The 144,179-nt window shown below is 44.2% G+C and overlaps 2 protein-coding genes across 2 annotated transcripts; one reads left to right on the top strand and one right to left on the bottom strand.

Annotated features, from left to right (window-relative positions):
- Positions 1 to 17,175: 17,175 nt before the first annotated feature.
- Positions 17,176 to 92,756, bottom strand: NUAK1 (NUAK family kinase 1). The gene is made up of 7 exons (XM_001161041.7): positions 92,216 to 92,756; positions 60,197 to 60,317; positions 40,512 to 40,663; positions 37,644 to 37,709; positions 26,496 to 26,615; positions 24,545 to 24,677; positions 17,176 to 21,785 (listed from the first exon to the last, which is right to left on the bottom strand). Exons 1-7 carry the CDS (start codon positions 92,453 to 92,455, stop codon positions 20,632 to 20,634), a joined length of 1,986 nt encoding a protein of 661 aa, XP_001161041.1. The 5' UTR covers positions 92,456 to 92,756; the 3' UTR covers positions 17,176 to 20,631.
- Positions 92,757 to 125,022: 32,266 nt separating this feature from the next.
- LOC100608739 (thyroid receptor-interacting protein 11-like) lies at positions 125,023 to 126,239 on the top strand. Its single transcript, XM_063785357.1, has one exon. It carries the CDS (start codon positions 125,145 to 125,147, stop codon positions 126,198 to 126,200), a length of 1,056 nt encoding a protein of 351 aa, XP_063641427.1. The 5' UTR covers positions 125,023 to 125,144; the 3' UTR covers positions 126,201 to 126,239.
- Positions 126,240 to 144,179: the final 17,940 nt, after the last annotated feature.

The following is a 144,179-nucleotide window of genomic DNA, read 5'->3' on the forward strand; positions in this document are numbered from 1 at the left end:
ATCAAGAGTTCACATGCTTAATTCCTAAACTCTACTGCATAGGCCTACATGTGTGCAAAACTAGTGAATATTTATGTATCGAATATTTATTTTCTATATTTGAATATTGAATGTATACCTATATTGAGTATACGTATATATTGCATATTTATCATAAATAACGCCTAAATGAACCAATTCTTGTCAGTGCTCATAAGTCACCTTCACAGATGGTTTTTATTGGAGGTCATCCCAGGGAACTTTTGAATTGGGGTTTCCTCTCTGTGGAGCCTGAGCTTGGCTTGTTTCCATTTAGCCTGGTCCTCACACCAGTGACAGTAACTAAACCACTTTTAATCAGTGGCCTATGACTGGACCTGCTCCAGATATCTCAAATCAGGAAATAGATTACAAACGAGGCCTTCTTTTTGTTCTTTCTGTCACTGGCCTGGCTCAGAGCTGGGAGGATAATGGGGCAGGAGAAGAGAGCTGCGTTAAGGATGCCAGATAGGGCTCAGAGTACTGAGTGCACTGGGTGGAGCCCCTAACCCACAGACTGGTCTCTATGATTAGCGTCCATCGTACCCAGGCAGAGTCCCAGGTGGGTGGGATTCCGTCTCATTTCCTTTGCAATGCTTGGTGGAGAAGGACAGTAAAGGGGGCAAGGAGAGGCAAGACAGAAGATGAGGTTCCCCAGTGGTGGTCTCATCAGCAGAGCCTCAACATCCCTTCTCTAAATTTCAAGTTGAGAGAGAGTAGGCCATGCTACACAATATATACTAACAAAAGGGGACCAACTCAGAACAGATGTCTGAAAGCATATTTCACTAAATAGGGAAAAATAATTAAAGTTCTGCCATGCCCAAGCCTCAAAAGCAAATGGGTCAGAGCTGTTTGGCCAGCTACTGCTCCCATTCAACCTGTCTCCCCAGAGTTCTCTGAACCACGCACCAGATAGAATCCACCTGCCTCTTCTTTCCTCAGAAAGGATCTGAAACTTGACTGTCACTGCAAGAAGAGGCCACAGGATGTGCATATAAAGTAGGTGACCTGAGTTCAAGTTTGAGCTCTGCCCTGTACAAGCTCAGGATCTTGGGAAAGGAGCTTCACCTTCCTGGCAGCCTTGGTTTCCTTATCTATTAAGTGGGGATAATAGTAGTTCCCTGCTGGGTTGTTATGTGGATTAAATGAGATGGTACAGGATGATTTGCCATTTTCTGTGAGTCATTTTTTGGCTGCACAGCAGTTGAACCTTCTGGGCCTGTGACCCAGCCAGACACACCTGCTCAGAGTTTTAAATCTCAAAGTAATGATCCACAGATGCAGGGACAAGGCAGGATCCATTTAGGCAATACTGTATTCACCAGAACCGTCCCATTTTCTAGAGCAGTGGTACCGCTAGCAATGCCCAATGGCCAAAGGCCAGAGCTGGCTGTGGTAGCAAAGCCGCCACAATGCCAGGGGACAGCCAGGGTAGCTGTGGTCCACCCAACACCCTGGCTCTATGGTCCAATTTTGGCTGAGTTCTGGCCACCTTGCTTCCTCTATATTCCCAACTATTTCCCAAGCCTTGTTTTCAAGCCTTCTTGGAGTTTCTGGGAGATGCCTTATATTCTTTCATATATTTTCTTTCTGGCTTAGATTAGCCAAAGACCCTTTCTATTCCTTACAACTCAGATCCCGGTCTGGTATAGCAGTCAAAGGACTTGGCATGGTGTCTGGTCCGCAGCAAATGTTCAGTGTATGCTAATTTCCCTGTGTGTCAGTGATGTCTCCTTCCTATTTCTGTCCCCTCATAACCATAAACATAATCATTATTATTGGTTTCTGACTTATCTTTCTGGCTTTTTTGTGTGTGTTAGTTTTCTATTTGTATTAGTTTGTACTGGGGCTGCCATAACAAAGTACCACAAATTTAGGGGCTTACAAACAAAAACCATTCATTATATCAGGGTTTTGTAGCTCAGATGTCTGGCATGGCATGGCTGAACTCTGCTCAGGATCTAACAAGGCTGAAAAGATGCCTGCAGAGCTGCATTCTCTTCTAGAGGCTCTAGGCTGAAGCCCCTTCCAAGCTCACTCGGGTTGCTGAAAGAATTCAGCTCCTTCCAGTTGTAGGACTGAGGTTCCCATTTCCTTGACCTGGGATCCCCTCCATCTTCAAGCCAGCAACAGAGCTTTGAATGCTTCCTGTTCTTAAAATCTCTCTGACTTTCCCTTCTGCATTCCCCTTCTGCAATTAAGGGCTTGTGTGATTACACTGAGCCTACTTGGCTAATCCAGGATAATGTCCCTATCTTAAGTCAACTCATTGCTAACCTAGATTTCCTTTGCAAAGTCCCTTTTGCCATGGAAGTAACTAACATGCAATGCCCCCAGAATTAGGGCTGGAGTCTTTTGGGGGCTGTGAGCCTGCCCACTACACTCTCCTTCCTAAAGTCACCTGGAAAATGCCTCCATTTTCTCTTCTTGCTAAAACTGTTGGTATCACCTGGACAATGTTTTCAAGTGATATCTGTGGCAATGTGCTGGAGGAAGCAGAGAAGAGACCAAGCAGTCAGGGACTCGGCTCCAAAAATATCTAAAGAGCTTCAGTGAAAGATGAAGAGAGCGGAAACCAGGCAGAGGAAGCAGAAGGGGCACCAAGAGCGATGAGGAAACCAACTGGAGATGGAGGGAGGGAAAGGAGAGGGGAGGCAGGAAGCAAAGCTGGCTCTTCCCAGCTTTCCATCCAGGCATCCGGTGCCAGAAGGCAAAATGCAAAACCAACAACGAGGAGAGGCAGATTTGCTAAGTGAGAAGAAAGGGATTTTTACTTGAACGCGTTGAATTTGAGAGGCCTGAAGAACAAAGTGAAGATGTGTCTCCCTGTCCAGGGAGGAGGCAGAGGAAACTTGAGAAAACTCAAGCTAAAATAAAATAAAAAATATATCAAATAAAATTTTAATAGTGAAAGCAAAGGAGAGAGAGGGAGGAGAAACTCAGAGTGGAAAGGACAGGCAGGGGAGGAAGGACGAGAAGCAGTGTCTCAGACATACTGACAGCGCCGCACAGGAGTCACAGCTCCCGGCTCTGGCTGCTCACAACACGTGATTTCAAATTCCCATCTGCTGCAGAAGGCTTTTATGCTTTCATGTGAGTCTGCGGCCCAGCACAGGCCTGCAGATATAAAGGCTGCTTAGGGATGTTCTGGAACTCCAGATGGCACTCTGGGATTCCTGCCTACATGCCTTATGCTTCCTGGGCCCAAGAAAGATGCTGCCACCTGAATTCTCCCCCGTTCCTGCCCACCATCTCGAAATGACTCGCACAGCAGCCTCTCCCTCCCTCCCTCTCCTTTCCCCTTTCTGCTCCTTAGGTCTCTGCCCCAGGATATAATGGAAAGATCAAGGATTCTGGAATCTGACCTCTGGAACCTAGGTCAGTATCTTCATCAGCTGTGTACCCTTGAGCAAGTTACTTAGCCTCTCTGAGGCTGATTGTTCACATATAGAATGGAATCAGCAACACCTATCTCAATAGGCCTGTTGTGGGTTAAATGCCTAGCACAGTGCCTGGCAAGAAGGAGAAGCCCAATCGATGTCTGTCCCCATCCTCCAGCCTGGCACACAGGCCTGTGGGTCTCTTTTCAGAGGCAAACAGGTCCAGCCAAAAGCCCCAGGGCCAGGATGACTACGGTGAGCACAGCTTTATGGTCGGGGAACTGAGTTGCCATCTGTCTTTGCTACTGATTGATACAATCTTTGGCCCATTATCACTGTGGCCTCACTGAGCCCTGATTTCCTCATCTATAATATAGGGACAGTGACAGCATGCACCTCCACTGAGGATCTCTTATTTGCCCTGTATTAGTCTGTTCTCATGCTGCTAATAAGGACATACCCATGACTAATTTATAAAGGAAGGAGGTTTAATTGACTCACAGCTCCATATGGCCGGAGAGGTCTCACAATCATGGCACAAGGCAAGGAGGAGTAAGGTCTCATCTCACATGGTGGCAGGCAAGAAGAGAGCGTATGCAGGGGAACTCCCCTTTATAAAACCATCAGCTCAGCTCTCGTGAGACTTATTCACTATCACCAGAACATCATGGGAAAAACCTGTCCCCATTATTCAATTACCTTCCACCACGTTCCTCCCAGACATGTGAGAACTATGGGAGCTACAATTCAAGATGAGATTTGGGTGGAGACACAGCCAAACCCTATCATGCCCCTTCAGGTGCATTCTCCACCTGCTCTGAGCCTTGGAAGCTGACCCGTGTCAACTACAGGAAGGGATATCCGCCCTCTGACTTCAGCAGAGGTTCAGCAGTCATTTCCCAGGCTCCCTCCCTGCAAGTTCACCTCTGGCCGGCTGCTTTCCCCGGTGACAGACAGCTCCTGTCAAGGAAGCCCTCTTGACAGCTCTCTCCTTCTAGAGTCCAGCAACTGCTGCCTTCCTCACACTGTCGTTACTATCTGTGTAGGGAAAAACTCTCTCAAACTTTGCTTTTCTTCTGCTTTCACACCACCACAACAATCATCAACACAGAAGACTTTTGTAACAAAGATGTGGAGATTCGTCCCCACACACCAAGCAGCAGACACCAGTTGGGCATCCTCCAATTCAATTCCAACACTATCTACCTGGAGATAGGGTCAGTCCCCAAGACTCCCTTTCTCTCCTGCACCAAGACACCAGTCACAAGTCTGGACTTCTAGAAGTTCTGACCAAGCGGCTTCAAGTTGGGGTTCCCACGACCCCTGTTTTGGGTTTAATTAATTTGTTAAGGCAGCTCCCAGAACTCAGGGAAATAACTTAAGTTGACTGGTTTATTATAAAGGATATTGCAAAGGATACAGATGAAGAGATACTAGGGTGAGGAATGAGGGGAAGGGGTGCAGAGTTTCCATGCTTTCTCTTGCTTGGAACATGTGCAAGTTCCTGGGTGCACCACCCTCCAGGAACTTCCACATGTTCAGGTATCCACAAGCTGTTCTTCTGTTGCAAGTGACAGGAACCCAAATCAAACTAATTCAGCCCAAAAAAGGAGAATAACTCTCATCACCGTGAAGTCTCAGGTTAGTGTTTGCTTTGGGGGCAACCTGGCTCAGAAGATCAAATGATGCTACAATACGCATTTCACTTACTCTCTTAGTTCTGTGGTGCTCTTTCTTGGCTTCATTCTCAGGCCATCTCTGTTATCACTTGGTGATAAAAATGGCTACCAGTAGTATCTCTAGGTTTACATCATCCTCATGGTGATTCCAGAAAAAAAGAAAAAGAAAGAAAGAGAAGATGATGACAACAATCATCACAAATCCCTCCCCCTCAACATCCATACTTGATCACCCAAATGGCATTGATTGGTCGTGTTTGGGCTTTAGAATGAACACTGAACCAATTAATAGGTCTAGAAGAAAAAAAAAATTGAACTAGTCAGAGTGAGTGAAGAGCTTGTCCCTATAGTGTGAAAGGTAATTACAGCCAGATGAGGTCCCACTGAACCACATTACCTTGGGAGAAACAGAATCCCAAAAGAAGTGATGCAGAACTGACACAAAGCAGATTTCCATATAGGACCATATAGATTTCCACTATAGGACCATTAGGGGCACAGACTATATAGTCAATAAATGCTATCAGAATGGAAACTAAGAGTTCTGTGAGATTAATACTTTCTCCTCTCTCTGCCCTCTCACTCCCATCTCTTTCTCCCTCTCCCCCGAGTCTCTCTGTCTCACATATATATTCACATACACACACAAAGAAGGGGTTTCAAATAGTCCCTGGGGAACTAACAGAGGAAAATGGCCATAAGGATGAATTCCAGTATTACTCACAGAATAAATTCTCTTGTTACATCAAGAGGAAAAGAAAAACCATTAACTGAGGCATAAACTTCCTAATTGTGAAGAGCATGATTGGCAGGCGGTGAATACCTCATCGTTCTCAAATAGACCATAAGCTTCAGGAAGCCTTTAATAATAACCTATTATACTGACATGAATAAGGTTGAGATGGAGCAGGCTATGCTGAAGTGGTAGAGGCTGAAAGAGAGAGAGAGAAAAAAAGACTGTTCCTGATGTCCCTTTGTATCTGACCCTTATCCAGATACTGAAATTGAACCACCATAATGAGCCAAGTATCATATTCCAAAAAATCTGCCAGACATTCCTGCCGTTTCAGCTTTATTGAATTACTATGTAGTGCAGCCTTAGAAATATAAATCATGGAGAAGCAGGAAATGCATTTATTTCATTAACCCATCTAGACTTCGTTGAATGTCTGCTAGTGCCTCTCTTAAAAATAGCCTTAGAGTCTTACCCTGCAAATACGTTTGAATTCTGTTTACCAGCAGCAGTAAACCTGACGATAGACTATTGTTGAATTCCTATTTCTCCTCAAAAGCACTTTCATTCCCATTTAGTTGGCTGCATGTTGTACAGAGCTTTAAAGAAGAACATCCTTGTGTCCTTTGTCATTTCTTGGTCTTCCACGAAGTAGCTGGCCAGACTTGCTTTTTTGCTCCCATTCCAATCAACCAGCCACAAAGAGGAAGAAATAGTTCCTGAGGCTGGCAACAGTTATCTGGATGCATGCAAAAAGCCCAAATCACCTTGGACACCAAACTTGGTGCTCTGTGAAGGAGTTGCACAGGAAAATGCTGAACTGATAGAACCAGTAATGAAGACAGAGATGATTTGGTCATAGCAAGCAGCTTTGCAAGCTTAGACGGCAGAGCAGAATTAGGACCAGAAGCTCTGGAGTTAGATGGCCTGGGTTCAAATTCAGACCATAGCACTTATCAGCTGGGCAACTTGAGCCAGTGAATTTGCTTCTTCCAATTTCCATTTCATCAACAGTACTAATGTTTACCTCCAAGGGCTATTGAGAGGTGGCTTCAAGAAAAACAAATGAGTGGCCAGGGGGGACCTGTAACCTACAAAGCATCACTCAACTTTGTTATTATTATGACACTCAGACCAAAGAAGACAAGGGACATATATGTCTCAGCTTGAAATAAAATTTCAGAGTTTATCCTTGCCACATTTCCTGTGAGAATTCCTTTGCTTTCTCATCCTGTCCCATTTCCCAAGGGGCCTATGTTGTTCTCCATGATTACTCTTAATTAACACTTAATAAATCTCTCCTGAAACATTAATAGCTGGCCAAGCCTTAGCTGACGATCGCTTAATGTATGATACCTCCAAGGGATGTTGGCATTTATTTTAATTTGAAAGGAGACCCTAACTTCTCTCCTAACCACCCAGAAACTCCACTAGGGTCCAGGGAGACATCCCTAAAATGTCACCATCTGGGCCTTTCCCACATGATCATGTTGAAAGTTTGGGAGAGAGTAAAAGAATGAAGAGGAAGAAAGCAAAGGAAAACCCACCGGGAGCTACATTTCCCTCCCAAAACAACAACAAAAACCTAGTGCCTGGTACACAGTAGGTTTTCCATTAATAATCTTAAATGGAGGAATAAATGATAGAGTTAATGAACCAGCAAACAAATAAATGAAGAACTGCCCCATAATTTCTCCATTCACTCACAAGGAAGAAAATAAATAAAAACTAACTTTGGCAGGGCACCTCTGAGAAGTCGCCAACTATAACAGCAAACTCCCTGCCTAATCCTTCTTATTGGAATTGTAGCACTAAGAATAGCCAGTTTGCTTTTTACTGACTGGGTTCTTACCTGCCTTCTTTCTGGAATGTGGTCCAAAAAAGGGAAGAATGGGATCTTGATCATGATGAAGGGCACAGGCTTTGAAGTCTATCATATTTGGGTTTTAGACCCAGTTCTGCTAACATCTATTTGTAATTGGGCAAAAGACTTAATCTCAACTTTTGCTTCTACCCATGAAGGAGAAACTCCTATGGGATACACCCTGACCCACTGAAAACACAATCTACAAACAGAACAAAATATATTCAAGAAGTGTTTTCAGACATTAAACAGCAAGTAACACAGGACCATAATCACCAATAAAAGCAAAAACTAAAGTAAACCAGGCAATTGCACCATCTTAACCTGGAATTAATTTCTGGACTGAATCACCAGGAAGATGAACCCAAACAGAGCAAGTCACAGAGATCAGGGAGGCCAGGGTAGATAGGTTTGGAAACCACAGAGTACTGGAGTGAAGGGAACTATACAAAGAAAGAGCTCCAGAAATTTGCATAGGGGCACTCTGGATCTTTAGCTAAACACTAATCTCCACGTGCAAATGAGGCTGGGCAAAGAATATTAACAGAAAAAAAAAAAATCACTGGAGAGCTGCAAGCCAAACAATTCTCAGAGCTCACCCAGGGCTGAAAATATTCAAATTCCCACCAGCCAGAACACAGAGACATTGCTAAATACACAGGAAATTTAGTAACACCACGGAAGCTTTATGCCTTAATAGTGGGACTAAATAAGCCCTTCAGTAAAGGGATTAAATTAACCATTTAAAAATATCAAAATTGAGCCTCAAAAGAATCAAGCTGAATTGCATCCAAGTCACTCGACCCACCAATACAAAGCATAACATTCTTCAAAGGGATATAACAAAATCCAGCAATAACCAATATAAAATACACAATGCCCAGCCTCCAATTAAAAAATTAGTAATTATGATGAGAGAATATGATTTGTAAAAGAAGAAAAATCAATCAATAGAAACATCTATACATTGTAAAGATGAATGAATGATCAACAAAGGACTTTAAAACCTTTCAGGTATGCAAGCTCAAGTATTTAAAGAAAAACATGAGTATAATGAAAGAATATATATATAAAGGAACATATATATACATTATATATGTAGTGTGTGCACATATAGATAGATAGATCTATCCATAGTGTATATAGTGTGTGTGTGTGACACACACCATACACACACACACGCCAAATGGCACTTTCAGAAATGAAAGAATTTCAAGAGGAGCCACAAAGAAAAAGAAAAAGACTGAAAAATATAAACAGAGACTCACTGAGCTGTACGACAATATCAAACAGTATAACATATACGTTGCTGGAGTTCCAGAAGGAGAAAGATGAACAGAAAAAATATTGAATTTATAATGACAATTTTAAAATCTAAATTTTTTATGACATCTATAAACTTACAGATGCAAGAAGGTCAATGAGCTCAAGGAAAGATAAACACATAGAAAACCATACCAAGAGAAATCACAATCAATTGCTAAAGAAATAAGTAATAAACGAAAAATATGCAAAGCTGCACAGAAAAACAGACATGATAAACCCAGAGAACAAAGAGAAAAATTATCTCAGATGTCTCAACAGAAACTATGCAAACCGGAAGACAGAGGACTGATATCTTTGAGGGATAAAGATGTAAAATGTCATGTAAATTTTGCTAACTGGAAAAAATATCTTTCAAAATTAGAGTTGAAATAAAGATTTTTTTTCAGACAAACAAAAGCTGAGAGAAGTCACTAACTGATCTTCACAAGAAGACATATTCATGGAAGTTCTTCATGAGGAAGAAAACTGATACCAGAGGGAGACTTGGAACACAAAAGAGTGAAAACACAGCAACCATAAGATTATAAGTAAATATGAAAAGAAGAAATCAACATGGAAATCTGAAAATATTTTGAACCAAATGAAAATGAAAACACACCATGTCAATATTTGTGGGATGCTTCAGCAATTATTAGACAAAACCATACAGCTTTCGGTGCTTATATTTGAATAGAAGAAAGGATAAAAAATAATGACATTAAACCTTTCCACAAAGAAAATTCCAGGTCCAAATACCTTCACTGGTATACTAAATCAAATATTTAATGAAGAAATAATGCCAATTGTACACAAACAGTTACAGACAATAGAAAGGAAGACAAGATTTTCAAACACAGTTTAAGGTCACCATTGCCCTGATGACAAAACCAAAGACATTAAAGAGAGAGAGAGAAACTATAAACCAATGTCTTGCATGAAAAGAACATCTTTTACAAAATATCAGCAAAACAAATTTGGCAATATATTTAAAGAACAATACAACATGAAGTGAAAATTATCCCAGGAAGGCAAGGTTGGTTTAATATTCAAAATTCATTCAATACAATCACCATATTAACATAGTAAAGAAGAAAAAATATAATTATCTTAATAAATTTAAGAAAAATATTTAACAAATTTCTTTACCCCTTTATAACTTTAAAGAAATCTCTCAGCAAACTAGGAATGTAAAGAAACTTCTGGCCAGGCACAGTGGCTCATGCCTGTAATCCCAGCATTTTGGGAGGCCAAGAGGTGGGTGGATCACCTGAGGTCAGGAGTTCGAGATCAGCCTGGCCAACATGGTGAAACCCCATCTCTACTAAAAATACAAAAATTGGCTGGGCGTATTGGTGGGCCCGTGTAATCCCAGCTGCTTGGGAGGCTGAGGCAGGAGAATCGTTTGACCCCGGGAGGTGGAGGTTGCAGTGAGCCAAGATCTCACCACTGCACTCCAGCCTGGGCGACAGAGCCAGACTCCATTTCAAAAAGAAAAGAAACTTCCTTGACTTGGTAGAAGACATTTATAACTAACATTATACATAATCGTGAAAGACTTAATATTTCTCACTAAATTCAGAATGAGGAAAGACATTTGCTCAGTCTATGTCTATTCAACATGATACTGGATATCCTAGCACTAGGTGTGTTTTGTTGTATTGTAATGAGGCGAGGAAAAGAAATACAAACATACAAATTAAAGAGGAAGAAGTAGAACAGATTTTATACACAGAGAACCTAAAATGGAAAATCCACCCACATGGAAAATTCTACTAGATCTTTAAAAACAACTAGTAGGTAGGACTGCTAAGTGAATTTAGCCAATTCATAAAATTCAACTATATTTCTATATACTAGCCACAAAAAAACTTGGAAAATAAATTTGTAAAGAATTCCATTTATAATAGTTCAAAAGTATAACATACATAGGAATAAATTTAACAAAAACTGTGTAATTCCTGCGTACTGAAAATAAAAATTAGTGCTGAGAGAAATAAAAGAAGGCCTAAATAAATACATACACTCTGTCCATGAGTTGGGAGACTTAGTATTGTTAACATGTCAGTTCTCCCCAGATGATTTATAGATTTATTGAAATTGCAATCAAAATCTTAGCAGTCTGCTTTGTTGAAATGAACAACTGATTCTAAAATTTATTTGGAAATGCAAAGGACCCAAAATATCCAAAATAATTTTTAAAATAGGAACAAAGTTATATGATTTCTAAAGTTACTAAAAGCTACAACAATCAAGGCAGTGTGATTTTGGCAAAATGATTGACCAATTAATGGGAAGGAATACAGGGTCAGAAATAGACCCACACATCCATAGTTAATTTTTTTACAAGGGTGCTATGTCAATTTAACAGAGAAAGAATGATCTTTTCAATAAATAGCACTCCAACAACTAACATCTCATACAGAAAAAAATAAGTAAAATTCAATCTTTCCCCACACAGTAAACAAAAATTACCTTAAAATAGATCATACACGTAAATGCAAAAACTTAAATATAAAGCTTTTAAAAGACAACATAAAGAAAATATTTGCAACATGAATGTAGGCAAAAATTTCTGAGATAGGACACAAAAACCTTAACCATTAAAAAACTTATAAAATTGACTTTATCTAAATTCAAAGCCTCTGCTTTTCAAAGCACTCTATTAATCAAAAATAAAAGGCAAATTCATCAACTGGGGAAATATTTATAAAAATGTATCTCACAAAATCCCTGTGTCTAGTATATATAAAAAACTCTTAGAACTCAATAATATGAAAATGACTATCTTAGTCCATTTTCTGTTGCTATAATTGAATATCTGAGACTGGGTAACTTAAAACAAAAATAAATGTATTTCTTTCTCTTCTGGTGCAAGAATAGGAAAAATCTTGGATGAAACTAGTCAAAGCACTGACATGCCATGACTGCACTGCAAACTTGATGGATAACTCACCTCTTTCAATCTGTTTCTTCACTTTGAAATCTCCTTCTCAACAGGGAGCACTCCTATTAGCTCCAACGTAGCTTCATGGGCAACATGATCCCACCACTCTAGATCCCCAAAGGACCTGAGAATGTGATTATAAGTTGTTTCTCTAAAATGGGAGGCAACGTTACCCCAGCCACCATGTCTCTCTCCTTCATCAAAATGGTGCTCAGCTACACGTGTTTATAAGAAGCCAGTCTAAGCAGAACCCATTTCCAGGGACCATCTGTACTTCCTAGCAATTGAACCCACAACCATGCCTTTGGAGATGACCAGCAGGACGGGGTAAGAGGTCTGCATCTGGCTTTCTGTTCCGCACACATGCTTTTGTCTGGACTCCAAAGCCTGACAGCTGAAACTTCTGGAATGCCCTAGGCACTGCTGAATCAGATGTTTTTCAGCTTCAGTGATTCACAACTTCCAACTTGCAGAACATTCTCGAGCTAGCTATTTTTTGGAGTCCCTTTTCTCCAGCTGCCTCCAAAATGAACTGTCCCCAACCCTGAATTTCACTGACAGTGAGGTGTTTCTCTGGAAGTCTGGTTGGGGGCCATGCCAGCGTCATCGCCCTGTACTGGGCTTTGAAGACATGATGACCCACAGATTTTTATGTGATGAAGCTGCTGTTGCAGTGCCTGACCCCAGGCAGGTCCATGCAACACAGCCTGGCATCCTGTGTTTCCATATGGCACCAACCAGCTTGCTTTGAGCTCTCAGTCCTCTAGAAGCAGGGTCCCCTGAGGCACCACAACACAGAAGAGACCATATTGAGCCCTGTTGGAATATGTGTATGCACAGCTTTGGACAGCCACTGGAGGCCTGCTGTCTCCTTTACTGAATTCTGAGCCATTGCAGGTGCTCAGGATGGAGTCACCTCCATCCCATCCCACAGTAGAGTAGTTAAGAAACATGAATCATTCTATTAATTCCATCTGCTGAGACTGGAGCTTCTAGAATTTCACATCAATGGGGTATTAGGGACAGTTGCTCTCTTCTCCATGTTTGTTTGGAGAATGCATTGATTTGGGCAACTGTCTTTGTTCCTGATATCTGCTCAGCTCCTGCAGGAAAATGCTGTTTATATCAACAGAGATGGCAACAGGCTGGGCTTACTGTCGAGGAGACTGAGTTGCAGAATCATCATCCCTGATTCCCAACAGAGCAACTAAGAGCTTGGACTTGAAAGTCAGTCACCCAGGCCCATATTTGAATCCAGATGCACATTTAACAGTTGGTTGACTTGGGCAAGTTACTGCACTTTTCCAAAAGTGTTTCCTCATCTGTAAAAATGGAGATAAAGGAACATGAGGAACATTCAAAGAGATAATATATGCAAAGGGTAGGCATACGGACTGCTGCCGGGTAAGCACTTGGTTAATACTAACAATAATTATTTTTCTTAACGGTGAGAGTTCCCCCGGGAAGCAAAAATAAGCCGTGGCAGAAACATTGCTAAGTGTTCGTCTGATTCCATTTTACTTTTCACTTTTTAAGTACTATAGACTTGAGGACTGTCTATGATTAGGTCGAGGTCAGATGGCTGAGTTCTGACCAATGGGAGGTGGGCACAAATGATGCACACCACATCTAGGCCTCATCTTTAAAAGGTTCTGACTTCTGCTCTTTCCTTCATTTGCACAGCTAGAAATGAAGAACCTGGAGATGTCAGAACCACAGGATAGAAGAAGCTCAGATGTTTGAGCACCTGCTTGAAGGTGACATGAAAAGAGAACAGCCCTGTACTGGACTTAGTGGTAGTGAGAAATTGTTGTTTATTATATTGAGCCATTGACATTTCAGGGTTTATCTGCTACTTCAGCATGACATAGTATGTCCAGACTAATTCACAAACAAACACTAGTACAGGGAGTGGATGGGGAACCAGCTGGTCAAGGTACAATGGATATTCCCAGTCAGGTAGAGAAGGGCTGTGTAAATTTTTCATCAGGATGAAAATAACTCATGATTTTACAACAAAGTTGATTGCAAATTTCCCAGGCAACCCCCCACTGGAACCAGACAGTTGTGCCAGGAGGAGACAAGGCTTGTGACGTGAAAACCCCTTTGTCTGCACTTTCTGGTCTTCATATAGCAACGCTGCTGTTCCACTTCCATACCCCAAACTTTGCATGATTCTGTAGATTAAAAACATCCTCTCCATAAATTTCAATAAATTGGCAGTGAATTTCTGCAGCGGAAACAATTCTCATTTAAAACTGCACATCTCGCCATGTATATTTGTCTGGGGACCACCTGTTGAAGGAAGCAGCCATCTGTACACAAAGTCACAAATGATCACATTCAGTCCATGTTAGAACATGGCCACACATGTTTAACAAAACATCACGTTCCCTGGATCATGGCTGTCCTATGCCAATGGAAGCAGAAACTAATCCTGTAAAGCTCTAATGTGAAGACCCCAGGGCCTTTGCAGATACTGTTCTTTCTGCCCAGAATGCTCACTTTACATATGACTAGTCTTCATCTTCAGATCTCTGCCCAAAAGTCACCTCTTCAGAGATGCCTTCCCTGAATGCTCTTTCTGCAGGAGGTAGCTCCCACCCTTACTTCTCTATCTCTGCACCATATCCATTTCTTCCATAGAACTTACTATATGTAATTGTGGGGGGTGTGTATGTAACTTCTTTCACTAGACCCAAGTAACTGGGAAACTCCCCAACCTCTAGAATTCCAAGTGTATGAGCTGATAAAGCCCTTGTAGTGTTTAAGCCAATTTCAGCTGAATTTTCTGATATTATAGCTGATTTTACATCTAAAATCTTCCTAACAAATATATCTTCTTTCTAATGTATTACTACTGTTGTCTTCCCTGAGATTATCTGTATAAATTAAAAATCCACTATGTGCCAGGCACCACGTTAGGAATTTTATTTCATTTAATCTTCACAATAACTCTGAAAATTAGCGATTATTTAATGCTATTATATGGGTGAGGAAATTGAAGCCCAAAAAGTGTAACTAACATCGTTGGCTCTGCATTCCTTCCTTTGGGGAGCTGTCCTCCCACATTCTGTGTGATTCCGTGTCATTTAAATATACCACAAGGTGCGTACATGATCCAGGCTGGCCGATCAGAGCACTTCTCCACCCAGACTCTGTGATGGGCCAGAAGGAGACACATGACCCAAACAAAGCCAATCACAGTCCTTCCTTGTTCCCTAAATGCTAGGACATTAAGAACCTCTCTGGTTCGAGGATCACACTCTAAAATAACGTCATAACCCTGCTTTGGCCAGGAGCTGTCTTGCTGCCATGTGGAGAGGGCCTGCCTAAGAAAAAAGCCTCATCCAGGTAGAGTGAGTGAAAAAGAGGCCAATGAGATCCCTTGAACTCCTGGATCCAACTGTGCGTGAGACACACACTTGGGCTTCTCGGTTCCATGAAGCAGTAAATTAATCATTACTTAATATGGTCTGAGTGGATTTCTGCCATTTGCTACTGAATAAAGATGGAGTGGGCATTACGTAGAAGTTAAATACATGTTAGTTCTCTCAACTTTCCTCCTTAAAGTGACCACTGCCCATTAACCCCGCAACAGTTGTCAACATGTCAACTGCTGCCACTACCGTCACCCCTATTTTTTCACTACCCTTACTATGTCACATTTGGTCCAGCCTCTAGGCCATGCACAGGCTATTCTTTCTGCCTGGATACAGAATTATGTATTTTCCAAGGGCCACACTTCTAAGTAAATGTACTCCACAAATGACCTACAGCCCCTCTAACTGCAACTTACTGCCCATTTGCTAGTGGTGGCAGGGGCTGTAGCAAGAATTAAAAGCCCACAGGCCTTTAAATGTCCTATTTTAAGTCAGTGACTATTGCCCTGCAAAGAAAGGACTATTGTTTCTCATTCATATTGAGTTTTATACTCAAGGTGACTTCATAGAATTTCTCTCATTCCTTCTTTTTCGTAGCCCTGTTAGAGTTGGATAAGAGAGCAATTAATATACCCATTAGACAGCTGAGAAAGCTGAGTTCCAAAAAGGTGTAGCAACTTAATTGCAATTATCAAGTCCAGACTGAACTTGGAATTCTTCCAACCTCAGCCCAACCTGAGAGGCACCAACATGTTCTAATTTGGCAAGCCACAATTATAAGCACCCATTCCCCAACCTCCTACCATACCCAGCACCTGGTCAATTTGGACAACTAAGCCCTATCAGGTTAGGTTGCCAGATAGTATACAGTATGCTCAGTTAAATTTGAATTTTTTTTTTTTTTTTTAGTATAAGCATGACCCAAATATTGTCTGGAACACACTTATATTGAAAAATTATTCATAGTATATGTGAAGTTGAAATGTAACTAGGCATTCTGTAGTTGTATTTGCTAAATGTGACAATGCTACATCAGATGTTCTTCCAGTAAACTAGAAAAGGGGTGCAAGTTGTAATTTCTTTGGGAAGTCAGACTTTTCTGGCATGGATCCTAAAACACTACTATTCTGTGCACAGCATCACTCTCTAATGTTTGATACTAGGGTAGGGTTTGATGTCACTTGATATTATGGCCAGGATCCAGGAACTCTTCAATCTTGCTCTATGATGCACCTCTCCTTCCAAGAGCTTTCTGGAGGGTCTATTTACACAAGAAACAGTGGCAAAATGGGACTCAAGATACTGTCATTCTAGGCAGAGCCGTGAGTGGCCTTCCCCATTAGGAAATCGTGACCCACTGATCTTGGACTCTGATTAATCCCAATCAGATTAGCAACTTCCTGCCCTTGGGATAGAGGGGAGTGCCTAGGGAAAGGGCAGGCACAGGAAACTGAAATGTGGAGAAAGAGCGTGGCTGAGTGTTAGCCTTTGATGACGTCTCCAGTTCAGAACTAAGGAACCTGGTGAGTAGTCTATTTTGGAAACCAAGACTGAGAACATGTAAATTTGGAAGCTATGGGATAAGCCAAGGTGGGTTCCACAATCAGGGAGAAGAAAGCCAGGCTATAAAAGGAGAAGAAAGCTGATATGCAAAGAGAAGCAGAAAAGAGGGTATACTGTCCTCTTCAATCCACCACTCCAATTCTTAATTCCAGCGGCACTGCAAGCTGCATTTCCTCTTCTGAGAACTTCGAATAAATTCCCTTTTGTGCTTAAACTCATTTGGGTAGGTCTCTGTTACTTATACTGATTCCGTCACTTACTTGACTAAGAAAAAACCACCAAATAAAGAAGCAAGGTCTCTGGTTCAGTTCATTGCAATTTATTTAATTTAAAAATAAAAACAGAAACAAAAACCAAAATGAAACAAAAATCAGTTTCCAATGAAAATACAAACACTTTGGGTGGTTATCCAGCTTGTTTTTCCCCTGTAGGCTGTTCTGGGCTCAAACCAATCAAATGAGTGAAAACCAATTTTGACAGGAGCCATAAAGCATGTTGCACCAATTAAATTACACCAATATATTATTATAATACCTTTGAAATGCCTTTCAGACCAATAAATAAAAAAGACAAATTCAAATAAAAAAGTCAACTTTTTATTACCAAAAAAAATAGAAATTAAATAAAAGTCACAATGTGGATTTTTTTTTTTTTTTTTTTAATGTGCAGTCAAGTTTCTCTCTTTTTTTCTTCTAGGAATGATACCATGCCAGTAAATCCCTACAGAACATTTCCAGTTTGGCAACAAGCAGTCAGTCGATCATTCACATTTGTACTCAAGACAGCAGGCCTGGGCAAAACTCGCCTGAATTTCACCCTGAAAAGTGCTCCCCATCATCTGAAGAAGCAGCACCTGGTAACAGGGATGGCCATTCAGAGGGTACTTAGCATTTTCATTTCACCTGGGGTCTTGAAGCACTTCCTGAAAACTGATTGTGCCTTGACATTTACCTGTAAAAAGAAGTGTAATTCTACCCCTTTGGCAGATGTGTAAACTAAGACGGTGCAAGGCCCACAGAAGTAAGGAGAGGACCAGGAAAGCTGACAGTGAATCTCCTGCTTTGTCCATCAGGTCCTAGAAGTGTCTCTCACTTGTAATTCCACAGAAGTGAATAAAGCATAACTTCTTTGACTGGGATTGGCTGGTAGGGATGACAGGACTTAATGATGAAGCAGGGAGCTGCTTTAATGGCTTTTCCCTCTATTGCAAGTTTTTCCTTGAAAGGACAGTCAACACCACACCTAGAATCAGAGGATGTTGGCAGAGTGTCAGAGCTAAGCAGGGCTTCAGGTACCAGCTAATTCATCCCTCCAGCCCTCACTGGAAGGAAAACTTAACCCCTGCAAACAATGCAGATGCCTAAGGCCACCTATGACTTAACTCAGTCTCTGCCTCTGAGTGGAGGACTTTCTCTGCCACAGTCCACTGGCTGAGTTTCCTGACAAAAGAGAACACGTGTTTGGGGGGAGGAAGAAGGGAGTAGACTGACTTTCCTCAATAGTGTCATTTTTACTTAAAGACTAGAATGATGGAAACTACTAAACAGACTCAATCACTTGGCAAAAGGAAAAAACACATCAACCAGTAGGTAGGAGCTAGATCTAAGTCATACTGACAGCTACGGACACGGCCAGCTGCCGTGCGCAAGGGGCCAGCAGGGCAGCAGCATAGGCTGTTCAGAAAAGACTGCATGAAATGAGGCAGGAAGTAGGGAGCTCAGAGTTGCAGGTTGTCCTCCATGCACCCACACCCCCACCCCCCACACACACACACAATTTGCTATCTACAGATTTTTTTTTTTCCCCTTTTAACCTCTATTAGAGTTCAGGAAGGAGGTGGAATTGAATGAAAGGAAATTGAGCAGCTTCCCATAACACACTGCTCAGCTCAACCTGAAGGAATGCATAAACCAAAACACTAGAGCCGGTGGCAAGGGGAGAGCCCAAACTGTCTCCTTAAGGAAAGGGCAATTCCATTCTAATGCACTTTCTTAGCACTGTAAGGTGAATTTTTTTCTCATCTCCCTAGAACTATTGTTTGTTGGTTTTTCCAAAGATGTTCCCAAGACCAGTCCTCTTTTCTATCTACACGTCTACCAGTGGTGGCCATCTTGAACTGAGTTCAATTTGCCTTGGCCAGCAGAATCTGAAGTCATCCCAGAAACCAGGAAGTACAAACCTAGTATCATGAAGGTGTCCCATGGTTGGAGTGGCATCTTGTCATTGTGATCTGGGTGTTCAGAAATTACATATCTAGTTTTTTGTTTTGTTTTGTTTTGTTTACTTTTTAAGATAAGAGTCCTGCCGCACCTCTTTTCTGTCTCCCCCAGAACCATCTGGGTAACATCTAAGGAAATGTTCCCTCTCTTACATGCTTCCTCCCAACCCCCTGCACTCTTTCAACACCTTATTCATTTAAATGAATGGAACTTTCTCTTCCCCCAAAGCCCAGGAGTTCATGTCAAAGTTTAAAACCATGACATAGAACACTTAGATTTGGGGGGAAAAAGCACCATCTACCTGATTTTCCTTTCCTCATCCCAATATCCCATCTACATGCTTACTCCCTAGAAGCAAACTTGCCTACCTCTGAGGATGCTACACTCAGTGGATGGGGAAACCATCTGTCACTGGTGAACAGAGCCAATGGTTCAGCCAGGTAATCCTCTGGAGAATATGGACAGTATCACGTCCAACTCAAAGCATCCATGCAGGTGAGAACCCAAGAGGCAGCATTCCAGTTAATATTGAGAAAGAAAGTGACAAGTTGCCTCTTGTTGGTGTGCATCAACTTCCATTCATCTGTGCAAAGATCACAGACCATCTTGTGCCCTGTCATATATAATAGTTTTGACCTCTGACACCATCATCTTTCTCCCTGTCCACCCTCAAGAGGTTGTGCTGTAGAGCAAGGCAGACATCAGGAAAGAGGAGGTGAACAGCAAGGAGCTAAATCACCATGGGCTGACTCTATGTCCTTAGCAGAGTTCAGAGCATTCTCTCTCTGACCAAGGCCCTGTCTTTCCTCAAAGTTGAGTAGCAAATTAACAAATGCCTCACCAGTGGCATGAAAGAGTTAACATAGATCCCACAGGATGACTAAACCCGATTCCCAGGGCCTAGCCAGATCAAAGATGACAACTACATAGCATTAGTGCTACTGCTTCCCCTTCCCTTTCCCGTGGTAGCCATTACTAGTCAATCACAGCACTCCTTCCCCATGATGTGGGCCACTTACGCCAGCACAACTGGCAGCCACTATTAATTGATCATCAACTCAAGCTCAAGTTGCTGAAATCTACTTGCCAGCTCCGCGCAGCCAGACCTAGCTTGCTAATGCAAGGAGAAAAGGGGCAAGTTCTTTGGGCTCACCCAAGGCAAACAGCCCAAGTGTCTCCTGCCCCTCCTCCAGAAGCATCTGGATGACTTCTAAGGAAATGCTCCTTCCACATATGCTTCCTCTCCACCCACTGAGTGCCAGTCAATACCACCTCCCCTGGACATCTGGTCCTCTAGGAGGTGCCATAAAGCAAATGCCAAACAGGGCCCAAATTCTGACTGACAATTGACAGAACTGGCAGAAGAGCCCACCTCTCCCTTTTAGGTGTTGGCTCAAGGCTGCAAACTTGGCCAAGTGAGACAGTGCCAATCCTTTTTCAGTCTGTTGTCACAGCCAGCAAAGAGGTAACCAGCCTGTGAGCCCAAGTCTTGCTCCCCTTCCTCCCTCGTACCCCCGCCCGCCCCTGGCGCCCTGGAATGCTAGTTGAGCTTGCTGCAGATCTCCAGCGCTTGCTTGTAGACCTGAGTCACATCATCCATGTCTGTGAGGAGGGAGAAGCTGCTGTCTGCCAGCCGGTTCCGGTACCGCTTCAGGTACTGGGGCCGGGGCCGGTTCTGGAGCCCCTCAAAGTCCTGGATCTGGAGGAAGTTTTCTGCAGAGACGCAGCTGCGGATGCGCTGGCGGGCAGGGCGATTCTCCTGCAAATCCAGCAAGTCAAAAGAGTCGCTGGACAGCACGCTGTCATCGCTGATGACACTGGAAGGACGGCTGTAGCTCCGGGAGAGGCCCTCGGCAGGGACACCAGGCTCTGACAGGGATTCCAGTGTGGGCATTTCAGGGCTGACCAGGGCTGGGTCCATGGTGCCCGCTGAGTATTTGCTGCTGTGTTTCAAGATGCCCTTCCTCCGGCAGGAGAGGCTGTGGGAGGTTACCCTGGCTGGGTCCGGGGGGCTGGGGGAGGGGATGCTGCTGCCCATCACATCATTACTGTCCAACAGTTCCGAAGACTCACTGCGCTCTGGGGAAGAGTAGTAACCTGATTCTCTCTGCTGGGTCTTTTTCAAGATGCCTTTCTTGGGCATCGTGGCCGACTGCTTGGGGCTGAGTTTTCCCGGCACCTCTGCCTCTGGTGAGCTTGGGAGGAGCACGCCAGTCCTGCACAAGTCCTGCTCCATCTTGAAAGTAGAGGGTAAGGCAGGACCAACTACACCTTCAATGAAGCCAGTGCTGTGAGAGCGATGCTCGCTGTTGCTTCGCTTCTTCAGGATCCCCTTGGGCCTCTTAGAACTCAGCTTGGATGGGCTTTCAGGCACTGCATCCTGACTAGACTGAGCAAAGTCATTCTCTTTCTTGGATTTCTTCAGCGACCGCTGCTGCTCTAGCATGACCTCAGAGGTCGTGGGTTTGGCCAGGCCCTTCATTTTGGCTTCAGTGTCAGCCTGCAGCCCTGTGGAACGGTGGTGCCAGTCAATGATCCGAGCCAGGAGTGGGGACTCAGAGTCATGAAGGGCATCACAGTCACACACGCTGCTCTTATAGCCCCAGTTCACCCACCAGTGGTTAGCAATGTCCTCAATAGTGGCCCGGCGATCGGGGTTCACCATCAGCATCCACCGTATGAGTCCTCGAGCATCTAAGGGACAAGGGACAAAAAGAATTGGGCATTATGTGGGAGCTTCTGGCTTTGTGATAGTGGGACCCTCCAGGAGTGACGAAAGACACACACTCCCTCTAGGAAAAATCCATCTGGAGACCTGGTCCAGCCACATTATGGAGCAGGAAGCCCCAGCCTTTCAGATCATCCATCAAAAGCATAATCAAGACTTGGAACCACAGGCCAGGGTGCCATCACATTATGGCATGTTTTCCCTGTAAGTGAGGAAATGTCATAGAACTACTAAGCTTTTCATCATCTTGAATCTTTAGAAAATGTGGAAGGTCAGGTAACCAAGAAAGAATCCAGACTTGACCCTGAGAGGTGCCCCACCATTCCTTTGGCGAATATCATTTTACCAGAGGAAAAACAGGTGTAGATAACCACGGCTTTCTTTATTCCTCCAAAGGTGGGCTTGTATAAACACAAAGCACCTGCAGTCACTGGGAAAGCATGCCAGAGACAGAACATGGAGTGTGGCTCAGAGGCACTTACCTGGAACACCTGGGCAGTAAGCGTGGCCATCTCCAAAGCTGGCCTCGCCCCAAGGTCCTGGCCAGGTTCTGAGACCAACACTCAGTGAGCTTGCCTTCTTTCCCTCTCTGACATAAGCCATCTTCTACTGAGCTATCAGATCAGAGAAGTGATCTATATCTGCTTCCCATTCACAGCCTGTCTGGAAATTCTACCTGCAAATTTCTGCTGCCAGAGAATTAGGGAAAACCCCTAAAGGGATGCTGAGAAGGCCACAGGAACCAACTGACTCTCACAGCTTATAAACTGACTTTTAGGTTCAAACTGTGTTCCCCCAATTGGGGTGAATTATATTCTTGGAAGCTGCCACCTCCCCTCAGCTGCTTATGTAAGCGAATGAGAAGCTGGCAAAGGCCTGGTAATAGGGACTGGGGCAAGAAACACCCCTGAAAAGTACCAAGATGATCATCCTCAGTCATTCAATAAGTATTTCTTGAACGCCTACAATGTGCCAGGAACCGCATTGGCATCAGTTAGCTGGTGAGGCAAAGAAGACCACTTTAGAGGTCACTCTGAATTTTTCCAAAAAGAACAGGCTGGCTTGTTAAAAAAATTATATATAGAGAGAGAGATAATGCATATCTGTATATATACACATACAACCGTCTAGCCTCATTATCCATAGAGTCTGTATTTGCAAATTTGCCTACTTGCTAAAATTTATTGGTAACCTCAAAATCAATATTCGCAGCTCTTTTGCAGTCATTTTTGCATATGCACAGAGCAGCAAAAAGTTTGAGTCACCCCAACACACATATGTATTCACAGCGGAGGTCAAACAAGGCAACACTCTGCCTTCTTATTTCAGTTCTCGTACTATTATACAAATTGTCCTTTTCTCAGTCTATTTAGTGCTGTATTTCTCACATTTTTTGGAATTTTTATTCCATCAAGAAGGCTGTGATGTGCCTTATGGAGAAGATAAGTGTCTTAGATCAGTTTTGTTTAGGCATGAGTTACAGTGCTGTTGGCTGTTGAGTTTGATGTTAATGAATTAATAATATAGATTAAATAAGGTGTCTTTAAACAGAGACACACATAAAACAAGGTTATATATCAATCAGTTAACAAAAATATTGTGAGCAGAGGCTCTCAGGAACCTAACCCTCTATTTCCCCTAAGAGCAATGGTTCAATATTCACAAATTCAGTGTTTGTAGCAACTTTGTAGAACATAACTACTATGAATGAGAATCAACTGTGTATGTGTAGGTATACAGATATACATATATATATATGCATGTGTATAGTATGTATATAAATGAAGTGCCAATGTTAACTTCATTTGTTAACAAAAATGACCAGTGATGGCCAGCTGTACACACTCTCTATACAGGCATGATGTTCCCCATCAAGAGATGAAGCTCATGACCGTGGTTGTCTTGACCAATAGAACACAGCAGATGTGACACAATCTGGGTACAAGCATGGACATGGCACTGGCACTCCAGCCTGGGCAACAGAGCGAGACACTCTCTCAAGAAAAATTTTTAAAAAAGAAAGAAAGCTCGGCAACTTTTTATTCCTCCTTCTTAGAACCCCAAGCTGCCACTGTGGGGTGGCACCTCAGAGAGCACTGAGGAAGGTCCACCATTCGGCCCCAGCAGCAGCCCCAACTGCCATCTGCTTACAACTGTAGGAGAGAAAGGCCATAAGAGCACTTCCCAACCCACAGGGGTGAAAGAGATGATTTCATGGTTGTGTAAGCCACTGAGTTTGTTTTGTAGGGGCAGATGGGGTAGAGTTGTTACACAGAAATCAATAATGAGACAGTACCCATGAGCCATGCCCCATGCCAGTGGCACAGTAGTGAGAGACAGAGCAGTGGCCACCCTCACAGTATTTACATTCTCAGGTGAGTGGTTTCCATGTCTACTCAGACTGGGAGAGACCTCATCTAATATCTTTTCCAACATTTTTATTTATGGTGGAGAATCTGAATCCAAAGAGATTAAGTGACTTGCCCAGATCCACAAAGCAAGCAAACAGGACTCCTAGAAGGTGTGCTCTGAAAATTTCCTTTGGGAAGGTTTGGGGAAAGCAGCCTAATAAGCCAGTTTTGCCAAGGATGACACTTCTGGGAAGAAGAAAGAGGAAAACCAGGTGACTCCAGACAGACATACTAAAACAAAAGCAGAAAATAAGAGTTGGGTAAGCAGATCTCTCTCCCCTCCACCTCTGACCCTCCCTCCACAGGGCACGCACCTGAGGGCTGTGTTGGCTCCCGGTACTCTCCGCTGCTGATTTGCCGAATGAGGTTTTTGTGATCGAAACCATCGAAGGGCATTGTTCCATAAACAAGAGTGTAAAGCAACACACCCAGGGCCCAGCTGTCCACCTGGAGCAGAGAGACAGCACATATAGGAGAGCTGGGAAACAGATCCCAAGATGCCTTCCAAACCATTAGCATCATAGCCTGTGAGCAGCCACCCCCAACACCCCCAGGAACTGAATTTAGCACCTGGAAGATAGGTTCCTAGTGCAGCCTGACACCTGACAGCAATGCAGCTGGGACCTGCTACAGAGCCTGACCTTTCCATTCTGAACAGAGGCCAGTGGTCCCAACTAGTAAAGAACTTTCTTAAACAGATTATCTTCTTTAATCCTCACTATAATTTTGTGAAGCAGTTAGAGCCAGGACTATTTTCAGCCCCATTTAACAGATGAGAATACTGAGGCACGAAGAACCTAAATGGTTTCTCCAGAGGCCCTGCCCCAGTGATGGAGGTACAACTGGGATGCAGGGCTCTTCATTCCTAATCCAGGAATCAATTCCTTCCTGCACTTTCTTCAAATGAATCAGGAATTACAAACTGAAATCTTAACAGATATACACGAAGCAAGAAAGAATTGGGGTTATGACATAGAGTTGGGGATGCAGACAAACTGTACAGTACATTCACCTGTCTTAGGCAGACAGCCTCTCCTTAGCTAATTGCTGCTATGTAGTAACATGGGCCCAGCACTGCTCGATTCTTTGGTTTTACAAGAGAAGTCAGAAACCAAACTTTTACATGAAATCTCCCAATTATTACATGTTTGTTCAATTTTTTTAATGAAAACTAAGGTGGCCAAATAAAGGAGTTTGCTGACCAGATCACAGACTGCTAGCCTGGAACCTCAAAAACAGGTCATCGAAGACCAAAATATTCGTTATCTATGAGAAATTTCGTGTCGAGTTTCTACAAGTTTGTAAATTGAGTTCTATGCTCCTCCCTCACATTCTTATTTTAGAAAGACTTTCTCTTCATTGCAGTTAATAGATGGTCTTGGCATCCTTCTCTTTACCCTTCAGCCCTGCCCCCGAACACTCTCAAACACATAAATATTTGAAAGAAAACATTTCAACACACTGAGCAGCTGCTATTTAAAGGATACTGAGTGGATGAAGTTCTCTGAAAAGAGAACCATCTTTCAAAAAGAGAATCATCACTCACAACTCACTCATTTTCAAAATAAAATTTCCACATACCCATATCTTACAGTGGCCCTTGAAAGCGCTAGCATGTAGGGAAATGTATGTCTCATGAATTAGAAGATGTCATTAAAATGTATTTCCTTAGTCAGCTATGCATGCTGCCAAAAATATATACAAAAAAGATATTTACCCCAGAGTGAGGCAATTTTTTGTTTGTTTGTTTTGTCTGTTTTGATATAATAGGGAAAAAACTAAATGTTCACATCTAGACATTACTAAATAAATTTTGGTATATTCATTGATAAAATGTCATTAAAATCATGTTTTTAATAATGAATTTGGAAATTGCCACAAGATAGTTTTCATAGTAAAGGGCAAGATATACATACGTGTGTCACATACATATGTATATCTTGCCTTTTATTAACTTGATCTTAATTATTTTTGAAATGCAGAGATCTACATTGGGAAAAGTTTAAAAGTCACTAGAGTTTTAAGTGATTATCTTTTCTAGGGGGATGGCAGGTACCTTTATTTTCTCCTTTAGGCTTTTCTGGGTTTCCCAAATTTCCTCCCAGGAGTATACATTAACTGCTTTTATAATCGTATAAGGAAACGTTTTCCTTGCTTGCTTTTTTAGGCTCTGTTTTTTTAAGCATTTCTCGAATCCAGTTTTTGCCCTTCCTCCCTCTTCTCCCTCCCCTCCCCTGCCCCATACACATTGGGCAAGCTGCTCACCTCTGGCCCTCGGTAAGGTCTCCCATTGACAATCTCAGGAGATGCATAGAGTGGACTCCCACAAAACGTTTGTAAGAACTTATCCTTCTGGTACAGGTTGGAAAGCCCAAAGTCAGCAATCTACAAAGAGAAGCAAGACCCAGGGAGACTTGTTAGCATTCCAGATTATGTCTGTGTTGGATCAATTCACACTACACAGCACACAGAGTGGATGAAGGGCACCTGGGTGGGTCTGCTGGCTGGATCGCCATTTTCTCTCCAGCCCTGAGTCTTCATAAAGGACCACTCAGCCCAAGCAGGTCAGTGTTTCCTAGCTGCAGTCCTTGGCATCCATCACAAGTTCTACCAAATCTGCAGACTACAAGCTCTGCAACTTACTTAGAAATTACTCTTTAAATGGATGCTCTATTTAAACTTTAATTTAGACCTGCTCTGAGAAATGACATTCACAAAATCACTGGCTTGATGTTTCTGATGAACATTAAAGTGTGTAACTATTAATTTAAGAATTCTCCCTCTGTGGTCTACCCAATTATACTGCATCTGCGGTGGTGTGCATATCACACTGCGGAAAAATCCTGACCTACACAACTGGTGATACCACCTCTGTATCCACTCACACCCTGATCAGAACTGTATTTTGCCTGTCTTGTGACTCAAGATGAAATGGACTAATTGACTCACAGCATTGGGTTTTGAGTCATCATATTTCAGTCCCAACTCTGCTCCTATCTGTCACTTAATGACCTTGAGCCTCAGTTTACCCACCAGAAAATGGGAATCCATGATCCCTTCCCTGTTCTAGCTCACAGGATCATCATGAGAATAATAAGAAAAAGAAATCAATCGAGATGAGACCTTGGCCAGGCGGATCACTTGAGGTCAAGAATTCGAGACCAGCCTGGCCAACATGGAAAAACCCCGTCTCTACTAAAAATACAAAAATTAGCCAGGCGTGGTGGTGCGTGCCTGTAATCTCAGCTACTCGGGAGGCTGAGGCATGAGAATCACTTGAACCTGAGAGGCGGAGATTGCAGTGAGCCAAAATCACACCACTGCACTCCAGCCTGGGCGACAAAGAGAGATTCAATCTCAAAAAAAAAAAAATAAGATGGGACCATGAGTGTAACAGTGCTTCATAACCTTCAAGTTTGATGCAAATGTTTCATCTAGCCTTGTTTTCATTGTACTCCACAGTCCTTGGAATCATTCTCTTCTCCTTTGGTTTCTTGAAGTGTTTTATGTGTTATCATTTATGACAGCACTTTTACATATATATGTATATGTACACATATGTACATATATACACATATACACATATATACATACATATACATATATATATTTGCTTTCCCTACCAGACTCTGAGTTTCCTGAGGCAGTTGGCAGGTTCCACATCCTCCCCTTATCTTTGTATCATCCACTGCTTAGCACCTGCCCACACCCAAGAAACACTTGTCACTGGTACAGGGATTATATTTTGAAAAGCACAAGATAATTAATATACAATGCAAAATAATAATAATAATAATAAACTTAGTTGCCACTTTTTGAACAACTTCCAATTATCAGGTACTGCTCCAAACACTTTAAGTTATTTAATCTAATCTTAACAAAAACCTGGTTTACACAGCAATGTGAATGCATTTCATGCCTAAAAAAGGTTAAAATAGTCAGTTTTATGTTATGTCCACTTTACCACATATTTTTTGAAAAACTCATTTAACAGATGAGGAAATTGAGGTTTAAGGAGTTGAGGTTACTCATTTAAGGAGATGAGTAACTAATATGCAGCAATATAAACCCCCGTGTCTCTAAAGCTTCAAACCACAGTGCCACCCTGCCCTTGGGTCACCTGTATATTTCACTCCACTCTAAGCCAGCTTTGCAAGCTGAGCCCCTGTAGGTTTCCATCATTCTCCAAGCTGATTTCCATTTGAGGCTTGGAAATGAGCTGCATGATTCACATGCCCAGAGAGAGCCCAGCCTGAATACCACCAAGGCTCTGTGGTGGTCACAGCCCCTAGAAGCAGCCTATTTTGTAAAAGTCATCCCTGAATGAATGGAATGTCATTGAAAGCAGCTGGTGTACAACCAGCCTCAGAAAATGCATTCTCCGGGCTCAGATTGCACTTCATTGCCCTGAATTCCACTTTCTTATCAAGGCCCCTGACTTGCTTGCAGGAAGTTGGTTGGAAGCTTTATGAAGTGTGCCCTGTCAATCAGAAGAGGAATGGAATGGCTACGCACAGGAAAATGCATTCTCTTCCCGCCTGGCAGTGCCTGGGGCACCATATGAGCTTCCAAATACATGTGCATGTGAGAGGCACCCGCTGCACATGCACACACTCACGCCGGGAGTTTTCACTCCGAGTCTGGGCAGCCTCGTTTGCTCTGTAGCCGTTCTGGAGAAGTGTGTTTATGTTATGGCCCACTCCTATCCTCACAGACTGATGTTTATCAGCCTCTCCCAGTAAAACTGTCATTGCCACTGACACAAGATTAATAGAAATCTAGATTAGCCTGTGTTCTTGGCACTTCGATGGGAAAGCAGTATTAATCAACACACACACACACACACACACAGAGAGAGAGAGAGAGAGAGAGAGCGTTCTCAGATCTTGAGCCATTCAAACTTAGGCTTCGGCTCTAAGATTTAATGCCATATGGAACTTATATCAACTATTGATAAGAGGGGAAATGGCCACTGGTTATGAAACCTCTCTGAAGCTTCAGTTTTCTCGTCTGTAAAATAGCGTTAGGAAGAGTGTCTATCCCTACTGTGTCATGGTGGAGATTAAATGACATAAAGTATGTAAAGTCCTTACAACAGTAATTGGCCCAGAGTTGGAGCTCAATATATATTTGCTTCCCAACTTTAAATCCAGGGAGTTAATTACCTTCATTATACTAGAAGCAGAGTTTATCCCAATGCCAGGGACTCTTGACAGTGAAGAAATAGAGAAATTTTAGATGCCAAATAATAATGGAATTAAATAACTTTGAATAATAAAATGAAAAATTCATTCCTTTCTGGATTCACCTTCAGTTCTTTGGATTAAGTCAAGAAGAAGGTCTCAGCTGGGTACTGGTGTGTCTTCAGTATCTCTTTAGCATTTATCAAAGAGACCAGGCCTCCGGCCTAGCCTGCAGCAGCAACCAACATCAAGCTGGAACTTCAGAATGCTATTTGGTTTCCATTATACTTAGTTTTGAGCTTATCTTCTATTCATGGTAAGTGATACTGGTTTTCCACTTAAGGTAATTATTTAGGGCTTCTTTTTCAAATAGACGGAACTTTAAAAAGTGACCTGAACTCAACAAAAATATTAAGTAAAATAGCAGTGAGGATACTGCGGAAAGGCAAAAATCCATGAAAAGGATGACAAACTGAAATTTGAGAAATACTGATTTTAAACATCATAAAACAAAAATAATCACATCTCAGAATTACTTTGATCTGAAAGAGCCCTAACAGATGTTAATCCTGCCCCTCGCTCTAAAAGTGAAGCAGCTGAAGGTTCCAGGGCATAAGAAGTTTTGCTAAAGGCTGCAAAGAACAGCAGCAAGTACATGAAGGAGCACATGGGTCTTCCCAAGCCGTACAGTTTCTCCAACAGAACATCAGCTGCAAATGGAGAGGATGACTTTCCAGCAAGGAGGCGACTGGGCTGCAGAATTTTGCTGACACACTAGCAGGCAAGCTTTGGAGAAAGGTACCTACCTAGCTGGCATTTTTGCTTGTTGTTTTGACTGCTCCCCTGCCCCGTACTGATTCAGAACCACCTTCTGCCCCTGCCCTGTGCTATTCAGTTCAGCCTCAATTCTCGAAAGGAGCCCTGGAACTCAAGGCTCGGGTCCTTAATATTTGGAGTTTTTATTGTTATCAAGCCTTTCCAGAGGTGTTCCCCACTGCATGAAAATTGGGGTTAGAAAGATAAATGAGGAAGTAATTATTCATTCACATTTCAAAAGGATTAACCTCACTACAACACGGATGAACCCTGAAGATGTTATGCTAAGTGAAATAAGCCAGACACAAAAGGACATATATGATTCCATGTACATGAGGTCCCTAGAGTAGTCGAATTCAGAGACGGAAAACAGAATGGAGGTTGCCAGTGGCTGGGAGGAGGGGGAAAGGGGAGTTACTATTCAGTGGGGACAGCGTTTCAGCTGGGGAAGGTGAAAACATTCTAGAGATGGATGATGGTAATGCTTACACAACAATATGAGTATACTTAATGCCACTGAACTGTGTACCTAAAACTGGTAAGTTTGATGTTACATATATTTTACCACCATAAAAGGATTAACTCCAGAACACTGTTTATAATGAGCTCATCTGGTGAAAACTGAAGTGTCACCTTGCTGACATTAACTGATAGGAAAGGATGCTGATGGCAATGATAATAATTAGTGATGGTCTAACAGTCATCTGCAGTGTTTAAGAGGAAGTGTGGTGCACTCCACAGATCAGACATTTTGGGTCCAGGAGAACCTGGGGCTAATCATGGCTTTGTCGTTACTAGGTGATGGGTGGGACCTGCCAAGTCACTCAAGTTCCTCATCTGCAATATGGAACTCAGACTAGAACCCACCTCACATAGGTAAGAAGAGTAGAGAATACGTATGTAAAGCTCCTGGAATAGTCCTGGGACCAGCTGACGCTATAAATTACAGCCATTATGGTAAGGCTGATGGTTTGGCCGACTTAACAATCGTTTGTTAGACCAGGCAAACAGGGAACCAAAAGCATTAAAGCCACTGCCCATTAAAGAGCCAGGAGATCTTATCACTCATTTATAATACAGTCATGTTCAGAGTGAGAAGCTGCATCATAGGATGGGAAAAGGAAAGGATTCAGGGTTTGAGTACTTGAGTTCAAATCTCAGCCTTGCCTCTTACCAGCATCTAACCCAAGGCACTTTAGTTAATCCCACCCCACTCCAATCTGGCCCACGGACCAGCAGCATTAGCATCACCTCGGAACATTTCAGAAACTGAGACACTCAGGCCCTGCCCCAGATCCACTAAAACTGCATTTTCACAAGAGCCCCAGTGTATAATACGCACTTGCACATTAGCCATTCTAAGCCTGCATTTCTTCATCTGTAAAGTGGGGTTGACGATAATAATGTCACCTACCTGGAAGTGCTGGTACCAAACCAAATAAACTGATTCATGGAAGTGCTTACACCATGCCTACCTACCACACAGTAGGCCTTCAGTAAATGTTAGCTATGACTACTTTATTTAACCTCTCTGAGTCTCAGATTCCTTTGTTGGCAAATGGAATTGCAATACCGCCAATCACTTGGTGCTGTGAAAATCAAAGCCAGATTAAACAAGAAAAGAATTAAAATAGGCCAGGTGTGGTGGCTCATGCCTGCAATCCCAGTGTTTTTCAAGGTTAAGGCAGGGGGACTGCTTGAGGCCAGGAGTTTAAGTCTGCTGTGAGCTATGATGGTGCCACTGCACTCCAGTCTATGCGACAGAGCAAGACCCTGTCTCTAAAAATAAAAGTAACAGTAGCAGCATTGCTATATGCCAGGCACGGTTCTGTGAGTGCTACATATATTGATGTAGTAAATTCTCGCAACAACCCTATCTGGAAGATTGCAGATAGTGGAATTCTAAAATTATCCTGATTTTGCAGATAAGAAAACTGAGGCACAGGGTGGTAAACTGGCTTGCCTGAGACATCGGTGAACAGCTGCCTTAGCTGTAAAGTTCTACATAAAGGGGAGTTATTGCTGTCAGGTGGCTGACGAGGAAATGCACTTTCTGCGTAACTCTTCGGGAAGACAGCAATTCCATCCAGGAAGGTACACTCCATAACTCCTTTCCGGCCTTGGAGTTGATCGCTGTGGCTTCACTCAAGACAGCCTCACTCCTGAGTTGCCAGGAAGTGAAGGCAGGGAGTGGAACAAGGAGCAGAAGTGAGTGGGGTCGGCTTCTGTCTTCAGAGGATCTAAGCTCATGCTGCCTCTCTTAAAAGAAAAGAAATTCCCACCAGGAACAATGTGAGGAGGCTCTTAAAAGAGGGCGCGTCCAAGCAGCAGCTCCCATGGATGTTAATTAGCAGCCAGTGCCAGCTCACAGCACACAGCCCTGGCATCCCCGCATGGCTACTCTGGCCACCATGACTCAGCCTGGCCATCAGCCACCATTAGCACTTGGAGAGTCTCTCGCAGTGATAGCTGTCTGCAAGCCTGCCTGCAGACAAGGTAAGGCTGACCAAAGCATGGACCAAACAGTGCCCTCATTTGATGTGCTCTTAGATGTAGGGCAAATTTGGATAGTAAGAGTAGAGAGTAGAATTCATCAGGTGTCTGGTCTTTAGAGTCAAATAGCCATAGGTTTGTAGCCAGTCCCATCACTTATTAGCTGCAAGAGCTTCCTCTTCTGTAAAATGATGTAATCACACCCACCCCGGTGGAGACATTCTGAGGACCAAATGAAATAAGGTGTGGAAGGTCTGACATGGGGCTCTAGCTTCTAGCAGGGGCTCAGTAAGCATTACTTTCCTTTTCTAGTCTCCATGCTGTGTTCCTGTGCTTGCTGTTTCTTCCTCTTGAAAAGCCATCATCATGCTCCTTACTATCAAACTCCTACCCATCCCTCAAAACCCAATTCAATCCCTCTTCCTCCATGAAAGCTTTCTGGTCCACCCAGCCAGACAGACCCACTGCTTCCTGCTCAGCACTTCCAGAATACATTACACAGGGCCATTTGGCCCTGCCAAGGGAGAAGGATCAGGGAAGGCTTCCTGGAAGAAGAGGCAGTCAAGCAGAGACCCCAAAGAAGGAGCAGGCAAAAAGGAATGAGCAGAGCATTCCGGACAGTGTGAACCATGTGTGCCAAGGTCAAGAAGCCAGAGAGAGCTTGGTGGATGACAGGAATTCAAGTCCTATACCAGGGGCCTTTCCTGACCACTCTAGCTAAAAGAGCAACTCTATTCTTCATTCTCATCCTGCATGGATTTTCTTCACTGCCAGCCAATTACATTATGTGTTTATTTGTTTACTGCTGTGTCTCCAACTGGAATTTTAAGCTCACTAGAGCAGGTACCTTCTCTTCTTCACTGACTTCTGTATCCTCCTCACGGCTCATTATCACTGCTAGTTTAACAACTGCGAGATCCTGAGTTCCAAGACAGAAATTTGGCCATCTAGTCCACTATTAAATCCCCAGCACAGGGTCAAGTACACAGTAGGACCTTAATGAATATTTCTGATCAAATAAACATTGCCCAGAAAAGACGTTCAATTCCTCAGTGAATAAATGCAGGAATGGATGAGTGAATGCAGGTATGCGTGGATATATACACACAACACATGAATTGATTAATTCATGCATGAACACAGAGCTCTCCCATTCATATCATCAAAGCCCAGAGGCTGACTCTCAGCTGCCCCACTTGGTCTTGTTAAGCTTCAGAGGTTTCTATCTCATCTTGGCCCTGGCCATTCAAAGCTTCTTTTCTTATCCACAGCAGCCGCGCTTCCATTGTCATAAGGGGCAGCAGGCCATTTCCCCTATGCCCCTCTACTCTGAGCCCTGGGAGCTCACCAGATTCCCAGCCCTCTTGGAGGAGGGTCGGCTGACCCTGGTGCCTGGACCTCTTCTCATTGTAAGACATTTTTACAGGAGCCTTCTATGGGAATTGTCAGCATTCCATTCTCCCAGAGAGTGGGCTGTGAATTTGGCCCGTTTTTTATTAATTGCAAATTAGTGCTGTGCTTGGTGTCTATTTTAGTAGACATGCTTCCAGAGTACGGAATGCAGCCCAAAGCAGCACATTGCTCTCATTCTTTCTGCTGACCGACTGTGTGTATATTTTTAGAAACCACACCCTCTCGCAGTGCCAGATAAATAATTTCCAATGCCAGATGTGTGCTCTGCAAATCAACATCAGGCAGGGAAGGGGAGAGGAATGAGCTACATGGCTCTCCCCACCACTGCAGCGACATGTGACAAGTTTAAACCAGTAGCATTTATATAGGCTTCCTAGGCCAAAGTCCTCCACCCTTGAAACGTGGAAAATGGATCCACATTTAGAGAAGCACCAGAGGGGGCTCCAAGAGAGGATCTTGCTGCTCATGTCCCGCTGGTTCGTGGCTCATGTGTCCGTGGTCCCCCAGGTCCAGACACGGATGGCAGGGGCTCTCTTGAGCACAGAGGCCAGCTTGTGGCCATGTATCTGCCTGCCTTTGCCAGCATGGGTCCTTTCTAAATATGTTTCAGCAAAATGCTGAGTCAGGAAGAGTTGAGAATATACCACCAGAAGACAAATCAAGACCAGCTGAATCACATTTTTTTAAAACCTTGGAAGTGGATGGGAGAAGATGAAAAGATAATTTGCCTGGAAGTCAAACACATGAGTTCTAATCCTGGCTCATAATTCCTTTATTCCAAAATCAAACCATTTTGAAGTACCTACTGTGTGCCAAGCACTAGTCTACACTCTGGGGAAGCAAAGACACAATAATTTAGTCCAGACTGATTCACTGTGTGATCGTGGGCGTTATCCTCTAGACTTTCTGGGTCTAATCATTAAAACAAGGGGTTGGAAAAATGACTCCCAAAGTTCTTTAAAGATGTAGGATTCTCAGATCTGAGTAGGATTCCTTGAACAAAGAGGAAAGGAATTTAAAAGTGTTGATAATGGGAAGATCTGGTTTCTCTTCGGGATGTATGTGTGCACGCACACCCGTGCTTTACCTTGGGAAATGCCAGGATTAGAAATTCTTAAGGTAAGGTATATGCCTAAGCCTTAATTGATAATACTGCCTCGTGTGTGTGCTCTTTCCCTCCATCATGCACAGGCACCCTAGGTTGAAGAACTTGGTGCAGGGGAACTGTCAGGCCCAACATCATTGCCCTTTTGCTTACACAAATGAAGCCATTCTCCTGGGCTCCTGCCTCACTGTTTCCCTGCACAATTGCTTTCAGAATTCTAATCACTCTTTTCCTCCATTAGGGAATTATATGATTTCATAGAAAGCTATGTGTCTTATCACTTCTGGGAATACATCATGGGACCAAGAGGTCACACTGCACCATAGAACCCAACCCCTAGGCAAGAGGCTTACATTCCAGGCCTTGTAAAGATGACATTTAGTTTTGAGAGCTCTGGGGGCAGGTGGCAGGAAGGATCTGGAGAGGAAGTCAATAAGGTTGATGACACAAACCCTTAGAAAAATGTGGTGGCCCTCAAACCAAGACCAATTTTTCAGTCATGGCCTGACCACCACTCCCCAGGACCTAGGTAGGCACCTTCAGAGCAGCTGACTTCCGGTTCAATTCCCTCTCCAGTGGCCAGCCACTTAAGAAGGCTCCCAGTATAGTAACAGTTAAGCATGAATTGCTTTGATTGTAGTATTGTCTAAAATCTTCACGTTTATTATTGACTCCCCAGGACTGGGCACAGGGCATTGCACACAGTAACAGTTCAGAAAATACTCCTTGAAACAAAAATGAACAAATAAACAATAATCTGCAGAGACAGGAACTGGCATCTCTTGACAGATGAGGAAACTAAAGCCTAAATCATCAAGAAACTTACCCCAAATCCTGCCATTACTAAGGGGCAGGGTTGAAATATCTAACTCCAAAGCCACTGCTTTTAACTTTGACTCATTTGGACACGAGTGCTTAGCAGTTTACAAAACTAAACACAGAGTGTCTCATTCACTACTCTAAGCAGGCCTATGAGTAGTACTGTTACCCCGTTTTACAGCTGAGGAAACAGGGTTAAGTGGTTTTCCCAGTGTCAAGAAGCTAGTAAGCCATACAGCCCGGAATTTCCTAACTCTACAACCAGTGCTCCTTCTAGAATAATCCAACCACTTTGCCAGAAATAGACCCTGCGATTCCACTTCCTATTCCCATGGAGAACTACTTTGACCAACTATTTCCTGCTTATTCTATGGACTACATGTGACTACGGTCAACCACTCTGCAAGAGCAAGAGGTCACTGGGTCATGGCTTCCAGGGGCCTCTCAAAGGATGATGGCGACTAATGGTTGCTGCCATGATCTGTACAGAGAATCCCAACACCAAAGCAACTCCATCCTTCCAAGCAAGGAAACAAGTCTCATCACACGCTCCTCCACTGATAGCAGCAACAACAAAAAAATCATTCCCATGCTTTGCCCAGGGACCAGGGATAAGCCACTAACGTCACCAGCGGCCAATTGGAGGGCTCCTGCTGGTGCCGGGAGTACTAAGGCCGTTTCATAATGAAACCCATGCAGCGAGCTCCGTTTATTTTGAAACCGTATTTGCTTATTTTGTAGACGTGGTCAAAAGGACATTCAGAGGGCTCCCTGGGAGGCACTTGAACCCTGTGGGCCAGGAGAGCTTTCTCCAGCTCCAGCAGCAGCCAGCAATAATACTCTACGTGCAAGTAAACTCCAGCACTTGCTATTTCCCAACAGCAAGCACCATCCCCATTTTAGTCAGCTTCCCAGGTCTATGGCTGGTTTCAGGGGTGGGAAGGTGGAGAGGGAGAAGTAGGAGACAGGGTGGAGAGTGACAAAGAAATAGCCAGGAAAAGAGTTCCAGCTCTAAAATAATTTAGGATCCTGCTAGCAAATCAAGCAAAGCGACTTGAATTTGGGCTCGTGAAATCAGACAGACATGGGTTCAAATCCCAACTCTACTCTTTACCACTGGATTACCTTGGGCAAATTACTTAGTTTTTCTGTGCCTCAGTTTCCCTATCTGTGAAATTGTGTAAATAACAGTACCTACCTTGTAGAGTTGTTGTAAAGATTGAATTTAAGTGATAGCAGGCAAAAATATAAAATACATATGAAATATGTATTGGTTGCTAAAAGTATTGTTATGGTGATGATTTTAGACTATGAGCTTCCTGAGGAGAGACACTGTATCTTAGTCATCTCATCTTACCCAGGGAGGAAGAACAATGCCCAGCATATAGTAGGAGATCAATAACTGCTTGTCGCATTTAATTGTTTGAACTGGACTTAGAGCTCAAGCAAAGAGACTCTTCCCCACCAGCCTGCCAGGTAGGAAGTGGCTGCCTTATTTCCAGGCTGCGGCTTGGAGCAGGTTAAGCCTCCATCCGGCTGCAAGACCCAGGCCCTGCATATCAATCAACGACGCAAGGGCTTTACCTTAATATTGCAGTTGTCATCGAGCAGTATATTTTCCAGCTTCAAGTCCCGGTGGACCACACCGTTCTGAAATGAGAAGACAAAGAGGGAATTGAATGGGAGCGGCTGGGATGAGAACAAGAGAGAAAGAGGAAGGAGGAGGGTGAGCAAAGGGAAATGTCTGACAGATTAAAGAAATGCACCAGCCCGGTGGTCTTCACCTCCATCCTTCAGGCTGCTCTCACTGTCTTGACGCTCCCCCGCCAGCGACCAACCAGCGACAGGAGAGCATTAGTCACTTGCTGTGTGGTTAAGGGAAAAATGACTGGAATCTGTTCTCCCCCAGAGCCTGTAAAACAGCAGGGGGATTCTTTGTCGGAATGTAATTCCACTGTGTGAAAGCAATATAATCCCAGGCAGCGGCAAACAATGTCTGTCTGGACGGGATTCCCAGGGAAGAAGCAGATTTCTCTACCGGGACTCAAGATTGTGGGGCTCACAGGCACTCCTCATCTGTCTGTCTGTGTGCCTGCCTGCCTACTCAACGCTGGAAAGACATCTGGCTCAATCTATTCTGACCTGTTTTGATCTGTCCTGAGGATAACATTTCCTAAGCAACATGGAGAGAAGACTCAGAAAGTCCCTCTCTGCTCAGCAGGACTGAGGGCTGGGTGAAAGATGAAGCATGAGAGCAGACCAATGAGACCGGGACCACTGGCCTGACCAAAGCAGGTGGCTGCCATCCTGCCTGACCTTTCCATTCAGGCAAACTCTGGCGAGGCTGGAGGCAGAACTTCAATGACCAGCAGCCAGCCAGCTGAAACGTGAAAAGCAGTCATCAGCCAATAGGCTGTCGGTCTACACAGCAGTAAACACTAGCCTTCTTCATTCTTTTTTAAGACCCGATTATCTTTTTAGGGGGTGGGTGGGCATGGGAAGAGCAGTGGGCCCGAAAGAACTGGCTATTTTGGGGTGAGTGGACAAGTAACAGGGGACATTGAATGATTCTGAACATCATTCAGCATAAAGGACATCTGCAATCGAAGCTGCTCTTTTGAGCAAACCAACAGGCATGTTTATGGGTGGTTCTTTCTTGTTTATTTTCCTTTTCATTTGACCATTCTTAATATCTCCAAAAGCACTGCTCAGAGGGAGAAATGAAAACATGTATTTCTACTAATCTTTTTCTAATTCAAGCCTGCAAGGAGGTCTTCTGAATTCAGAAATGCACAAAACCGAGTCTGTTAGAAGAAAGATGTGGACTACAAGACACCTGATTCCATTAATTTTAAACATCAGGAGCAGTTTGGTTTACATTGCTGCATTCCTGGTTTTTGTAATAAGATGGAATGAGTCTAATAAAGCCTCATTCATACAGAATCCAAGTGTTCACACACTTCCAATATCAAAAATATCACCTCTGTGGTGATTTACAATGATACCTCATGATGAAATACAAAATATTATACGATTCAAATCATGAGCACATTTTGAGTCAACAAAGAGAGGTCAAATAATGTTCACATGAGTTAAGGGTTTTAGATTTGAGTAACTGTTCTCTAATTACTTACAGAGCCACTCTCAATTAAACATAATATTTAACAAACCAGGAGGCCCCATGTGGAGATCATTTATATGAAGAAGTTGACTCTGTTTTGGATGCCCTGTTGGACTCAAGTCACGTTATCCTCAAAGTAAGTGACTGTTCAGGGTGTGATAGATCTGGAGAAAGTCTGAATGAGATGAAAATCATGGCCAAAATGATGAATAACAATAATGGCTGAGACATGGCTTGTAGTTATCTGTGTACTTTATGCCTTTTCCAGAAACCAAGAGTGGCTCTACTGTGGCTATATTATTATTGTTATTATTATTATTTTGGAGATGGGGTCTCACTTTGTCATCCAGGCTGGAGAGCAGTAGCACCATCATAGCTCACTACAGCCCCAAACTGCTGTGCTCAAGGGATCCTCCTGTCTCAGCCTCCCAAACAGCTGGGACTACAGGTGTACAACCTCATGCCTGGCTACTTTTTAAAAAAATTTTTAAAGATGGATCTTGCTATGTTGCCCTGGCTGGTCTTGAACTCCTGGGCTCAAGCAATCCTCCCCCCTCAGCCTCCCAACTAGCTTGGATTATAGGCATGAGCCTGGCTGCGGCCATCTTCTGAGCACATCCGTGCATGTAGGTAACCTATGCAAGAAAAGGCACCAAGAGCATAGAAAGGTTTCAAGAACATTTGTCCCAGTAATTCTACTTCTGGAATCTCTCTTAAGTAAATTATTTATTCATGAGAGGAAAATATTCATATATAAAGATACTGATCACTATTTGTCATAATCAGAAATTAGAAACAGTCTCAATGTCCAACAATCAAAAATTACAAAGAATTTTTAATAATATAGGAAAATATTTAGATTAAAGTATTAAGTAAAAAAGCATGACACAAACGATGTAAAAATGAATCCACCGTAGTACCCTAGATTGGATGCTGGAACAGAAAAAGGTCATTGGTGTCTCCATTTTGACAAATGTACCACAGAAATGTAAGATGTTAATATTAGGGTAAACTAAGAAAGGCATAGATAGGAACTCTCTGTACTACCTTTGAAACTTTCCTGTAAATCTAAAATTATTCAAAATTAAAAGTTTACGTAAAAAAATAAACGTGAGAAGGAGGAAGAAGACTGAAAGGAAACAAGCAAAAATGTCAAAAACAGATTATCCCTGGATTCCAGAATCACGGGTGACGGTAATTTTCTTCTTTCTAGTTCATAAATTCTCCATACATGCTCCCATGAGCAGATGTCACTTTTATAATAGGAAAAAAATCATGCAGTGCCATAAAAACCATCTACGGCCAATGCTGCGGGCCAGGCGCAGCCATACCTTGTGACAATAGTGCACAGCAGAGACGATCTGCCGGAAGAAGTGCCGGGTCTCCCTCTCACTGAGGCGTCGCCGCTCACTGATGTAATCGTACAGCTCCCCTTTGCTGGCATATTCCATGATGATCACAATCTTATCTTTGTTCTCAAACACTGCAGAGGGAAAACAGCAATACACAAACACCCCGTTTAGCCAACAAGCTCACTTATGCTACAGAGAATGCGAGAGAGGACAACGGAGATGTCGCCAGGCAGAGGATCGACTGATGGGTCAGAACACAAATCAGCCAATTCAGCATCACGAGGCGTGGGGCGTGCTGTCCCGCCAGGTGGAAAATGGTGTGTGTCACCACCATTGTTCCTGGACACGCCTTTGTCATGCTAAGGGAAATGTGGTTCCCTTTTCTGAGGACCCCACTTTCCTTGTCAAGATCATTTCTCATACCCTCTCCCAGAACGGCTTTCCTGTAGACAGGATGATGGGTAACAACAAACACAACCAATAATTTATTAACCACTGGATACGGACCAGGTACCCGGCCCTGACAGAGCTACTCTGACCCCAAAATGGGTGCTCAATCTTGTCATCTCTTTATAACTTCCCATCTCAGGCAAATAAAACCCAAAGCTTTTAATGTGGCCCACCAAGTCGTGCACGATCCCATGGGCCCCTCTCAGCCCTACTACACACCCATTCCATGTATTTATTTACTCTGTCTCCCCCAGTCAAATGTAAAAGGGGGTTGTCCTGTTTCACTCACTGGTGTATCCTCAGCACCCAGAACAGTATTAGGCACAGAGTAACATAGTAGGAGCTCAGCTAATATTTATTAAATGAGTAAACTCAAACTACATAAAGGCATTTCTGAACATTAATAATAAATAACAATATAGCACTTACTGTGCACCAAGTTTGTGTGTAAGGTTTTAAGTACCTCACATGTACTGACTCATTTAAATCCTATGACAAATAATCAGGGAAATATCTGTAATTTTACCATTTGAAAGATGAAGACACTGAGGCCTAGGGAGGTTAAGAAACTGGCACGGCCTGCAATCAGGCAGTTTGGCGTCAAAGATCAAGTGCAGAACTATCAGATGAGACGGCCTCCCAAACAGCTGGCTGGAATCAGCAGGGCTCCAGTCCCCAGCATGGATGGGGAACTAACACCGCAGGTTGCAGGGCTGCTGCTACTATGATCTCAAGCCGGTTCCCTGCCACCAGGTCCAGCCCCTTCTCACTCAACCTCCACACCACCAAGGAAACAGTCTTCCCAAATGCCTGTAAATGCTTCTTTCTCCCCAATGCTGATGCTCTCTAGCCGTGATGTTCAAAGTCAGGGTTCCAGGCAGATGGCCAGGGACCCACGCAAGGAGGCAGGGAGAAGGGAGGCCACAAATGACAGGCTGTCCAAAGCCACTCCATTGCCACCTGTTTCATACTTTGGACTTTCACATAAGATGTCCTTTGAGCAAGGATAAAATAAGCAATATTTGTTTTGAAATCCATCATCACTCTTAAGGGATATAGTACAAAAACCTTTGTAGGGTACCCAAGACCCTCCCTGAAGGTCCCCTGCCTACCTCCCTCCATCTCATCCACTTTTCTAACATTTCCATCAGGCCCCCTATGCCCAGCACCCTAATTCATTAGCCAAGACTGTGCTCATATATGGTTTCCACAGCACCCCTCCCACTGCACTAGTCAATACTTGCCTCATAGCACGTGCAAACTGTGCAGGTTTATTTCTTGGTTTACATACCCAGGTCCTCTGCCTAGACGGACAGAGCTAAAAACTATAGTGTTGGAATGAGATACTCCTAGGGCTGTGTGATTCTAGGGATGTTGCTTGCCCTCTCTGGGCCTCAGTTTAGTCAACTACAAAACGTGAATAATATTAGCAAGTACTTAGAACTGCTGGGAGGACTTATTGATACCAGGTATGTTCAATGTTTACAAGGCCTTCCCCTTACAGCATACACTCAATAATGTTAGCTATTATTGTTGCTATCAATATTAATTCATCCCCAGAGCCTAGCACCAAGGCAGACACATATTCAATGAAGAACTGAGTTGACCTGGAACCTACCCTAGGCCTGGGTCCCCTGTCCTCCCATACCTTGTTGCTGGCTGCTAGAAGCTCAGAACCCTCCAGTTCCTTTTTGGCTCCTTCAAGTCCAGCCAAACCTCCCTGATAAAATGAAGGGGGAAGGAGGAGGGTAGGGAGGAGGAGGAGGAGGAGAGAACATCCAGATAAAATTGGCTGCTCCAGCGTCTGCTGGCCTCGGTGTACCCTGCAGCTTTGGCTCCTGCCAGGGATTTCAGCCTGTTGTGCACTTTTCATTAACAATAAACCTTGGAAACTGGAAACACCCCGACTGCCTCGGGATGCATGGCCCAGGCCCCAAAAATGAAAGAGTGATAGGCCCTGGAGAGGGCAGCGGGTTTTCTAATTTTAAAAACGAGGGATGTAGGAAGAAGGAAAGTACTTTGACAGGTAAATAAACAAGAAGCCTCACACCCCAAAGAGTCTGGCACGTCTTTAAGGGAGCCAAAGCCTCTGGCCCTTCAGCGACTGTCGGGAGGTGTGGGCCACTTGCCTCACACAGACAGAAGGGCTGTTTCAGTGGCTGGATTCTTCCCTCTCCAACTGGCTGATTTGGTATCAAGGAGACACAAACACAATTCGGTTCAATACAGTCCAATACACCAAATATTTTACTAAGCAGCTTCCATCAATCAGTCCTACTGATCCTGTCTCTACAATATATCCCGAGTCTGGCCAGGTACGGTGGCTCACGCCTGTAATCCCAGCCCTTTGGGAGGCTGAAGCAGGTGGATCACTTGAGGCCAGAAGTTACCAGACTGGCCAACATGGTGAAACCCCATCTCCACCAAAAATATAAAAAATTAGCCGGGTGTGGTGGCAGGCGCCTGTAACCCCAGTTACTGGGGAGGCTGAGGCAGGACAGTAGCTTGAACCCAGGAGGTGGAGGTTGCAGTGAGCCGAGATCACACCACTGCACTCCAGCCTGGGCAACTGAGTGAGACTTCATCTCAAAAATAAAATAAAATATATCGCAGATCTGTCCACCTGTCTCACCTCCAAGGACATCCCTTACCCCCATCCTTTCTGGTTGCCAGACCTCACACTTGCCTCCCTGCTGACTGCATTTGGAGGGGTCAAGAAATAGTTCCAAATGCATATTCCATGGAGTACTCATTCTGCAAGCTATCTTGAAGAAGAAAAAATTCCACGGTCAAACCCGAGCCAAACATTAATACTTGATGGTCCTCAGAGAGCCCGGTTTCCTTAACTCAGAGTTCTGCCAGTTGATTGGGCCATTTCAGTCCTCCTATTGGCATCCAGAAGAACTCATATGGAGGCAGTTTGGGAAACACTGGATGAATGAGAGGATACCCGAGGGATAAAACTGGCCCCTCATTCTCTCAGGCAGGGCCAGTGAGCAATCTAGTCAGAGAACTGTCTGAGCAGCCAGGCCTGGCTCTGGGACACCATCCCCCAGTCCCCCATAGGAAGAAGCCCAAGTCTCACGGTCAAGGCCCTGTCACCTTAAATTAATTGAGAGCAAAGAAGATTTCTAGATTTCAAGCCTCAGTGTTTCATCAAGGAGGCCAGAGCTGTTACAGATGAAGCTTCTTGAAGCCTTTCTTAATAACAGCAAAATTTGCTGTAGGCTTACCATGTGCAGGCACCATGCTAATAATCATTCTGCATGAATTACATCATAAGGATTCGGTACTATGAGGATCCCCATTTTACAGATGAGAACACCTGGGGCGACAAGGTGAATAATAATTCCCATAACTACAAAGAGTACGAGGCATAGCCAGCACTGGGCCCAGCAGTCTGACTGCTACCCCTAAGCTCTCAGCCATTCTATTACTACTCATATATATCAACCCCTCTGACCCTCCACCTCCTCATCAGTCCAATGAGACTAGTAATTTCCTCACAGGTCTATCGCCCACAGCACGGTGCCTCGGCCAGTGCTCAACGAATGGAAGCTGTGCTCATAATTACTCCATCAGCCACTTAGGCAGCTCTAGCAAAACAAAACCCTAAGACTTTCCTCTCCCTGCTGGCATCGCTCTTTAAAACATGTTGTGGCTGCCGCAGAATCACAGGATTTTCGAGCAGGAAAGGACCTTAGAGATTGGGTGTTATGTTTCCAGAATAGTCCAGGATTTATAATGTACAAGAGCAAGGCCTTGGGAATTAATACTGAAGAATGAGCAGCTTCCGCACCCTTGGCCCAATGCTCCTTTGCCCGTGCTTAAGGTCACTATCTACAAGGTGACAGGGATACTCTTGGCCATTCTTCTAGCAAAAAAAGGCTGCTTCCCTTGGGCACTTTTACAACTGGTTATTTATAAGCCCAGAAATCTTGTCTGTGTTTATGTTATTAGTCACTAAGCAAAAGCTTATTTTCCACCAGTTGGGAAGGGTTTCCTTTCTGAAAAATGAAAAGCCTGTGTCTCTTGGCCAGACAGTTTTACCCAGAAGCCCGGTGGCTCCAGAATGGTAAGGAAAACTATGGCCCTTGACATGCCAGGCCTACCAGGAAAATTAAATCCCTGAATAGAAACTTAGCTCAGCCTGAGTCAGCCCACAGCACTGGGGCCATGGCCAGGTGGTGCACAGCCTGGTTTTTAGCACAGCAGAAAGCACCTACTATGCAGATGGCACTGGGGATACCGAAAGAAGACTTTTCCCAGTTTGGAGGGGAAGGAAAGGCAGGCCAGGTAGAAGGGTCAGCATGAGGAAGGGAACAGAGCAGAAACAGAACCGCCAGCAGCTGGCAGGGCCAGGGACTAGGAGGAGAGAAAGAAGACGGCGATGAATAAAACACAAGACCTTGAAGGCCCACAAGGAGCTGCAGGTGGGTCACACAGGCAACCAAACATCGCCGAGAACAATCCAAGAGACAGGAGCAAGGCACAGGACAGCATCCAGGATCCTGGACCTGTGAAATTGTTTGGGGCTCAATTTTTTCCGGGAGACTTCCCAGACAGGGATCTCTCCTTCCCTAGAACGCTTGTAATAAGAATAGTTAATATTTATTGAACAGTTACTACATGTCATGGATTAAAACATTTATTCCTCACGACAATCTTATGAGATAGGGATCCATATTATCCTACTTTATAAATAGGGAACCAAGCCGGGCATGGTGGCTCACACCTGTAATCTCAGCACTTTGGAAGGCCGAGATGGGAGGATTGCTTGAGGCTGGGAGTTTGAGACCAACCTGGTCAACATAGCGAGACCTCATCTCTAAAACAAAAAAATAAAATAAATAAATAAATAAATAGGGCACCAGCACTCACATCAAGAAACAATATTGCCAGCCCCCTGCAAGCACCCCTGCCATGCCCTCTTTCTGTCATTAATCATCTCCCCAAAGATACAGATACACCAGTACCATGAATATGAGGAATATGAACCAAAATCATAGATGAGTTTTGAAGTTCTAAAAAATGGAGTCATAGCCAGGCGCGGTGGCTCATGCCTGTAATCCCAGCACTTTGGGAGGCCGAGGTGGGTGGATCATGAGGTCAGGAGACCGAGACCAGCCTGGTCAACATGGTGAAACCCCGTCTCTACTAAATATACAAAAAATTAGCTGGGCGTGGTAGTGGGCACCTGTAATCCCAGCTACTCAGGAGGTTGAGGGACAAGAATCGCTTGAACCCAGGAGAAGGAGGTTGCAGTGAGCCAGCCTGGTGACAGAGCGAGACTCTGTCTCAAAAAAAAAAAAAAAATGGAATCACGTAGTATACCTTCTTTTGTCATTAATTCAACATGTTTGTGAGAATAATCTACGTTGCTCACTGTCGTCAAAGGTTGTTCATTCTCATTGCTCTAGAGTACTCCATTATGTGAATGTGTCGTGTGGTTTATTTATCCATTCTACTGTGGATAGACATTTGGGCTGTTTCCAGTTGAGGGTTGTCATGAATAGTATTACTGTGGATATCCTTGTGCATGTCTTTTGATGCACATCTGTATGCATTTTTGTTGGGTAGATACCCAGAGTAAGATTGGATGGCAAATTTGTGCAACTCAAAAGCGCATGTTCTCGCCATGACTCTCCACCCCCTTCCTCCATCATACAGTTCTGCTTTTTGCATTACATCCAGTAAAGGTTCTACTTCATTAAATGGAGCCAACCTTACTGATTTTTCTGAAATGGCTTTATTATCAGCCGATTTGAGGCATTTATCTGAGCATTTTGGTACATGTTAAAGGGAATACAAAAGAGGAGAAGGCACAGTCATTAACCCCAAGGAGTTGCTTTCGAGTTGGAAATGACCAGTACTTAAAAAATAATTCAAGAGCTAACCTGTACAGTACAGACTTTAAGTACCTGGACAATCAGAAAGATCAGTGAGGTCAGCCAGAAGGGACCTGAAAAGATTTCTAGAAAAAGCAGGCATGGAACTGAACCACCCAAAATGACCTGGGTTTTGCTTTTGAGATAGTTTCACCATTGTTTCAACATATCCTAAAATACCCAAACTCTCCTTTTTCTTTGACTATTCCACTGGCAGGCCTTCCTTCTTCCCAGACACCAACTTAAATTATTTTTCTTGTTTGCTGTTTATTTTCCATTTCAAAGGATAGTAGGGATTGGTTGCTATAGCAACAGCTACTTCTCCACATTAATCCTGAATTTCATCAGACGTTCGGTTTGACAGTCCCGTTCTGCCCTCTGATCATCTGGTTTTCACAACCAGGCTAATGACCCAGCTCCCAGAGACTGCCTCCTGCAGCTCTCGAGGTTAATAACACAACTTGTAGAACTTGAGAAAATGTGTATTATAAAAACAGTGCTCTGGTCTGAGGGAAACGCTGATGAGTGAGGAGATCCTGGGATTTTAAGCATCCACTGGCCACGTGACAGCCGAATATACTGGACTGTTTTGGAAGAAAGAAGCCTGGAAAGCAGAGAGGATGAGGACAAATTTACAGGATGCCCCAGGAAGGGTCAGTTTTCAAAAAGGGACAATTTCTTTCTGTAACCTCCAGGGAGGAAGAGTCCTTTGTTGAGTTTTTTGGTTTGTTTGTTTGTTGAGACAGGGTCTTGCTCTGTCACACAGGTGGGAGTGCAGTGGCAAGATCTCAGCTCACTGCAACCTCCGCCTCCCAGGCTTAAGTGATCCTCCTGCCTCAGTCTCCCAAGTAGCTGGGACTACAGGCACGTGCCACCACTCCTGGCTAATCTTTGTAATTTTTTTTTTCTTGGTAGAGACAGGGTTTCGCCATGTTGCCCAGGCTGGTCTCAAACTCCTGAACTCAAGCCATCCGCCCACCTCAGCCTCCCAAAGTGCTGGGATTACAGGCGTGAGCCTCTGCACCCAGCCCATCTGTTGATTTAAAAAAAAAAAGGCCTAGGGCCTAGCAGTGGCCCCAAGAGAATTCTCTCCACACCTTTGCCTTCCATCAGGTCCGTCTCCTAGGTGACAACCAGGGTGCTGCCATTTCTTCCACAGCATTGCCTCCCTAGGCAGCAGCATTTTTGTAATTTTCCCAAAATCTCAGACCGGAGTACCTTTCCACTCCTCAAGGGTGCTCTTTTATTAAAGGTCAGTACAGTCCTCACAGAAAGTAGCTTATCACTTCAAAAATGAAGTGATCTTTTCTTTGAAAGACTGTCTGCAAACCAGTTGAGTCATTTAGTCAATACAAGATTCATTCTTCAAAACTTTCCTCCCTAGAAGTCAATTTCAAACACCTCGTGGGCTCACGGCTTCACTAAATCGTCCTCTGATCTCTTGGATCTGAAAGCCCAGAGCAGTGAGGATGAGAAATTTAAACTGGCATCTCCCTGTCAATAAATCGGTCCGAGTTGATTCAGTGCAGTTCCTGGTTTGCACAACAAAAGACTTTTTTGTTCACTCACTGTCTTTTCTTGAACCAAAACTCTTTCTGGATGTTGGCTGGCATGCCCGAAGAAAACCACAGCCAATGAGGCCACCCACTGCCAGAAGTGGACTCCACGGAAGGCAGAAGAAATGGTAAGAAAGTGTAGAAGCCACCTGCAGAAGAGGGGATGCAGAAGCCTTGCCAAGACCCATCCGTGCCTGCTAGGATTAATAGTGCCAATGGGGCCCAATATCCAATCCTAGGAAGGCAGGGGACGTGGCCAGGATAGAGAGAGAAGTTGTGTGGGAGAGGGGACTTGACAACACCACACTGGACGAGCCACTGGACTCCACCCTCCTTCCACAACCATCCCTGGGGAGCATTTCTAGAAACCAAGCAGGGCTCTAAGGTGGAAACGGGCGCTATCAGCCATCACCACAGGCTCATGATACACACTCCATATCACACACAACTCCACAGCCTCCCTGATCATTCCCTCTATTGCTCTGTCTCAGCTTTTGTGTCATACACAACACACACACACCACTCTTTCTCTCTCAAAAAAATTACACTCACTCACACAATCCTGAATGTGAGAAAGCCCCGGCAGTTGATCAGAACCTCTCACAACTACCCCCAGAAAGAAGCAAGGGTTCTTGTACTTGATGCCGTGAACTTCTGAAAAAGCATGCTCCCCAATTCTGGCAGTGATGGGGGTAGAAATACCTCTGTGAAGACAGCCTTAGTCTTCCACCCCTGGAAACCCTGGCAGAGGGCTTTGGCACAGGGATTCATCTCACCGTCACCACCTCACCAAGGTGGAAAGGCCAGGCCCGTGGTCCTCACACCTCTGGCTCCAGCCACTTCCCAGTTGGGTGACCTGGGCAAGTTACTTAGCCTTTCCGTACCTGCAGGCTCTTCCTCTGCTAAAATGAAGCCTCTACCTTACGTCTCACTGTGAATATTAGCACAGCACACAGCAGCAACAGTACGCAGAAGTGTTAGCTGTTCCGATTCAGCAGCAAAGGGGAACTAAGGAAGACATCAACTCCAGAATTATGGGTATGCACTGGCAGAGTCCACACCCAAGGCTGCATTTGAGCCCTTGAGGTATGTGTGTGATGGGTTGGAGGTGAAGGAATGGCAGAAATAGTGAATGAACACTTAAAGACATCAGAGGATTTGAGTGACCCCCAGTAAAAGCTGAGGTGAAGGCAAGCCTAGCTCTCTTTCATTCTTTTGGTCCCTAGGGCTGTTCCAAGCATGGGTGTCAATCTCTGAGCCATACCTACCAGAGGCACCTGCTGTCAGAAGTCATGGTGGGGAGCACAATCAAAAAAATTCCCAGACTCGGCAGGTTAAAAGTTACAGTTCATCTAATCTGACCCCCCTTTCAATATCCAAATCCCCACTGTTGTACATGGCCATTGTGGAGGCCCCTCTTCTGTGCTCTGTGAGCCTTCCCAAATGCATGCTGGTGACTGCCTGCGCAAATTAAGAAAGCTATCCCAGTTCATTCCGAAAGACCCCATAGTAAAGGGCAATAGAGTCTTTTTTTTTTTTCTTTAAAAATTAGTGTCAAGTATAAGTGTCATTATTTAAGGCACTAGAAAATATTGAATTCCAGGAAACCCAGGAGGGTGAGGCAGGACAGCCTGGGAGTAGCGTTAGTTTGTAGCTGTTTTGTTTCTGATCTCCAGCCTCTAGAAAAATGACTTGGGTGTAATCAAAAGAAAACAATGAAAATAATAACTTGAAGGTCAAATAGCTAACTTAATAGGAAACTCATTAGAAACGTGGCTGGACAGGCTCACAGCTGAAGCACTCGTTCACATGATTACACATGAAGAGAACTCTCGGGTGCTGTGTTACGAATAAGGGCGAGTCCTCAGTTTGGATCCAGTCTGCAGGGACTTCATGTGGAACGTGTGAATCTGGCAGCAGAGGGAGTGTGTTAAAATGCTCAACTATTTGCCATGGGTTCAAAGGAGTAAACACAAGCATAATACACTACTTTGCCAAGTTCAACAAACTGTTTCACGGGGCTCTGAGTCTCTGATGAGGGCAGCAACCCAACAGCTAAGTAAGTAAACCCAAGCCCGAAGGTATCACTCACTGCTCACTGGTGACCGCTGCCAGACACACGTTCTTCCCTGGAATTCACTGATGACAAACGATCAGACCAAGACAAGTTTACAGAGCAGGGCTCGTTTTCTCTTTGTTGCAGGATTAAGCCTGTATTTCTCAGCCTGGTCAATTAAACTGGAATCTTTGGGGGTAAGACCCAGGCATCAGCATTTTTTACAAACTCCTCATGAGATTTTAATGTGCCTCCATCATTCAGAATCACTGATAGGCAAGCTGGCCTCAATCTTCTCTTCTCCAATCTCCCGACAGAAGTTTCTACTCCAGCCAGAAAGGACATCTCACTGATCCCTAGACATCACATCAGGAATAATCAATTCCATTTCTTGAGCATGGCCCTGGCACGGTGCTTAGCAATTTTATGCATTAGCTCATTTAATCCTACATTATCTATAAAGCAGCTAGCTACTGGCACCATTTTATAGACAAGGAAACAGCCTCAGAGAGCTTAGTCACTAGCCCAAGGTCACACTGCAGTAACTGGCAGTGCAATTGGCTCACTAAAATCTCAGCCTACGTGGATGACAAATTTATACTCTTGCCCTACTATTAGGTTCATGCAAAACTGATTGTGGTTTTCACCATTACTTTAATGAATGGTACCTGAAACAAAAGTGCTGATAGAATAGTACCTGGAACAAAAGTTCTCAATACCTTTTTGTAAAACACATGAATGATTCAATGACTAAATAAGCAAATGAATGAATGAGAATAGTGGATAATGTTAAGGATCATTGATTTTCTTAGATCAGTTCAGCCATTCCCTGCCTTCAAAAGAACCTAAATCAGGACCTGCTTGCAAATCTTCCTGCCTGAGAACCCTGGAGTAGCACAGTTGTGTCTGAGAAGAGAAACATAAACTGTTTGTAGATATTTCCAAGTAACTGATGCTAGAAATACAGCCCTGCTTTTGTTTCTAAGGAAACCAGAATCAATTATTTGGAAGGTTTTGCTTCTAACCTTCTATGCAGGGGTTTTTCTAGTACAGTGGGGTTGTCAAATTTGGGTGTACATCAGAGACACGTGGAGGGCTAATGATTACTCTGGGTGCTGTAACCCACCCCCAGAGTTTCCAATTCAGCAGGTCTGGGGCTACCCTTTGAGAACTGCTGCTCAAATGCATTATTAAGCAGTTTACCAGGGGCCTGCCATTCTCAAGAGGTGATTTTCCAGGGGCACAGGATGGAGCAGCAACACTTTCTGATTCCAGGACCTCTGCTGGGTTCTGCAGAAACATCTTACACAAGCCCCACTGCCCCTGGCCACGAGCTGGGGGTCAGGGCGGGGGCTGGGGGCGATGCCGTGTACAATAAGGAATACAGGCTTTTCCACAGCCCCGGTCTCTTGATTTCTCTTCTGCTTCTCTGGATTTTTAGAGCAGTGATTTTCACCAAGAGTGGTATCTCCTCCCAGAAAGACCTATCCAAATCTCAGGGAGCACAGGTAGCTTGCAAAAGCATATTGTAGTGCAATTTCTCTAGTAAGATGAGAGGAGCTTTTAACTGATAGTGCACTCATCCAAAGTGTCTTCATGGTGGGAATTCAGAGAATATTTGAGAATACAGACTTATTATAACTTATCTTCTCGTGGGCAGCATGCTTAAGGCTCACAGGGTGGGGGCATCAGATTCAAATGCTTATCAAAGGACGTGTTTGTCTATTTCGTTTCTTTTCAAGTTGGAGAAACACTTCCAATGGATGAGAGATCACAGTTAACAAATGCCAAAGAGGCTTCCTACTTTGTCCCAGAAAGCCAGGATCACCCTTACCTAAAATAGGAGAAGTGATGAAAGGGTTGGCCAGTTCCAGCATATCACAATGCAAAGAACCCATAAAGAGATGCAATCTTGCATGGCCAAGAGGAGAGATTTCCAGAAACCAAAACCAAGGGTGTCAAAGGGAAGTCACAGGCCGAATCTCCCCCACCCCTCCACCCACCTTTTCAATTTTATATGCCGGACTGTTACCAGATGGGATGCTAAAGATGTTTGTTCTCAGTGGTTTTGCAGATCGGGTCTCCTAGGCTTTCAAAGGGGAAGTGGGGGTGAGACAGTGCGCCTTTGATGTTTGAACTTCGGTCCTGAAATCAGAACCTCAGGCAAAAACTGTTTTTATCTCTTCCATCCTAGGCAACCCAGTTGAAAGCTCCAGTGGGCACTTCCTTTTCAGCTTTTTTTTCCATATTGTCAATTACCTCCCTGCTGAGAGAATGGAATTCCTTTGACTGGAAACAGGGGTCCCTCTTTGAGATGGTGCCAGAGATTTCTTTCTTTTCTCTTGATTAGGCTTTCCTTAGTATCACACACTGAAAAGTGTACGTCTATCCTCTTTTATTTACTTAGCATTAGAAGCCAGTTACGTTTGTATTTACACAGAGTTGACAAATTTGAGGGTTAATCACCTTCACCCATGGGTCAATAGGAGAGTTAACCCCAGGGTTTGGTTCAAGAAAGACACATTTGAAAGGAATTATTTTTGAGATTGGGTGAACAGCAGCATCACTTCAGTGAAGTCACAGATTTTATGGGCCTGGGGGTATTGTGATTATATAAAAATCAAATTTTCATGGTGTTCTGCAGTTTAGAAAACACTTGACCTATGAGTTTAACAGATTTGAACCCCAACCTTCTTCCTTGGATGCTGGCAGAAGTATTTTCTAAAATGCCTACAAAGCTAGGATTGAATGCTGTCAGATATGTAAGACAGTAACCTCTATGAAGACTGGGAATTCGCCATATCACAGGGTCAAGAACAATACTTCCCTCCAATTAGGGGTCTCTGCAGACCACCAAATGACCTGGTTAGTATCAGGAGCACCGAGTTCTGAGTGTTGCTGCCTGGGTTCACCTCTTGGATCCACCACTTATTAGTTGGTAACCTTAGAAAATGGACTTTGCCTCTAAAGCTGAATTTTCCTTACCATAAAATAGGGATCTTAACATTTCATATTTCCCAGATATAAGGGTTAAGTGAGATAGTACATGCACACCTCCTAGCCCAAGGTAAACACTCAATAACTCCTAGCTATTATTAGTACTATTTTATTTTATTTATTTTTGTGAGATGGGGTCTCACTCTGTCACCCAGGCTGGAGTGCAGTGGCACAAACTTGGCTCATTGCAACCTCCACCTTCCGGGTTCAAGTGATTCTCCCACCTTAGCCTCCTGAGTAGCTGGGACCACAGGCATGCACCATCACGTCCAGCTAATTTTTTGTATTTTTGATAGAGACGGGGTTTCACCATGTTGCCCAAGCTGGTCTCGAACTTTTGAGCTCAAGTGAGGCCAGAGGATCTACCAAAAATACCTCACTTGAGCTCAAGAGTTCGAGACCAGCCTGGGCAACATGATGAAACCCCATCTCTACCAACATGACCTCCCAGAGTGCTGGGATTACAGGTGTGAGCCACCACACCCAGCCCTAGTATTATTTTAAAGGTATAAATCAAAAAATGCTACTTCCTCCTTTTAGCAGTTTCCCACCATTCCTGATAGAGAATCCACACTCCTTCCTCTGGCCAGTGTGGTCCAGATCTAGCCCTCTCCACCTCCTTCTCCTACTACCCTTCTCCTCACCCCTGCCAACCTCCCAGATCCTTTGTCCCTTCTACCCATATAAGTGCCTTCTCTCCTCTGAGCATTTGCGCATGCTGTTCCCTTTGTATGGAATTCCCAGGACTCTGAAGTGTTTAGTCTCCGCTTCATTCAGGTCTTCACTCAATAACCACTTACTCAAAAGTCCTTCAGCTCAAGGCTCAGTCCGAAAGGGACCGCCTGGTCTGTTCACTTTGTTGACTCTCTGTCTCCTCTCTTTAATGGCAGCTCCAAGAGGGACAGGAGCTTGCTTTGTTGGCCCTTGTATTCCTAGTGCCTAGAATAGGGCCTGGCACATAGTAAGCACTTTATTAGCATTTTTGTTAATGAATAAATCGCTTTTTCTCTAGAACTAGTATTTCAATATCACCGGTTAGTACAGCTCAAGATGATGGCTTCCTTTCATTAAAACCCACACTTTCTAAACATACAGGGTTAGGCACATCATTGCATTGTCATGTTGCTATTGTTGTTTTGTTGATGTTGTTGTTGTTGTCACTATGTGTGTGCGCATTTGGCTCTTTAATCATAAAGATCTTTGCTAAAGAAGACACTGGCAAGTTCTTTAACAGCTTCTACTCATTTGGCTAGTATCCAAATAGCCACTTCGGTGCCTTAGCATCAATTTCTTTCTAAGCAAATTAATGCATTTCTGCACTGAGCCAAGGCTCTTGATTGGCCTGTCGACCAACCGGCTTCCAGAGAGAAGGTTCCCCTCTCATTCTGTGAGTAGCAGGGAGACCAGCAGATGGGCTCACAGACTGGGGTCCCACCACCACTGCTGCCACACTCCTTGCCCCCACCACGCCCCCAGGTTGCAGCAGGGGCAGGTAGGGGCAGGATGGAAAAGGCCAGGCTGAGGTGGCCTGCAGAGCCAGCAAGAGAAGACACAGGATCAGAAATACGGATGAGGCACGACAGAGCAAGAAAACAAAGGGGACCAGGAGACCCATATGTCAGGGTCACCACGTAGCCATGACCCCCAGTGTGATGAGCTGAACTGCATCCCTGCAAAAACTCAGGCGTTGAAGCCCTAACACCAAGTACTTCAGAACGTGACCCTATTTGGAGACAGGGTCTTTACGGAGATAAGTTAAAATGAGGTCCTTAGCACAGGCCCTAATCCAATATGACTGGTGTTCTCATGAGAAGAGGAAATTTGGACACAGACACATGTGGTGGGAAGAGGTATGAAGACACAGTTAAAAGTCGGTCATCTATAAGCCAAGGAGAGAGGCCTGGAACAGATCCTTCCCTCACCACACTCAGACCAGAATTGTGAGAAAATATATTTCTGTTGCTTAAGTCACCAGTCTATGGTATTTTCTTACGACAGCCCTAACAAACTAATACATCCAGCAAGTCATTAAACCTTCTAGAGCCTCAGTTTCCACAACTGCAAAATGGGAATCCCTGGCCTGCCCACCTCACAGGTTTGCTGTGGGGATAAAAGGAGACCAGATGTGGGAGACCTTTGTAAACTATGAAGAGTTCTACAGATGGCAGGATGTCTAACTTCACGTTCAGCGCTGGATCTTTGGGTCCTGCTGGGCAGGAAAGCAGATAAAGTCATGGGATCCTGGGACTGTGGTTCCCAGTGAGAGGTGTAGGAGCTGGAATACAGCCTTGGCAATCTCCTGCTCCCAACCCCCAGGGAAGGGAGGGGAGCTGCCCTCCTCCACAGTTATTTAGTGGATGTGGGAGAAACAGAACTTGCGTGGGAGCAGGGAAAGGGAACAGAACAGAAACTGGAGAGCTCTAAGAAATTAAAAGAAAGAAAAAGGACACATGTAAGACCCCGAGAGTTTTCTGGATAAAAACAACACCTTTTATTTGCATGATACCCTATAGGTCGCAAAACACTTGGAGGCACTGGATTCTTGTTAACCTACTTGAGGTCAGGAATGCCTTTGAGAGTCTGATGAAAGCTATGTACCCTCTCTCAGAAAAAAGTAACTCATGCACACAACACATGAAACATTATATAGCAGCACTGTCCGGCAGAACTTTATATGAGGATGAAAATGTTCTGCAGCTATGCTGTCCCATATGGTAGCCACTAGCCTCCTGTGGCTACTGAGCACATGAAATGTGGCTAGTGTGACTGGGGAACCGAATTTTAAATTATTTTGTTTTAATTATTTTCCATTTAAATATCCACCTGTGGCTAGTGGCTTCTGTGTTGGACAGCATGGTTACATACTATTCCAAGGGATTCACAGATCCCTGCAGCTCATCCATGAAATACCTTGTCAATGGACCCCACGTTATGAACTATTTGTGATGATTACAGTGTCCTCATAATAATTATCTTTTTTGAGCTTACCAGATACATGTATCATGCCATTTAATCCTACTGAAAACCCCATGACAGAGCTAGAATGGTCATCCCCATTTTACAGATGTGATTACTGAGGCACTGAGAAGCCTACCATCTTACCCCAAGTGTTGTGCCTAGGTCACAGTGGAGGACTGGAGGCTGAAGCTCAAGACCTCCTGATGTGAGACCTCAAGTCTTCCTTAACTCCCTAAAACCTGTCCTAAGGGTTTCACCAACTGAAGCCCCAGCTCCCTCCTGAGACCTTGATAGAAATTATTTCTAGTAACCTAAAGACCTTCCTCACACTGCTATGCATCTTTAAAGTGACAAGCAAGAGCCTTGAGGGCTTCTCTTCTCCTTAAAGCCTCCAGCCCGGTCTCTACTGAGGCCAACTTCACGTTGGTAACTAAATATTCTTCCATTAAGGTTTGTCTCTGATCTTCTCTTTGCCAGGGGGATGGTTTCCTGTTCTCCATTCGTCCTGTCTGATTCCCAAGGCCACAGAGGGCATGGTGCTGGTGAAGAAGTCAGGTTTCTCCATGTGGGACGCCAGCAACCACAGACTGCCTCTCAAATAAAGAACCTGGAACCTTCATGCTGGGAATGCACTCTCTTTCCCTTCCTGATAAAGAAGGCTCCTGCTCTGGGCCAAGAAATCCCAAAACACAATAGTGTTCACAGGGCACAGGACCATATGGGTCCACACCCTACAGGTCAATCCTTCACCATGGCCTACGGAGCTTAACGAAACTCACTTCCACATTGTGTCTTTGTCTCTCTACTCACTTCCAACTTCTAGAAATTCCCTTCATTCACTGGACATATTCAGATTTTATCTTATCAGCCTGGAATTCTATTTTCCACAATTCTTCCTCCATCAAAAAATTCCTTCAAGGCCCAGCCCAAATGCCATACATCTCCATGAAAACTTCCAATCCCCAAGCTTCCAGAACATGGTCCCAGAATATACTGCTTACATGCCTACTAATATGGTTTGGCTGTCTCCCCACCCAAATCTCATCTTGAATTGTAGTTCCCATAATCCCTACATGTTGTGGGAGGGACCCGGTGGGAGGTAATTTAATCAGGGGGACAGTTACCCTCATGCTGTTCTCGTGATAGTGAGTGAGTTCTCACAAGATCTGATGATTCTATAAGGGGCTTTTCCCCCTTTTACTCGGCACTTATCCTTCCTCTGTCCATGTGAAGAGGGAATGTTTGCTTCCCCTTCCACCATGATTGTAAGTTTCCTGAGGCCTCCCCAGCCTTGCAGAACTGTGAGTCAATTAAATCTCTTTCCTTTATAAATTACCACTCTTGGGCAGTTCGTTATAGCAGCATGAGAACAAACTACATTGCTACATAGCACTCTTTCCATACTGCCTTGTATTGCTTCTTTTTTTTTTTTTTTTTTTAAGACAGGGTCTCACTTGGTTGCCCAGGCTGGAAAGCAATGGCACAATCTTGGCTCACTGCAACCTCTGCCTCCTAGGTTCAAGCTATTCTCCTGCCTCAGCCTTCCAAATAGCTGGGATTACAGGCGCATGCCACCACACCCAGGTAATGTTTGTATTTTTAGGAGAGATGGGGTTTCACCATGTTGGCCGGGCTGGTCTCAAACTCCTGACCTCAAGTGATCCTCTTGCCTCGGCCTCTCAAAGTGCTGGGATTACAGGCGTGAGCCATCGTGTCCGGCCTGTATTGCTTCTTGAGTGTGGGATCTATGTTGCTTCTTGAGTGTGGGGTCCATATCACATTCAGCTTTCAAATTTCTAACTTCACTGAACAGAGTGCTTAACACGAAGTAGACACTCCACTCAGTAGACTAGTGGTTCTCAAATTTGTTGAAACACAGATTGCTGAGCCCCACCCAGAGAGTTTCAGATTCAGCAGGTCCTGGGTGAAGCCTGAGAATCTGTATTTCTAATAATCTCAAGTGATGCTCATGCCACTAGCCTAGGCACTTTGAGAAGCACTGTAAGAGGTGTTTGTGACGTAAATAAAAGATGGAATGGATAAAAATTTCCCTTAAAAATCCTATCACCAAGGGCTCCAAAAATGAGCCTTCAAATGACCAGGATAAAAGAAATATATTACCAACATTTACTTCTAGATAAGAGGCAAAAATAGAAGCAGCAGAAAAAAAGAATGGCAAAAAAAGATCAGGAAACCAGATGAAAAACGAAAACTATCAGAAGAACTTTAGGGACACCACTAGTTGGTTTCCTTTTAGCCCAACCTGATAACTTCTTATAATCTGACCACGAATTAAAAATAAGTTCATTTTTCTTTTTTTTTTTTTAAACAGAGTCTCACTCTGTCACCCAGGCTGGAATGCAGTGGCACAATCTCAGCTCACTGCAACCTCCGTCTCCCTAGCTCAAGTGAGTCACGTGCCTCAGCCTCCTGAGTAGCTGGGACTACAGGCATGCGCCACCACACCTGACTACTTTTTGTATTTTTAGTAGAGACGGGTTTCACCATGTTGGCCAGGCTGGTCTCGAACTCCTGACTTCAAGCCACCTGCCCACCTCAGCCTCCCAAGGTGCCAGTATCACAGGCATAAGCCACTGCACCCAGCAATAAGTTCATTTTTCAGCCACATATTTTTAAATATTCTAGGGAAACACTCTGACTCAGTAAAACAAAATTGGGAAATTTTCATAAGAAAATAATCAGAAATGAATGTCAAAATGATGCACAAGGAGAGTTGTGAAGCCCTGTTTATAATAACCAGAAATTTGGAACAACTTAAATGTTTGGCAAAAGAAATTAGATTCAATAAATTATGGTATGTCCATAAACAGAATGCTATAAAACCTTTTCAAATGTCCTTACAGGGGAATATTTATTGATACAGAAAAGATGCATGAGACAACAAATGAAAAAAGAATCAAGCTAAAAAACAGTTTAAATAGCATGATCTAACTGGACAAAAACCACAAATAGATACAGAGAAATAGATAAAAATAGAGATATGGATAAAGAGCTATTTATCAAATTGGGAGTTAGAACAGAAATTATTTTTTAATTTTAACATTTCTATTTCAATCATTTCTACAATAAACACATACTGCTGTGTAATTTATTTACAGGGTCTTAAAACATAAATGATAGTCTGTGGGCGGTTTATTCTCTCCATTTCTTCTCATGAAGGACCAAGGAGTTGAACTGAAGCCTGAGCGTCTGTATAAGCTTTTCCCCATGCTGCTCTTTTTTGCAAACACCAACACAATTTGGGCTCCATTTATAAGGCATCTGCTGCACCAACCCTCTTTCTTGGTGCTTACTGGACCTGCTCAGGGTTAATTTCTAACTCAAAGAACCTAACTTGGAATAACTCCGTACCACCAGCAAAGCGACTGGCTTTGGGGAATGACATTTACAATGTATCCACTGTTATTTGGTCACCCAGCAAACTGTCATTTTTCAGAAACCAGGGCTGTCTCACAGACTGGCTTTCAATAAGGTGGGTTGCTTAGCAACTGCCAAGGAATTAAGAAGACAGAATAAGGCATCCGCCAGAGATATTTTATGACCAAAATGAGCTGCACTCATGTGTCTGGTTGTGTTCAAGGTAACCAAGTAAGAGATAACACCCGACTATTTTTGCATCATGAGGAAAAATACTTGGCTTCTGCCCAGAAGGGCAATTATCTCAAAGTCTTGGCAGGCCCCATGGTATGAGAAATGGTAACTGATACAGGGGTAAAAAAAAAAAAAAAAATCACTGACCTTCATAAATACTGATGATATGAGGATGGTTGAGAGATGACATGATCTCAATCTCTCGTCTGATGTGAACCATGTCTTGTTCATCCTTAATTTTGTCCTTACGAATGGATTTTATAGCAACCTATAAAGTCAGGAAATGAAATGTTATTCAGAGAACTAAACAGATGCAAATCAGCCATTGGGGGAGTTTGGAAAATAAATACAGATGTTACTTGTTGGCAGAACCGACAATAACCAAAACAAAGCTTGGAAATGCCCCCTTGTCATGTCTTTCATACACAGCAAAAACACCCTTCTCCCGGCAACAGAAAACATCAGGTTTGACAGCCTGGGATTTGTGATGATGGTTTTGTTTTTGTTTTTGTTTTGTTTCATTTTTGTTTTTTCATAAAGCAGAGGCTGCTTAACATGGCCAGAGTCATTTACTCGAGGAATCCTGATGCTTTGAAAAAAGAAAAAAAGGCAAGTTCAGTTTACAGGGTATTGATGATTAAACATGGTTAGGTGAAATTGGTACCACTCAGTTCCACTGTGCAGCTGCCACAGCAGTGGCTATAAAAAATCATTACTGCCTGGCCAACCTCGAGGCCAGCTCTGCCTCAAGCCTCGGCTTTTAAGACTCCAGGCTTGCTGTGTTTACGCAAGGGCTCAGAAGCGAATTCCTTCCTACATCCTTCCTCTTGCCCAAGCCACCTTCAGTAGCACATGGTATGACCAGAGGGCTCTTCTGGAGACAGATCAGGGTAAAACAAAGGTAGTGACAGCTCATCTCCCTGCCCGGTCCCTGTCAATTCCCAAAGCTCAGTGCCAATGTTACAAATCCAAACTGCAGAGACCTGCCAGGGCCAACACATGGAGCAATTACTTAAAAGAAACACACCGAGAAAAAGGCAATGAATGACAACAGGAACCTAATAAGGAAAAGTGTGTTCGCCAATGGATTCATCTTTGCTCATAAACAAGCTGGTCAGTAACTTAATCAGATTGGCTCTAAGGGGGCCAAAAACTACTTCAGGAAGGGAGTATCCACGGGTAACAAAGAAGCCCACCAATCAATTTGCTGCCGGATCAGAAAGCCTGCCTAGTTCCCTTCCAGGCTGGTCCTCTTGTGACCGCAACTCTCACCTGTGGAGGTCAGGTAAACTTTCCTAGGGGAAAGGCAGCTAAACCATCCTTCTGGATTATAAAGGCATACAGTCATCTGGAGCAAAGAAAGTCCTCATTATCAGCAGCCCACGGCCACACCCTGCCTATCACACAGTCAACCCCAGCCAGCCTCAGCAGGAATATATTCACTTTTAGGAGCACGTGCTACTTCTGACTTGTACCAGCTCTCCACCAAGCACTACAAACAAAAACATTTCTAAAATGCATCAGTCCATCTATGACTCAACAAGAACTGGGTAGCTGTTATGACTGTTTTCGCTATGTATTGACCTCCTGAAAGACAGGTTATGTCTGACTAGCAGCTCCTGGGATTTCTCCTTTGCAGTCCTTACCCCAGTTGTGATTAAATCAGCATTTGTGTCTTTACTTGACTCTACACTGGTAGGGATCTTATTCACTGCTTTATTTAACTTCCAGTCCTTAACACCATGCTTGGCATACGGTAGACCCGAGAAAACATTCAGTGTAGGCAGGTAGGCAGGTAGATAAAAAACGAAGGAAAGATGAAGGGAAGGAGGAAAGGAGGGAAGCTAGAGGGAGGGGAGGGTTGCTGTTATTAATTGATGCAAGCTCAGACCAGAGAGGTGGTAGCAGAACTGGGGGAAAAAAAGGGGGAACCACCCCAGTTAAATAATACTGCCACGACAAGCATAATAGTAAGAAGATTAAGAATTCCTTTAACATCTATCTACACAGGCAATAGAGGAATAGATAAACAAATATAAAACACAGGAGGCCCTGCTGTAAACCCAGGGGCAGGCTCCACCTCCCTTCGACCCTGGGTGGACCCATGGCTGGATAGAAGGAGGCTGCATGGACATGAATGAGCCTTCCAGCTTAAAGGCCCCTTTTCAGCAGAGAGCCAGACTCAGAGCTACCCCAAGTCCTCACGACAGCCCCATTCAGTATAGGGCAAGAAAAACTTCCCTTCGCTTACGTCAAACGTAAAGATATGACTGGATGGCTTTATTTTATCTGAGGAAGGGCTGTAATCCTGGGACCTTGTTCTGGGAGGAAGCAGACAGTGAACACACACAGGCTGTGGAGGGTGTGGGTGGCTGCTGGAACAACTCCTACATTCCTCCATAAGCTAAAGATGGCCGAGGGTAGAAACCACCCCTTTGATTATGCAGCAAGCTGAACTTGGCCTCAAGGAGGCTCTATTGTCAAGTTACAATAGGCATAAATTCTTCACCATGCAGGGTCAGAGGAGGGTAGCAACATTCTAAAGGGTAAAAAAATAAGCCCACTTGCTGATTCCCCCTAACAGTCCAGCGAGGCGGAGGGTCCCATGGTGCAATCGCCAGGGGATGCTTTCAGCTGGGTGTGAAAAGGAAAGGGCCCACATTCTCATCAAGCCTTGCTCAGCACTGAGGAAACTAAAAGGGCTCCATAAATGTTAATACGCATAGTGGCTGTCTCTCCACAAAAATTTTCCCTTTTCCTACAATGATTTTTCCACTGAAAATGTAAAAGAGGGTGCATTCTGCTCCCCTGTTTCAAAGGGGTGACAGGAAGTCAGGAGGAGACAAATGCTAGAAATCACTCTCATCTGTGCACCTGCCAAGGCTGGAGGGAAGACATTCAGCTCTACTCCCAGAGTGGTGGTGGACCCATCCAAGGTTCAGACAGCCGGTTAATGACAAAACAAAAAAGCAATACTACTACTAATAATAATGGCCAGCATTCATTAGCCACTTAATATATGGAGCAGACACCGTGCTGAATGCTTTACATGCCAGGGATCTTTGCACCCTTCTCATTTAAGCCTCAGCTTCACACCACCTTCTTAGGGAGATCCTTCCTGATCCCTCTAGCTGATAAGGCCACACTTATGGCCACCTCCCTCTCTCTATACCCTTCCCATTTTATCTTCTCTGGAGCATTTCACACCAACTACTTTATTAGCCACATATTCAGCCTGTTTTTGTAGGACCCAGGGAGCTAAGAATGATTGTCATATTGTTTGAGGGTTGTTAAGGAAAAAAAAAAAAAAAAGAAAATCTCTAAATGCAGCTCCTGCAAAAGTATCTGCTTCAGGAAGTTGAAGGATACACTGAGCCAGTGCACAGACAGTATTGCATAATGCTTAGGAACATGGCTTTAAGTCCAGGCTAAAACCACCCTCTAGCTGTGTGACCCTGGGCAGGTTACATAACCTCTCTGTGCACCAGTTTTCTCATTCATCTAGTAGAGAAATAATAGTACCTGCCTCATAGGTCCTGGTGAGGATTACATGTCAGGTGCTCAAGAATACACCTGGGCCAGGGGGTAACTGCTAAATAAGTGTCAGTCTTTTTTAACCCAGAGTGAGTGTTCTGTAAGTAGAACCTTCCCTTCTTCCTTTCTTTTTCAGAGCAAACTTGAATTCCTCCTGGCTCCTCAAGAGACAGTGAGTGGAGGTCTTAGGGACATGTTTTCATAGTACATAAAGGACAAGAGCATCTCCATCCTGGGTCTTTACATTGCAACCTCATCTGAAATCAGGAAGATCAGATCAGCTGGTCACACACCATTATCAGCAGGGCTCCTGAGTCCAAACCAGACAGGAGGATGAACACCTTGAACCCAAAAAGTAATCCCAGGAGCATTTCTCCACCCGCTCCCACACTGTCTCCTTTCACCATTCAGCTGAACAGGGCACAAATATGTTGCTACTTAAAATCAAAACCCAGCCTCAAGATATTCACACTTCAGCCTTTATGAAATTTGACTGTTCATCCACTTGTTCTTTTTGAAAACCTACCACGTACCAGGCTACACAGAAGGGAGCCAGCGCGACTGCTCCAGCCCTCAAGGTGGGAGGTGGGGTGGGGAGGGTACGGGCAATAAGCAAAACTCACACCAGTAATTACATAATTACCCTCATGGCCAGGGCTACCAAAGAAATGCACAGACATGCCCGGCATTGCAGAGGAAACCTCCTCTCCAGTTTTCCTCAATTCTCACATCTACAAAGAAACACAGAGGTAAGGAAGGGGCCCAGCAGGAAGAGATTACCAAATGTCTGAAATCACACACCCTCCACCCCCAAAAATCCCATTTGTTCCTGTACAAGTCAGAGAGCCTGAGAGGAGGAGGGAACTCAGGTGTTTGAGCCCGACTCACAGTACAGCCACATTCATAAATGTTCCCAAGTCTAGACAGCACCATGTGCCTTATAAAATGGTCTGCTTTTAAATAAGGCCACCCTATGGTTTAATGTTTAAACCTTCTGCAGCAGCAGGTTTGGTGGAGAACCTGTGAATCCCGCCCTGCAGTGTCTGCCTGTTTCAGAGGCAAACTCAGCCCAGCCAATTCTGTTACATGCAACAGGCACAGCCTCCTCTTGAGGGTTGGAGGTTTTTCCTTTTTTGAATAATCACCAAAAACCACCTGCTCTGTGGCCTGCTGGGCATCCTCTCCCACATTGGCTGCTGTGGGTGTTCAGAGCTTGGTGACCTAGGAAGGGCTGGGGGATGCAGAGTAGAAGAGTAAATGCTCAGACTGTCACTGGCTGGGTGACCTCAGGCAAGCCCAAACTTCCCAGGTCTCGGTTTCCTCACCTGTAAAATGGGGTGACAAAATCCTGTTTCTTGGGGTTGTTGTGAGGAGTGGAAACTAGGTAAGTAAAGGCCCCAGCACACAGTATTCACTGAATGGCAGTGATTATAAACCACACTTAAGAGGTAATGAGCCCACAGCAAATCATATCATAGGTCTCTTGGCTCCTCTCCACCTCCACACATATCCTCCCCTCCCCACATTTGCACAGTGGCAAAAGCAGGTTAAAATTAATATCCGGCCAGCCCCAGGGTGTCCTGGTGTCTTATGGAGAGGACGCCTGTGTAGTGTAGGACCAGCCTTGGGGGCGTGGCAGAGAGTCTGGGCAGGTTGTATGTCGTCGAGGCTCTAACCAAGAGAATCCCTGCCCTCCTCCTTTTGCAACCATCTCCCTGCATGCTCATTCATTGATATAAGCTGGACTTCAAGGAGTATTCTTGAAGTGCCTCTCAAATAGGAGTCACCCATGCATCTTGTAAAAGTGCAGATTCTGAATCCATAGGTCTGGGTATCCAGCCTGGGATTCTGCATTTCCAGCAAGGTCCCAGGTGATGCCAGCCCCAGGGACCACACTTGGAGTAGCCAGGTCTTAGTGCTTTGTCTTTGACCCTCAACATTTTTAAATCAGTGGCAATATTCTTAATAATAGCAATAATTAATATTTCTTAGGTGTTAATCATGTGCCAGTGGACCTTATCTCATTTAAGCCTACCTACAATCCCATTTTACAGATAAGAACATTGAGGCCAGGAAAGATAAATATTTCCCAAAGTTACATAGCCTGTAAAAAAAAAAAAAAAAAAAGTGGAGCTAGAATTTGAGCCAAGAGGCTACTGATTTTTAAGGCTATGAATAAAGTTGGGATGAATAGAAAACATCACAGGGAACAGAATCTCCTGTAGGATCTGAAAGGGTCCCTAAAGCCTAGTGAGATGGACCCCCATCCAAGCAGATGAAGTTTTACAGGGTCATATGTGAGGTCCCAAAAGGAGGGACTGGAGGGCTGAGCAGCAGGGAAGAAACACAGTCATAAATATGGCATTAGCATCACTTAGTGAGAACAAGTTTGCATCCTAATCCCAGCAACACGAGCTGGCAACTTCCCTGCCATTCACAAGGTGTGATCTCATACCCAGGCACGTTCCACGGGAGCTGCAGGGCACAAAGTCAGAGGCAGCTCAGGGGATCTCTCCTTACCTAGGAGCCCAGAGGCCACCTGCAGCAGGAGCAGGCAGCCAAGCCCAGCTGGAGGCTGTAAAGTGCTCCTGCTCTTGCCTGGGAGATGCACAGAGTGTGGGGCAAGGCACAGCCCCACCGAGGCCACACCGGTCCAAAGCTCCCAGGATCACCAAGTGGCTTTCACTCAAAAAGCCTCTGGCCGAGGACAGTCACCACGGTGATGCCACCCATCTTGCAAACAAAGCCCCTAATTAATTAAATGACCCCCGGCTCTTTATGGAGGGGCCTGGCCAACTCAGAACAACACCCCAGCAAGTTGCTGTGATGCAACGGGCCCGTGGGAACCAAGCCAGCTCTGCCTGGGGGCCCATGGGCCTCTTCTTCCCTTCCTCTTTAGCCTGTTGGTTCATGTCCTACATGAATGTATTTCAGAAAGAAATGGATTGGAAGCCAAGAGTTGTATCAACAGGCTCTGAGGCGAGGCATTGAAGCCAGGGAGCATGGTATGTGTAGCTAGGAGCTTTTCCTTCAAAGAGTGGCATCCCCTCACTGGCCCTCATCAGCCCTTTAATCTTGTAAGAGGTTCTGAAAATTTAATCCTCTGTAACTTGGTTCTCAAACCTCTATTTCTCAAAATTCTACATAAAAGAGATGATGATTCCTGTGATGATATTGATTTCTCTCCTGCCATAAAAAATGCATTCTATTTTCAGAACATAAAAAACAAAGCAGATTCATGCTTGACTGGGCCTGGGCCAGCTCAGGAGGACCTCAGGGCTGGGACATTTTTATCTACAGGGACAGTCATTCCTTGATCTCTAAGATTCACCCCCACCCCTCTCCCCTTCAAAGACTGAGCTAAGAATGTAATTGCAAGTGGTGATGCCACAAGGGAAGTGGAATTAATGACTAAGAAATCGTAGGCAGATTCACACTCCCTGTTGAGGTTTGTAAACATAAGATACAAACCGTGGCTGACCAGGCAAGAACCAAAGAAATAGCAAAAAGGCCACCGGAAAGTTCGTGCTGAGTGGGCATGCCAAAAGTGAGCCACAAACCCGCCTGAAAAGGACAGTCAGAGACTCTAGAGCATTATCTGTCCAAGGGTGGTGAGCAGATCACCTGCCTCCGATCCCCTGGTTAGGGGGAAAGGGGAAACTGATTGCTAAAATGCAGATTCCTGGGCCCACCCCAGAGCTAGTGAATGAAGGTGGCAGTGTTCAGGGTAGGGGGCAGACCTGGTATCAGCATTCTTTACAGCCTCCCAGGTGATTCTGCTGCACTCTGAGGTTTGAGAGCAGTCACCTTAAAGCAGAGTAAATGTGGCCCTGACGACACCTATTGTTCTGTAGCTTAAACAGTTATATTACACACTAGATGACTGATGAAAATTAATGAACCTTCCATTTATACAGAGAGGAATTAAACACAGGCTTCCTTGAGGGGGCTCAGTGACTTGAATTAATTTACCCCTGGTAAATGGAAAGTTTGCTTCCAACGGGTATCTCCCTAGTCCCAGCCCAAGGAGGGCCTGTGGATGAAGTGAGGCCAGGGAATGTGGGTGTGGATGGGTTACTTCACAGTCTACACACACAACCCGGAGCACGAAAAAGCCTCTGGTAACACAAGAGACGCTAACACAGGCAATATCAGATTCAAAGAAAGACTGAAAATGCCAGGCCATTTAGCTGAGACTGGAGTTGCCAAGCAGCTGTTTATTTTTGGACTTTCACGTCTCTGAAGCCAAATGCAACACCAAATCAGAATTCTAAAGTGCAACTGTTTTTCTTCCAGGTTACAATTGCCCTGGGAAGGGAGAGAAAGGGCTGGGCCAGAGGGCTGAGGTTGCTTACAACTTGGACAGCCTCAACTGGTAGCATCTGATCACTCTGACACTGTTTATAACAAGGCTTGGATAAGCTTAAGGTTGTGCAACTTTTATTTATCAACCTCCAAACCCAGAAGAACCCGAGCCAGTACTGCTAAGAAATCCAGCATCTGCACCTTGGGCTTGTCATCAGCCACAGCAACCCAGCCAAGGCGACTCCTATAAGGAGAGGGACTCAGATAATCACGCCACCGGCTCAGTTTCCTCACCTGCAAATGAGGATGATGATGGTACCAACCTCACAAGGTTGCTGTGGCAACATGGCAGATTGTGTATATGATGGAAGGCAGAGAAGGCAAATAGTACCTACGGCAGAAGCCAAAATGAGCACTGTTATCATGAGTAGATGTTAGAGCTGTAAGGACTTAGAATGCTCTATGCCTATCTCCTCATGTTACAGATGGGGAAACTGAGTCCCAGGGAGGTTAAAGTACATACAGGCCCCAAGTTCATGAAGTTATCAGCAGCACTGGAATTGCAACAAGAGAGTCGTGATTCCCACTCCAGGAGGGATAAACACTCTGAGCAAGGGGTCCTTCCTAACCAAATACTAAGCCACAGTGAGCAGCAGGGCTGAAACTGCCACAAAAAAAATTCAACATTTACATGGGAGGCTGGCTCCAGTCACAGCCAAGTCCCCAGAACTGTTGCATCATTAATAAACCGAGATGGGAGTGGCAGATACTCTTCAGGGTGCTGACAAATCATGACTTGTGCTGCAGCTTGGTGCATTTCACCTCCATCTAATGTCTGTCCTCACATAGCTATGCCAGAGACGCTGTTTTCAGTTCAGTTCTATCCAAACTTTCCTCCAATTTCTGAAGACTGATTTAATAACACCCATGAATACGGATACTTGGGAAGTTTTCATCCTATTATTTCTTAATTCATTGCAAACACTGCTATTAAATGATAACGTCAGGCCACTACTGAATCACTAACCTTGGGGACAATGAGCTAGGAACACAAAGACCTAAGAAGCAAAATTAGTTTTCCAAAGGGAAAGGAAATTAGTCAGTTGAGTTTAGCTGATCCAGGTGAGCAGAACCAAAAAAACTTTTCTTCATTTCTTAATATGGTAAAATACAACAAGCAAAAAAGAGGCATGACTTTCTATCTTATTTTATATTTTAATCATGAATGGTTTTATAAATAAGTGAAAGAGAAGATTCTGCAGAAGTTATTTTTATCCAGACAGAATCTCTTCTGTTTAGAAAACTGATTTATAGCAATGTACAAGACCTATCGGATAGGGCGGGAGCAACCGTGCAGGCTGCAGTCCGTCCCCCAAAGCCTCTGGAGAGCACTCAGGAGCCCCCGAGGCCTCTCTCATTATCTCCTCACAAGCATCTTTTTCCTTCCAAGAGAAGCTCTCATTGTCCATTATTCCTAGAGTTAAAAGGCTGGTCCCTCCTCCCCAGCCCGTTGCAAGATCCGTCGGGAGGCTTGTCATCTCCCTCATTAGTGCTCCACAAGCCTGCCTGCTGGGATGCTCTTGCTCATTGCAAATGCACAGCCCCAAGAAACCGCAGGCTGAGCTGAGGAGTGTGCTCAGACCCAGATGAGCATTTCCTGCCGTCCCATCATGGGGATGAGCCTCGCCCAGTACTCAACTCTCAGTTCCTACCCTCAAGGAGGCTGGAGCAGGGGTCTGTGGTCATCTCGGAGACCCAAGTTGGGCCCTGGGTTGGGGAGTGTGCTCATGCCCCTAGACATGGCACCTGCCATTTTCTCTGCCAGGATCCTCCACATCCTGTCCTCGCCATTAACATTTTCGGTTGACCAACTCCTCTGCATCCATCTGCTGCAGACATGGCCCATCCCCTGCAATGACCCCTTTGCAGATATGGGTCCCCTTTTATAACCTCGCTCACCATTGGTCATCAGCTTCATTTGAACGAAAATCATTTCTGTTTTATGCACCACGGCATCTCGAGTACTAAGCATGTGCCTAATGTACAGTATATACAAAAAAGCTGTTGCTAAAATGGAGCCCAAGTATTAAGAAGGACCCTTGACAAACAGAAAACCATAGTGGGACATCTGATCATTCCAGCCAACCTAAACCCCAGCCATCTGCTGCTGAGCCTTCTTTTACTTGCTCACTTTTCAAATGTGGAATCCCTTCTTGTCCCAAAATCACTGAGCCTGAACTTCCTCATCTTCCAAATGGAGACAATAACAGTGCCCACTCCAGAGGGGTTGGGGGTGATTCACAATAAAAGCTAGCAGTCATAATAATTACCAGTTATCAAGCCCTCACTATGTGCCAGGCCCTCAGTACCTTTCTGTTAAACCTCTCAACCTCTCACTCATTAAATGCTCACAAAAACATTATTATTTCTGCCTTCTCAATGAATATAAACTGAGTCTGAGGGAAGTTAAGTAACGTGCCCTAAGGCACATAAATAGATAGGAGGTCTGGGTCTCCATACGCTGAAAGACCATACTCTTAACCTCTGAAGCACACTGACAAAGCAATCAGCACAGTGCCTGGCACATAGTAGGTGTTACATAAATATGAGCTGAATCAGAACCTCTGGACATGAAGGCCCCATCGAGGCCGCCCTGCCTTGTCCCCACCAGAAGTCCTTTTGTTAGCTAATATTTAAACCACTTCCATCTTCAAAAGCACATCTATCAATCAGTGTTCCTGCTGCTTTCTGTGGGACCGGGTGGGCAAAAGGCAGAATTGTATGGGAGGGGCTGGGAGGCATGTCCCTAAAACGATGTGAGAATGAGTCAATTCCACAGCAAGCAATTGTGGAAAATCTGTTCTGGATAAGGCATTGATCCAGTCCCAGAGAACATGACCTAGACCTACCCTTCAAGTTGCCTACCATCCTGCTGGAAAGGCCAGTAGACACAGGGGCTCCTCCCTGCCCAGCCCCTCCCTATTCACCCTCCTTTTGGGAGGAACACCCTGACTTCACTGTGAGGACTATTCCTACCCCCAAGACGCCTTTTGAAAGAGACCAAGATACTTCACCCTCTCCCATGCCAACAGGCAGGCACACGACTCTAGAGCTAGCCCTGGAGATGCTCTTTCTAAGGTTTCAAGAACGATCCCAGCAAAGTGTTCTTTTGGGAGCCCACAGACACATGATGTGTATGCACAGAGATGGGGCCTCTTGAGAAGTCATTCCATGCATGGCTCCCCCATTTCTATCCCTGTGTCTTTCTCACGCTCCTAAATAACTATCAATTCAAACCAGAAAACCGAGTCTCACTTTGCTCAGCTATTCATTTTCCCGTTTCCAAAAAAAGCCAAGGCAATGTTGCTGCTGCTTCTCTCTCATACTGCGTGCCTTACACTCAGTCATCTCCTCCATAAAATGGGCCTACTTCACTTGACCGGTACTAGTTGAAATGCAGTCTTCAGGACCCACATAGATGTCATTTTTATAATAATTTCGTCAAACACCACAAAAATGCAGTATCAAATTATTGTGGTGCTTCATCCCATTTCAGGGGAGGGATTCAGTAAGGATAACATTGACCTACTTTGCACAAAGGTGCAGGAAGTCCAGCTTCATTCTCTGCCAAATAATGTTCACACCTACAAACTATTTACCTGCCACTGTCCATGCTACATAATGACAGTCAGTATATAGCCTAACAAAAGGGAAGGTCATTCATTGTCAATGCCCCAGACATAGCAAGCAGAGACTGCAAGCCAGGAACTGCTGTGTTCCCCTCTGTGTCCTCAATATCTAGGAAAGGATCTGGCTCTATAGTAGTAGACTTCCAATAAATATTTGTTGAGCTTAATTTTATCAAAAATGATGACTATCATATGTCTTAATTTGTATAAGAATTATTCCTTTCTTACCTATCCACCCACTACCTGGCCCAATATCTACAAGTTGCTGAAGTCGGGCAATCTACCCAGATTCCACTCTGGTCCAGGTTGCCTCTGTACTTGTGGCTAAGACCACAAATCCATGGAGGCAATACCATGTTGTATGAATGGCCTCCCACCTATAGATACAATGTCATCCCACTTCATTTTATTGCCCCCATCACCACCCCATGAGATAAGCTAGAAATTTTGCAGGAGAGGAAAACAGAAACCATCAAGAACTCCCCAAGTTTCCACAGGTCACAAAGGCCCCACCCAAGTTTCAACCCAGGTACTTGGATCCAGTGGCCAATGCTGCTTCCACTGGACCACGCCTGTTTCCACATTTGTCAAATCTATGGAAATATGTGGTAAGGAAGAAAACACTCTTAGCCCTGGCATTGTGATGCTTCCTTTCTCTGGAATGTAAAGCCTTGGGGGAAACTAGCTCAGATAGCAGATTGCTCAAATGTCGTGGAAGGTCTGGTCGGGGAGCTAATCAGAACAATTTGAATGTGCGGCTAAGCAAGGACACTCCTTCCTGGATCAAGCGTTGCTTTGATGGCAATACTTTATAAGAACCATTCCCTTACAACAAAACTGTCAAATCCAGCAACCACAGGCCAGAAACATCCCTGCGGAACCCCGCCAAGCTGCTTTCTGATGTACTGTACACACAAATACCAATATTCCCCAGATGTTCTCCATGTAAAACATTTGGTTTGAGACACTGCTCTTCTTTCCCAAAAACTCTTACATTTGTTTAATGGACTCATACAGTTCAGCTAAAATATCCTGGAGCAGACATCTGAAGCCAGCCCGGCTCTAATGTGAGCATCCCATCTGCAGAAAAGACGAACAAGTAAATAAGACCATCCTTCCCAAGATTTATGCTCCTTGCATCTTTAAGCAGGTCATAAAATGTAAGCTATGTAAGGATAATAATGCAAGTTGCTTTCAAGTGTATTTCTGAGTCCATCTCAGTATTAATCTAAGACTGATGTTCCAACAGAGACTGGGTCTGGCATGCTAACAAGGGGACTAAATTCTACTTCTTACTCCCTCAAAAAAGAAATCTAAAAATCTGTCACTTGAGCAACATAGATGACTGAGATAAAGGTAGGTTTTTCCTGGTTTTAATTATCCAAATATAGCAATAGCTTCTTTATGACAAAACCACTATCTCTTAACCTGTAGTGTAAAACACAGGTAAGAGGTAGCAAAATAGGAAATGCACTTGACCTTGCGTCAAGAGACCCAGCTCAGCCACATCCTAACTGAGTGACCCCGACCAGCCCTATTTACTCCAAGGTGGCTCATCCTGTTACCCAGAAAACACGACTTCATGCTTGGAGCGCCATTCAGCCCTGAAGACTTTGGGGAATGGAAATAAGCCCTTAGAAATGCCACTCAAAGAAATGCCATGGATTCCATGCACGGCGCCCCTGCAGATGGTCACCCATAGTTTTCCTACTAACACAATTACGAGGAAAGCTTAGTCACAGAAAATCTGTAGGGAAGCTGGAAAAATGGAACTAGAAAGCTGCTAGACACAGCCTCACTGACAGAAGCAAGACAATGACAACTCACTTTCCCTTTAATCTTTAACTTTTCTGTATCTGGCGAGTTTTCAGTATTGAGCATGCACTATTTTCACTAAGGGAAAAGAAGAATTTTATTTTTTAAAAAGGTCACAAAGAGGAATGAAAGTTAATAAGGGAGATGACAGACACAAACTATAAATAGCAGACATGAGAACTCCAAAACACAGTACAGAGGACCATTGAGGAGAATTTTCTCAAACTCATCAAGAAAAAGTTTTCACTATCTTCAAGGGACTTTGTTTTAAGAAGGCAAGAAAGTGTGCATCCTGATGAGAAAGATTTCCTGAAGAAACGCCTACAATGTTTAAGAGGATTGGCTCTTAAATGGGTGAGCTTCAATTATCTGGAAAAAAATATATTTAGAGCTCTCTATTGTAACTTATTAGTATTTCCACTTAACCAAAGCATCCGATTAACCAGCGTTCTCCGTTCCCTTGACTGAGGCTCATGGCAGGCTGAACACTAGGGGCTGTTGGGCTACTCTCTGCTTTTCCCACACCGGTCCACACAATGAGCCAACTACCCACCCTCATCTCAGCCAAGTCTACCACTTCCAATATTGCAGTCTCTACAGACCATGGCCTCCAACAGGACCAGAAACTTACAGCACCACTGCAACTGGCCCTTTGCTAAGGATAAGAAGTCCAATTTCAGACTTAGATTTGCCCTCATCATTGCCAAGAAAAGGCAAAGTGATGTGAGATGGCATAGAGAAAATGCCCAATATTGTGCCCAACATCCAGTATCTGCTCCAAAAATGCTGGCTGTTCTTATCATTTTTATTATTATAATAATAATGAACAGACGTTATGCAGAGGCATGTGCAAATACAAACACCACAATGAGAACTTCAAAATCTGAGACTCAGAGGACGATGTCGGGGGCAAAGTGAGAAGGGGGCTGGGAGAAAAGGAGCAGCTGTCGCCTCTTCTGAGAAGCCATTTCAGGTCACCCCACTAACAGAAGTCCCTCCAAATGTACTTCTGTAGCCCCCAGGGAATAGATTTCGCAGGATGGAATTATTTCCCTGAAATAAACAGACAGTCAAAGGTCACTACAACTGGGGCCTAAAAAGAAAACAAGCCAGCTGCTGATTTACAGGCAGCCTATGATGCAAGATAGCAAGAGGTCTCGGCCCAGGTCCAGTGCAATGGCTTCGGACACACCAGTCCCACAGGGGTGAGGATGGAGGAGGGGGCTCACCTTCCTGTAAGCAAGGTCCCAGCTTGACCAGGCATGGATGGGGACACCTTCAGGAGAGCAGACCCTTGAACTTCTGCTGTCAGCATGCTCTAGCCAGTGGCTCTCAGCCCTAGCAGTGCATTACAGTGACCTATGGGTCTGTTTAAAAATACTGATACCTGAGTTCCTTCCCCAGACAGCCTCCTTTAGTTAGCCTGGGGTAAAGTCCAGACATCAGTGTTTTGAAAAGATCCCAGGTGATTCTCATGCTCAGCCAGGCCTGAGAACTAGCCACATAGTGGAAAGAACCCACAGCGGGGTCAGGCAGACCTGAGCTTTTAACTCCAATGCTCTCTTGCTTTCTTGAGCAGATCAGCCATTCTGTCTGAGCATCGGTTTCTTTAACCCTAAAGTGAGGACGATCATCACTCCCCGTCACAGAGCTGCTGTGAAGACCGTACAAGATAATGTATGTAAACTGCATCACTTAGTGTATCTTGCAGAAGGCACACACAAGGTGGTTTCTAAATGTTAACCCCTCCTCATTTCACGCTTCTCTTTTCAAGGTTCTCCCATGTGGGTTAGGAGTTCGAAGCAGCTCTCAGTTCTAAGGGGTCTCCTGTCTTTCTAAGTGGTTAAAAAAGGGTGGGAGGCTGGGCGTGGTAGCCCACACCTGTAATCCCAGCACTTTGGGAGGCCAAGGCCAGCAGATCACTTGAGGCCAAGCATTCAAGACCACCCTGGCCAACAAGGCAAAACCCCATCTCTACTAAAAATACAAAAATTAGCTGGGCATGGTGGCGGGTGCCTGCAATCCCAGCTACTTGGGTGGCTGAGGCACTGGAAGCACTTGAACTCGGGAGGCAGGGGTTACAGTGAGCCGAGATTGTGCTATCACATTCCAGCCTGGGGTACAGAGCTAGACCCTGTCTTGGGGAAAAAAAAAAGGTGGGGGGGTGTGGGGAGAGGAACATCCCTCCTGAAAAGCAGGTATGAACAAGAGTGCTGACAGAACGGGTTGGTGGATCCCTACACACACAAAACACACACACATGCACACACCCCTATTGGGTGAAACAGCAAAACTATGTAAAAACTGAGTCACAAGTAGCAAAAGTGAGGAAAACCCAATCTTAAAGATTTGCTTTGCTTTTCTCATCTAGAAGAAAACCTATCTTGTGTGCGACACTTTCTCAGAAACTCTTTGCCTGTGCCTCTGTCTCCTCCATTAGACCAAGTGCAAGTCTTATGCCTGGGTGTACTACACAGGGCTGGTGCACAGTAGGCCCAAGGGAATGCCCATTGAACAGTTAAGCTCCTTGGGGGCAGGGGTGGATATCTGTAGACCAACAGTGCTCATAACATCCACACGTGGTAATCCCCTAAACAGGCATTTCATAAGTATACTGGAACTTTGATTCCAAGCAACTAGCAGAAAAGGATAAAAAGGCACACTGGGCATTCAGGAGGCAGCTGCCCCAAGTCCAGTGGCCATGAGCGGCAGTATCACAGCAGTTCAGGATTTTCAGATCTTACAAGGAGTGTAAACATGGGCAAGTGACTTAGTTTTCTGTGCCTGTTTATCCGCCTGAAAAATGGGGATGATAATGGTGTTCACCTCTTAGGGTTACCATGGGGATGAATTCAGGTCAGTGATTGACATGCTTAGACTATCGCCTGGCATGTAATTGCTGCTATGTAATTGTTTGCCATTATTACTACTCCATGATTGGATAACAAGAAAAGAAACCTCAAGTTTCAGGCCCAAATAGGAGCCCTCCATTTATCACAAGAGAAGGTATAGACGAGAGAAAATGATGTGGTGTATCCCCAAATGAATACAGCAACTAGCTTCCCATTGTCCAGAGCTGTGTTCTCAAAATAAAGACCATGGACTTCCCCCATCACATTCACTTGAGTTGCTTGGTTAAAATGCAGAAGATACTCGGGTGTCCCTAAGTCCCACTCCAACCCTGTTGAATCAGAATCAGACTCTCTGAGGTCAGTGCCAAGGATGGTATATTTTAACAGGTGCACCTAGGAGATTCCCACATCCCTGAAAATTTAAGAGCCACTGGATTGAACAGGCTCCTTACCCAGAGGATCTATGTTTGTTTGCTCATCACTATACACCCAGAGCCTCGCATAACACCCAACCTGTAGTCCATGCTCGACAAATATCAGATGAATCCATTCCATGGTTTCACCTCTAGAATTATTTGTTCCATTTGTTTGAAGACTCACTATGTGTTAGGCTCATGCAAAGCAATGCTGATTCAGGCAACTTCATTCATTCTGAAAATCGTTACTGGGTGCTTAGTGCATACCAGGAACTGTTCTAGACACCGGAGATACAAAAAATGTGATGAACGAGGTTGCTCAGAGACATAATACTTTATAGATCATAATGTGTGCTATGGAGCTAATAAAGCAAGGTAAGGGGCCAAGTGTGTGCCACGTCCTCGTTCAACCTAGTGTCTAGAGCAGCACTAGTCCTGCCCAGCAGAACTTTCTATGATAGTGGAAATGATCTATTCTGCAACATCCCATGATAGCCACTAGCCACATGGGGCTACTGGGCACTTGAAATGTGGCTGGTGCCACCGAGGAACTGAATGTTTTATTTAATTATAATTAATTTTAACTTTAATAGCCATATGTGCCCATATTAGACAGTGCAGGTCGAGAGGCAAAGAGGCAGATATGTGAGCTGGAAATTACAACACAAGGCAACATGAGCTATGAGGAGGGGAAGACAGAGCACCATGTGCTATATCAAATGCCTCTCACCCAATTACCAGATGCCCTAATGTTCTCTGGCTCTGGGAATTGAAAGAACAAGGTCAGGTACGAGGCATTGTGCTTGGGCTGGAATTTTTATAGCCCATGATCAGTTGAAAATAGTATGCAGCCCGGCCAAGCCCCAGAGACTGCAGCTCAGGATCACACCATCATCTGCAAAGCCAGGCCACAGCTGCCAAAGAGATCTCTTTCCTCCCCGTCATTCTGCTGATGGTCATTTTGTCCTTGGCTACAACGTCCCACTGGGCCCAAGACACTGCAAGGATTTTATGAGATTTCTTCGCTTCAAGCGTAAGTACGAGTACAAGCCTCCTAAATTCCACCGGAAAATTGGTGGCTAATCCAAACATTTCATAAAATTAGAACTCACTGTGGGGCTGAATGGAATTCAGACTGTGCCGCCACCAGAGAAATGCAAAATATTCATTATAATTTTTTCCTTCATGAGCTGTTTTAAGAAGCAAGTGCTTTTTCTGCTTGAAGCAAGGGGGTTGGGGGAAAGGAAGAGTTTTTGTTTTTGTTTTGTTTTCTCTGCGGTTTGCAAAAAGCATCACCAGATGAAAAAGTAAGGAATCCTGCCTGATTCCCTAATCCCTCAACTAGCAGGAATAATAATAAACCATCCCAATCTTAACTGTTCTTGCCTTTATAAAGACAGTATTTTTCCTGGAAAATGGGATTTTTTCCTGGAAAATTTGATTTTTGCTCCTTAATTTTTTCTTAGGCTTCAGCCCTAGAATTTTTATGTCCTGGGATCTCATTAGCAGAGGAGATATTGCAATCATTCATGCATGCATGCACATCAGCAATATTAACTTGCCAAGCACTGTTCTAGGCACTTGGGGTACATCAGTAGGCAAAACTGATGAAAACCCCTGCCCTGGCTTGCCTTTTAGTAGGGGAAGGCAAACAGAAGAGAATTCAGCAACTGCCACTTTGAAACAATTTTGGGGCAAGACATGAAGATTCACAAAATGCAGTTTCTAGAAGCGGCTGGAATGTAAGCTGCAAGGAAGGGAGCAGAAACGTCATCTGTCTCACCATGGCTGTCTCCCTACCATCCAGAGTGGTATCTCACACAGAAAATGCAATCAATAAATATCTGTTAAATGGCCAGGTGTGGTGGCTCGTGACTGTAACCCCAGCACTACAGGAGGCTGAGGCAGGTGGATCGCCTGAGGTTAGGAGTTTGAGACCAGCCTGTGCCCCGTCTCTACTAAAAATACAAAAATCAGCTAGGCATGGTGGTGCACACCTGTAGTCCCAGCTACTCGGGAGGTTGAGGCAGGAGAATCACTTGAACCCGGGAGGTGGAGGTTGCAATGAGCCGAGATCACGCCACTGCACTCCAGCCTGGGCGACAGAGCCAGACTCCATCTCAATAAATAAATAAATAAATAAATAAATAAATAAATAAATATCTGTTGAATGGATAATAAATTTTAAAACAAAAATCTGGCCCAGAGCGCTCATCTTACAGATAAGTTAGCTGAAGCCATGGAGGGGCATGTCTTGCCCAAGGTCACACAGCTTAAGCTGTGGCAGTGATGGAACCAGCAGCCAAGTCTCCCAACATACCCAGACTCATAACACTCCACAGCCATTTGACAAATATTTATTGCATTCTGACTGTGTGCCAGGCACTGAACTAGGCACTGGGAGCATATAAATGAGTAAGACATAGAACGACTGGGATCATGAAATTAAGTTCTTCATATTGCTATTTTCCCAAGCACGGAGGCAACTTCTCTGTGCTTTAAGTCCGGCTCCAACAGTGGTTGTAATCATGAACCCTGAAGTCAGACGGTCCAGCCCTACATCCTGTGATCCTGGCTCTGTGACTTTGGGCAAGTCATTGGACTTCCTCTAAGCCTCTGCCTCCTCATCTATGAAATGAATGTGATAATAATACAGGTTCGAAGGCGAAAAAGCACGTAAATAGTTAGAATAGTGCCTGGCACACACTGATCACTCAATGATTCCTGCTATTAGGGTTGTTAAGGGAAAAATGCTCCCTCTGCTCTGGACCTTCCTACACAACCAAATAAGTGGAGATTTCCACTTCATTTTTCTCCTCTCCAGGATCTCTACTACCTGCTTCACGCCCACACACTCATTCATTTCCTCCCTCAGTGTTCCATTTGGTCCTGCCTGAAAAGCAGATACCCACTAACCATGAGGATGATGCAAAATGAGGTTCTTCCCAGAGCAGCAAGCACATCACTGCCCTGTCTTTCCAGGCAAACACGTTCACGGCTGGGCTTTGAGCTCACCAGAGAAACAGACTATTAGTCTCTTCCCTGCATGGCTTCTGCTAATGGAAGAAAGAGCTCACTTTCAAATCTACTAAGAATCACACAAGGTAATTATCTTGCCTCAAGGACCACTGAGAGCTTCTAAGGTTTGCTGGCATCTGTCTTAATTGATACTGAGAAAGCCAAGGCTGCCTAACGGATGTGTTTGATAGAAAGTAATAAAATTCTGAGAGATTAAAGAAGAAAAATAAATACAACAAGAAATCAGTCTCCTTAAAAGGACCAGCAAGGAGGGATAAATGTGGACCACAAAGACTGAGGATCTTCAAATGTCAGGGTTAGATGCACATTCTAGAATCAAGAGGTGGGTGAACTCAATGGGGCAATATCTTACTCCCTGTTGCCTCCCCCAGTGCCTAGCACAGTGCTATTTGAATAAATATTTTTAAACCAGCTACCTGGGAGAGGCAGAAGGGAACACCTGCCACAAGAAAAAATGACAGAGATATTTCTACTCTTTCTTGGGAAGCAGTCTAAGCTCATAATTTCAAGCTCAGACAGACATGGGTTGTCTTCCTGCCATCATCCCCAAGTTACAAACAGTGGGGCCCTGGGCCTCAGTTACCTCTGGGCAAAGTCAGGTGACAGCATCTATCTCATAGAATGGTTCTAAGAATTCAGTGAGATGACACAGGCAAATTACTCAGCACAGAGCCTGGCAAAGTGCTCAGTAAAGGTTAGCTTTATTTGTTCATCTTCAAGGATGAAATAGTAGTAAACATATGAGTCAATTCTTCCCTCTAAGTGAGACTGCAAAAACATCCCTTCCCCTGGGGACAGGGCTCTCTTAAGTCTTTTCCTCATCCCTGGAATCTTGCCTCTAGCCTACCTGTCATCCAGGATCAAGAAGCCAAGCTCTCCTGGGTGCTCAATGTGCCCAATCACTGCTAAAGCCTTGGGAAGAATAAGTGGTGTCCACAGGGAGATCCTGAGAGCAGAGGCAGCCAGGAGCCTCTGGCCTCACTGGGACCAAAAGCAAAGCCCCTTTAAAGTCTAAGCATCTAAGGAATGAGCAAAGATTCCTCTGAGCTGCCCAGCAGAACATGAACTTACCCTCCTCTGAATCACAAATAATAACAAATAACACTGCTTGACAAGTGGCTTCATGTCAGGCACTGTTCTCAGAGTGTGTGTGGTCCATGAGTCCTTGTGACAACCTAGGAGTTAAGTTCTATTACCAACCCATTTTACAGATGAGAAAACTGAGAGGTTCTTTGAGGATGAGCATTTTCTTTTTATTTTCTTTTATTTGAGACAAGTTCTTGCTCTGTTGCCCAGGCTGGAGTGCAGTGGTGTGATCGTAGATCACTGTGGCCTCCAACTCCTGGGCTCAAGCAATCCTCCCATCTTGGCCCCCCAAGTAGCCAGGACTACAGATGCAGGCCACTATGCCCAGCTAACTTTTCAATTTTTTTGTAGAGATGAGGGAGTCTGACTGTATTGACCAGGCTGATCTAGAGCTCCTGGCCTCAAGCGACCCCCCTGCCTCCCAAAGTGTAGGATTACAGGCAGAAGCAACCACACCCAGCAGGGGTGAACATTTTCTGTCTCACATAGAGTCTAGTTCAGAAGCCACCTCATACACGTATTTAAGAAAGCCTTGGCTGCCTTGAGCTGAATAGAATGTATTTGCATCCCACAGAACGAGAGAGCAGGGAAGGCGAGCAGACCTCCCTAAACATAGGCTGACAGTCTACACAGGGAGACTCTCCGTACACTTGCAAAGTGTGTATGAGAATTGAAGATACTTCCTGCTTTCCCCAGCAAGGAGTCCTTCTGCCAAAAAACAAGCAATAGGAAATGCAGCCTTTCAGGGAATCCTAGGATTCTCTTCCTACGAGCTGGAAGGGACCCTTAAGGATATTTTTGTCTCAGGCCCTCGATTTACAAGTGAAGCAAGTGTGCTCGACACAGCAGCACCTACTGTGTGCAATGCCCCGTGCCCAGGCTGCTGCAGGGACAGACAGGACCAAGACCCCATCCTGCCTTTCCAAAGAGGCCTCCTTCCAAAACTTAGATTTATGGACCATTCACTGTGGGCGACACAATTTTCTAAGAACTCGACATACAATTTGTTAACACTGCAACTCCCATTTCACAGACGAAGAAACCGAGTCACAGTTGATTATCTCAAGGTTACATTGGAGGTTCATGTTCTTTCAAACCCAGGAAGCCTAGCTCCAAATTCTCTCTTTTCTTTTTTTTTTTTTTTTTTTTTTGACAGAGAGACTCGTTCTGTTGCCTAGGCTGGAGTGCAATTGTGCAATCTTGTCTCACTGCAACCTCCGCCTCCCGGGTTCAGGTTCAAGTGATTCTCCTGCCTCAGCCTACTGAGTAGTTGGGATTACTGGTGTGCGCCACTGTGCCCAGCCAATTTTGTATTTTTAGTAGAGACAGGGTTTTGCCATGTTGTTCAGGCTGGTCTCAAACTCCTAACCTCAAATAATCCACCCACCTCGGCCTCTCAAAGTGCTGGGATTTACAGGAATGAGCCACCACTCCCGCTTCTCTTTTTGATGTATAGATTGGACGGTCCACTTCCCTTCCATGATCCTGTAGAAGACTGGGACATGAGTGACCTCTGGCAGTTGGGGTGAACCACTCGTGAGCTGAGCCCAGTTCATAGTGAAATGGCAGCAGCCAGCAAGGCTTCGTTTGAACCTGCTGCAATCAAGCACCTTTGTGGCCCGTGAGCCTGACACAGACAAAAGTGAATGGGGTCCTGCTGGAGATAACTAAGAGAAGCAGCTGCTACCTTTTTTAAACAGGGAAATTGCCCTTCAGCCAAATAGACGAAAGTTGAGCCCTAAGCCACTCACCATTCCCCGCCCTTCCAGGGAAGGAGCTAACACCTACCACAGCCTCCACTTAGCGCCTTCCCCCTGGAGATCTCCATATCTCTAATAAAAGTAAGGGAAGTGGAATTCTTTTCTCAAATTTAAAAGGCAAATCATGATGGTGTTTTTTCAAGACATACATTAACTCCGCACCCCAGCCGGTTTGCAATACTTAAAGTACTTGATTTACAACCCAGAAAAAAATGTTTTGAAAACCTTGCAGATGCATTTTGCATCTAAACCTTGCACACTCTGCAGAGCTGATTACCTGGGCTTCTCAGATGGAGGGCTGGACTCTCTGAACGAAGCCAGGCCAGTGTGAGAGCAGCCTGCGGAGGCTGCTGAGCTCTGAAAAACTACCCGCCTGGAGCAGCCTCCAAGGGTGGGAAATGGGTTTGGGATGGGCTTGAGCCGCCTCTCCAGCTGCTGTCACTGAGAAGCACCTGGCAATGCTGTGCATACAATGCTAAGGGGAGGCGTGACCCAGAGAAGGAGGAGGATGGAGCCCCAGGGCCTTCCCTGCTGACTCCCGCCTTCACAGACCTCTCCCTTCTCAGGATTGCTGGTGCTTCTTCCCGCAATTGTTCATTCAATCATTCATTCATTCTTACTGAGCACCCACTAGATGCCTAGCACTGGGCTACAGGCTGGGCTGCAGTGACGAGTGAGACAGACAGCAGCCCTGCTGCCTTTCTAATAGACAAGGAAGAATGGAGCCTACAAATAGTCCAACACACACTCTGCATGTGCTCACAAGGACACGAGACACAGGGCTGAAACAAAGAAGTAAGGAAGTGGTGGTCTGAAGACCCATGCATGAGCCTTGAAGGACATGGTAAATTTAGACTTTGGGTCCCATGCAACCATGGGAGGATTTTAAGCATGGAGAGCCATGAGCCAAGATAAGAAGGTCACTGGGTACTCCACCCTAGTACTTCTCCCTGAAACAGTAATATTACCTCTAGTTTTCAAGAGCCTACTATGCACCAGGCTCTGTGCTGGAAGCTTCCAAATCCTATTTCTGATGGCAATCTCACTTGGTAGGATATTTTGCACTTGGTAGGATATTTCATAGCTGCATTTTCCAGATGAGTAAACAGAAGCCAGAGAAAATGAGCAGCTTGCCTGGGACTATCTAGCTCCTGGGTAGCAGGACAGAATTTGAACCCAAGTCTGTCTGATTCGACAGCTGGGATTTCTTCCTCCACACCTCATTTCTTTTTTTTTTCTCTCTCTCTCTTTGAGACGGAGTCTGCCTCCATCACCCAGACTGGAGTGCAGTGGCGCGATCCTCACTCACTGCAACCTCCGCCTCACAGGTTCAAGCAATTCTCCTGCCTCAGCCTCCCGAGTAGCTGGGATTACAGGCATGAGCCACCACGCCTGGCTAAGTTTTGTACTTTTAGTAGAGACGGGGTTTCACCATGTTGGCCAGGCTGGTCTCAAACTCCCAACCTCCAGTGACCCACCCACTTCGGCCTCCCCAAGTCCTGGGACTGCAGGCGTGAACCACCGTGCCCAGCCTCGACACCTCATTTCTATACTCAGATTATTGCACTGTTCTCAGATTATTCCAGATGTCTGAATCTAATAGCCCCAACTAAATTCTAGGTATCTCAATGGCAGGACTTGTAATATCCTCCTCTGAAAGTCCCTATGGTGCTGGACACATTGTTAAGCACACATTAAATACATCTATCTGGTTTATTGCTAGATTGAAAAGAAGAGCAGGTGTGTTGAGCCCCAATGTGGGGATGTTAGGTCTTTCTTATGGGGAAGCTTCAGCCACAGAGTATTGACAAGTGGTAGCTAAGAGGAAGAAGAAAGCAAGCTACCACCAGGGCTGCCAAGCAGGGATGTGCAGATCATACATGCACAAGGCACCAGCCGATGGGCAGGTGAATGGGCCCCAGCCCGCGTCGTTCTCACAGAGCCGCTAGTAGGAGAGGGGCTGCTTCTGGCCAGGACAGAAGCCTTTTCATATATATACACCTAGAGGAGGCCTTTTTTTAATTTGCACAAAGGTGCCTTGTAGAGTAGCAATCGCCCTGGCTGCATCTATTGTGCACCTACTGTGTGCCAGGCACCAGGCAAAAGGCTTAGCTATGTCACCTCGGTGCTTCCTCTCAACAATCCATAAAAGAAGAACTATTGTGAGCCCTAGCAAAGAACCCAGAGGTTAAAAATTAGTCACTAGCCCAAGGTCACACAGCTCTCAAGGGGTGGGCTGGCATACAGACACAGGCAGCCTGGCCCTGGGGCTCTCTATGTTGACCATGGTTGGCAGGATATTGTCTTCGCTTCTCTCACAAAATGAGTGTGAGATTTCTGTGGAACCAGAGGTTGGAATCTTAGAGGCCTGAGAGATACAGGCTTCCACCCCTTTCCCACTCTCCACCCTGAGCCCCCCCCCCTTTTTAAGTTATTACCAGCTTTATTGAGATGTAATTCACATATCATATAATTCACCCATTTAAAGTGCACAATTCAGGGGTTTTTAGTATATTCGGAGTGGTGCAACCATCATCACAATTTTAGAACATTTTCAGCACCCCCCAGAAAACTCCACACCCATTAGCAGCTACTCCCCATTCACTCCCAACCCCAGCCGCAGGCCCACTCATCTACGCTGTCTCTATGGATTTGTCTCTTGTGGACGTTACATACAAATGGAATCATACAATCTGTGGTCTTTTGTGTCTGGCTTCTTTCACTGAACATAATGTTTTCAAGGTTCATCCATGCTGTCACATGTATTAAGTACCTCATTTCTTTTTACTGTTGAATAACAGTCCAAAAATATTCCATAAATAAAATTATGGAATAGATCATAAGTAATATCCCACAAATGAAATGGATGTGCCACCTTTTATTTATCCATTCATCAGTTCCTTCCACTTTGGGGCTCTTACTAATAATAATGCTCTATAGACATTTGTGTAGAAGTTTCTGTGTGGACATATGTTTGCATTTCTCCTGGGTAAACCTAGAAGTGGAAATGCCCAGCCCTGGTTTTCACATGCAGTTAAAAGTTTACCAAAGAGTTTCGCTGTAAAGCCAACATCTGGCTGCTCCTGGGCTGTTTCCAGGGAATTTTATCAATTCAGCCAGACTCCATTCACGGTGGGTCATCCGGCCCAGCCCCTCCTACTCTGAGGCCTGGGATCCTCTCATTCCTGCGCTCTACAATGTCGTCTGGGCCAGCACGATGATAAATGCATTCTGCTTTAAAGCAGATACTTCACAAATCATAACTTACAGATGCTCCAGGACTTTCATGTGGGAAAGACAAATGAGACTTCTGCTGTCTGACTCTGGAGCCACTGAGGACAGGAAGCCACAGCCAGAAACCTGACAAACCCTGGATATACGTCTCTCCCTAACAAATGCATGTGCAAACGTAACAGAAGGGGAATTCGTGCAGAAAAGGGTCTGCCTGTCTTTTCAGACATTGCTCTGTAACCTGCCATTCATTTCCAACCGTTGTCTTTCCTTCCCTACAAATCTGAAGTTCCTTGAGGTCAGGAAAGATAACGTACAACTTCCACACTTCCCAAGATATTCTCTCGCTCAATGTATTCACTTCAGTTCCATCCTACAAGCCTCTGTTGAGGACCTACTATGTGCTTGGCACCACGTGAGGCATTGACAATAAGTATCTATGCAGGATGGATTCAAGACACACAGGACACAGCGACAGACAAGATACCTTGACTCAAACCCTTATCTCCTGCTGCTTCCCAGGAGGAAGCAAGATCAACACATACTGGCATGGTGTGGGGGCATTTTTGTCTGCAGGCAGGGAAGTGAACCAGCTTACCCCTCAAAGCCCCCTAGGGACTCCAGGGTCTGAGGCTGCTTGGGAAGCAAAGGACTCTGTATGTGTCCAGGTGAAGAGCTCCCTGACCTGATTCATTACAACAAACTCCTCGAGGTCCAACAAACAGACCAACAAACAGATGGCTCACCAGAAGCAGGCACATCTCTTCTCCCTAACTTGGCTCTGATTCTTATCTTCCCAACCTCAACTCTTGCAAAAACTCCCTGCTCCAAGCCAGCACACCAAACTGACGGGCTCAACGCCCCACTGTGATCAGAACCCAACTCAGACCCCTCTAGAGGAAGAGTTAAGGTCAAGGTCTCTGCATTCACATTGCCTGGGTCCAAACCTGGCTCTGCTGCTGCCTGTGACCTTGAGCAAGCTAGTTAACCTCTCTGTGACTCAGGTTCTTCATCTAGAAAATGGGATGATAGCAGAATTGTTATAAGGATTAAATCAGTTAACATGCACCTAGCATGTTATAAGCACTCAAGAAGTATTAGTTGCTATTATTTGCATTAGCATCAATTATTATTATTACCCCCATCTTACCTTACCAATCCTGCCCTCCCATTGTGTCCCAGCACAAACCCTGCATTCCAAGCCACCTGGAATATTCACCTTCCCCCAAACACAAGTGAATGAATGCCTTGGAATGCCCCACATTCCAATCCTCTGAAACCCAAATCAAGGGTCATTTTCAACAGCACTTGTCCTCCCATTAGCTGGAGAACACTTTCTAATCCCACAGTATGCCCTGGCCCCTCCTCTAGATCCCCTTCCGGAAGGGTGGGCGATCACCCCATGGCTGCTCTTCTGGCACCATTAGCAAAGAACCACACCAAATCCAGAGGTCACCAGCTGTGCAACATTAAGGAAGGTTCTCAATTCCTCTAGCAGCACTGGGTTTCCAAACAAACTCTTTTGGAAACTGGTCAGACACCATCCAGCTGTCTGACCCTTGGCAAGTTACCTAACCTCCCTATGTGTCATTTTCCCCATCTGTAAAATGGGTCTCACTATTTTACACCTCACAGGGTTGCTGTGAAGGTTAAGTGAGGGAAAATGTCTCTAAAGCACTTAGCACAGTGGGATGCACCACAAGCTCTCAAAAATATCAGCTGGTAGTAAATAATGGTAGCAGTAGAAATATGATTCTGTCCAGGATCAAATTCACTTTCATGAGCTAAGCTTCAATGAACTGTTGTCCAACTTGAAAATCACCTGAAACAATCAAATCCTCTATGGAAGAGTTACTCATGCCTAGTAACTACTTCCGCCTTCTCTTTCACCAGGCTGGAAGCTCCCTGGGTCTTACTCATTTCTATGTCTCAGCATTTAACATGGTGAGTAGCACATGGCAGATGGCAATAAATCTTCATCGAACTGAACAGAATTAGTTTGCAAGTACATTTCACCTTTGCTACTAGATTATAAGTTCTTTAAGAGTGAGGCCCATGTCTTTCTCTAGTAAAGATTTATTAAATGAGTGATGGAAAAATACCAAACCAAGAATCGGGTTTCTAAGATCCAGCTCCGTCATTCAAGAGCTGTGCAACCTCAACAAAGTCACTTAACACTTCTGCGCCTTACTGGTCCCACCTCGAAGATGAGAAGTTTGAACCACATGTTTGCCATGGTCCCTTACACTCTAAAACTATATTTGGGCCTTAGCTGCAACATGGCACTTCTGCCACCGTGCATGTGACGTCAACACACCTCCTGGCTTGGCAGGCCAGTTTGCTAATTTGCCTCCCTGATTTGCAGTTTTCCAGCAGGAGGCTATGAATACCTTTGGGTGCTTAAAACACCCATTTTTGGTCAAAACACTTGGCTTGCTAGGTGAGGATGCCCCATCACCCAAGCTAATGCTCTAGTGGCCAGGGGCACCAGGGCAGACTGTGGGGGAGGGGCACACACTGCCCACCAGTCCTGCCACTCCCATCCCAGACTGCCCCCCAGGGACCCTGCCTCCAGCTCACACCACACCACCTACTGCTTACTAGAGATAACCTGGTACAGTGAGGAAGTTGAACTTGGCCCCTTGACATCGAGGTGATCACAGGACATAAAATTGTGTGGCTTTGGTTTTGGGTTTTTTGGCAATGCTTTGTGTGGCCTGTAGGTCCAGGGAGCTTAGCTCAAAGAAAATGCATGCCGAATTATGACACAGAGGCTCACCCAATAGGCCTGCCCAAAACTGTACCGAAACAAAAGTTGTGCAATAAACAAGGCCCAAATTCAAGACTTGAGAAATGCGTTCAGATCCTATCTGAATCTGGCTAATTATCTCATCTTCCTATGGACACACCTCCCTAATTAATTTGGTATTTATTTTATTACTCTGAAAAGTTGATTATTTCTTCTATCTCTCTCTGCAAGATACAATGCATTGTCTCTCTGATGGTCTTAAAATCTAATGAAATCCTAAAATGAGATGAGAAAAAAAATCTGCTAAAAGGAGGAACTAAATTGATTAATGTCCCCTTTTGAGGTTTTATATAGATCACTGTATTCAGTTCTCACAAGTCTATGAAGTTGGTACTCTTAGTAGCTCATTTTACCGATGAAGAAGCTGAGGTTTCAAAAAGTCACATAGCTTGCCAAAAGACACAAAGCTAGTAGGGGACAGATCAAGGATTTGAATGTAAGCCAGGGCTCTTTGCCTTTCTGCAAGAGTGCCTCATTTTTGAGCTTGTTCATCTCTGGAACAAGCCACTCTGAGTCCTGGTCTCATGGACATGCTTTAGCAGAGGCTGCAAGACTGCAGGAGAGTGCCTGGACAACACACAGGGTCACACCAGCTGACTCCAAGCATCTCATTCTGCACTTCTCTTCAGAACTGCCTTTCGCGGCACATAGAAAATGATGCTGTGTTGTGTTTTGTTTTATTCAGAAGGTCCTTCCAGGTATGCAATTAAAAACCACCATATCCTCATTTTTTAGAAACTTCTCTCCTCTCTGAGAAGAACCCCTGCTTTCAACAGGGATGTTGATTTCACAGCATTTCATACAACCCCATACTCGGCACCTGTCTTGGGCCACTCACATTAGTAAAACACGTTAGAACCACTGCTCCTCTTGAGAGATGATGTAAAAGGCACTGGTGCAAATGAAAATAAAACATCACTTCAAAATTCTACCCAAAGATCAAAAGGCTAAATTAAGATAGTGCCCTTTCAGTTCTCCTCAACTGCACCTTCAAAGCATGTTCTGAATGTTTAGCACATCGCTGGTACCAGAAGAAAACTCCAAGTTCATATTTTAGATGAAAATGTCTTACTGCTCTTAACAGGTTCTGAGTCACCAGGCACTGTATGGGCAAGAACAACTCGTTGACCAATTTTTTGTTTGTTTGGTGTTATTTTCTGTTCAGCCAGTCACAGGAAATTTTCCACTTGACAATTCCTGTTTCTCACTTAAGTTCTTAACACCATCTGTGAGCAGTGTGCTCAGCAGGGGGAGGACGGGGGGCCAAGGAGGACTTTCCTTCCCCAAACCTCAGTTTTCCCATCTGTTTTATGCAAGGTTTTTACCCAGGGATCTGGCTAACATTCTGTAAGCTCAGCTATCAAGGAGAAAACAGCCCCATGAATAAACGAAGCATTTTAGAGACTGTCAGTTTCTGGGCGTGGGTCTGCTGCCAGATTTAAAATCTTTACATAATTTTGGGGTAAAACAAGAGATTTAGCTGAAATTAATAGCACAGTGGGAAAATGAACTAGGGCTGAACAATAACACAGCGGGACTTCAGATTTGCGGCTGGTAAAGAAGCCTCTCTCGTTCTCAGGGCGCCCCCTCGTGGCCGCTTGACTAAATCCTGACGGAATGTTCAGTTTCTGCAAATACAGAGAAAGACATCCCCCAAAAGAGAAAAGCGGACTCCTGCCTACTGATGCAAATCCCTTTCACTCTAACCTAGTCTGTGGATCAGACAGCTCAAGAACGCCTGACAGGAAGTCCCACTGACGCTCAGAAAGGCGTCTGCCATAAGACAAGGGTTCGTTCGTTAGAAAGGTCTGAGGTAGTGCCCCAGCATTTAGACTTTGGGGTCCCTTCACAGACCCTAGACAAACCCTTACCACTTCAACAACCCCTCATAGCCTCACATTCTCAACCTGCAGCTCGAACTGCGTCTGTTTTTCATTATTCTGCTTCCCACCTTCCCAGTGCGATTCTTCAGCAGCTATTAAGACAACATGAGCAGGGATCTAAGCTTAGTTTTTGCTTATTCAACATCCAGCCTGGGGAATATCACCGCAGAAGAAAAGCATGAATGAAGTGCACGTTTCCCAGCCTCTTCTTCCACAAACCTGAAATTGCCTTCATCAGAGGCCACCCTTACAACCCTCCCCTTTAACAATTTCATCCTACGAAAATGGCACCTGCCCAGAGTGAATTCTCAACTACTTGCTTGCTGTAGAATTTATTACAGAGCCAGCTTTAAAAAGAAATGTACGCCATCTCAAATTTCCAATTAATTGATAACAGATTTTTTTAAAATAACGTTATGGGACGAAGTTATATAGACCCAAACATCAAATCTGAGAAATGGGTTGGGAGGGCGTTATCCGGGTATCCAGATATTTGAGAATTTGGGGACTGAACTTTGCTGACTGGCACCCCCATTTTTTTTCACAGAACTGTTCCTGCCGAAATGCAAAAGAAACATGTCAATACTAAGCTGCTATTTTATTTGACAGCTCATTTTCCTTTTTCCCTGCAGTCATTTGTTGTTTATAAGCAAACCTGAGCCTCCAAAACACCCCCAAAAGTGCACACAAGGAGTCCCATAATCAGTTTCTGACTTTGGCCCTAAATCGATTAGAATACATCTGATCTGCTTCAAATCAAAGAACCATGTTAATTTTCTGCCACACACCACACAAAATCTTTCTGCAAGAGTCAGTCACTTTGAACCCAACTCTCTAGCCACAAGCAGTGTGGATTTCAAGGGCCTGTTCTGCAGAAGTGAAAATAACAACAAACCAAGGCTGGGACAAGGCAGACAGACCCCAAGGCACTCAAAGCACTCCTTGGAGCTGTGCAAATGGTGCCAGGACCCTGGCAGGGTGTCAGCTGTCACAAGAGCAGCGGGGCCAGACCCCTTCAGCGGTTTGGTAGCCCTGCAACCAGGAGCTGAAACACAACTGAGCCTGCTGCAACTAAGCACAGCTATCTCTGTAGCTACCCATGCCCTGGACATTTCGGTCCTCCCAAAGCCATGATGCAAACTGTTAGAATCCTCAGGCTTGCAGTAGTCTTTATTTTTGCTCCCTAACCTTGTCTCAAAAACAGGCAAGAGTCGCCCTCCCTTGCAGTCACAGCAGTATCAGGGCGATGCAGAGTCTGAGTGGGAGGATGCAGAGCAAGGAGCTGCGGGCAGATGGGTGGAAGGGGGTAGGGACACCTACAAAACACCGGACTTGAGGGGCTAGCTCCTAGCTGGGAATGCGGTTCTTTGGAGAGTTGTGGAAATAAGGCGTTTCGGGGCATGGTCTAAATGTGTGCCTGCGAGGGAGAGAGACCCCGGCCGTCCCAACGCTGCAAAGTGTTTGCAAATCTAAAACATTCCTTTGCTGCTAGGATTAAATTTTTAAAAACAAACCAAAAAATAAAATAAAATATGTGCAGACAGGATGTAACAAGTGTTTCAGGACAGAGACACGCCTGAGTCACGGGGTGCTGGAGAAAGAGTGAGGAGTCTGTCTCGGGGCTTCCCAATGAGCCCCCTCTCTGTCAAGAGACCCCCAGGGCGCACAGACCCCCGCCTCGCACGCCCTCAGTCCCCGGCCGCGTCCACCCAGCGCCCCCCGCACCCTCCAGGATTGCCCCACTCACCACTCGGCCAGAAAACCTCTCGGTGGCCCGCTTGACTTTGCCGTAGGTGCCTTTGCCCAGGGTCTCCTGCAGCTCGTAGCGGTGCTTCAAGTTGTGCTTGTGGTGATGCCGCTTCACCCCGTGCGGCTTCCTGGGCTCCAGGGCTGCTGTCGCCCCCGCCACCGCCTCTCGGGGAGAGCCCGGCGCCCCCAGCCCCAAGTCGGGGCGGTCCCCCGCCACAGGCGCGGCGGCCCCTTCCATGTCCAAGCGCGGGGCGAGCCGGGCTACAGAGGGCAAGACCGGGCACAGCGCTGGGGTGTCGGGGTCCCCACCGAGGGAAGCCGCTGTACGCTCAAGGTCGCCCCCGCAGCATCAGGGAGACGGCCCGATACCGCTCGGACTGCGGCTCGGTCACTGGCGGCGGCGGGGACTGCACATCTGGCGCCCGCGGCGCGCACGGTCCGCGCACCGCCCCCCGGCCGCGGCGAGCTGTGGAGCGTCGGGCGAGGTGGCGGCGGTGGCAGGGGAGGCGGTGGTGTTTGCAGGAGGGAGGGGAGAGGGTGGCTCGCAGCGCAGGAGGGGGAGTGTTATGTGGGGCGCCGCGCCCCCCAACCCCTCCCCGGGAGGACGCGCAGACGGGGCGGGGGCGGCGCTCGCGCGGCCCCAGGGGAGGGGGAGCGAGGGGCGGTGCAGCCAGGGCTTCCCCCACCTCCCTGCAGCCACCCGGGGCCGGGGCCGCCGTGAGCTGGGAGGGGGATGGGAGCGTGTCGCGACTCGCCCTTTGTGCGGCGCGGCGTAGGCCACGGCGGCGGCGGCGGCGGCCAGGAGTGCTTTGTCCTCGCTGGGCCGGAAGGGACCGGGAAATTCCAAGCTGGGCGCCCCCTCCCCGGGCGCTCTCGGGCTCGCCAGTCGCAGCTACCGCGGGCCCTCCGCCGCCTCGGGCTCCGGGGCCGGTCGCTCGGCCTGGATTCCTGCTGGCGCCGGGGCGGCGGTTGCGGCTGGCCGAGCCCCGGGGCCGGGGAAGAAAGAGCGCCGCGAGCCGGGGGCCGCCGGGACCTGCTCGCGATACGGCCGGGGCCGCCGCGGGCCTGGGCGCCCCTTCATTTTCTTGTAGGTGTCGCCGCGGCCTGGCGGCCGGAGCTGGGGGAGGGGGCAGGGAGGCCTGGTGTTCGGTTACAGGCGGTGACTCACGGACCTTGCCCGCCGAGGCTGGCACCCCGCGGGGCAGAGCTGCGCCCGCCTGGGGCAACTCCGAGTCCAGGAGAACCCCAAGAGCGGCGCTTTGGTCCCGGCCCCCGCGCCCTCTCCGAAGAAAGGAGAGTCAGGGACGGAGGGAGGCCGGGAGGCTGAACCCCGGGCCCGCCGTCGAACCGCCGGCCCTCCGACACCATCTGGACCCCGGCGGGGACAGCCGCCTGGAAGGGGAGGAAGGCCAGGGACGTGGAAGAGATGGGGCTCTAAAGGCGCCGGGACGGAGCTGGCTCCCCAGAGGCGCCCACCCTGCCAGCGAAGGCCGCCATCGGAGGTGGGCAAACCAGGGACCTGGGGTGGACCAGGACCCCGGGCCTGCTGAGCAACCCGTTTGCTGAGCAGGAGGCGATTTGCAGGCCTCTTGCCTCTTTAGGCCTTGGGAGATTTCCTTTCACTGGAAGGGCCAGATCCTGGCGATGGTGACAGGAACGGTACCCCGCACGGTAAGGGTCAGGCAGGAAGGGCCTCCCACCGCGGCGTGGCTGCCGCCGTTCTAAGAAGAGACCATGAAAAATAAGGAAGAAGGCTAGAGAAAAAGAGATCTTAGGGAAATTTTTTTTTTTTAACAAGTGGTGCAATGTACCAGACTGGGGTGGGAAGAGTGAAGGCTGAAGAAGGTTTGGTGTTCTGCAGATCGCATGGCGGTTCTTTTCCACCAGTGGACCTCACTGGGGCCTCCTCTGCAGCTCTCAGGTCCAGCCCTTCCTCTACATTCCCGCCGCCTTCATTGCTGTCTGCCCCTGGTCACCTTACCCCGGACTCCTGCAACAGCCCGCTCTCCCCAACCCTCCCCGGGAGCCTCCTCACTGCTGCCAGAGTAATGGCCTGAAACACTGCCCTCATCCTCCACACGTGTCTCTGCTGTACTCTGACGCGTGATATTCTTACCTGTCCAAACTTTTCTTCTACTGATATTTCACACAAACTCCCCTGCCCCTTCTTCCCTTCCCCAGGAGCAATCACAGAACACAAACACAAAGGCGCATCATGCCTATTCAATTCCTATTCTGTCCACCGCATTTGCAGGGCCTCCCTGCCCCCCATCCTGTAACTGTTCTGCTTCTATCCAAAGTTTGTGGACGTTGTGCCTATAGATCCAACAGTCAGGATGAGTGGCATGCAGGTTGAGTCCTGGCTTCCCAGAGGATTGGCTGTGTGGCCTTGGTCAAATGACATAACCTCTCAGAGCTTCGGTTTTCTCTTTAAGATATGGATTAGCAGATCTATTGTAGAGATAAATACATTGTGTCTACAGTAGTATTTTAAAATATTTTCTACTTCTTTCCCTCCCCTGCGATGTGGTAGAAATCCACTACCCCATCCTCTTGAAGTTAGATGAGCCCATAGGACTTGCTTAGGCCAATGGAATGAGAGCAGAAGTGACTGTGTTGCTTTCACCTGGAACCTTTAGGATCCAGTGAGCAAATCCCCGTGTCTTCTTTTTCCTATCTTGACAATCATGGTGGTACAAAGTTGGAGCCTCCCCAAGCCAGCCTGAGTCTCTGTGTAAAGATGGCAGAAAATCTCAGCCAATCTGCATTGGAAAAGTAGTGTCAGCAAATACTAAACTTCACTTAAGTCAGTGGGATTTGTTAAAGCAGCATAACCTGGCTTATTCTGGCTGATAGTGTTACTCCCAGATATGTGGGACTTCATCAGTATCTATTGAATCAATAGCATCATCTACCATAGGCTGGTACTGTTTTATGACAGTAAACCCTCCTCTGTAAAGTAGCTGTTTACAATCCCTATTTTCAATTGAAGAAACCGTATCAGAAAGGTTAAGTAATTTCCCAGAGGTTACACAGTTTGTAAATGGCAGGACCAGGATTTAAACCCTACCTGTCCAGTTCCAAAGCTCCCCCTTCTCCTTCCATATATGCCATGCTCCGTCTCCTTAAATGGGAAGGATGAAAAACACCCAGTACAATGCCTAGCACACAGTCGTGCCCAGGCACTGGGAGTTCCTCTCCAGACTGAATTCCTACCACGTTTATAATTGGAACCACACTTCAGCACAATGCTATCAGGCATTGTGTGTGAATGTTTTCACATCGATAAAGCATTTTCTCCAACAAGAGCCCAGGCTCCTTGATTAAGAGCTTCAGATCTAGAGGCAGAGTGACTAGGTTCAAATCCCTGTTCCACCTCTTATGATCATCTTGGATAATTGTTTTCCCCCTCTATGCCTCAGTTCTCTAATCTGCAAAGTGGCGATGGTAACTCTCATGTGCGTCTGTGTGAAGAGACCACCAAACAGGCTTTGTGTGAGCAATAAAGCTTTTAATCACCTGGGTGCAGGCGGGCTGAGTCCAAAAAGAGTCAGCAAAGGGAGATAGGGGTGGGGCCGTTTTATAAGATTTGGGTAGGTAAAGGAAAATTACAGTCAAAGAAAGGGGGGTTGTTCTCTGGCGGGCAGGAGTGGGGGTCGTGAGGTGCTCAGTGGGGGAGCTTTCTGAGCCAGGAAGAGCCAGGAAAAGGACTTTCACAAGGTAATGTCATCACTTAAAGCAAGGGCCGGCCATTTTCACTTCTTTTGTGGTGGAATGTCATCAGTTAAGGCAGGGCAGGGCATTTTCACTTCTTTTGTGATTCTTCAGTTACTTCAGGCCATCTGGGCGTATACGTGCAAGTCACAGGGGATGCGATGGCTTGGCTTGGGCTCAGAGGCCTGACAGTAACAATGTATGTGGTATTAGCAATTACACCAATAACACATCCCACAGGGTTGGTATGAGGATTAAGGGCTAGACTATATCCACTCAATAAATCGTGGATATTAATACGATGCTTTTCATCTTCCATAGCTCCTACTAGAATTTGGAGCCTTTTTTTTTTTTGAGATGGAATTTCACTCTTGTCACCCAGGCTGGAGTGCAATGGCACGATCTTGGCTCACTGCAACCTCCACCTCCCTAGTTCAAGCAATTCCCCTGCCTCAGCCTCCCAAGTAGCTGGAATTACAGGCATGTGCCACCACGCCCAGCTAATTTTTTTGTATTTTTAGTAGAGACGAGGTTTCACCATGTCGGTCAGGCTGGTCTCAAACTCCTGACCACAGGTGACCCACCTGCCTAGGCCTCCCAAAGTGCTGGGATTACAGGAATGAGCCACCGTGCCTGGCCTGGGGCAATTTTAAGCAGTTTAATCATACTGCTTGGTTAGACTCTGATTTCTGGTTTTGTTCTTGGATACAGGACAGATGTAGTAACATTGGCACTTGAAAGTGTGACATCCACACTATCCTACATCTTTTATTTACATAAGGCTCATTACTGGTCCTTCACTGCACTTTCTATTTTCAAAACAATTTAAAAGAAAGAAGGTATGTTCACTTTCTCAAGAAATCATTGTTCAGGAATCCTGTCATTCAGGCAGCATAGATGAGCTTGGAGGACATTATGTTGAGTGAAATAAGCCAGGCACAGCAAGACAAATACCACATGTTCTCACTCATATGTGGAAGCTAAAAAAGTTAATCTCATTGAAGTAGAGAGTAGAATTGTGGTTACTAGAGGTTGGGGGAGGGGACAGGGATAGCCAAAGGTTGGTTAGCGAGCACAAAATTACAGCTAGATAAGACAAATAAGTGCTCATGTTTGATAGCACTGCAGGGTGACTATAATTAATAATTTAATGGGGAGGATACAATAAATTAGTAATTTATATTGTGTATTTAATAACATACAGTAGAATATTATATTGTATATATTCATTCATTTATTGTATATATTTATTTATTGTATGTTTATAATTTATTGTATATAAATTATATACAATATACAATATATTGTCTATATTAATAATTTATTGTATATATTCAGATAGCTAGAAGAGCAGATTTTGAATGTTCCCAACACAACAAAATGATATATTTGCTATGTGAATAACCCTGATTTGATCATTACACGTTGTATGCATGTATCGAAATATCACACTGTGCCCCATAAATATGTACAATGATGTGTCAGTTAAAAATAAAAGAAAAAAAAGAAACATTTGTTCAGAAAACATTGTAGTAGCAGTCATTATTTATTTACTACCTACTACATTATTTATTTACTACCTAGGACCCCTACATATGCATATCGCCCTGCTAATCATCGTAAAACTGCAAGGTGGGTGTTATGTTGCCCATTTCGCTACTGAGAAATCTGAGTCTCAAAGAGGCTAAGTTGCCTGTGATCAAACAGTAACTGAAGTCAGGATTTGAACGCGAGCCTCCGACTCTAAGGCTTTGCTCCAACCCCTATCCCGAGCTCATGTCAATTAATGCCTGTGCTTTGGCTGATAACTGTTCTTCCACTTTGCTAGATGAAGTTTTGAAAAGTTACGTAAGACTGTGATGTTTCTAACTTAAACATGTGGTCTGGTGGACAATTTACATTAAATAGCAAGCTAAATAAGTGCTTAGTCTTCACTGTAGTGGAAGGAAGATAATTGCAACCAAAAATTCATGCTGCTTCATCCATAGAGCTGACAGACGGCTGCTCAGCCAGGGACATGTTGCCCAGCCTCCCATACATCCAAGTGCAGCCATGAGACTAGGTCTCTCTAATGGAACATGAGCAAAAGTGATGTTTTTTGCTTCCAATCCAGGGTGTTTAAAAAGTGGGTATGCCTTCTCCGCATTGCCTAGCTGGAAACAGAGGACTTGGAGGCCCTAAGTGAATGGTGAAGCCATAAGATAAAAGAAACTTGGGCCACTACTTCACCTTAAGAAATAAAGTCACTCTCTGACCAGGACATTGGACTGGTGCATCAGTGAATAATAAACTTAACTGTATTGTGTTAAGCCCATGCAATTTGAGGGTTTATGTCATGACAGCTAGTACTACCCTAACTAATACATACGGTTTACACCAAATCTGTATTCACATAGAAAAAGCAAAATGGAAGATTATAACAAGTACCTGAATAGTTGAAACCCAAAATGACATTTTTATTTTCTCTCTGTTTATTCAAGGAGATACCAGATTATTTAGGGTCTTGAGTTTTTCTTTTATTTTTCCTGCATTGCTTGTGTCAGAGATTAAATAAGAGTAGTATTCAACAGTCATAAAACAGGAAGAAACAAATTTATTCATTCCACAGTATTTTCCCATACATGTCAGGCACCTGGGGCTGAGAATGTGCTAGGGCAAGACAGGTCTGATCTCATCTTCATGCAGCTTCCAGTCTACGAGTAGTAAGTACAGTTGATAGCATTCAACTGACCTCCAGCCATCAAACTTCTTGGGAGAACCCAGGCTACTTGAGTGCAGACTAGATAACTAAAATAAAACTAAAGCTTACTCACAAATCCAACAGAAAGCTATGTTTCTTCCCCCTGCTAAGTGGCTAGAGAAACAATAAGAATGATGACTAAGGGCAGAGACTCCAGAATCAGAAAAACCCAAGTACAAATGCTGACTGTCCCACTTTCTATCTATGTTTTCTTGGTCAACTTCCTCTTTGTTTCTCAGTTTTCTCAGCTTTAAGATGGGGGCATTAGTAATACCTGTCTCAAAGGGTTTTTTGTTGTTGAGGATTGGATGAGTTAATTAAAAAAAAAAAGCACAAGATCAGCAAGATACGAGTAGTAGCACCCAATAAATGTAGACTGTTTTTTTGGGTTTGTTTGTTTGTTTGTTTGTTTTGTTTTTTTGCCACCTGCCCACTGGTATTCTATTCTGTATATAAAAGGATATAAGAGAAGGCCTTTCTATGGAGGTTGACAGGTGACATCAGGAAACAGAAGTATAAATAGAATCAGTGGATATTTACAAGGGTCAACAGAAATAGCTCAGATGGAGTTTTAGTTGTAATTTATCTCATGCATTTGATGGTTGAGAGGGCCCACTGAGCCTGTTGGGAAGAATATCAGTCTGGGGAGCCACCTCAGTGGGTAACCGATGGAGCAGATGACTGATGACACCCTCCGACACTGACATTCTTGATTCCTTTTGGAGATGTCAGGCTTCCGTTCCTTGCACATTCCTTCTTCCCTTCCTCCTGCACGTGTGAATGGGATGGAGCACGTGGACAGCTGGCAGCAGTCCCATTTGCCTTGTTTTCTCTGTTCTAAACCCTGTACTGAAAAATAAGATAGCTTCTTCCTGGGGAATAAAACAGCAGGGATTCGTTGGAAGTTTCTGTTATCAAAAAAAAAAGAAACTGAAAGGTGATAAATTCCTGTCAACAGAGAAGGCACTGGCAGGACTCCAGAGCAGAAACAACACCGTGCCACCCTGGAAAGAGTGGCTGCCAGAAAGTCGCAAGAGTAAAAATGTCACGTGCAGGGACGTGCTGGGCTCGGGTGGGAGAAAAACTCTAATTGGCTACAATGGAAGAGGCTTAGGCTTTCACTGAGGTTAAATAGGGTTCTGGGCAGGGTGGGGTCCTTTCTCTTGCTGAATAATGCACACATTCCTTTCCCTTCATGGTTCTCAGGGTTTCATGTCTCTTGGCCTTTGCACATGCTATACCCAATTCCTGGGACCCCTCATTTCCTGGCCTCCAGATGACAGACTTCTACCATCTCAGAGACCTAGCTGAGGACGTCACCTCTCCCCTGATCCTGGGCTGGGCAGAACCGAAGGCTCAGTTCTCCTCTGTCCCCAGAGCATTCGGTTCCTGGGTCTATTATAGCACTTACCACATGGTATTACAATTACTCAATTGTGTGCCCAGCTCCCTGCAGTTGCCTGGAAGCTCTGGAATGGCAAGGTCTAGAACAGCACTATCCAATAGAAATATAACGTGAGCCACATAAATAATTTTAACTTTCCTGGCAGCCATGTTAAAAACAAGTCAAAAACAAGAGAAATTAACTTTAATAATATAATATTCAAAATAGTAATAATAAACATATTACTATATTACTATAAAATAAATAGTAACAATAAAATATTTGGAATAGTATAATTTCAATATGTAATTAATATAAACAACTCACTGATAAGATATTTTACATTTTTCTGTGCTCAATCTTCAAAATTCATTATGCATTTCACACTTAGAGTATTCTCAATTCAGAGATAAATTTTCAATGATTAAACTGAAATGCAACTCTAGCAAAACAATAAAGTTGTATTTAATAAAATTTTCATTTGAAAATTTAAATTTAAAAAATCTGAAGCAGTGTAAAATATATTTACAGTTGATTATATAAAATTATATAACATTATTTATATTTATTTTATACATATATATTTATTTTATATATATTTTATATATCCAACAGTATAGAGCTAGATCTTATTCTTCTAAGAGAAGCATAGGTCTGGCTTGTAGTGGGTGCCTTAGGAATGTTGAACAGATGTATGGATGGATGGGTGGGTGGATGGATGGATGAATGGATGGACGGATGGATGGATGGATTGATCGATGAATTTATTTGATACCTTTACTTTCTCCCTAGTTTGCCATTCAATTTCCTATTCTGGAAATGCATAGCCCAGAAAAGAGAGTGAGAATGAACTTAAGAAAAAAAGTGAATTCACAGAAATCTTCCTTGGACTCCAATTTGCCTGTTTGCCCCATTGGGCAAAGTTCATACAAAACAAAGTTCTACTTTCCGATCCACACAGTTCAGCAACCCAGTACCTTCAACTCTGCTCAGATGTCACCCTCACCATGGGGCCTTTCCTGACCATCCTGTCTACAATTGCAGCCCACCTTCTCCACCTCCCATTCTGCTATTGGCGCTGCTTTCCTTCCCTGGATGCTTTATTCTTCACCATTGCATTTACCACCATATAATATATTATAAAATTTCTTTATTTGTTGTGTTTGTCCCCACATAGCAGGAGTTTTTATTGGTATTATTCACACATGAATCCCTAGTACCTGCTATATAGTAGGTGCTCAATCATTATGTAATGAATGAACGGGTGGATGAATGGTTTGAGTTGAGTTCTAGCAGCTCTTCCACCATTCAGCTCTGTGACCCCAGGAAGTGACTGAACCTCAATCCCTCCATATGTAAAATAGGTATAGTAATAATACTTAGTACATAGGATTGACGGGATACAATCCTACAGAGTTAATGCTTACCTTGTAGAACTATGAAAATGTCTATGAAGTGTTTAACATAGTACTACATAGGCACGTGGTAAACACAGACAAAACATTAGCTGCTATTATTATTGTTTAAATAATATTATTATTAGATTTATTCTATCAGGTCTATAGCAAGCATGTAAAACAATTACCATTTCCCAAGTAATTATGTCCCAAACAAACAAACAAAAAAACTAGGTCAGGAAAAAATAGCCCTGAGACCTAGATTTCCTATATAACTGCCTACATTTATCTGTGCTGTGTTTATTTGTATTCTTTTAACTCTGGAAAACAGGTCTCTCAGACCCACCCTGCCAAGACCCAGGGTGGCTCAGTGTCAGGCCCTGCATCCATTCTGTTTACTGTCACCAGGGACTAAGGCTCTAAAAGCAGGCACGAGAGGGAAGGCATTCCAGGCGGGTCACCAGCCCACCCGTGACGACAGACGCTCCCGGCCCACCTGCTCTGGGACACTCACACAAGCCTTCGATGGCCTGGGGCCTGGCAGCTTGCCCAGTGGAGCCAGCCTGCCCGGCAGCCGGCTAGCTGGCAAGAGATGCATTAGCTGCCTTCCTGGCAGACAAGCCACGTGCCCTAGATTCTTCTCAAGGGCCTGCTTCTCCTGCTTCTCCCAGCCTTATCCTTTGAAACCCTTAATTTAATAGGCATATTTCCAGTCTGCCAACCCCTTCGTGATGCTCTTCATTCGCCTGTTCACTCATTCATTCAACAGATGTTAGCTGAGCATCTATGATGCTGCAGTCATTCTGCAGATAAAGAGTAATACAAGATGGTCCTCTGCCCTCAAGGAGTTTCTAATACCTCCCATCAGCATGATGCTTTACAGTTTACAAAACACTTTCCCACAAGTGGTCTTTTTTAATTCTCAAAATGATACTTTACTTGGGATTAGATATTTTTATTTCCCACGTTTTTCATGGGATATGCTAAGAGATCGAGAGACTACCCTGTGGTCTCGCAACTTACAAACTCAGATAATTTGGCTACATAATAGCTAATATCTGAGCAACCAAAAACTTCTCCAAGAAAGGGAGAAGAAATCACATCTCACCAATAGTTCTTATATAAAAGTCACAAAAAGTCAGCTCCTTGAAAGATAAAGTCTATTTGATTGTACATCTAATGGCTCCAAAAAGAAATTGCATGTTTTACATATATAAAAGTCACAAAAAGTCAGCTCCTTAAAAGATAAAGGCTATTCGATTGTACATCTAATGGCTCCAAAAAGAAAGTGCATGTTTTACATGGTGAGGAGAGAGACTGATTTCCTCCATGACAGAACAGGGGACAACTGGGAAACTTCCAGGAATTCGGATTGAGAACCTCGCCAGATCTAGGATCTATCTGTCCCTGGCCTCTCCCATATAAATGCCCCACTCAGGACTCTTGAAACATCTGAACTCAAAACCCTGACTGCCCAAATTAACTGGATGTGGACAGATGCTGGAAACACGCACACAGGTATGAACAACACCTCTTTCCCCCAGAAGCACCATTTCCAGCGTCCCCACCTTCAAACCTGAAGTTCTCCAGGGGAAACATCAGGTAGCTTTATAAGGAAAAACATCTCCCCACAGCTCCACCAAGTGGCTGGGTCTGCCCACTGAAAACTTCTCCAAGAAATGGAGAAGAAATCTAGTTCACTTCAGTGCAAGCCAAGGTACAAAATAACGACTAGGACCAAGAAAGAGAAGTTGGCCAAATGGAAATGGGGTGGAGAAATTCTGGGGAGACCCAGGAGGCATGGATGTCCTCAGGGCAGGGAGGAGGAAGGCGGTTGAAGCTCTTTAGCAAAAGGTAATTTGGCAAAAATATATAGACTCAGAGCTAGAAGTAGCCAACACTTCCCTTCTAATAGATAAGAGAACTGAAACCCAGAGACGTTCATGCTCTCATCATGTGACAGAAGGGCAATGGTGGACCCTGTGCAAAACATGGTACTGGTGTGATCTTATTTAATCCATGTGAGTCTAAGGCGGATGTATTACTACTTCCCAATTTTACAGACAAAGATAGGGCAAGAGTCAGCACGCTATGGCCCCCTGCCTGTTTTTGTGCCATACACAAGCTAAGAATGGTTTTTACACTTTTGAGTTGCTTTTGAAAATCAAATAATAATAATATTTCATGATTCATGAAAATTATATGAAGTTCAGATTTCAGGGCCATAAATAGAGATTTATTTGAACACAGTAACATCCATTTTTTTACGTACATCTATGGCTGCTTTTGAACTAGAAGGGCAGAACTGAGTAGTTTCAACAGAGATCATATGGCCATCAAAGCCTAAAATATTTACTATCTGGCTCTTTACAGAAAAAAACACCAGCTCCTAGAATAGAGACTCAAAGAAGTCAAAGAACCCAAGAAGAAGTAATACAATGGAAAGAGAACAGAAGGATGGGAAGGAGTTAGAAGGCCAGGTCTGTCACTAACTGATCTGTAAGACCAGGGATAACAATAAAATGTCCTACTGGGTTTATTGGATGGATGGATTAAAAAGTTTAAAACATGCAAAGACTCTGTCAGCTGCGAAGGGCTCTACATGTTGTGTCTGTTATTTATCAGACTAGAGCCAGCTTATAGTCTCAATTTCCCAACATTTCCCATCACATCACACAGTCTCTCCTGGCCTTAGTTTCCCCATCTAGAAAATGGGGATAATGATACCCTCCATACCCTCCAATGTAGAGACATCATCAAAACGAAAAAAAAAAAAAAAAAAAAAAAAAGAGCATCTTTGTGAAAGCCACTTCTAAAATAATTTGTAGATACTTAGTTTCAGGGTTCCAATCTCCTTTTTAAAATGAAACTGAATGCCATGAGTTTTCAGCCTCCAAGGTAGAATTTCGTGAGCCAGAGAAAGGACAGCACAAAGAAATCCAGCCTGGCTTCAGCTTGGAGTCCCGCTTTTTCAAAAAGAGCAGCTGTCTCACTGTTCTTTCGAAAGGGCAACTGATTGGATTCTCTGTACCTTCATTATGCTGGAAGGTCATTTAGAGAAATTAATGTGTCCTTGGGGGATTGCTGTCCAGTAGTCCCCTCCAGCCTTGCACTTCGCTCTCACCCCTGGCTTTTCATGTTACCAGCTGGCAAACTTCAGAGGTGGTACCAGCCACTCATAGCAGACAGAGAGCAGGTGATGAGTGGACTCTGGCCATAGGGACCAATCTCTGTACTGACAGAGTGAATGAGAGGCCAGGTGGGGTGGCTCACTCCTGTAATCCCAGCACTTTGAGAGGCCGAGGCTGGTGGATCACTTGAGGTCAGGAGTTTGAGACCAGCCTGGCCAATTTGGTGAAACCCCTTTTCTACCAAAAATATAAAAAATTAGCCGGGTGTGGTGGCTTGTGCCTGTAATCCCAGCTACTTGGGAGGCTGAGTCATGAGAATCACTTGAACCCAGGAGGTGGAAGCTGCAGTGAGCTGAGATTTCGCCATTGCACTCCAGGCTAGCCTGGGAGACAGAACGGGACTCCCTCTCAAAAAAATAATAAAAATAAAAATAATTTTAAAAAATAGAGTGGATGAGTAGTCCCTAGGGCAGCTCTAGAAGAGAAGCAAAGACCTACTGCTGAGGCAGGAGCCAGTGAGCAGCCCACTCGGTCCACACCTGGCCACAGCACAGATACAGCAATTTTCCAGAGAAAATTTAGATAAACATTTTTACCTAAATGTCCCAGTAGCTCTCACCAAAATACTTGGGTCATTGGCCTACCTGCTGGCTCAGACTTTAGTATCCAGTGTGGCCTCTTAGAATCCAGCTACATCCGTCTAAAATAAGTCCAGCCAAAGTTGAAGGGAATAAAGCACAGAGAAATTCCAATGTGAGAGAGGCTGTGTAATATTGAGAATGAAAGCTCTTGTAGTCTGATCTGGGTCAAACTCCAGCTCCCTCCATTTCTAGCTGCGTGACTTTAGGTAACTTGCTTAACTTCTCTGGGTCTCCGTTTCTGCATCTACAAGATGGGAAGAATGCCTAACAAATATAGTTATTAGGGGAAGATTATTTTAAAATATGCCTGGTATCTGGAAAATAATAAGGGCTCAGTTAAAGGGGAGTTAGGGTAGCAGGTTCTGCTTAGGCATCTTGGTAGCCCTTTGTCCCTTAGATCAAGACTGCAAAGAACCACTTGCTGAATGTGAATGAATGAACGAACAAATGAGCTAACAAGCAAAAGAGCAGTGTGCCTCATTCTGGCTTCCTGATAACGCCCAGGAGAACCATGATATCACATTCTTGTGTCCGATTTACAGATGAACAATGTGAATCCCAACAGCCTACATTATCCATAGAAATCTGGAATTTGAGCCAAGAGTACATTTTGGCTTCCATTTGGGCCTCTGTTTGCTCATCAGGTAAACAGGTAAAATCATCAAACCTATATTACTGAGCTATCAAGGGCATCCAGTGAGAGGAGGGGATGTGAGAACGTCACATTTGTGGCTATTAAGCATAAAGTCTCACTCTCCAGGTAGAAATGTCCTTGAATAAGACACAGATTTCCTGTTTGGCTTTAGCCAAAAGGATGAAATTCTAATTGTGGAATTTGAGGCATAGTCAGATGAGCTTGACAAGTGTCAATGCAGATGAAATGGGAACTTCCCATCACCTTTGCAAATAAGAGGCATATGGCGGTGTGACCACGGGTGACCTTGTCCTCTGAGGGTGTTATCCTGAATTTGTAGAGTCCAGCCTCGACTGTGGCTCTGGCCCCTGAGTGAAACCTGCAGGCTGCAGAAGACACTGACATACTCCACAAATCCATCCTTGTTCCTTCAGCAGAAGCATCTGGCACAGTTCCCATTTATGGGCACCTGCCAAACTTTCAGGGGTCTAAGGTTACAGTGAGCTGTGCTTCATGCACTCCACTGGCTCTGTCATAGGTAGAAACCCATCGGAGGAGGCCTTTTCAGATTACACACACACACATACATGCACACACACACATACACAAAATTAGGAGTATTTAATAATGAAAGAATCATCTAATATAAAATTATCTAAACTGTCTCGACTAAACCTTCCCATTAATGCACACACATAAATTCTTTGGCGATAAAAGGCCTTATCTCTTGGCTCAAATTCCAAATTTCTATTGATAATGTAGACTGTTGGGACTCACATTGTTCATCTGTAAATTGGACACAAACAATGTGATATCATGGTTCTCCTGGGCATTATTAGGAAGCCAGAATGTCCAAGGAGGTACCTGTAGGAATCATTCATCTGTAGGAATGAATGCTGTGTCACCTCAGCCTTCATCTCAGCCATCACCACAGGTTGGATCTAGGAGAAGAGTTCTTATCGGAGCATGACCCAGAGCCTCTAGACAAAGAGCTCCACAAGTTACTTAGGAAAGTGGGAAAACAGAATGAGGAAGCACAGTACAGTCCCTGCCATCTAGCCATCTGCCCTCAGGGTCCTTGGGCTTTGTCCTGAGGAACTCCTTTTTGTGATTGGTTTCTTTGGGGTGTTGCTATTCACCCTCTTGCTCTGACTGGCTATATGCGAATAAGCAAGGCCAAATATGTTGATCCTAGATATGTTAATTAGTGCCTGCTGACTCTATTTACCCCCACCTATCTTTCTATTTTGTATGGATGTGTAGATTAGGCTACCTTAAAATGCTGATGATGGTCCTTGCTGGGAGACAGACAGACCTCCTGTGCTGATACATTGGTGCCAGAAGTGAGACTTCTAGTTAAAAATCACGTACACATACAGTTAACACACCCATAGTAGGTGTTCAATAAATATTCTCTTTCCTGGTTTGCTTTGCTCCCCACTTTCCCCCCTGCCTTATGGCTGAGTTCCTCTTCTTTGTCCTTCCATACCGTCATAGCTCTTTCCATTGTGTGTTGGGATCCTCTGTTTATCTATTTCTTCTCCCCTCTAGACTACAAGCTCTTTGAAGGCAGCGTCTGGGTCTCTTCTTTATTGTGCGTCATTGGCACTATTACTGTTCTTGATATAGCTGGTGATAAGTAAATATTCAACTTAGCTGAGCCGAAGCCCAGAATTGTAACTATGAAGGAACGAGACTGTTTTTTAAAAAAAAAAAAAAAAAATAGAATGCATACATACAAAATGAATGGTATCCATTTCAGGGAAGTCACCATAAGAGGTGGCGCACTTGCTGTGCCCTTTTGGGGAAACAGCCTTTTTAGTGGGTGGCACATTCTTTTGAACAGCTTTAGTGAGAGTGCATTTTCCTCTCCTAATGGGAGGGTTTATATGAGAATCCTTTTAGTGACAAGAAAGAAAACAACTAAGTAAATGTGCCTTAAATAACGAAAATGTGGCCAGGCGCGGTGGCTCACACCTCTAATCCCAGCACTTTGGGAGGCTGAGGCGCATCACCTGAGGTCAGGAGTTCAAGACCAGCCTGGCCAACATGGTGAAACCCCGTCTCTACTAAAAATACAAAAATTATCTGGGCATGGTGGCACACACCTGTAGTCCCAGCTACTCAGGAGGCTGAGGCAGGAGAATCGCTTGAATCCAGGAGGCAGAGGTTGCAGTGAGCTGAGATCGTGCCATCACACTCCAGCCTGGGTGACAGAGTGAGACTGTGTCTCAAAAAAACAACAACAACGACAAAAAAAAAACAGTGAAAATATTATTATCTCACATGGCAAGATGACTGGGGTTAACAGTTCCAAGGTTGGCTCAGCAGCTCGACAAAGTCATCAAAGATCCAGGCTCTTTCTATTCTTCTCTACCATTTAGCTTTCTAGAATCCATTGGGTTGTGACCCAGTAATCACAGATGGTTGCCTTTGTTCCAGATATCACACTCTCGTACTATTATTTTTGAAGGAAGTAAGAAGGAATGAAGTAGAGGCTCAGCCAGGGGAAAAGGGCAGCTCCCTTCATGTGTCTTTCTCTCCTTTTATGTCAGATGGAAATACCTCCCTAAACACCCCACCACCTAGCTACCCTTAGCTGCAAAGCAGGCTGAGTACCTGGCACATTCAGTCTCTGAAGTGAAAGGCAGGGAGAGAAGGGAGATTGAGGATGGCTGCTGGGAGGCAACCAAGAAGAGTTCTCAGAGATTTTATTTCTGATAAAAGCCAAAAGTCAGTTGGAATCTGAGCTCTAACCTCAAGGTGGGACCATAAATCATGATAACATGTTGAACACTAACTATATGCCAGATTAGTAATAAGTCCTCGGCATATGTTATCTTAATTAATCTTCCCAACACCCTTGAGGTAGCCACTATTGTTAGCCCCATTTTATCTTTGAGGAAACTGATACCAGAAAGGTGAAATTACTCACCCCAGGGCACACAAATAATAAATGGTAAAGCCCTGCCAACTCCAATATAAGGCTTTTAATTCCAAAACCAGACTGAAAACTATTCACAAGAAGGTTTCATGGCTCATAAAACTGAGGGAGGCTGAGGTGAACAGTTATATTGTGCTTTCCATTTTCGCCTGCCCTGACCAGGTCATTTGATCCTCAGAACAATTTGTAGGAAATATTACACTGCAGGAGGATTTTCAGTTGGCCCGCACCATTTAGCCACACCATTTAATCTGCTTCTCCCTTTCTTCGGTAGTAGCAGAACTCCCAATTTTTAACTGAGATTATGGCGACCCAGAATAGAGACTATATTTCCCAGCCTTCCTTATATGTAACTAAGTTCTCTTATACATGTAACTAAGTTCTATCATAAACAAAAAGATCTGGCCAACTTCTGAGTCATGCCCTTAAAGAGAATGGCCTTCCCTCTCTCTTCCCCTTCCCCTATCTTGCTACCCGGAAGGTGAATCTGATGGAGAACCATGGAGAACCATAATGAACATCAGAGATGAGGGTGAAAGCCTAGGGATGGTGGACATCAAAATAAGACTCCACCATCAGTACGGCCCAGTGTGCTGGCACTGTGGCTTTAATCTCTCAATCCTACATTTCTGTTGGTTTGTTTGTTTGTTTGTTTTGAGACAGAGTCTTGCTCTGTCGCCCAGGCTGGAGTGCAGTGGCACGATCTCGGCTCACTGCAAGCTCCGCCTCCCAGGTGCACGCCATTCTCCTGCCTCAGCCTCCCGAGTAGCTGGGACTACAGGTGCCGGCCACCACGCCCGGCTAATTTTTTTTTTTGTATTTTTAGTAGAGATGGGGTTCACCGTGTTAGCTAGGATGGTCTCGATCTCCTGACCTCATGATCCGCCCGTCTCAGCCTCCCAAAGTGCTGGGATTACAGGCGTGAGCCACCGCGCCTGGCCTCTCAATCCTACATTTCTTATCACTGGACTGTTACAAGAGGAATATACTTCCTATTTAAACCACTGTATTTGAAGTCTCTGTTAAACCAGTGAACTTGTGTTCTAAGATACCCCACAGATAAAATTTGGGATAACTACCCAGGCTACAGCAGTGCCCTTGTCCTCCCACTTCACCAATAAGTATGAGCTCCCCTAATTAAATATGTGCCCCCTGACCTTGACCTGATGGCCACCAGAGTGAACAATTAACCCAAAATGGGTCAGAGTCCTTTTTCTATGTCTATTTGCAATGAGGATTAAGTGATTCTAGTTTGGTCTGAGCTGATGACTTGAGTAGAGGTGATGTAAGCTCCAGAGCTGTGGACCAAGAAGCAGAAAAAGTCAGTCTATAAACAGAGATTGAAGCAGATGAGCAGAGAGAAGCTGTATGGTCCCCGATGGCTTTTACAACCCTGATCCCAGTCTTAGCCAAAGGTTCAGCTGCATCTCTTTCCTTAAATTCTGCAAACCATCTCTATATTTTTACAGCAAATCCCCCATGTTGAGCTTCCCTAGCTCAAATAGGTGTTTGTTACACTTGCAAGCAGAGTTGCAAATAATATCATGAGATGCAGTAAAGCTAAGCAAGTGGCAGGACCAAGCCACAGGCTCAGCTTCTGTCATTCTGTGTCCAGTGGCCTTCTCTCAGTAGACATACTTCACAGCTTGACGGGGAAAGCTGGTCTCACCTCTCTTTTCTCTTTCAATGGACACATCTGGGAAAGACAAGATTCAGGAAACCAAGCTCCTAAATTCCAATCTGGCCTAGGCCGCCTAAGTTCCACCTAATACTTGAAATAGGAGTTGAGTCTCCACCATCTCACTTCTTTTCAGAAAGCCCAAATGTATCTCTGGATCTTTTATAATTATAGTCATGCATCAACTAATGACAGGGGTACATTCGGGGAAATTCATCATTTGGTAATTTCATTGTGTGAACATCAGAGTATGCTTACATAAACCTAGATGGTGTCGGCTACTCCAAACCAAGGCTATACAGTAGAGCAGGGGTGTTCAATCTTTCGGCTTCCGTAGGCCACATTGGAGGAAAACTTGTCTTTGGCCACACATAAAATACAATACACTAACACTAACGATAGCTGATGAGCTAAAAAAAAAAAAAAAATTGCAAAAAAATTCTCATAATGTTTTAAGAAAGTTTACACGTTTGTGTTGGGCAGTATTCAAAGCTGTCCTGGGCCACATGCAGCCTGTGGGCCATGTGTTGACAAGCTTGTGTAAAGCCTATTGTTCCTAGATTACAAACCTTTACAGCACGTAACTGTACTGAATACTGCAGGCAATTCTAACACAATGGGAAGTATTCTTGTATCTAAATATATCTAAACATAAAAAAGATACAGTAAAAATACAGTATGTAAGATTAGAAAATGGTACCCCTGTATAGGGCACTTCCCATGAGTGGAGCAAGACTGGAATTGCTTTGGGTGAGTCAGCGAGTGAGTGGTGAGTGAAGATGAAGGTTGAGAACAGTACTGGATACAACTGCAGACTTTAAAAATACTGTACACTTAAGCTACACTAAATTTCTTTTTAAAATGTTTTTCTTTCTTCGATCAATGATCTTTGATAATAAAGCTTAGTAACCTTTTTACTTTATAAACTTTTTAATGTTTTCAACTTTATGACTCATGTAATAACACTTAGCTTAAAATACATTGTGCAACTGTATATAAATATTTTCTTTCTTTATATCCTTATTCTATAAGCTTTTCCATTTTTTAAATTTTTTATTTTTATTTTTTAAACTTTTTTTGCTAAAAACTATACAAACGCACACATTGGCCTAGTCCTACACAGTCAGAATCATCAATATCACCATCTTCCACCTCCACATCTTGCCCCGCTGGAAGGACTTCAGGGGTAATAACACACATTGGGCAGTCATCTCTTATGGTAACAATGCCTTCTTCTGGAATGACCTCCCTGGCGCTGTTTTACAGCTAACTTCCTCTTTTTATAAGTAGAAGGAATGCACTCTAAAATAACAACAGAAAGTACAGTATACTAAATGCATACACCCATAACATGGTCATTTATTATCATTATTAAGCATTATCTACTGTGCATCCTTGTAGGTGCCGGACTTCTATATGACTGGCAGTACAGTGCTTTGTTTACACCAGCATCACCAGAGATATGTGAGTAATGCATTGCACTACAACAACTCCTGGATGAGTTAAAGTTCACATCTTATTCAAGTCACCCCTATGCTTAAAACTCTTCAATGTCTTCCATTTCTTTGGTGTTAAAGTTCACAGGCCTTGACCACAGGACCCATCCTTCTTAGCCTGTCCCCTGCCTACTCTCCATCTACCTTCCAGTCCACGGTGATGCTCCAGCAGCCCTGACAGCTTGCAGCTTCTCTCCATGCCTCTCTGACTTCGCTCATGCCCTTTTCTCATTTAACGGTCAAGGAACATGCCAATTACTCACCTTTAGTATTAGGTTGGTGCAAAAGTAATGCAGTTTTTGCCATTAAAAATAATCTTTGCCGTTAAAAGTTATCTTTTCCTGTGGTAACAACCAACCTCCGAAATCTCAGGGGTTTATGATAAGAAATTATTTCTCAAATGTGGGTTCACCAGTCTTCTGTGGCTCTGCTGGGTGTAGCTGGGTTTGGCGCCAGTTCAAGTGTGAGCTTTTTGTCTACAAATTGCAGGACCCAGGCTGGAAGAGAAGCCACTCTCTGGGGCAGGTTGAGCTCATGATGGAGGTAGACGCTCAACAGGCCAAGCCAACCACGAGAGCACATGTCAAGCCTCTGACCAGATCTGGTATACATCAACTCTGTTCCATTGCATTGCTGAGGGCAAGTCACATTAGGGGGCCAAAGACCAATGAGGCAAGAGTGTGTACCCCTTACACTGCAAAGTGGGAGGGACAGTGAATATCTGAAATGCAATAATACAATCTACTCCACTTCTGTTTCCATGGGATCACCATTCAGGAGAGAACAATATTAAGAGATTGTTTCCTCTCTCAACAATTTCTCGCTATCCAAGTGGGGAGATGGAAGAGGGGACTGTCCCACGTAAGGTCTCTCCCTAGAAACCTGCCTGCCTATTTTCTCCTTTCTTTGTGCCCTATGATAAGTTCACCAGGGCAGGACTTAGCCCCCAACAAAAGGTAAGTCAGTCTATTAATAGGGCAAAGGAGCAGGAAGACCATACCAACTTCAGAGAGACCCAAGCTGAGATCCACCTTTACCAGCATGAAACTGATCCTTTCACCTCTGATTCCTGTGTCCATTTCTCAGTTGTGTTACAGTATGAAGGAGGGGAGAACTGACTAAGGTTTCACCAAACCCCCAATACTTAGAATGCACTAACCCCTGTCAGGCTCCATCTGGCTAACATCTACTCATTCTTGAATAATAGTAATAAAAAATAATAATAATAATAATAACTAACACTCATGTAATGCTTACTATGTGTTAAGTCACTGTCATAAGTGTTTTTCAAATATTTGTTAATTTAAAATTAATGCAGCCTGGGCGCAGTGGCTTATGTCTCTAATCTCAGTGCATTGGGAGGCTGAGGCAGGAGAATTGCTTGAAGTCAGGAGTTCAAGACCAGCCTGGCCAACATAGCAAGACCTCTAAAAAAAAAATTAGCCAGGCATGGTGGCACATGCCTGTAGTCCCAGCTACTCAGGAGGCTGAGGAGGGAAGATCCCTTGAGCCCAGGAGTTTGAGGCTACAGTGAGCTATGACTGTGCCACTATACTCCAGCCTGGACAACAGGGTGAGACCCTGTCTCAATTATAATAATTATAATTAATTAATTAAATTCATGTAAACACTATAAGTAGGCACTACTATTTTTAACATCCACAAATTAAAGATGAAGGAACTGAGGCACAGAGAGGTCAAGTGACTTGACCCAGGTCAGATAACTAGTATCAGAGCCAGATTCCAACGTGGGCAACATTGTAGGAAACCATGCCCCGAACCACTATGCTTTACTGCCTCTGGCTCCCCTGCACACTGTCTCCCAGGCTGGATGAGTGGAGTCCTTCTCTTATTGGTGTCTGCAATGCACCATACAAACTCCTATCACAGCACTGACCACTGTTACAGAGTAATCTGTTTATGAGTCTGTCTTCTCCTCTTGGCTCTGAGATTTATTATTTATTTATTTATTTATTTATTTATTTTTAAGAGATAGGGTCTAGCTCTGTCACCCATGCTGGAGGCCAGGGGCATCATTATAGCTCACTGCAGCCTCGAACTCCTGGCCTCAAGCTCCTGGCCTCAAGCAATCCTCCTACCTCAGCCTCCCAAGTAGCTGAGACTAGAGGGGGCACAGCACTGTGCCTGACTAATTTTTTTTATTTTTTGCAGAGATGGGAGTCTCACTTTGTTGCCCAGGTCTCGAACTTCTCACTTCAAGTGATCCTCCTGCCTTGGCCTCCCAAACTGCTGGGATTATAGGCGTGAGACACCATGCCCAGCTGGCTCTGAGATTCTTGAGGACATGAAATGCATCTTGTTCTTACTTTATCTCTTCAGCCTAAGAAGATGCTTTTCTTTATTCACTCAACATTACCTGAACATGACTAATGGCAAGCACTGTGCTAAGTGCTATTTCATTATGACCCCAAACTTGTAAAGTTAGAATAGCAGACTGCAAAAAAAAAGTGCCCTGCAATAATTCCCCTCCATGAATCAATTTCCCCACTCCTTGAATCTAGGCTGGTTTTATGCCTTGCTTTGACCAATAAAATGAAGTGGAAATGATGTCCAGCCAGTTCCAAGCTTGGACCTCAAGAGGCCTTGCCCACTTCTGCTCACTCCCTTGAGGCCCTGGGTCCTACCACAGGAATAAGCCTGGGCTAGGCCAGCCCACTGGAGAGTGGGAGACCATATGAAGCAGAGATAAGCCAGCCTAGCTGAGGCCGTCCTAGATCAGCCTGGTCTTGGGTCATCTTGCAACTGACTGCAGACACATGAGCCCAGCAGACATAAGTCCCACCTGGCCCAGATAAGAGAAACAGCCATTCAAAACACAGTCTCATGAGCTAAATGAATTGCTGTTGTTATAAGCTACTAAGTTTTGGAACTGTTTGTTACCCAGCAAAAACTAACTAATACAATGGCAACCTGGGTTTGTCCAAGGATGGTGGTGAGAGTTGCAGTGACTGTGCACAGACTCTCCTAAGGATGAGGAAGTGAGACAGCAACCAGCCCACATGCTGCCCTTGACAATTAAGCCAAAGACCCCAGTTTTGCCTCTTCCTTTTTCTTCTCACTCCAAAGACTAGTCACATGGTCTGCAAAATGAGAAAGGACCATGAATTGTTCAAATACCGAATGCAAATAAGCCAGACAGGCCAACAGACCCCTCATTCCAGTCTCCAAGGGTTTTAACACACCACAGATTTTTGCTTCTTCAGTTTGTGTATTTCATTTTGTTTTAAGCTTTTGTGTATTGAGACCCTGGCACCGTGCTAGGCTCAGGGAAGAAAAGTGTGTTAAGAAAGTAAACAGGATCTGCTTTCAGAAAGATAATAGTAATTATTGTTAATAACATTGCTATGATAACTTCCTTGGTTTTATTTGCTTTTACTTGTTTGTTGTCAAATCTTATAACATTTGCTATTTTAACCATTTTTTAGTGTACAGGTTGGTGGCATCAAGTACATCCCCATTGTTGTGCAATCATCACCACCATCCACCTCCACAACTTTTTCATCTTCCACAACTGAAACTCCATGTCCATTAACCACTAATTTTCTATGTCCCCTTCCCCAGCCCTTGGCAACCGCTGCAGAGATTTTCTGTCTCTATAGATTTGACTACTCTTAGATATGATAAAATAGAAACTTCAGCTGAATTAAATTTAAAGGAGTTTAATTGAGCAATGAACAATTTGAGAATTGGGCAGTCCCCAGAATCACAGCAAATTCACAGAGACTCCGGCGCAGCCACATGGTGGAAGAAGATTTATAGGTAAAAAAAAAAAAAGGGAAATGATGTACAGAAATTAGAAGTGAGGTACCGAATGCCTGGATTGGTTACAGCTCAGCATATGTCTTATTTGAACATAGTTTGAACACTCAGCAGTGTATGAATGGTTGAAGTGTGGCCACTGGGATTGGCCAAGCCTTAACTAGTGTTACAGGTGTGTACTACTAAGTTAGGTTTTCAATTTTGTCTGCCTATTAAGCTAGGTTACAGTTCATCACAAGGACTCAAATATAGAAGTATGGAGTCCTTGTCAGTCCATACGTAGTTTGCTTTAACAGGTATATAAGTGGAATCATACAATATTTGTCCTTTTGTATCTGGATTATTTCACTGAGCATAATGTATTCAGGTTTCATCCATGCTATAGCATTGGTCAGAATTCCCTCCCACTTTAAGGCTGGATAATATTCCATTGTTGGATATACCCCATTTGTTTACCCATTCGTCCTTCAGTGGATACTTGAGTTGCTTCCACGTGGTGATTGCTGTGAATAATGCTACTCTGAACATGGGTGTGCAAATCTCTCTCCAAGTTCATGCTTTCATTTCTCTCGGGTATACACTCAGAAGTGGAATTGCTGGATCACATGGTGGTTCTGTTTCATATTTTGAGGAGACGCCATACAGTCTTCCACAGTGGCTGTGCCATATTACATTCCCACCAACAGTGCACAAGGGTTCCAATGTCTCCACATCTTCACCTATACTTGTTATGTTGTGTTTTCTTTTTTTTAAATAATAATGGGTGTGTGTGTCAGTGTGTGTATCTTCTTTTGGTTATAATTTGCATCTCCCTGATGATTAATAATATTGAGCACAGAGCATATTGCCGTGTGCTTATTGGCCACTTGTATATCTTCTTTGGAGAAATATCTATTCAAAGCCCTTGGTTTTATTTTTCCTGACCAAATGTTGCTTTCACGTTTTGTTCCAGGCACTCTAGCAAGTGCCACAGATGCCTTATTGGATTTAACCTCCCTACAAGCAAATGAGGGGGTTATTGTCCTTATTTTACAGGTAAGGAAACCGAGGCTTTTTTCGTGGCTTGCCCCAGGGGCCACCTCAGAAGGGGCAGAGAGGGATTTGAGGCAGGCCTGGCTGACCCCACTAAGTCATACTGAAGTCCAGGCGGAGAAGAGCTGCGGAAGGGAGTGGAAGGGGAAACCCAGTATCCACTTGCCCCCATGGGACTTGTCTTTGGGTCCCACATATCCCCTTTGGTGCCTTTTGCTGCAGTTTCCTACCCCTCTTTCTTCCCTCCCTTCCCTTTTCTCTCCTTTCTGGGTCTGGCTAAGTAAGTATCTCCTTCTTGCCTGCCAGGATGTGATAAATTCTTAGTACCCCGGTGAGAATCACTCCCTCCCATTTTCAAAGGAATGAACTGGAAGAGAAAGTCCCCCGAAAGACCTCCTAGAGGATCACCCCTGGGTCTCTGACTGAGAACCTGAATCTAACCTGGGGCAAGCAGACCCCAGACCCACCTCCATAACCTGGTGAATGGCACTTTTTTTTTTTAACTAGGAAGTGTTACCCAACTATTTGCTAGTTCTTCATGAAAATGAATTGTTGGGAACTCACTACAGCGTGGCAAAGTGGCTGTGGCCAGACTGCCTCTCTAGGTTCCTCCTCTCTGGGAAAGGCATCTCTGAAAGAAAGGCAGCAGCCCCAGTCAGGGGCTTATAGATAAAACTCCCATCTCCCTGGGACAGAGCACCTGGGGGAATGGGCAGCTGTGGGCATGGGCACAGCTTTAGTGGACATAAATGTCCCTGCCTGCCGGCTCTGAAGAGAGCAGTGGATCTCCCAGCACAGTGCTCAAGCTCTGCTAAGGTATATAAGTGGAATTCTCCTCAAGTGGGTCCCTGGCTCCCATGCCTCCTGACTGGGTGACACTTCCCAGCAGGGGTCGACAGACACCTCATACAGGAGAGCTCCGGCTGGCATCAGGTGGGTGCCCCTCTGGGAGGAAGCTACCAGAGGAAGGAGCAGACAGCAATCTTTGCTGTTCTGAAGCCTCCACTGATGATACCCAGGTAAACAGGGTCTGGAGTGGACCTCCAGCAAACCCCACCAGACCTGCAGAGAAGGGCCTGACTATTAGAAGAAAAACTGACAGGAAGCAATAACATCAACATCAACAAAAAGGACCCCCACACAAAAACCCCATCCAAAGGACATCAGCACCAAAGATCAAAGGTAGATAAGTCCACGAAGATGAGGAAAAACCAGCCCCCAAATGCTGATAATTTCAAAAACCAGAATGCCTCTTCTCCTCCAAATGATCACAACAACTCTCCAGCAAGGGCACAAAACTGGATGAAGAATGAGTTTGATGAATTGACAGAAGTAGGCTTCACAAGGTGGATAATAACATACTCCTCTGAGCTAAAGGATCATGTTCTAACCCAATACAAGGAAGCTAAGAACCTTGATAAAGGTCAGGAGATTGAGACCATCTTGGCTAACACAGTGAAACCCCATCTCTACTAAAAATACAAAAAAAATTAGCTGGGCATGGTGGCGGGTGCCTGTAATCCCAGCTACTCGGGAGGCCAAGGCAGGAGAATGGTGTGAACCTGGGAGGTGGAGCTTGCAGTGAGCCAAGATCACGCCACTGCACTCCAGCCTGGGCAACAGAGCCAGACTCCGTCTCAAAAAAAAAAAAAAAAAAAAAAAAAAGAACCTTGATAAAAGGTGAGAGGAGCTGCTAACAAGAATAACCAGCTTAGAGAAGAACATAAATGACCTGATGGAGCTGAAAAACACAGCACAAGAACTTCGTGAAGCATACACAAGTATCAACAGCCAAATCGATCAAGCAGAAGAAAGGATATCAGAGATTGAAGATCAACGTAATAAAATAAGGCGTAAACACAAGATTAGACAAAAAAGAATGAAAAGAAACAAACAAAGCCTCCAAGAAATATGGGACTATGTGAAAAGACCAAACCTATGATTGATTGGTGTACCTGAAAATGACGGGGAGAATGGAACCAAGTTGGAAAACACTCTTCAGGATATTATCCAGGAAAACTTCCCCAACCTAGCAAGACAGGCCAACATTCAAATTCAGGAAATACAAAGAACACCACTAAGATACTCCTTGAGAAGAGCAACCCCAAGACACATAATTGTCAGATTCTCCAAGGTTGAAATGAAGGGAAAAAAATGTTAAGCGCAGCCAGAGAGAAAGGTCAGGTTACCTACAAAGGGAAGCCCATCAGACTAACAGTGGATGTCTCTGCAGAAACCCTACAAGCCAGAAGAGAGTGGGGTCAATATTCAACATTCTTAAAGGAAAGAATTTTCAACCCAGAATTTCATATCCAGCCAAACTAAGGGTCATAAGCGAAGGAGAAATAAAATCCTCTACAGACAAGGAAATTTTGAAGGATTTTGTCACCACCAGGCCTGCCTTATAAGAGCTCATGAAGGAAGCATTAAATATGGAAAGGAAAAACTGGTACCAGCAACTGCAAAAACACACCAAAATATAAAGACCAATGACATTATGAAGAAACTGCATCAACTAATGTGCAAAATAACCAGCTAGCATCATGATGACAGGATCAAATTCACACATAACATATTAACCTTAAATGTAAATGGGCTAAATGCCCCAATTAAAAGACACAGACTGGCAAATTGGATCAAGAGTCAAGACCCATTGGTGTATCGTATTAAGGAGACCCATCTCACATGCAAAGACACACATAGGCTCAAAATAAAGGGATGGAGGAATATTTACCAAGCAAATAAGAAGAAAAAAAAAAGGAGGGGTTGCAATCCTATTCTCTGATAAAACAGACTTTAAACCAACAAAGATCAAAAGAGACAAATAAGTGCATTACATAGCAGTAAAGGGATAAATGCAACAAGAAGAGCTAACTATCCTAAATATGCACCCAATACAGGAACACTCAGATTCATAAAACAAGTTCTTAGAGACCTACAAAGAGACTTAGACTCCCATGCAATAATAGTGGGAGACTTTAACACCCCACTGTCGATATTAGACAGATCAACGAGACAGATAATTAACACGGACATTCAAGACTTGAACTCAGCTCTGGACCAAGCAGACCTAATAGATATCTACAGAACTCTCCACCCCAAATCAACAGAATATACATTCTTCTCAGCACCACATAGCACTTATTCTAAAATGGACCACATAATTGGAAGTAAAATACTCCTCAGCAAACGTAAAAGAACAGAAATCATAACCAACAGTCTCTCAGACCACAGTGCAACCAAATTAGAACTCTGGATTAAGAAAGTCACTCAAAACTGCACAACTACATGAACACTGAACAACCTGGTCCTGAATGACTACTGGGTAAATAGGGAAATTAAGGCAGAAATAAAGTTCTTTGAAACCAATGAGAACAAAGAGACAACATACCAGAATCTCTGGACACAGCTAAAGCAGTGTTAAGAGAGAAATTTATGCACTAAATGCCCACATCAGAAAGCGGGAAAGATCTAAAATCGGCACCCTAACATCACAATTAAAAGAACTAGAGAAACAAGGGCAAACAAATTCAAAAGCTAGCAGAAGACAAGAAATATCTAAGATCAGAGCAAAACTGAAGGAGAGAGATACACGAAAAGTCCTTCAAAAAATCAATGAATCCAGGAGCTGGCTTTTTGAAAAGATTAACAAAATAGATCACTAGCCAGACTAATAAACAAGAAAAGAGAGAAGAATCAAACAGAGACAATAAAAAATGATAAAGGGGATATCATCACTGATCCCACAGAAATACAAACTACCATCAGAGAATACTATAAACACCTCTATGCAACTAAGCTAGAAAATCTAGAAGAAATGGATAAATTCCTGGACACATACACCCTCCCAAGACATAACCAGGAAGAAGTCGAATCCCTGAATAGACCGATAATGAGTTCTGAAATTGAGGCAGTAATTAATATCGTACCAACCAAAAAAAGTCCAGGACCAGACGGATTCACAGCTGAATTCTACCAGAGTTACAAAGGGGAGCTGGTACCATTCCTTTTGAAACTATTCCAAGCAATAGAAAAAGAGGAACTCCTCCCTAACTCATTTTATGAGGCCAGCATCATCCTGATACCGAAAGCTGGCAGAGACACAACAAAAAAAGAAAATTTCAGGCCAATATCCCTGATGAACACCAGTGCAAAAATCCTCAATAAAATACTGGCAAACCAGATCCAGCAGCACATCAAAAAGTTTATCCACCATGATCAAGTTGGCTTCATCCCTGGGATGCAAGGCTGGTTCAACATATGCAAATCAATAAATGTAATCCATCGTATAAACAGAACCAATGACAAAAAACACATGATTATCTCAATAGATGCAGAAAAGGCCTTCAATAAAATTCAACACCCCTTCATGCTAAAAACTCTCAATAAACTAGGTATTGATGGAACATATCTCAAAATAATAAGAGCTATTTATGACAAAATTATAGCCAATATCATACTGAATAGGCAAAAGCTGGAAGTATTCCCTTTGAAAACTGGCACAAGACAAGGATGCCCTCTCTCACCACTCCTGTTCAACATAGTATTGGAAGTTCTGGCCAGGGCAATCAGGCAAGAGAAAGAAATAAAGCATATTCAAATAGGAAGAGAGGAAGTCAAATTGTCCCTGTTTGCAGATGACATGATTGTATATTTAGAAAACCTCATCATCTTAGCCCACAATCTCCTTAAGCTGATAAGAAACTTCAGCAAAGCCTCAGGATACAAAATCAATGTACAAAAATTACAAACATTGCTATCCACCAATAATAAGACAAACAGAGAGCCAAATAATGAGTGAACTCCCATTCACAATTACAACAAAGAGAATAAAATACCTAGGAATACAACTTACTAGGGATGTGAAGGACCTTTTCAAGGAAAACTACAAACCACTGCTCAAGGAAATAAGAGAGGACACAAAAAAATGGAAAAAAAATTTCATGCTCATGGATAGGAGGAATTAATATTGTGAAAATGGTCATACTAACCAAACTAATTTACAGATTCACTGCTATTCCCATCAAGCTACCATTGACTTCCTTCATAGAATTAGAAAAAAACTACTTTAAATTTCATATGAAACCAAAAAAGAGCCCATATGGCCAAGACAATCCTAAGCAAAAAGAACAAAGCTGGAGGCATCATGCTACCTGACTTCAAACTATACTACAAGGCTACAGTAACCAAAACAGCATGGTACTGGTACCAAAACAGATATATAGACCAATGGAACAGAACAGAGGCCTCAGAAATAACACCATACATCTACAACCATCTGATCTTTGACAAACCTGACAAAAACAAGCAATGGGGAAAAGATTCCCTATTTAATAAATGGTGCTGGGAAAACTGGCTAGCCATATGCAGAAAACAGAAACTGAACCTCTTCCTTACACCTTTTACAAAAAATAACTCAAGATGAATTAAAGACTGAAACTTAAAACCTAAAACCATAAAAACCCTAGAAGAAAACTTGGGCAATACCATTCAGGACATAGGCACAGGCAAAGACTTCGTGACTGAAATACCAAAAGCAATTGCAACAAAAGCCAAAATCGACAAGTGAGATCTAATCAAACTAATGAGTTTCTGCACAGCAAGAGAAACTATCATCAGAGTGAACAGGCAACCTACAGAATGGGAGAAAATTTTTGCCATCTATCCATCTGACAAAGGTCTAATATCCAGAATCTACAAGGAACTTAAACAAATTTACAAGAAAAATACAACCTCATCAAAAAGTGGACAAAGGATATGAACAAACAATTCTCAAAAGAAGACATTTATGTGGCCAACAAACATATGAAAAAAAGCTCATCATCACTGGTCATTAGATAAATGCAAGTCAAAACCACAATGAGATACCATCTCACGCTCGTGAGAATGGTGATCATCAAAAAGTCAGGAAACAACAGATGCTAGAGAGGGTGTGGAGAAATAGGAACGCTTTTACACTGTTGGTGGGAGTGTAAATGAGTTCAATCATTGTGAAGGACAGTGTAGTGATTCCTCAAGGATCTAGAAGCAGAAATACCATTTGACCCAGTAATCCCATTACTGGGTATATATCCAAAGGATTATAAATCATTTCACTATAAAGACACATGAACATGTATGTTTATTGTGGCACTATTCACAATAGCAAAGACTTGGAACCAACCCAAATGCCCATCAATGATAGACTAGATAAAGAAAATGTGGCATATATACACCATGGAATACTATGCAGCCATAAAAAAGGATTAGTTCATGTCCTTTGCAGGGACATGACTGAAGCTGGAAACCACCATTCTCAGCAAACTAACACAGGAACAGAAAACCAAACACCGCATGTCCTCACTCATAAGTGGGAATTGAACAATGAGAACACATGGACACAGGGAGGGGAACGTCACACACCGGGGCCTGTGGGGGAGTTGGGGGAAGAGAGGGAGAACATTAGGACAAATACCTAATGTATGCTGGGCTGAACACGTAGATGACAAGTTGACGGGTGCAGCAAACCACCATGGCACATGTAAACCTATGTAATAAACCTGCACATTCTGCACATGTATCCCAGAACTTAAAGTAAAATTTAAAAAAAAAAGAAAGAATTGTTGGCAGAATTGTTGGCAGGTGTCATGGGAACGGTGTCAAGTTGGCAGGAGTTGCCCATGGAACTGGAGAAACTCACTAGAGCAGATGAAGGAGTGACCCAATCTGGATGATGGGAATTCATGGGAATGAACAGAAGCCCTGCATGGGTGACTGTGTCACTAGAGGCGGGCACCTGGTAAAGTCCCAGGCTAGGCCTCTGCGTTTCTAAGCAGAACTAGGAGCAGGCGTTGCCTGGGAACCCCGCCTTATGTTATCGAATCCTGAGTGTTTTGGACTAGTCTCGTGAAGGCAGGCATTCAAGGATATTTGGTCGGATCATCCAACGGCACTAAACCTTTTTTTTCCAAGTGGACCAGGTAGTTCACTAAAGTCGCCGTGATGTCGTCCTGGCTTGGGAGCCTCGGCTCCAGATGGGGCCAGTCTCTGGGTCAAGTCGGGGGCAGCCTGGCTTCCCTCACTGGCCAGATTTCAAACTTTACAAAGGTTATGCTGATGGAGGGCTCAGAGGAAGTGGAAGCAGAATTACCTGATTCCAGGACAAAGGAAATTGAAGCCATTCATTCAATCTTGAGATCAGAGAATGAAAGACTTAAGAAACTTTGTACAGATCTAGAAGTGAAATATGAAGCATCAGAGCTTCAAATAAACCAGCATTCTACAATGCTGTTTATTAATGCTTTTTAATGTTTAAAAAGCATTCTACAATGCTTTTTGTTGAAGTTGAAATCAACTTCAACAAAAAGAGGTAGAAATCAGACATCTTAAAGCCAGACAGATTGCCTCCAGGATCAGTTGCTGAAACTGCGGTCAGCTGCTCAGTCAGTACCTTCAGCAGCTGGGGATGTACCAGCAACCACTGCAGCTTCATTCATTTATGTGATTAGTCATCATTCTTCAGCTTTCCATGATGATGACATGGACTTTGAGGACACAATTTTGTCCCAACAAGAAATAAACCGACTCTTAAATGAAGTTTCAAGGCTTGAGTCTGAAGTTGGCTATTGGAGGCATATTGCTCAGACTTTGAACGCATGAGGAACACATAGCTCTGCCCAAAGTAAAACATGCAAACTACAAAATATCATTAAGGAACTGAAACAGAACCAAAGTCAGGACATTGATGACCATCAACATGAAATATCAATATTGCACAATGCACATCAACAGAAATAAGTCAACGACATCGAGAAGAATTAAGTGACTATGAAGAACGAACTGAAGAACTCAAAAATCTGTTACAATAAGGTGGCTCTGGAGTTACAGAAATTGATCACTCTAAAGTCTATGAGATGCAAACAAACTATTCAACTTCTACAAACAGAAAAAGTGGAGTCTACCAAAAAAATTGAGGAACTTGAGGATAAAATAAAAGATATAAATAAAAAATTATCTTCTGCAGAAAATGGTAGAGATATTTTGAGGAGAGAACAAGAACAGCTAAATGTGGAAAAGAAACAGCTTTTAAATGCAGTTAAATCAGTGCAGGAGAAGACAGTTGTATTTCAACAGGAGAGACGAAGTCATGTTGGCCCTGAAACAAAAACAAATGGAAAACACTGCCCTACAGAGAGAGGTTCAATGTTTACGTGACTAAGAATTTCAGTCAAACCAGAAGCTAGAGAGACTGCGTAATCATCTTTTAGAATCAGAAGGTTCTTATACCAGTGAAGCTTTGGCCTCAGAAGATAGAGAGGCTAAACTAAGAAAGAAAGTCACAGTATTGGAGGAAAAGCTAGTTTCATCCTCTAATGCAATGGAAAATGCAAGTCATCAAGCCAGTGTGCAGGTAGAGTCATTGCAAGAACAATTGAATGTAGTCTCCAAGCAAAGGGATGAAACTGCGCTGCTTTCTGCCTCTCAGCAACAAGTAAAGCAGTATGCTCTGTCACTGGCCAACCTGCAGATGGTACTACAGCATTTCCAAAAAGAGGAAAAATCTATGTATTCTGCTGAACTACAAAAGCAAAAACAGCTTATAGCTGAATGGAAGAAAAAGGCAGAAAGTTTGGAAAGAAAAGTGATATTACAGGAACGTTTGGATGAAGCAGATGCTGCATTGGATTCAGCATCAAGACTTGCAGAACAGTTAGATCTAAAAGAAGAACAAATTGAAGAACTTAAAAAACAAAATGAGTTCCAACAAGAAATGCTGGATGATGTACAAAAGAAATTGGTGAACTTAGCAAACAGCCTAGAAGGAAAAGTGGACAAAGTCCTAATGAGAAACCTCTTCATCAGTCATTTCCACATGCCAAAAAATCAGCGTCACGAAGTGTTATGGTTGATGGGCAGCATCCTGGGGGTCAGAAGGGAGGAGATGGAGCAGTTGTTTCATGACGATCAGGGCAGTGTTACCAGGTGGATGACTGGGTGGCTTGGAAGAGGATCAAAAAGTGTTCCCAACACACCTTTGAGACCAAATCAGCAATCTGTGCTTAATAGTTCTTTTTCAGAACGTTTTGTTAAATTTCTAGAAACAGAATCTCATTCATCTGTTCCACCACCAAAGCTTTCTGTTCATGATATGAAACCTCTAGAATCACCAGGAAGGAGAAAACTAGACACAAATGCACCAGAAAGTTTTAAAGATACAGCAGAATCCAGGTCAGGTAGAAGACGAGAGGTAAATCCGGTTTTGGCTCCTCGCTCGGCAGCTGTACCTCTTATTAACCCAGCTGGACTTGGACCTGGTGGGCCCCAGCATCTTCTTTTGAAACCCATCTCAGATGTTTGGCCCACATTTACACCTTTGCCAGTGTTACCTGACAACAGCGCTGGAGTTGTGTTGAAAGACCTTGGAAAACAATAGATGATTCTCAAGCCAGAGACAATCTAGCACTTTAAAGAAACCATGAACACTATATGTACTTTATCACAAAGTGGCCTTTTAGAAAACGTCACATATTTATTTGTAGTTAATGCTTTCTCTGAATTTAATAAAAATATTCCTAATGCTTTTAGAAATTGCAGGTGTCAAGAGGAAGTGTTTGCTATATCATCTGATTTATTCCTTCTGATTTGACTTAATTTAAGCTAGGAACATTTGATTTATCTTTTACCTTAATTTACAAAAATACAGACAGACAAAAATACTAGTAGCTATATGTTAGCTTTCTATTTCCTTCTGTGATTTCCAAGCACATTTAAGCTAGAGATTGTGGTTTGTCAAGAGAGTTTTTTTTTTTTAATGAAGAATAAAAAAATACTAGTAGTGCCTTCTCTGCATAGTGTGGAAAGTTGATCTGAAGCATATAGTGATCATCTTTGGAGGACTTTGTGGAAACAGGCCAACAAGATGGTCCCTGGAAGGTCATTGGTGCCCTGAGACGAAGTATGTATTTGGTCCTGTGCAATGTCAGCATGTGTGTAAATTCTTTCGTTATTGTTGTTGTTGTTTTAAATAGAGATGGGGTCTCACTATGTTGCCAAGCTGTTGTCAAACTACTGGGCTCAAGTGATCCTCCTACTCGGCCTCCCAAAGTGCTGGGATTACAGGCATGAGCCACTGTGCCCAGCCCTGGGTGTAGATTCTTGTGACTACCACCACAGTCAAGATACAGAACACTTCCATCACAAGCATCCCCTGTGTTGCCCTCTCATAATCATAGCCACCTCCCTGTCCCTCTCCTGAATCCCTGACAATCACTAACTGTTCTCCATCTCAGTCATTTTGTTATTTAGAGAATGTTATATAAATGAAATCAATGTGTAACCTCTTGAGACTGGTATTTTTTCACTCAGCATAACTCCCTTGAGATCCATCCAAGTTTTTGGATGTATCACTAGTGTTCCTTTTTATTGTTGGGTATATAGTGCAGATATATCACTTAGTTTTAACAGCTAAGATATCTATTTAAAGACATCATCTTAAAACTACATGTTTCTTTACACAAATTCGTACAACTTTCATATAAGTGTTAAACCATACAGCTGCATCTACATAAGTATAATTAGCAATATCACTGAACATGCCACTTCCTGATATATGAGGTACAGCAATCTGAGACTCAACTGCTCTCATCACAGTAGCTACTGAGGGCAGTGAATTTGCTTTGATAGCACCAGTACCCAGATGTCTGAAACTGAAGAGAGTATTTCTTTAATTTTTTATAAACCCATCATAAAAAAATCCTGACTTGAAACTTAACTGTATCTGGATGTTCACATTTGTATTAGTTGTTGAAGTTGTACATTTAAAAAGACATTTCTTGCAAATTTTGTAAATTTCTATATGCCTTTAAAATAGAAACATTTGTGTAACAAAGAAAGGTGAAAATGAGACAAATTCAAATATGTAAATAGGCCTGACTCAGGCCAGAACTAAATTCGGTTGTTTGCAAGTTTTGCTGTGATTAACTGTACTTTCTAATATATTTGGAAGACTAGAAGTCTTAATTAGACGTTGATGGGTGAAATTTGTTTTTCTGAAAAATGAAGTAACTGAGAATGCTGCTTCAGAATGTCTCCTATCTCCTTGGATAACTAATTTATATTGCCATTCTTTATTTAGTATACTTTAAAGGAAGTGGTCATACAAGTTCTGTATTAGAACTGTCAAGCTGCCTCCTCTTGGTTTTTTGCCCATTATTATTTCTCTATGAGTTGTTTACCCCTTGGTTTTTTGGGAGGGTTTTTTGTTTTTTGTTTTTGAGATGGAATTTCATTCTTGTCACCCAGGCTGGGGTGCAATGGCATGATCCCGGCTTACTGCAACCTCCACCTCCCGGGTTCAAGAGATTCTCCTGCCTCAGCCTCCCAAGTAGCTGGGATTACAGGTGTGTGCCACCATACCAGGCTAATTTTTGTATTTTTAGTAGAGACAGGGTTTCGCCATGTTGGCCAGGCTGGTCTCAAACTCCTGACCTCAAGGGATCCACCTGCCTCAGCCTCCCAGAGTGCTGTGATTACAGGCATGAGCCACTGCACCCGGCCTACTCCTTGGTTTTTATATACTCCTAACAAAGATACTTTCACTGACTATTCTACATTATTTGCTGCTTGCCATTGAAGTTTCATTTCAGTGTGGAGCAAATGAAATACTAGTTTCTAAGTTAAACACACACACACACGGTCCTTTATTTTTAAGAAATAGAATATGTAAAAAGTTTTCTCTTTTAATTTGAAAAAGATATGCATGGTATTTAGGTAGTATGTCATCATACTTGAAATGCCTTTTGTGACATTTTTTAGTATTTCCTTCTCCGACCAAAACAACCTGTCCCCGTCTCATCCCATAGTTTAACATAATTTTAAAAGCTGTTGTGAGTGGATAGCATAGCTAAACATCACAGAGCATGATATTAAATGGCTGCTATTTAAATAAGTATGTGACCTTGTCCTACAGCTATACTACCTAATGTTTCCATTGTGTCATTGAAACTATAGCTGACTGGTATGCATACTTAGTGTTCGCTGATCTAAACCAGATATAACATATCGATTTTTCTGAAACTTAGTTGTGTCAGAGATGAACCACCTGCTCACAGAACCGTCTTAGTAACCAGACAGTGATGAAGCATATAATTCTAATGTTGGCAAGAGGACATTGCTAACAGTGCGTTTAACTGCAACATTTTAACTACAGTCATTTTTCTGTTTATTTCTCTATCCACTCAGAATTTGTGGTTGAATTCCACCTTCTCTGCCATAGTTTTTCACCACATTCCTAATGGTTTTCAATCTCTACACCGTAGTAGAAAATTCATCCAGCCATTGAATTTAATTTTAGCATAATACTGGATCAAATTGTCTGAATTTTCATTCCTGCCATTCTTGATTTTTAAAAAATGAAAGGAAGAAAAAACAAAACTAAACAAAACCTTAGGAAAAAAGGAATGGCTTCTTTCCAACTAGCCAATTTAAACGTCCAATATTCCCCCAAATAAAGCCTTTGGTTCCTTTTAACCTCTTAATGGTTAATTGAAAAGAGTACAGAAACTATCAAAATACTTACCCAATCAATATATGGGGGGGAAAGCTATGTCTTCAGGGACAGAAGAGTAATAAGAATTATTTAGAAAATGCTATCACGCATCAAACTTGAAAGCATTTGAACCTGATTTTTAAAGATAATGAAGTTTTCCACCTATCAAAGTATTTAAAACATCTTCCATCAACAAAAATTTATATTTAATTTTGTAAATATCGAGTAAGGATAGGTGATATTTATTTTATATATTCCTATGGAAAAAAATGCTACTTTAATGTTCTGACATTTGTGATTATTTGCCAGCCTTTATCTTTTAACTTATTAAAAAGTTAAATACTTATTAAGATTTCGCTACATAAAACTGATAAATTGTCTTTTGATTTTTAGTGAAATATCTAAATGTGGGAAATTTCCAATCCAAACTTAATATGAAGTTGTGTTATTTATAGAGCTAAAGTTAATGCATTTTTTAATTTCTCAGGACCACTGCAAGGTGAAAAAATACTCCAAATAAAAATGATATATGTAAGTTGGCAATGTCTTCATTCACAATCAAAAAAAAAATTTTAGCAAACAAAAGAAGAATTGTTGACATAGCTACCTACCATGTGCCAGGAACTGTTCCAAACACTTTGCACATATTCAGTCATCTAACTCTCCTAACTACCATTGCTACCATTGCAAAATGAGGAAACTGAGCCTTGGAGAGGTAAAGTAACAGCTCAAACTCACACAGCTGCTGAGTGGCCCAGCCAGCACTCAGTGGCCTGGTTCTAAAGCCTGCACTTGCTGCTATTCTAGACGGCGTCTGATTTTTCCCTAGAATTTATAGACAGATATACATGACAGGTAGGTAGATAGATAGATAGATAGATAGATACATAGATAGATAGATAGATATAGAGAAAGATGGGGGAGGGGCTTTTTCTCCACTCCTGACTTTTATTTACAGTCTTTCCCCTCTTATTTGTGGGGAATACCTTCCTGTGGATGGTGCCAAACTCTATATATGCAGTACTATGTTTTTCCTATATATACATACCTATGATGAAGTTTAACTTATAAATTAGGCACAGTTAAGAGCTTAACCACAATAACTAAAAATAAAATTGAACAATTGTAAAATATACTATAATAAGGGTTGTGTGAATGTGGTGTGTCTCTTTCTTCTCTCTCTCAAAATACCTTCTTGTTCTGCACTCACCCTTCTCGTGAAGACAGGAGATGATAAAATGCCTACATGATGAGATGAAGTAAGGCAAATGACGCAGGCATCATGACGTAGCATTAGACTGCTATTGACCTTCTGACCATATGTCAGAATCATTTATTTCTGGAACTGTGGTTGGTGTAAGTGAAATCATGGAAAGCAAACCCACAGATAAAGAGGGCTTTCTCTACCTGTGGAGTAGTGCCATAATTGGCCTCTGTCTCCCACTCCTTATATTTTTTGTATTTTTTTATTTTTTGAGACAGAGTCTCACTCTGTTGCTGGGCTGGAGTGCAGTGGTGCGGTCTTGGCTTACTGCAGCCTCCGCCTCCCAGGTTCAAGTGATTCTCCTGCCTCAGCCTCCCGAGTAGCTGGGATTACAGGCACGTGCCACCACGCCTGGCTAATTTTTGTATTTTTAGTAGAGACAGGGTTTCACCGTGTTGGCCAGGATGGTCTCGATTTCTTTTCTTTTTTTTTTTTTTTTTTTTTTTTGAGACGGAGTCTCGCTCTGTCGCCCAGGCTGGAGTGCAGTGGCGCGATCTCGGCTCACTGCAAGCTCCGCCTCCCGGGTTCACGCCATTCTCCTGCCTCAGCCTCCCGAGTAGCTGGGACTACAGGCGCCCGCTACCACGCCCGGCTAATTTTTTGTATTTTTAGTAGAGACGGGGTTTCACCGTGTTAGCCAGGATGGTCTCGATCTCCTGACCTCGTGATCCGCCCGCCTCGGCCTCCCACAGTGCTGGGATTACAGGCGTGAGCCACCGTGCCCCGCCTGTCTCCCATCCTAATGGTGGAGTAGCGCTCCACCATTGCCTCCTCACGCACTCCTCCAGGGAAGGGAAGACTCTGTTGTCTATTCATTTATCCCTGCCCCGCCAGTCCATTCTCTGTTCTTTCTCTGGTCCTAGAAGGCTGACCCCTGGGGACTGCATCCCCTGGGCTCCCCTCACCTCTGGCTTTCTGTTGGGCACAGTCCATGGGAAGCACCAGCAAAGACCAGAGGGTGAGAATTGCAGTTTCCGTGTCCTCCTGTGGCCATGGATCTTACCCTGTAGCCCTTTCCATGGCCACAGCCTCTCCAAATCTCCTTGCATTCCTAGGAGAGGTGAGTCTTCCAGCTGTGGGTAGTCTTAGAGTGTCACCATTGTTTGCTCCTGAACCCTGGCCAGGCCTCCGCAATGCTCCCTTCTCTTCACTTGGATATGTCCCACCAGCTCTTCACACTCTCAAGAGGTTCAGACTTAGAATAGCCTTTTAACAGAGAATGGACTGGCAGGGTAGGGATAAATGAATAGACAACAGAGTCTTCCTTTCCCTGGAGGAGAGGGTGAGAGGCAACGGTGGAGCACTACTCCACCATTAGGATGGGAAGATGGCTATTTTTTGTCAGACCCTATTTTTTCAAAGAAATCCCTTTGTGGGAAGGCAGAGCCAACAGAGGGAGCAAATTTAGGGGTCAGGTAGTGCTCCTCTTTTCCCCTGAAATCACACAAGAATGAGGAGGGCTTTCCCTGACTTTGCAAAGACTCCCTCCCCAAGCTCTCTCACGGCCATCATAGCCACTGAGCACCAGCTGTGCACTCTGGCCAGGGCCAACTTGAAGCCTTAAGCATAAAACCCTTACGAGGCCTTCCATGCCCCAGAAATGGCCAGAAGGAGCACCTGGCCCTCTGCCTGGGCCCCTGTTCCCAGCAGCTCCTGATCCCAGGTGCAGTGCCCCCCAAAAACCCTTACCCCACATCTGTAAGAGGAGTCAAAGGCAGGTGAAATTCTGAGGAGAACCTGGATTTCCCAGGCTGCCTCGGTGAAGTTAGAAGTCAGGTCAAGACCATCAGGTGAGAAGGGCAAGTGCCCCCTCACCCAGGCAGGGGCCAGGCCCACAGAGCCGTCCGACTGTCACCACAGTATGGGTAGAAAAGTTTGTTTTCCATAACCCAAGTCCTCGCTTCTATACCCTCTCCCGTCACCGCACCCCACCACACCCCCAAATGTTTTGTTTGATCCTCTCTCAGGACCTGCTGGAATCCCGAGGCACTCAGGCAGAGCGGATGGAAAAGTGTCACTGCTCCCAGGGGTATGCACATTCTAAACAGTGAAATCCTAGAGAGGCATCCCCAAAGAGGGGCATTAATGGAGGAATTTCAGGCAGTGGTTGGGGCAGTCTTGAAGGCAGAAATCAGACCCTAATCAACTTTCTCTTGCATTTCAAAGCTGGTTAGCCAGGGTCAGCCAGGTCACTGACTGTGGCTGCTTCTGCAGATAATCTCCTCTGACAGAATCTCCTCTGTCCACACCAGAGGGAGAACCAGTCACTGAGATGTGAAATTGGATCCAATCCTTCCCCCGCTTCCCACCTCAGCTGAGGCCCTCAGGTAGCTGCGGTCAACAGCCTCTGCGGGTTGGTAAACAGCCCCGGGCCTAGAGGTTAGAAGTCCTTAGTTCTGTTACTAGCTGTCTTCTAATTTTCTGCATGATGTTAGGCAGGATACTAAGCGTCTCTGGACTTTGTGTCATGATTAGCAACATGAAGATTAGTTGGATTAGATGGCTCTAAGGACCCTACAACTGCAATATGCTATGATCCCCCTTCCCCTCCACACCTGGCCAAAAGAAAGCATATCTAGATAAGGCAGAGAAAGTGGCTCAGCTCAGTCCAGAGGCTTCTGGGAACTGCAATAAGCCTGCAGCTCACATTTGGTCAACTGTGGCCAGCTGTCTTTGGGACTGAGAGTTTCTCTTCCCAGGTCAACCAAAGGTTGAGGCCTAGATAAAAGGCTTGCCCCATGCTCAGCTAGTTGAGTTGCTCAGCCCGTATCCAGGATTAACCAAGGCTTCTCACTGGCTCTCTGGTTTCAAAACAAAACAGAACTTTGAAATAGGACTGCACTCAGTGGAAAATCCCGCATTAACAAGGCCCCTGGGAGCTCTCTGGAAGCACCATCTGTCAAGTATTTGTTCGCACAACCTGTGACCAAAACAGCCTTTTAACGTCATTACCAATAATGATAATAGCACCTCATGTATTTAGACAGCTCTTCTGACCCTTCAGAACCCCTCATCTGGGCTCAATTTGGCCTCGTGCAACTTTCTATAGGAGGCAGAGCACAGGACTTTCAAATAACTTAGTCCTGTTTTAGGCATGAGGAAATTGAAACCCAGAAAGATAGCAGAGCTAGGAAGAGATACACTCATTCCTTCATTCACTCCTGAACATTCAGATGAGCAATAAATGTCTTATAGGCAGGTGGTTACATTGCGCCTGATCTGGAGTCACACAGACCTTTGTTCAAATCTTGGCTCTGCCTCTTATCACCTATGCACTATGCATCTCAGGCAAATGGCTTTATCATCTAAGCCTCAGTTTCCTCATATGTAAAAATTTGGGATTTATTATGCATCCATCAAATGGTTATTGTGAGGATGAAATGAAATCACTGATGCCAAGCACAGTCCCTGACTTACAGAAACACTCAATTAACAGTAGCTTTAAAAATCTGACCTGGTCATGGCAGTAAACACACTGATGGGTACTTAAGGGCCTATTAAATGCTGTTGACCACTGGACCCGTGCTCCCACAATGGCCCTCTCTCCAAGAACCTTGACCCAAGCTAGGCCAATTGGATTTTGTTTTTCTAAAATTTGTAATTGCTACTCAGGAATTCCAGTCCTTGTGGCCAGGCACGGTGGCTCACATCTGTAATTCCAGCACTTTGGGAGGCCAAAGTGGGAGGATTACTTTAGCCCAGGAGTTCAGGACCAGCCTGGACAACATAGTGAGACCCCCATCTCCACAAAAAAAAAAAAGAAAAAAAGAAATTCCAGTTCTTTACTGTTGCCTCTTGGAGCAAGCTGACAGATAAGAGCTGAAGCGGCCACTGTATGTCCTGTGTCCACAGAAGTCGGGGAAGACTGTGTGAAGAGGGAAAGATGAAAACAGGCAGAATGAGGAACGGAGATAAGAGGCCACAGGGTCTGGGGGAGAAGTGGGGAAGGAGGAAAGAGAGCATGCACATGCACCCTTAGTTTTCATAAGCCACCCCAGGATCCTCCCAATAAGCCCCACTTTCTGCTAAGTCTGATCTAAGACATCTGTTCTTTTGGATCTCTCCTAGGCTCACGGATTCTTCTCATATCCCATCTGATACAAGCATCCTAGCTGCTCCTTCCACAGATGAAGACATGAGGCTCAGAGTGGTTAAGTGTCTGGTTAAGGGCACACAGCTGGCCAGCATCAGGGTCAGGATTGAAACCCTAATCAGCCTCCCTGTGGAATGGACACAGATCTGGGAGTCAGAAGACTTTTATTGGAGGAGCAGTTCTGCACTCACCAGCCAGGTGCCCTAATCCGGTCCCTCAATCACAGAGCACTCTGCTTGCCTGTTCTATACAACAGAGATTAGTGTCCCCTCTTCCATCTCACAGGGTTATTGGATGAAATACTCCATGTGAATGAGCTGTTTAAATTGCAAAACACCATAAATACTAGCCATTATTATGAGTTCATACAGCTTTGTATATCTTTGCCCATTTTACGAGATTTTTTTTTTTTTTTCTGAGATGGAGTCTTGCTCTGTTGCCCAGGCTGGAGTGCAGTGGCACAATCTTGGCTCACTGCAACCTCCACCTCCTGGGTTCAAATGATTCTCCTGCCTCAGCCTCCCAAGTAGCTGGGATTACAGCTGTGCAACACCACACCCAGCTAATTTTTTATATTTAGTAGAGATGGGGTTTCACCATGTGGGTCAGGCTGGTTTCGAACTCCTGACCTCAGGTGATCCACCCTTCTCAGCCTCCCAAAGTGCTAGGATTACAGGCGTGAGCCACCACACCCAGCCTCTTATGAGATTTTAAAGTTGAAAATCCCATAGATAGGAACCATGTCTACTTGAATGCCCCAAAAGCACCTGGACGTCAGCTGTTCCTTGGACAATGTTAAATAACTCCAAATTATTAAAAAAAAAAAAAAGCAAGCACATTTACTTTTCTAAAGCAGAGGACATAGATTTCATATAGAGAATAAATATGTTGAGAAATTAGTCATTTTCTTAACTCACGTTCCATAGGATTCTTTGGAAAACTTGGATGGCATTTGGGGTGATTCACGGGGAAGAATAATTAATGTGTCTTGTGTAATTTCTTCAAGTAGCTATTAAAAACACAACAGAATAACATGTGTTTTTCCATTCTCTGAAAATCAAGAAATACAGAGCTGTTTTTACTCCAACTTTTCCAAAACAAATCACCTTCTGTGATGAAAAATGTTGCCTTAAGGAGAGAAATTTTCAGGAAAATTATGAGCAAGTGAAAGAAAACAGAGCACCAAATAGAAGTCTTATTTAATGAGAACAAGAACCTCAACCAGCAAGGCTAAGTCACTTCCAGCCTGTGTCACTCAGCTGTCTCTCCTCTCGTGAGCGCTGGAGCCTGAGAGACCTCAGTTCAAATTCAGCCATGCTTGATATTGGCTGAATAACTGCAGAGGTCACTTCGCCTAAGCCTCAGTTTCCTCATCTGTAAAATGGGAGTGAAATGCCTTCCTCATCGGCTTCCGGAAAGATTACATGAGATTATGTACTTAAAGGGGACTATGTTATTATAAACTTTAAATAAGTTTGTCGTTTCTTTGATAGTACTCAACATGGGTAATCCCAATTAACATATATAACACTACCCGGCAAGGAATACTCTCTTGCTAGTGATGCCTACTGGAAAATTCTAGTCCCTAAAACTGAGATTTTAGGCCCCTCATTCCGGCATCTAACAGGACAGGAATTTGGTTTAAGAAGTAAAATTATTTTGTTTTCTCACTTTATCTATTGTTTGAAATGACATTGTCAAGTGTAAAAGAGGGGAAGGAAACCCACATATTATATGCATGTCACAGGTGCATGTGGTGTGTAAGGTAGGTAAGGTAGAGAGAGGAAGGAGAGAGGAGTAGACTGAGAAAGACAGGAAAAGAGGACTTCAACTTTATCTTCAAATTTTTAAATTTCATGGGTGTAAAAATAGTTGAAGCAAGTAAAATAAAATGTTAACAGCAATTCAAGGCAGTGAGTATGTGGATGTTTGTTCTGATATTCTCTGTACCTTTTGGCATTTTTCCAATATCAAAATCATTTCCAACTAAACAAATTATTAATGGTCATAACAGTAATGCATTTTTTTATGGAAAGAACTTCATCAATATCCTGACCACCCTAATAATTGGTATAAACTTGTATCCTGTTTCTTTTTCTTGTCTTTATACATGGGTAAAGTCACTACAGAGTATAATGTATAATCCATTTCCATTTAGGAATATGCCAGGGTGGCCGGGTACAGTGGCTCACACCCGCAATCCCAACCCATTGGGAGGCCAAGGCGGGTGGATCTCTTGAGGCCAGGAATTTGAGACCGGCCTGGGCAATTATGACAAAACCTCATCTCTACAAAAAACACAATAATTAGCCAGGCATGGTGATGCGTGCTGTAGTCCCAGCTATTCAGGAGGCTGAGGTGGGAGGATTGCTTGAGCCCAGGAGGTTGACACTGCAGTGAGACGTGATTGCTCCTCTGCATTCCAGCCTGGGTGACAAAGCAAGACCCCGTCTCAAAAAAAAAAAAAAAATTGTAATATGCAAGGATGGCAGAGGAGCTGCCCAGGGAATGAGACAGAAATGAGATCACTCACATACAAACAGTTTGACACCTACAGCCTCAAGTCTAGTCAGCTTCAGGGATTGTTGTTATTGTTTTGACCAGCTTGGTTTTTAAGTTTGCAAGCTCCCCATCATAACAGAATATCTTCCTGCTTTGGCTCTTTGGTTAGCTCTTCATCAGTCATAGATGATTGATTCATTCTACAGATGTGTATTGGGCACCTCTACTTTCCAGGCCCTGCGCTAGGCCCAAGGACACCGAATAAGTCAGGCCAGGAGGCTGCCCTCACATAACTCATGGACAAACCTGAGTGATGGGCAGGTAAGCAGCCCATGAGAGGTCCTACAAGGTGATGAGGTGCAATGATGGAGCAAGGCAGAGGGTGTGTGGGCACAGTGGTGGCTGGGGGATAAGGGAAGACTCCCCAGAAGAGGGGATAACTAGAAAGAATCTGGAAGGAAAGGGAAGAATTTGTTAACATTTAAAACTTGGGAGGTTATTTTGTTTTTAAATCCAGATGTTTGTCCTTATCTTAAAAAAATCAAAAGATCTGGCAGTACTTGGGAAGAGTCCTATAGGGCAGAAATTGGCCATACCTGAGTGGAAGACTGTTCCTGAGTGAGGTGCAGTGATCCTGCAGCCAAGCCCAGTCACACTCAACTGACACCATATGGGCCAGGGGCCTTCCCACGCCTGTGATTTCTCTCAGCTTTGGGGAAAGAGCACATTGGCTCCTCCAGGCAAAGGAAATGATTTGAGAGGTTCTGTCCAAGCCTCTTCCAGAGCCAAGATTGATTTCAGACTTTACCCTTTGGGAATAATCCAGAGCTCTTGCCTCTAGGCCATGCCCACTGCCTCAAGCCGGAGAAGTCTACCTAATGGTGATCTTGGGCACCGTGGAAGCCAGTCGGGGAGATGGCTTAGGGTGAGCAGTTAATTTGGTTCTTTTTAGATAATACCTCAGAGCCCACTTCCTTCCCTATGGCCTCACAGAGATTTGTTCCTGGGCAAATGAGGAGAGGAAAGAGGATAGTTAACCTCTCACACCCATGTGAGCTGAAGGGAGGTGATATTCAAGGAGGGTGGCCAAGAGATGCCTCGATCCCTTGTTGATAGAAAGCCTACAGAGTAAAATTGTCATACCCTCAAACCTAATGAGATATTTTGTCACTGTGTGTGCTGTTAAATGGTAACTACCTACCAGGCATTATTCCAGCATGGACCATTTGATCCTTACGAGAACCCTGGGTGGGAGGCTTTCTAACCAGTATTTTAGAAATGAGCAACTGAAGCTCAGAGAGTACATGTGGCTTGTCCAGGGTCAGGACCTGGTTGTCTAACTTAGAGACCTAAGATCTTCCTACTAATAACCACAGTCAACTGCCACCAACTCCTGGGAACCTCGAGATATCAGCCTAGGAAGATACCTCAAACTTGGAAAAAGTTTCATTGTGTACAAAATTCACCCCAGGACTGTGTATACTATTAGAGAAGTTTTATGTCATATTTTCATATTTTACGTCATCTAATACTGCCTGGCCCTGTGTGGGCCCTTCAACAAACACCTTTCAGATGAAGAAAAAGGAAATAAAGAAATGATGGGCTTTAACTGTTGAAGGAGGTAAAGTATATCTCCGGTTACTCGGAATATTTGATGCCCTTTACCAAGCGCACCAAAGAAGAGTTTGTGATCATATCTCAAGGGCTTGTTATAATATTATAGGAAAAAGCAAGGTGCACAATTTATGTATTATATGATCCCAATTATGTTCAAACAAACACATTTCGTGTGGACAAAAAATGCAAGAAAATGTGACATAAGAATTTACAGTCACTGTATTTGGCTGTTAGTTTTAGACCAATGAAGATTTAATTTTTTCTTCTTTCCTATTTTCCATATTTTTAGTTGTAAGTGTGGATCATTTTATAATAAAAAGGAAACAATATATTTAAAAGAAAACCTGACTTTTCAGAATTCCAGTCTCAGACAATGAAGACACGGAACTGGAGCATACTGAGAAAAGTGGCCCAGCCAAACAGCCAGTCCAGCAAGTAGGTGCCAGGCAAGGGGCAGCTGCTCTGGGTCAAGGGCTCACAGGAGACAGCAGAGTGGACAACAGGGACATTTGCAAGGGAGAAGAATGTTTTTTATCAGGGTATGGTGCAGAAAGGGCCTGGGGCTAGGCAGGAGTGGGTGGCCACAGTGACACACATGGAGTAAACAGACAGGCATTTATTGAGCACCTACCTCATGCTACTGTTAGGGAAACAGGAACCTAGGAAAGCCAGAGTGATACCGTTTTAAAAATCACCTCCATCTTAAAACTAGCAGGCACATTCCTTGCCAGTCATATGGTCATAAGATAGTTACAATTGAGGAAACAGCTTAAAGATGCCTGCAAGGACACACTCCTGCAACTACAGAAAGTCCAGATGTCCCAATACCCATAACAAGTTGTGCTTTTAGGATAATTACAGTTACGCTTCAATCTATGTACACACTAACATGTCAAGAATAGTTTTCTTTAAATCAATAGAACAATCAATTTTGTCATGCTGTCTGCTCACCACACGTAGACAGAGCTTAGTTTAGTCTTTACATAGACAAGACCCCATATGAGAAAAATTTAAAGACAGTGCGTTCCTCCACTTGCTTTCTGAGGATGCCCTACTCTATAACGGAATAGCTTTCCATGAGCTACCTCTTCTCACCGCACTCTGCGACTCACCTTGAATTCCTTCCTGTGTAAGATCCAAGAACCCTCTCTTGGATCAAGACCCCTTTTCCAGTAACACAATTATGTTCTCACTGGGCATTTATGATGTATGGGCACTGTGCCCATATTATCTCATTTAATCCACACTACAATACTGTAAGTTTTATTGTTTCAGTTTGACAGATTACAAAATAACTGCTTTGGAGTCATTTTAGAGGGGGGAAAAAACGCCTGAGAATTGATTGGCAGCGGGAATTCCCAGACCTAATTGTCTGTCAGATCCCTGGGATACTTTTTTACAGCACAGAGACATCACACAGCTAGCAAAAGTAATATTGTCACTAAAACAGCACCATGTAAAATGGAAAATGGAAAAAAAAAAAGCCACTTCTCAGAAACTGACTTCAAAGTTATTTTTCAGAAATTAGAAAAAATAAAATAGAAACGAGGCAGGAAAATCACAATTAATCCAAAGTGAAGACATGGAAGGTCCAGGGCTCAGCCAAAGGAGGTAGAAATGGTCAATTTATTGCAATTATGCACATTTTCCATCTCTTAATCCAGATGCAGTCTGTCATTTTATTGGCTTGTCAACCTTTAGACAACTTGACCCTGTTCTTCATTTATTCAGTCATCTCTCCAGCCCCAGCACTCTAGCCAGAGGAAAGCATATGGCCCCGCTAACTCATTTTTTTTTTCCCTGGGGCTCCTCTGTTTGCATTTCATTGCCCAAGGAGCTGTTCATTTCTCTATATGGTTACTTTTCATTTTCTAGTATCCCTCAATTCCATGTTTTGTCCACCACCCCAGGAGCACACACTTTGGAATCAGCCTAAAGTTTGGTTTTAAGCCCAGCAGGGCCATAAACTTCCATAGTTGCCTTGGATATTTGAGCTCTTAGAGCCTTGGTTTCCCAGGCTATAAAATGAGAAGATGGGAATAACAAAATTACCATTTTTTGCATTAAGTAAATAAGATTATGTATGTTAAGTAACCAGCATATAGTAAGCACTCAATAAATACTGGCTTTGTCCCCCTGACACCATGTGTGATACACATATCATTGCTGTAGCTCGGGACACCTTACTAGTTATCATTCAAAGTGCCACAAAAGATTACAAGTACTTTAAGACTTAGGGAAAAGAAAGGGGGAAATATTTCTCAAAGCATAAATAGAAAAGCAACGTTTTCTCTTTTAAAATATCAGAATTGGGAATCATAAGAAACATAACTGGAAATGGAGTTGGATATGAATCTAGAACCTAAAGGCACTGAGTTCTGCAAAAAGAAATCTGTGTCCCTTTGCTTAACTAAGCTTTTTCTAAGCTTATTTGACCACAGAAGCTTTTGTCAAGTAGTACCCATTAATTTCCAAGGAATTCGCATGACTTTAAAACACTTTTGGAACTGTTGCTAATTATTTTAAGAATATTCGTAGCTATCACTGGTCAAGACGACCCTGTGCTTTAGGTATTTCAACAACCTCATCTGTGCTCACACATACACTGGAGCCATTGTTGTCCATATGAGGAAATAGTCTCTAAGGAGTAGCTCAACCTCACACAGGCAGGACAGCAGCAGGTCTATAGCCAAGTTTACCAATTCTGAAGTCTGCAGCATTTCCCCCATACCATCTCCCTCTCAATTTTGTCTAATTTCCACCCCCTTCTTCTGAAGCTAAGCTGTAGCTACTCTGTCTTTAAGTTCTATTGAATCAAGCACTTTTACCAAAATGTTGTGATTACACTGATGTAGAGAGTGTGCCTTGGTCAGCAAATAAGCACCATGAATCTCTCAACATCGTCCAGACTTCCTCTCCCTCCGGACTTTTCTTTCCCAGACCATCCCATAGACATGCTTCCGGAAACACTTAATTGGAGTCTCTAGGAGCAATCACAGTGGAGGTGGAATTCTGGTTATCTTAATGTAATCAAGTTCTGATTTTTTCTTCAGTGTGTGACCAGAGTAGGAGTCAGAAACTGGGTTCTTACCCAGCTCCATCTCAGTCACGGGTATGTCCTTGAGCAAATCCTCAAAACTCCTGCTCCCTAAAATTCTGATGTACCAGCTAGAAAGGGGTATACCAGATAGCTAACTTTTGGGCTTCCCAGCAGGCACATAAATGATGACATAATCTGGATTTGCAATTTCATAGGGATTTAGGTTCTGAAGTCTAACTGCTTGGGTTGAAATCCTGGCTCTACCACTCACTGTGTGACCGTAGGCAAGTTACTTAACCTCTCTGTTCTTTATTTCACTTATCTCTCAAATGGGGTTAAATCACAGAATTTAATTTGAAGAGTACAGTGATTAAAACAGTGGCTGGCACATTCTAAGTGCTTGATAAATGTTATTATTATTAACCTTAGCTTGTGGCTCAGTGCTGCCTAAGAGGTTAGAAATCCCCAAATGCCCTGGTTCCTGAGCAGAGATGACCCCTCACCCACAGAGCTCATTCTCTCCCGGCTTCTCTTGCCCCTTCTCCACACTCCTCTCCACTCCCCACACCCACCCTTCTCAGCCTCAGAGTCCCTCAAAGAAGAGTCCCCAAGGAGTGTAAATGGAAGCCGCCCTGCCTGAGGGGAGAGAGGCCGACCTCACACAGCTGGACCAGGCTCACAGTGACCAACTGAGGCATGCAAGGTCGGGCCAGCAGTGGGGTCACCTGAGAAATTGGCCGGGTCACCAGCCCATTCATGGCCACCTGGCGTCCTGCCCATCCCTGACCCTCAGGGCCCCCAGGGCTATTGTGAGGACGAAGCCCTCCTGCTCTGCTGGGCATAGCCCTTTGGACACCACAGAGGCCCTGGTTGCCCAGAGCTGCCCCTAGAAGGGGCTCACACACGTCGGCGGGGGGCCTCGTTCCTGCATCTGCACTCAGAGAAGAGCCAGAGCGGGGAGGGGGAACCGAGAGGGGGGTGGGCAACCGCTGGGATTTCTGCCACCAGTTGGACTCTTTACGATGAAGGGCAAGCACTGAGGAAAGAAACTGCCCAGCTCAAACACAGCTCCCTCACAGTGCCAACCTGCGTGGGTGCCGGCCACCAAGCCCCTCCACACCTCAGCTTGCTGAGAGAATGGGATGAAACAATGTGTGGAAAACTTAGAAAACAAGAGAAACTCACAATAAATCTCAGCTATTATTACCAAAAAAATTCCCTCATTCCTCACCACAATGCTCTGAGGTAGAAAATGTTCTATTTCCTGATGAGGAAACTGAGGCTCACAGAGCTCCTACATTTGGGGGTCTGCGTTCAAACGCAGCTCTGACCCCCAAGTCTGTGCCTTCACCACAGCACCCTCTGCCCTGGGGTTCCAGGCGGCCACTCTCCAGCACATTCTGCTCTGGTAGAGACAAAAGCTATAGGGTTTGTCCATTCAGCCAGTATCCGGGCTGTGCCAGGCACTGTCTCAGGGGTCCGGGGTGTAGTGGGGGGCAACAGATGCCGTGTCTACACTGAGAAGCTTACAGGAGTGAGGAAGCGTCATTCCTACGTGAAGGGAATGCTCTAAAGCTGTGCCATCCAATATGGAAGCCACTTGCCACAGGGGGCTTATGAACTGACTTTGAATTAATTGAAATTAAACAAATGAATAATCCAAGTCTTCCATCACACCAACCAAGTGCCCAGTAACCCATGTGGCTGGTGGCTGCATCCTGGACAGCGCAAACAGACAGCATTTCCATCATGGCCGACGCTTCCACTAGAGGGTGTTGCTCAAGAGGAAAGGAATCAAAACTAGGAGCCCTGGGGACTCAGACACTTAGAGGCTCCCCTGAGGAAATGGCATTGGAGCCAGAACTGAAGGATAGGGAAATCAAGTAGAGGAAGGTTGGGGAAGGGCAGGAAAGCCCTGTAGGCAGGAGAAACAGTACCCATAAAGGCCAGCGGTAGCAGGGCTCCCCTGCAACTGGAATGGAGAGAGAGAGAGTGGAGTGCTTCAGTGCCCAGGCTCCCCAGGGCTGGCTGCCTGGGTTTGAATCCCAGCCCTGGCTCTTCCAAGCTGAGGGCCCTTGGATAAGTTACGTGACTTCTCTGTACCTCACTGTCTCCCCCTGTCAAATGAGGATAATGATAGTACCTCCCTCCCAGGCTTGCTCTGATGATTGAAATAGCCCAGCACATGTTTAGCACTGGACGTGTGTTTGTTGTTACAATTGCTGGCCCAAGATGAGGTCGAAGAAGTAGGCAGAAGTCAGGTTGTGCAGGCTTTGTGGGCCGTGGAAAGAATCTGGTCTTTATCCTAAAAGCAAAAAGAAGCCTGAAAACTTTTAAGCATAGAGGCCA

The sequence above is a fragment of the Pan troglodytes genome, chromosome 10 (assembly GCF_028858775.2).
Source record: "Pan troglodytes isolate AG18354 chromosome 10, NHGRI_mPanTro3-v2.0_pri, whole genome shotgun sequence".
Taxonomy (NCBI): domain Eukaryota; kingdom Metazoa; phylum Chordata; class Mammalia; order Primates; family Hominidae; genus Pan; species Pan troglodytes.

Excerpts from the sequence above, each read along its gene's own strand:
- NUAK1 (XM_001161041.7), bottom strand. The coding sequence starts at position 92,455 with ATGGAAGGGGCCGCCGCGCCTGTGGCGGGGGACCGCCCCGACTTGGGG. Across the intron at positions 60,318-92,215 it reads AGAGGTTTTCTGGCCGAGTG|GTTGCTATAAAATCCATTCG; the intron begins GTGAGTGGGGCA and ends CTGACTTTATAG. Across the intron at positions 21,786-24,544 it reads GGAGCCAACACAGCCCTCAG|ATGCTCGAGGACTCATACGG; the intron begins GTGCGTGCCCTG and ends CTTGTCCCTTAG.
- LOC100608739 (XM_063785357.1), top strand. The coding sequence starts at position 125,145 with ATGGAAAATGCAAGTCATCAAGCCAGTGTGCAGGTAGAGTCATTGCAA.